The 144,179-nt window shown below is 33.2% G+C and overlaps 1 protein-coding gene and 5 long non-coding RNA genes across 7 annotated transcripts; 3 read left to right on the forward strand and 3 right to left on the reverse strand.

Annotated features, from left to right (window-relative positions):
- Nucleotides 1–33,521: 33,521 nt before the first annotated feature.
- Nucleotides 33,522–40,528, forward strand: LOC143077269 (uncharacterized). The gene is made up of 2 exons (XR_012978939.1): nt 33,522–33,584; nt 38,522–40,528. It is a non-coding gene; the product is annotated as an uncharacterized LOC143077269 (long non-coding RNA).
- An 8,610-nt stretch (nt 40,529–49,138) lies between these two features.
- Nucleotides 49,139–111,078, reverse strand: LOC143077318 (uncharacterized). 2 transcript variants are annotated; one of them, XM_076252966.1, is made up of 7 exons: nt 111,040–111,078; nt 100,793–100,886; nt 99,806–99,879; nt 66,976–67,116; nt 66,244–66,358; nt 57,489–57,561; nt 49,139–49,890 (listed from the first exon to the last, which is right to left on the reverse strand). In XM_076252966.1, the coding sequence occupies exons 2-7, from the start codon at nt 100,883–100,885 to the stop codon at nt 49,724–49,726; spliced, it is 663 nt and encodes a 220-aa protein (XP_076109081.1). In that variant the 5' UTR covers nt 100,886; nt 111,040–111,078; the 3' UTR covers nt 49,139–49,723. The 2 variants fall into 2 exon arrangements, with proteins under 2 accessions (XP_076109081.1, XP_076109080.1); XM_076252965.1 differs by lacking the exon at nt 111,040–111,078 and adding an exon at nt 110,534–110,686.
- Nucleotides 58,795–60,511, reverse strand: LOC143079969 (uncharacterized). Its single transcript, XR_012979579.1, has 2 exons — nt 59,880–60,511; nt 58,795–59,103 (listed from the first exon to the last, which is right to left on the reverse strand). It is a non-coding gene; the product is annotated as an uncharacterized LOC143079969 (long non-coding RNA).
- On the forward strand, nt 63,960–65,238 carry LOC143080024 (uncharacterized). Its single transcript, XR_012979609.1, has 2 exons — nt 63,960–64,154; nt 64,930–65,238. It is a non-coding gene; the product is annotated as an uncharacterized LOC143080024 (long non-coding RNA).
- LOC143077296 (uncharacterized) lies at nt 67,925–73,903 on the reverse strand. Its single transcript, XR_012978941.1, has 2 exons — nt 73,608–73,903; nt 67,925–69,177 (listed from the first exon to the last, which is right to left on the reverse strand). It is a non-coding gene; the product is annotated as an uncharacterized LOC143077296 (long non-coding RNA).
- Nucleotides 92,290–98,308, forward strand: LOC143077307 (uncharacterized). Its single transcript, XR_012978942.1, has 3 exons — nt 92,290–92,548; nt 93,805–93,908; nt 96,041–98,308. It is a non-coding gene; the product is annotated as an uncharacterized LOC143077307 (long non-coding RNA).
- Nucleotides 111,079–144,179: the final 33,101 nt, after the last annotated feature.

A 144,179-nucleotide genomic window follows, 5' to 3' on the forward strand; every position in this document is an offset into this window, starting at 1 on the left:
GAAATTAGGAACTGAAGGGTCCTGCCAGTCCATTCCATTATTCAAAATTTCCATTTCATTATTCAAAATTGCCGATTTCTCAATGTTCACGCGTATTTCGATATTTAAGTCCTTCGTTACTCCTCTAATATGCGTTGCGGAACATGTTGACTTGATACATTTTGTTCCTCTTTTGATAAGCTTTCGATTGAGGTATATTATATATCTGTAATTAGGGGCTGAAGGGTCTGCCAGTCCCTTCCATTATTCAAAATTGGCTATTTCTCGATGTTCACGCGTAGTTCGATATTTAAGTCCTTCGTTACTTCTCTAATATGCGTTGCAGAACATATTGACTATATACATTCTGTTCCTCTATTAATAAGCTTTCGATCGAGTTATAATATATATCTGTAATTAGGGGCTGAAGGGTCCTGCCAGTCCATTCCATTATTCAAAATTTCCATTTCATTATTCAAATTTGGCTATTTCTCAATGCTCACGCGTATTTCGATATTTAAGTCCTTCATTTCTCCTCTAATACGCGTTACGGAACATATTGACTATATACATTTTGTTCCACTATTAATAAGCTTTCGATCAAGGTATAATATATATCTGTAATTAGGGACTGAAGGGTCCTGCCAGTCCATTCCATTATTCAAAATATCCATTTCATTATTCAAAATTGCCGATTTCTCAATGTTCACGCGTAATTCGATCTTTAAGTCCTTTGTTACTCCTCTAATATGCGTTGCGGAACAAATTGACTATATACCTTTTGTTCCTCTCTTGATAAACTTTCGATTGAGGTACAATATATATCTGTAATTAGGGGCTGAAGGGTCCTGCCAGTCTATTCCATTATTCAAAATATCCATTTCATTATTCAAAATTGACTATTTCTTAATTTTCACACGTGATTAGGCATTTAGGTCTTCTAATATTCGTTGCGGAACATATTGACTATATACATTTTGTTCGTCTTGTAATCAGCTTTCGAATGAGGTATAAGGTTTATCTATAATTAGGGTATAAGGGTCGCCGCACTCCATTCCATTATTCAAAATATCCATTTCATTATTCAAAATTGACTATTTCTTAATTTTCACGCGTAATTAGGCATTTAGGTCTTCTAATATTCGTTGCGGAACATATTGACTATATACATTTTGTTCGTCTTGTAATCAGCTTTCGAATGAGGTATAAGATTTATCTATAATTAGGGTCTAAAGGGTCGCCGCAGTCCATTCCATTATTCGAAATATCCATTTCATTATTCAAAATTGGCCATTTCTTAGTTTTCATGCGTATTTCGGCATTTAGGTCTTCAAATATTCGTTGCGGAACATATTGACTATATACATTTTGTTCGTCTTGTAATCAGCTTTCGAATGAGGTATAAGGTTTATCTATAATAGGGGCTAAAGGGTCGCCACAGTCCATTCCATTATTCAAAATATCCATTTCATTATTCAAAATTGGCTGTTTCTTAATCTTCACGCGTATTTTGGCATTTAGGTCTTCTAATATTCGTTGCGGAACATATTGACTATATACATTTTGTTCGTCTTGTAATCAGCTTTCGAATGAGGTATAAGGTTTATCTATAATTAGGGGCTAAAGGGTCGCCACATTCCATTCCATTATTCAAAATATCCATTTCATTATTCAAAATTGGCTCTTTCTTAATCTTGACGCGTATTTTGGCAATTAAGTCTTCTAATATTCGTTGCGGAACATGTTGACTATAAGCATGTTGTTCCTCTTGTAATCACCTTTCGAATGAGGTATAAGGTTTATCTATAATTAGGGTCTAAAGGGTCGCCGCACTCCATTCCATTATTCAAAATATCCATTTCATTATTCAAAATTGGCTGTTTCTTAATCTTCACGCGTATTTTGGCATTTAGGTCTTCTAATATTCGTTGCGGAACATATTGACTATATACATTTTGTTCGTCTTGTAATCAGCTTTCGAATGAGGTATAAGGTTTATCTATAATTAGGGGCTAAAGGGTCGCCACAGTCCATTCCATTATTCAAAATATCCATTTCATTATTCAAAATTGGCTGTTTCTTAATCTTGACGCGTATTTTGGCAATTAAGTCTTCTAATATTCGTTGCGGAACATGTTGACTATAAGCATGTTGTTACTCTTGTAATCACTTTTCGAATGAGGTATAAGGTTTATCTATAATTAGGGTCTAAAGGGTCGCTGCACTCCATTCCATTATTCAAAATATCCATTTCATTATTCAAAATTGGCTATTTCTTAATTTTCACGCGTATTTCGGCATTTAGGTCTTCAAATATTCGTTGCGGAACATGTTGACTATATACATTTTGTTCGTCTTGTAATCAGCTTTCGAATGAGGTATAAGATTTATCTATAATTAGGGGCTAAAGGGTCGCCGCAGTCCATTCCATTATTCGAAATATCCATTTCATTATTCAAAATTGGCCATTTCTTAATTTTCATGCGTATTTCGGCATTTAGGTCTTCAAATATTCGTTGCGGAACATATTGACTATATACATTTTGTTCGTCTTGTAATAAGCTTTCGAATGAGGTATAAGGTTTATCTATAATAGTGGCTAAAGGGTCGCCACAGTCCATTCCATTATTCAAAATATCCATTTCATTATTCAAAATTGGCTGTTTCTTAATCTTCATGCGTATTTTGGCATTTAGGTCTTCTAATATTCGTTGCGGAACATATTGACTATATACATTTTGTTCGTCTTATAATCAGCTTTCGAATGAGGTATAAGGTTTATCTATAATTAGGGGCTAAAGGGTCGCCACAGTCCATTCCATTATTCAAAATATCCATTTCATTATTCAAAATTGGCTGTTTCTTAATCTTGACGCGTATTTTGGCAATTAAGTCTTCAAATATTCGTTGCGGAACATGTTGACTATAAGCATGTTGTTCCTCTTGTAATCACCTTTCGAATGAGGTATAAGGTTTATCTATAATTAGGGTCTAAAGGGTCGCCGCACTCCATTCCATTATTCAAAATATCCATTTCATTATTCAAAATTGGCTATTTCTTAATTTTCACGCGTATTTCGGCATTCAGGTCTTCAAATATTCGTTGCGGAACATGTTTACTATATACATTTTGTTCGTCTTGTAATCAGCTTTCGAATGAGGTATAAGATTTATCTATAATTAGGGGCTAAAGGGTCGCCGCAGTCCATTCCATTATTCGAAATATCCATTTCATTATTCAAAATTGGCCATTTCTTAATTTTCATGCGTATTTCGGCATTTACGTCTTCAAATATTCGTTGCGGAACATATTGACTATATACATTTTGTTCGTCTTGTAATCAGCTTTCGAATGAGGTATAAGGTTTATCTATAATAGGGGCTAAAGGGTCGCCACAGTCCATTCCATTATTCAAAATATCCATTTCATTATTCAAAATTGGCTGTTTCTTAATCTTCACGCGTATTTTGGCATTTAGGTCTTCTAATATTCGTTGCGGAACATATTGACTATATACATTTTGTTCGTCTTGTAATCAGCTTTCGAATGAGGTATAAGGTTTATCTATAATTAGGGGCTAAAGGGTCGCCACAGTCCATTCCATTATTCAAAATATCCATTTCATTATTCAAAATTGGCTCTTTCTTAATCTTGACGCGTATTTTGGCAATTAAGTCTTCTAATATTCGTTGCGGAACATGTTGACTATAAGCATGTTGTTACTCTTGTAATCACTTTTCGAATGAGGTATAAGGTTTATCTATAATTAGGGTCTAAAGGGTCGCTGCACTCCATTCCATTATTCAAAATATCCATTTCATTATTCAAAATTGGCTATTTCTTAATTTTCACGCGTATTTCGGCATTTAGGTCTTCAAATATTCGTTGCAGAACATGTTGACTATATACATTTTGTTCGTCTTGTAATCAGCTTTCGAATGAGGTATAAGATTTATCTATAATTAGGGGCTAAAGGGTCGCCGCAGTCCATTCCATTATTCGAAATATCCATTTCATTATTCAAAATTGGCCATTTCTTAATTTTCATGCGTATTTCGGCATTTAGGTCTTCAAATATTTGTTGCGGAACATATTGACTATATACATTTTGTTCGTCTTGTAATAAGCTTTCGAATGAGGTATAAGGTTTATCTATAATAGGGGCTAAAGGGTCGCCACAGTCCATTCCATTATTCAAAATATCCATTTCATTATTCAAAATTGGCTGTTTCTTAATCTTCACGCGTATTTTGGCATTTAGGTCTTCTAATATTCGTTGCGGAACATATTGACTATATACATTTTGTTCGTCTTATAATCAGCTTTCGAATGAGGTATAAGGTTTATCTATAATTAGGGGCTAAAGGGTCGCCACAGTCCATTCCATTATTCAAAATATCCATTTCATTATTCAAAATTGGCTGTTTCTTAATCTTGACGCGTATTTTGGCAATTAAGTCTTCTAATATTCGTTGCGGAACATGTTGACTATAAGCATGTTGTTCCTCTTGTAATCACCTTTCGAATGAGGTATAAGGTTTATCTATAATTAGGGTCTAAAGGGTCTCCGCACTCCATTCCATTATTCAAAATATCCATTTCATTATTCAAAATTGGCTATTTCTTAATTTTCACGCGTATTTCGGCATTCAGGTCTTCAAATATTCGTTGCGGAACATGTTGACTATATACATTTTGTTCGTCTTGTAATCAGCTTTCGAATGAGGTATAAGATTTATCTATAATTAGGGGCTAAAGGGTCGCCGCAGTCCATTCCATTATTCGAAATATCCATTTCATTATTCAAAATTGGCCATTTCTTAATTTTCATGCGTATTTCGGCATTTACGTCTTCAAATATTCGTTGCGGAACATATTGACTATATACATTTTGTTCGTCTTGTAATCAGCTTTCGAATGAGGTATAAGGTTTATCTATAATAGGGGCTAAAGGGTCGCCACAGTCCATTCCATTATTCAAAATATCCATTTCATTATTCAAAATTGGCTGTTTCTTAATCTTCACGCGTATTTTGGCATTTAGGTCTTCTAATATTCGTTGCGAAACATATTGACTATATACATTTTGTTCGTCTTGTAATCAGCTTTCGAATGAGGTATAAGGTTTATCTATAATTAGGGGCTAAAGGGTCGCCACAGTCCATTCCATTATTCAAAATATCCATTTCATTATTCAAAATTGGCTGTTTCTTAATCTTGACGCGTATTTTGGCAATTAAGTCTTCTAATATTCGTTGCGGAACATGTTGACTATAAGCATGTTGTTACTCTTGTAATCACTTTTCGAATGAGGTATAAGGTTTATCTATAATTAGGGTCTAAAGGGTCGCCGCACTCCATTCCATTATTCAAAATATCCATTTCATTATTCAAAATTGGCTATTTCTTAATTTTCACGCGTATTTTGGCATTTAGGTCTTCTAATATTCGTTGCGGAACATATTGACTATATACATTTTGTTCGTCTTGTAATCAGCTTTCGAATGAGGTATAAGGTTTATCTATAATAGGGGCTAAAGGGTCGCCACAGTCCATTCCATTATTCAAAATATCCATTTCATTATTCAAAATTGGCTGTTTCTTAATCTTCACGCGTATTTTGGCATTTAGGTCTTCTAATATTCGTTGCGGAACATATTGACTATATACATTTTGTTCGTCTTGTAATCAGCTTTCGAATGAGGTATAAGGTTTATCTATAATTAGGGTCTAAAAGGTCGCCGCACTCCATTCCATTATTCAAAATATCCATTTCATTATTCAAAATTGGCTATTTCTTAATTTTCACGCGTAGTTTGGCATTAAGGTCTTCTAATATTCGTTGCGGAACATATTGACTATATACATTTTGTTCGTCTTGTAATCAGCTTTCGAATGAGGTATAAGGTTTATCTATAATTAGGGTCTAAAGGGTCGCCGCACTCCATTCCATTATTCAAAATATCCATTTCATTATTCAAAATTGGCTATTTCTTAATTTTCACGCGTATTTCGGCATTTAGGTCTTCAAATATTCGTTGCGGAGCATGTTGACTATATACATTTTGTTCGTCTTGTAATCAGCTTTCGAATGAGGTATAAGATTTATCTATAATTAGGGGCTAAAGGGTCGCCGCAGTCCATTCCATTATTCGAAATATCCATTTCATTATTCAAAATTGGCCATTTCTTAATTTTCATGCGTATTTCGGCATTTAGGTCTTCAAATATTCGTTGCGGAACATATTGACTATATACATTTTGTTCGTCTTGTAATCAGCTTTCGAATGAGGTATAAGGTTTATCTATAATAGGGGCTAAAGGGTCGCCACAGTCCATTCCATTATTCAAAATATCCATTTCATTATTCAAAATTGGCTGTTTCTTAATCTTCACGCGTATTTTGGCATTTAGGTCTTCTAATATTCGTTGCGGAACATATTGACTATATACATTTTGTTCGTCTTGTAATCACCTTTCGAATGAGGTATAAGGTTTATCTATAATTAGGGGCTAAAGGGTCCCCACAGTCCATTCCATTATTCAAAATATCCATTTCATTATTCAAAATTGACTATTTCTTAATTTTCACGCGTAATTAGGCATTTAGGTCTTCTAATATTCGTTGCGGAACATATTGACTATATACATTTTGTTCGTCTTGTAATCAGCTTTCGAATGAGGTATAAGGTTTATCTATAATTGGGGTCTAAAGGGTCGCCGCACTCCATTCCATTATTCAAAATATCCATTTCATTATTCAAAATTGACTATTTCTTAATTTTCACGCGTAATTAGACATTTAGGTCTTCTAATATTCGTTGCGGAACATATTGACTATATACATTTTGTTCGTCTTGTAATCAGCTTTCGAATGAGGTATAAGGTTTATCTATAATTAGGGGCTAAAGGGTCGCCGCAGTCCATTCCATTATTCGAAATATCCATTTCATTATTCAAAATTGGCTATTTCTTAATTTTCATGCGTATTTCGGCATTTAGGTCTTCAAATATTCGTTGCGGAACATATTGACTATATACATTTTGTTCGTCTTGTAATCAGCTTTCGAATGAGGTATAAGGTTTATCTATAATTGGGGGCTAAAGGGTCTCCGCACTCCATTCCATTATTCAAAATATCCATTTCATTATTCAAAATTGGCTATTTCTTGATTTTCACGCGTATTTCGGCATTTAGGACTTTTAATATTCGTTGCGGAACCTTTAATAGCTGACTGTGCGGTATGGGATTTGCTCATTGTTGAAGGCTGTACGGTGAGCTATAGTTGTTAATGTCTGTGTCATTGTGGTCTTTCTGGATAGTTGTCTCATTGGCAATCATACCACATCTTCTTTTTTAAATTTCCTCATTTTTATGCATTTTGTGGCATTTAGGTCCTCAGTAAACCCTCTTATGGTCATTTCGAATCAAAATATAGCTATTGTGTCACAGTCAATTTTTTCTATATTTTTTTCACTATTCACCGCTTCAATTTGAATAATGAAACATAAACCATTACATTATTCATTATTCATTTTTCAATAGTGAATAGTGAATAGTGAACTATTTCATTATTCATTATTGAATAATGAATAATGAACTATGAATAATGGACGTACTTCAGCGCGGTTCTAAAGATAAGGATGGAATTGGTATATGTGTTAACTCCCGGCTAAAGATTTTAGACGAAAACTTAATTGATAGTCGAGACGATGGTTTTGAACGACTTTGGATCCGGTGCAGAATGAATAATGTTAAAACGGCTGTATAGGGGTTGTTTACTTTCCAAATGATGGAGTGGATAAACCCACTACTGATAAGCTGTTCTACGAGCTTTTGGAAAATTGTTCAGTCTTTCGCCGGCTCGGGTACGAGATCTGTCTTACGAGCGACTTTAATGGTAAATGCCTAAGTAAATGCGATTTTACTGGCAAGACGTTAGTAACCGATATAAAACAAAGCTACAACGGTGTAAGACTTCGTCAATTTTCAGAAACCGTAAACCTAGAAATTGCCAACTCTATGAACTGCTGTGAAGGTTTTTACACCAGGGTTCTTAATAACCAGAAGTCTGCAATTGACTATATTTTATTATCGGAAGCGCTTTGTAACCATGTGTCAAATCGGTATTCATCGACGAACTCGGGAGTTTACATCTCCATAGCGACCATGTAATTGTTCGGATTCGGTTGCGTAAACAACGAGACGACGTTAATAAACGGCGAAATCCGACACGGCTTATGTGGAAAACTGAAAATGTTGACTGGGACAAATTCAAAGTTAACATAGACAATGTATTCGATGAACATTGGCACGAAGCATCAAATGATATAAATGTTCTTTGGGATATTTGGAAAGCCAAAGTTAACTACGCGGCTGATATGGTTATGAAAAAAGTTCCGTTTGTAAAAAATTATAGAAACTTTTGGGACAAACCCCTAGATCGAATGCTTAAGTCCAGACGTGATGCAAATAGATTGCAACGTTTACATAATAGAACGAGAAATCATGATAGCCAACTCGGAACTCATATTTCTGGCGTTTATAAAAAACGGAAATTAGCACTTCATGAAGCCATTAAGCGTAAGGAATTCGACAGAAAGGTTAAGTGTCTCACGGTTAAGGGCATAGCTACTAATAAAAATAGTAAATTTTTCTGGAAACTGCTCAGAGGTCCGAAAGAAAGTGTTAACCCCAGTCTAATTATCGATCCCAACAATAAGGACGATTTTATCGAGGACGATGCGGACATAAGTGAGTGTCTAAAAACTCATTTTAGCAAAATCGGAAAAGACACAACTACTAAACCCGATTTCAAAAACCATGTCACAAACCTGTTATCTGAAATTGAGAGCAACCGTGGCCGTGGCGAAAATTTGCTTTCAGTAACTTTTTCGAGTGACTCTATTTCAGATGTACTGCGTTGGATTCAATTAGGAAAAGCACCCGGCTTCGAAGACTTTGGAAATATATATCGTGAACTTCCTCGAACAACACAAAGTACTTGGGGAAATCCAGGGCGCTTTTCGAAAGGATCGACGCATTGAAGATCAAATATTTGCTTTACAAGGTATTTGTGCTTTGTCACGCTCTTCTAAAAGACCCCTTTACTTAGCCTTTTTGGATTTATCAAAGGCGTTTGATAGGGTATGGCGCGATGGGCTTTTTGTTAAATTATGGCAAAGTGGGATACAAGGGAAGGTATGGCGTCTAGTTAAGAATATTTATAGTCATGTAGAAAATAAGGTACTATTTGGTGACATTGAATCTACCCGGTTTGAACAGGAATATGGTGTCAAACAAGGCTGTGTATTATCACCCACTTTATTCTCTGTGCTCATGAATGACTTGGTTAATATGCTTAATGAAAGCGGTGTAGGTTTTGATCTTTCGCAACAACTTATAAATTGTCTCCTATTTGCAGATGACGTAGTACTTGTTGCCAAATCGCCAGAAGACTTACAGACGTTACTTCGGATTTCACACGATTTCGCAACTAAATGGAACTTGAAATTTAATCATAAGAAATCTAAAGTTCTAGTGGTTGGGAAGCGGTTAAGTCCGGAACGAGTCTGGTCTCTTGGTGATGTAAATATTGAGGAAGTGAACGAATATAAATACCTCGGTTACTACATAAATAGATCACTAAAGTCAAATTTCCATGTAAATAACTATTTGAAAGATAAGATGGATAATATGCTGAACTATTTGTTACGTGTCCTCGGTGAGCATGGAAATTTTAACCGTGTTAAATTTGGAGACGCCCTTTGGAACTCGGTGCTCCGGCCTTCTTTAACACACGCATGCGCCGTCTGGATGCCACTTTCAGCTACAAATATATGGATCATCGACAGTTGGCAATACCGCGCAGCTAAGATCATTATGAACACTAAAATGAATATTCCCCGTTCCGCTCTCCTTCTCGAGCTTGGATGGGAACCCGTATCTGCATTTATCACCCGCCAAAAAGTTGCGTACTTTAAAAGGATTAATAACCTACCAGACGATAGACTGTGCAAGCGAGTCTTTAGCGAAATGGTTCAATTAAACGAAAGTGTCTGGAAATATGTTCAAGAGATGAACACCTACACGGAAAGTATTGGGTCTAATAAATTTAACTGTCAATATGGTAGGGAAAGTTTAATTATTGATGTTACTACTAAAAGTAGCCTTGATTTGTATCAGCACTGCTATATTAAGACAGGTAGCCAGCTATACTTAGAGGACATAAGCGATTTTAATTCATCCCGTCTTAAACTGCTCGCAAGAACAAATTATTTGCCATTAAAGCAGTTTCTTTTTAGAATGCATATGTCCGAGGACAACCTATGTCCCATTTGTGATTCAGGGGAGTCAGAAGATTTAGAACATTTTCTGCTCGGGTGTACATCTCTTGAACAAACCAGGTCTAAATTTTTCACCTTATTTGCCTCTTTTAATGATAGAAATGTAAGTTTTCTGGAACTGTCGCCACGTGCACAAGTATTATTTTTAGTTGGCGATATTGGTTATGCTTTTAACGATGAAATTGGTTCATTTTATGATGTTTATGGAAGAATGTATCTCTTAGAATTATTTAGATTACGTCAAACTATGGTTGAACCAAAATAAACCTTTGAGTTAACTTACTCGTATGTACTATTATATACTGATTGATCTTAGTTTTTATGCTTTATACATGCTGCATGGTCATATTTGTCTATGAGTGTTTTAATTACATGTATATTTTAACATTTTATAAATTGTTTTTCTTTTTATTATGATTATGTATTTTAGAAATCTCTATTTTTGTCTTATTAATGTGCCATGTATGTTATTGTTTCAAAGACATTCTATAATGAAACCATTAACTAAAATGTATATAATTGTAAATAATATAGTATAGACGCACCATCACTTCTACCCTGATGACTGGTGCCCCCGATGTAAAGGGGTAGTTTTCTAAATAAAATATATATATATATAGAATTTAAACGGTAGGGTCACCAAAGGGCCTTTAATTTAAAATAATTCGAAAAATTAATCAGGAATAACTTTATGTTTTGATTTATATTATTGATATAAATCAAAACATCGTGTTATTCCTGATTAGTTTTTCTAATTTCTTTATTTAGGTGTTGAGAACCTTTTGAGACCCCACAGTTTAAGTGTCTTTAACAAGTACATAGTGAGCAGCGGTCGTTACAGACAAACGTTCACATAATCTGCCCCAGTCAATGGGATAATTTAAGGTCGTCAATCAATGGCCACAGCTACACTGTTTTGAATATGATTCTATTTAAAAGTTTTCAAGACACATACATGTACATCGTATAATATATATCATATGAATTATTGAAACATATATGTATTAGCATACAATCATTATCTTTATATGTATATAAAAAAGAAGATGTGGTATGATTGCCAATGAGACAACTGTCCACAAGAGACCAAAATGACACAGACATTAACAACTATTTCATATTTATATTATATTTATCATAGTTTATTTTTACATTTAGTAGTAAAAACAGTACTTTTGAATATTTGATAATTAGCCTGCTGTTTAATCCATATCGCCCAACTTTGATGCGAACCCTTTATCATACCCTTTATTGTACTCTTTATCACACCCCTACTCTTTTTTTCTTCTTCATTTTTTACATAAACTCCGTTTTTATTTATGCATGCAATTTTCTTCAGATTTTTTCCTTCTCAAAATGGGTCCTACATGAACGGTCATTTTTTTAAAATATCATATTAGATATATTTTTGTTGTTGAAAAAGTGAATAATATTGTTACACAGGAACTTATCCCATTTTAATGATATATTTTTGAAGACTTTTTATATGATTTTCATTTATGTGACTGCTTACAGTGGCGGATCCAGAACTTTTCCTAAGGGGGGCCTCCTGACTGACCTAAAGGGGGGGGGGGGGCTCAAGTCATGCTTCAATGATTCCTCATATAATCAACCAAATATTCCCCCCCCCCTCTGGATCCGCCTATGGCTTATTCAATTACACAAAGAAAGTTTGCTTATTTCACCGGATCAATACGATAATCGAAACATGAATCAAACGACAAATTGGCAACACTTAGTATATGTCTTTCTATATTTAGAAATGATCGACCATACATGACAACTGGTAGGTTTGTTGTTTTTTCGGGGTCGCCCCGATATTCCGACACCCCGTTAGTCCGACACCCCATTGGTCCGACACCCCAATAGTCCGACATCCCATTTGTCCGACACCCCGTTAGTCCGACACTTTCAACATAGATTATGACATTATATATAACTTAAACTACGCAAATGCTTGAAATACTGAAAGACATAATTGCAAACTGCATTCGTCGTACATTAAAAGATATATAAAATTTACACTAAAAAATGCAATTGGCTTATAAATTCCTAAAAGGTGTTTCATATATCCACTTGTTGAAGCCTACCTAAAAATTAGCAAAATCATAAAAAACTTTAAATGAGGAACGTCGATTTTGTTACAGTACTATCCTCTGATTTCTTAACTTTTACTTCAAATTATTATTTATGTTATCAACTACTCCTTAATTCTATTCAATGATAATCAAGCTGTTCATTAGACTCCGTGTAATATGACAATCATATGCTAATAAACAGGTACAGTTTTAGCTCACCTGACCTGAAAGGTCAAGTACTTAAGCTTTTCTCACCTCTTGGCGTGCGGCGTCCGTCGTCGGACCGTCTTCGTCGTCGTCTGTTCACTTTAACGAAAATCTTCTTCTCTGAATCTGAATGGCCCAATTTTAACCAAACTTGGCCACATTTATCACTAGGGTATCTAGTTTAAAACATGTGTCCGATCGATGACCACGCCTACCAAACAACATGGCCGACATGGCTAAACATAGAACATAGGGATAAAATGCAGTTTTGGCTTATATCTATGAAACTAAAGCATTTAGAGCAAATCTGACAGGTGTCAAAAATGTTTATTGGATTTAGATGTATCTGCCCTGACATTTTCAGACGAATCCGACAACCCGTTATTAGGTTGCTGCCCCTGAGTTTGTAATTTTACGGACATTTTGTAGTTTTTGTTATCATTATAATATCTAATATTTAATACTATTAATTATGATTTTAACCTTATTTTACATGATTCTCTAAGCATCAGTAAATGCAGGTGAGCGACACAGGCTCTTTAGAGCCTCCCGTTGAATTATGTTGTAGTCATGAGATGACAGTATTTATTGTCTATGTATGTTATAAACTACTAGATATAAACACAACTGGTGATAGTTTTCAAAAGGAAAATGCCTGTATAAGTACATGTACTTCCGTAATATTATGTTAATAAGGAGCATGCATACAATTCTACCCAATCCCATTAAATACACATCCTTTAAATATTTTAATGTATGCTGATGATGTAGTTCTTTTATCATCATCAGAGCAAGGACTTCAAAATTGTGTTAACAAATTAAATAAATTTACAGTTGATTATAAAATGACAGTTAACATAAAAAAGACCAAGGTTCTTGTATTTAACAAATCAGGAAGACTTAAAAATATTAAAATATCATTAGGAAACCAGACTTTAGAATGTGTACAGAACTACACATACTTAGGTATAAATTTTTCATCGTCTGGGAGTTTCCAAATAGCAAAGAAAGAACTTTATAACAAAGGAATGAAAGCATATTTCAAATTAAGGAAGACCTTTTCAGTGGAAAGCCCAAAACCTAGTACTTTATTACACATCTATAACCATACAATCCGACCAATCTTGTTGTATGGATCTGAAATTTGGGGTTATATACCACATAAGAAACAAATACATTTGGATAACTTTATATCAAAAGAAACTGATTATCTTGTACTAGAGAAAATTCATACTAAGCTTTGTAAATTTTCACTTGGAGTTAATATAAAAACATCAAATATGGCATGTAGAGGAGAACTAGGTTCACTCCCTACACTGTATTATGTAATAATGAATATGGTAAAATATTGGATCCATCTTATGAAAGATATTGAACCTTCAAATATTATTCTAAGGGAAGCCATAAATCTATCTCATTCTATGGACAAACATAACCAGGAATCTTGGATAGGAAGCATTAAACATATATTTAAATTTCTAGACTTAGAATATCTATTTGTTAACCAGTCAAACTTTAAACAAAACCATATTCTAAAAAAAGTAAAAACATCTTTAACTATTAAATTTAAAGAAAGCTGGTTAGCGAGTTTAGAAAGCAATTCTGGGAAGTGTACTAATTTACAATCTGGCAATAAATTAAGAACTTACAGAAAATTTAAAAATATTTTTATGTTTGAACCATATTTAAAAATGAATTCAAAAAAAGACAGGCAAATAATCACAAGATTTAGAACTAGCTGTCATGATCTCGAAATAGAAAGAGGGAGGTATATTGGAATTAAAGCTGAAGACAGAAAGTGTAAGCTATGTAAGAACGCAGTTGAAGACGAACTACATTTTCTTTTAAAATGTCCTGTTCTAAAAGATACTAGATCTCAACATCTATCTAATTTAAATTCTAAATTCAAAAATTTTTCAAGATTACCTGATGAAATGAAATTTGTTTGGATTCTTTCATCTGAAGATTTGTTTGTTACTTCAAACTTATCTAATTTATTGCACTCCCTTTTTGAAGAACGAAAGAAAATTATAGAAAATATTGTTGTTTAAAAAAAAAAAAAAAAAAAAAAAATAGAAGAAAAAATATATATTAGATATATATATATATAAATTAAAATTGATCAGGAGTTGTCTCCCATAGACCTAGAACTATCCTAAAGATTTATGTAATTTCTCCAGGTCACAGTGGCACCCATAACAACTATGTTTTGTCAATAACTTGGTTTATATCAGGTTAATTAGTGTAAATGTGTATTCATGTGGTTTTTTGTTTAATTGTACTTTAATCATTCTAATCATTTTCTGTGCTTTATTTTGTAATTCATTTGATTGTATAGCTCAAATTTTGGGCACCATGATTGGTTAATAAAATCACTTATCTTATCTTATCTTGTAATGCATTCGCGTGCATTATGGTCAATAAGACGACCCATGTATCTAGGTACCTGCGAACGCTATAATGCGTTATATTATCATGACTATGATATGCATGATTTTTACTCATATATATTTCTCAAGAAGTTTGAACATTTTGACCAAGAAATGTTGTATGCTCTTTGATTGGGTGGTTGTCGCTTTGACATATTCCCCATTTCCATTCTCAATTTCATTAAAACAAATATGCTCTTGACATTTTATTGGTTATATCAATATACCGTAAAGCGGGTTATTTTCGCGGTGTAACAATTCACGATTTTCATTGAATAAGGTATACATGCGAATTATTTTGGAAGTTATTATTTTGTCGGATCCATATAACTTTTATCATACCTTTGCATGATCACTTGCGGAATTTAATTAGGAGATTTTATTCTATCCGCGAAAATTTACACCCCGCAAAAACAACCCGGTATACGGTATATGAAGCGATAAAGAACTGCATTTTGCATTCGATGACGTCAGCGTATGTAGATATATGCGCAGCAATACTTGTTTAATGAACAGCTGCGCCATGAGCGCATGATACGTCCGTCGTCTTGTGTGTGAACTTTTATGCAATTATCATAAATTATAGTTTCATACATATGGGGTGACATGTGAAAGCCCCCTCTTTATAAAAATAAAAATCAATAACTCTAAAATAAAGTTTGAATCATCACCAAAAAGTATACAGATCTTTACATTAATATACCTAAGAATTGTATAAAGTTGTAAGCAATAATCATAAATTGTTTTTGAGATACGGCGCGACATGTGACCTTCCCCCCCCCCTCTTTATAAAAATAAAAATCAATAACTCTAAAATAAAGTTTGAATCATCACCAAAAAGTATACAGATCTTTACATTAATATACCTAAGAATTGTACAAAGTTGTAAGCAATAATCATAAATTGTTTTTGAGATACGGCGCGACATGTGACCTCCCCCCCCCCTCATTTTTACCAAAAAACATAAAAATAAAATTTTGAATCAAAACCAAAAAGTATATAGATCTTTAGATAAATTATACTAAGAAATATGTTAAGTTTTAAGCAATAATCATAAATGGCTTTTGAGATACGGTGCGACATGTGAAAAATTACACCCCTGTTTTAGTTACAAAGTCCCGTAACTCAAACAGTTTTAATCTTAATGAAAAAGTATACAGATCTTTTTATTATCATAAAAAAACAACTATGTTAAGTTTCATGAAATTTGGATGAGTCGTTCTCAAGTTACGATGCGACATGTTTACGCCGGACAGACAGATGGACAAACGGACAGACGGACATTTGTATACCATAATACGTCCAGTCAAAAGTTTGCATTTGACGGGCGTATAAAAACAAACACAGAACTGCCATAACATTACATTCAATATTTGAACCTGCATTTATTTTGTTGATATTTTGATACCTTGCCTAGCTAGATGCTTTTTGTAATAATATACATGTACTTGGTTTTTTTTCTTGGTTCCGTGAAACTACTATAATTGCACAATGTATACCGGTACCAAGTAGAATATAACGATCTTCTGATGAGACTTTCTTTGTAGTGTTGTTTATATCCTTCCAGATCACCTAGTTACATTTCAGGTGGTGAGTGCGATTTTTTGTTTGAACAACTTTTATTTAATATTCCAATTGAGTATGGAAATGGGAAATGTGTCAAAAAGAAAACAATCAGACCAAAGAACAAACAACAGCCGAAGGCCACTTATGGGTCTTCAATGCAGCGAGAAACTCCCGCACCCGGAGTCGTGTTTCAGTTGGCCCCTAAACAATACTGTATAGGGATTGTTTTACTTGAACATTTGTATTGTCCTATTTTCTTATATACTTATAGGTCGATTTTGTGTTGCCTTTTATATAGATACTCTAGGGGTAGCCCTTGATCTAAGTCGCAAAATTCTTTAATTAGTGTTCACTTTTATTTCAAATACAACAGATCTATCTGATAGGACAATTGAGTTGAAGTTGAAGATTGTTGTTTGCATCTACCGCAATGGAGGGGTGAGGGGTAAGCGTTCGAATAGCGGGTAAATTGACAAGTTCATTGATGTGGAAAGTGTGTGTTCACAGTTTCGGTATGCAAGTTATCTTATGTTGTTCCTCGCAAAGATAATGCTACAACTCTTTGAGTGGTCCATAGGTGGCCTGTTGCAAGGCAAAATTTCTGTCCCTATCCAATGTACCCTTATTTTCCAGTGGCAGTCCAAATTTCCCCGACCATCATCCCAGATGGCCTTTGTTGTGACAATACCTACCTATTGTATTTATTGTGAACTTGTTCTCCTCCTGAATATGCATGAAATATTTGCCACTGGACATTAAGCAACCAAAAATCAATCAATAAATCGTAAAGATAAACATTTACATAATAGTACTATCGATGTGTCCCTGGTTCCTCTCTAAAAACTGGTCTAACTCTAGGTTCACAAATTAGTAAATTTCTGTGTATCAGCTTACTACTATTGGTCGGGATTAATTGTATTGTCGGACTATTGGTGTGTCGGATCAATGGGGCGTCGGACCAATGGGGTGTCGGACCAATGGGGTGTCGGACTAGCGGGGTGTCGGACCAATGGGGTGTCGGACTAACGGGGTGTCGGAACATCGGGGCTGTTTTTTCTTCCTGGTAGCCATATTTGAAATTGAAAAGATTAGGTAAGTTTGATAATTCTAATATGCACTGGGAAATAAATATCTATGTCATACCACACAATAATGATTATATATTGTCAGTTTTATTTGTGACATTATTCGTTTTCATCAACTAAGCCGCTATAGACACAGGCACTTATTTCTGTCAATGTGGGGTTTACTATCCATACCAGTACAAAAAAAAAAACACAAGATAGCTAACGGAAATTTTCAATGTGTTTCAAATTGCTTCAACCAATATTTTTTTAATTTTCCTTGATTTTTTCACAAATAAAAGTACACCAGTCTGTCGGTAATTGATTTATCTTTACAATGAAACAACTTTCACGTACCTTGAGCATTTGAGAATACCCCTCAAACAGAATAACACACTTCAGATGAGAATTATTGACCTTTTTCCAGACCATTGAATTTGTAAGGACTTACAAACGAACACATCGAAAATTTCCGTTAGCTACCTTGTGTTTTTTTTTTTACTGGTATGGATAGTAAACCCCACATTGACAGAAACAAGTGCCTGTTGCTATAGATGAATAAATTATTATTCACCATACAGGTAAACACACATATCTATGGGTTGGGTTTAAATGTAATAGACTTTGAACCTTATACTAAGGGACGACATCAAAAGATCGATGTAGGATAAAAAACTTAAATCAAATAGTTTGGGGTGGGGGTGGGGGGGGGGGGGGTTAAATTCTGCAAGTTTTGTATATCTAAAATCGATTTTTACATATATCCCTATTGGTAAATCAATTTTTCCCAAATTAAGTTAAGAGGGGGGAGGGGGGGGGGGGTCAATGAAAAAACTATGTGAATTAAGTTTTTTTTATCCTACATTGAACTTTTGATGTCGTCCCTAAGTTGGTTCTGTTATTAGACACCCAACAGGTGATATACCATATTACATCCATTTTCAACATATACTTGTAAGAACTATGAATTTAATATTAAAAGAATTTTGATTTTGATCATGTTGATTATGTTGATATTTCTCTTTTTTTTATGACCTGACAATATTTTTCGATGCATTGAAGCTCAGTATAGTAAACGATTAGTGATTTTTAAGTTAGAAACAATGACAAACATGATTTTTTTTAACTTTTTACTTTTCCAATTTGGCATTAACTTATCATACCAGTTTATACGTTATACTCGTGAATGTTCACTGTATGTACTATAACACGGGTTTCATTCGGTTTAATGAGAGAAATGATCGTGAAAGAATATCTAACGGTGGTCAAGTATTGCTAGACGATCGTGAAAGCTCTTGCACCGGATCGTGAAAGAATTTTTTATTTTTTTGTGAAAAATTCGCTTAATTTTCAAAACGCGGAACGAATCGGAACAAAAAAAATGTCTGTCAAAATGGTTCAACTTCCTCAACATTACTGTGCAATAAGATAAAGAAAATATGCAGTACTTTACAAAAAAACACAAAAGGCGCAATGCATGGCGATGGAAATAATTAGAAAAAACACGCTATTTGTACCTATAATGGTCATATTTCAATATATCATGATATATTTGAAATTTAATCTTTGGTGTATCTGATAGTACAGTAAATTAAAAGTATGTTCCTCCCTTAAAAGCGTTAATTTGTTTACGAAAACCTTGAATTTTGTTGAATTTTCATTAAACATGATCGTAAAAGATCAGACAACGCATTATTTTGATTGTGAAAGATAATGCGTGACCAGACTTAATACAAGTAATCAAAAAATCAATATTTCTTTTACCATTTTATATACCTGCGACTGGTTGAAAGCTGTAATTATTTTGATAAGAATGAACATTAAAGCTATTATTATTTTTTTTTAATTCAACACTTTACATCGAAAGTTAAAAAAAAAAAACAACAACCAAAAACGTGTCTAAATCAGTGTGACAAATTCGGCTCTGAGAATCGGTCTATTACAGTTCAGGCAGACCGCCACTATTTAGCCAATAATATGGGTATGCAACGTTTAAACCAAAATATTAACCATCAACCAAAAACTTACAGCATAAACAGCATCTTTCATGCACAATTTGAGATTGAACGATAACCAACATTTTGTGCAACAGTACTTTCTTAAGTTCTATTTGTCTTTATATACAACGTAGCAGATGTGAATTGATTTCCAAAGTGATAACTATATACTACAGACTAAAGAATACCAGAGCGCAAATGCTGGAATGTCTCGTCTGCTTTAGTTATGATAGTATATTTGTTCAACGTCTGTAATATCAAGGGTTTTACTAGAAGTGTCAAATACGCTTTTAAAAGATTGTCAACGGTTCATAAAAAGATGTCAAGGTCAGATGAACCATGCCATACAGATATCTACAAACAGCCCATACACCAAATATAGGTGTTCCGATCCCCACAGTACCTTATAAACTGACAAATGTAAAAGTTAGGTTTGGTCAATTAATTTTTAACATAAGGTCGAAAGTATATAAACCCTAACAGACAGCTGGACATTGACATCTTACTATCATTTAATATATCAAATACAGTTGACTTCATATATGAAACATGCAGACAGACATGTACACCATACACCAAATACCGTGGCGCTATAGCATACAGGTATAAAAGGTCAAAAATATAAAACGAACATTGCCAAATGATGCATGATAATGAGGTCAATGTTATTTGAAACCTTGCAGAAGTCAAAAATGTACACCTTACAATCATAACAGCAGAGTTATCTTAAAGCTCAACGAATCTGCAATACGGACTTGACCACAAAACTAATTCTTAATCCATGAAATGAGGCAAAGTCGAGGTCAGATGAATCCTGTCTGACGGACATGTAGATTATAGGATCTAATATACAAAATGTAGTTATCCTATAACTCGTGATAAGTGAGTACTTCACATGACAATAAAAACTTCATCCTACAATCAGCCAACTATTATACAAAAAACTTGTTCACAAATGCACAAATAATAATGTTTTGTATTATTTGTACTTGTACAAATAAAATCTCCTGTTACCCCGCTTATATCTTGAGCAAGCGATAATATGGGTTTTCTTTATGAGTATTAATTCATTTTCGGCTCCTCTTCGAGGTCTATGTTTGAACAAAAGTTTCAAGTGCCAGGAGTAACTTACAGAATAATAGCAATATACATAAAATGCTTCAATTTATTGAGGATCTTGGCCTATCTAGTTTTTCTCAATACCTATAACAAATATTAATTATCATATGATTGAAGAATAATTTGAACGTCTTTATAGCATCAGATCTTTCACGATCCTTTTCACGATCTTCAAAAAAGCGGAACGTGATCTTTCACGATCATAAAAATCAATTTTGTGTAAATATTTCTTTTTTTAACACAAGTTTCAGATTATGTTTATACAAAATAACTATGAGAACCATTTGATTCATTCAAATAGAATGCTCTTATTCGGATAGAAGTAGTTTATTTTATTCGAATTTGTGAAAAAATCATGTTTGTTTACATTTTTTTTTTATGTCATTGAAATGTCGAGAAGCAACCTGCCTTTTGTTGTTTTGTAAAAACTATATACTTTTAAAACTGAATTTTATCACATACTGATCATAATGTTAAACCATTTTGACAGACAGTTTTATTTTGTTGTAAATTTGTCTGTGTAATAATAAGTTAAATTAGATTATTTAATGACCTTTCATATGTCTTCTCGATTAAATATCTTTCACGATCCGGTACCAGAGCTTTCACGATCGTCTCGCAATACTTGACCACCGTTAGATATTCTTTCACGATCATTTTTCTTGTTAAACCGAATGACACCCGTGTATGAGATGTGTGCTTTTTACTCAAAAAAATTAATCTTCAGATACCCAATATATTATGGGTAGTCAGTGGAGTGTAACAGTGTACATCAAGAGAAGCTTGGAATCTTGATAGTTTTTGTAACAAGCAATATTTGATGAATAAAATTATGTTGTTAAAAAAAAATATATTATGTGATCTGTAATTTTATCGATTATGCCCTATCTATAATACTAAAATTACGAGGTCCAATTTGTCAGCCGTCATCACGTAAAAACGACGAATCACAGAATTCAACTTTATATATAACTAATATAGTACAAAGGTGTAGATTTAAAATTACACCACTCCAGGCCCTTTTGTTTTCCACGTAATTAATATTGCCAATAATTAAGAAGTTCCGGGTCGAGTTCGCTACCGATACCAATAGTATATTCACCTGTTACCTATTACCTTATCTGTACGTTCCGCATCTGACAGGCGCACCACCAAACGTTGTATTCAGGATTAATATGCTATATACACGGGTCATAACCACAGGGTTGACACTACTAAATTGTACGAATTGTTACCTATTGAAGTATTTTTAAGTAAGACTTTCTAAGATAACAATACGAAAACTAAAAATCTGGACTAAAAATAAGGCGTATAGGTACAGTTTTCAATTTGTTAGTGGGCATGACGTAAAACAGCGAAGCAAAGAATTCAACTTTATTTATAACTTATATAGGACAATGCTGTTGATTAAAAAATACTTCATTCCAGGACCTTTTGTTTTCCAAATAATTAATATTATTGTTTCAGTTCGACGGGTTCAAACAGAAAGACTTGAAAGCAGAGAAAAACTGTGTATCTTAATATAATCGGCATGACTTTATCAGATGACAATACTAATACTAAAATAAGGCTTGCGCATAGTTATATACTTTAATTCAGTCACGGACCCGTGATATCACGGGTGTGTTCTAGTTATAGATTAAGAAACTCTGACTGAATCTTGATTCGCATATTTGGTGGTACATGCGAAACAGCGGACCTTCTACTTTAGGCGCACCGTTTGATTTAAAGGTATTATTTGATTAATATTAATTGGAAATGGGCTGTTGCCTTTGAAGGTAGATCTATTTGTAATCAAAGCCGGAAATGTTTGTAAATTAAAGTAAATTAAGTACACAGTTTACTATTTAGACTAAGTGATCACCATTGGTCTGCATTGCAGCGAACCAATTCCAAACGATAAATAATTCTGCAATTTTAACATCCACTTTATTTCATTTTGTTTTCTGTTTTAGAAAATGGAGAAAGTTAAGTGTGAACCATGCAAAGTACGTAACAGAAATAACGTTTCTATTCATTGGTGTGTAATTGTGAAGAGTCTTTATGTTCAGACTGCACAGAAAACCATCGCTCCATGAAAATATCGCGAAATCATGAACTAATCGATATCAACCGAATGCCTATTCAAACAAATATCGCAGACCAATGCTGTTTTAAACACGATAACTTGCCATTTGAGTATTTTTGTATCGACCATGATGTTCTATCTTGTAAAGAATGTCTTGCAGAAAGCCATCGCTCTTGTCAGAAAGTAATGTCAGTTGATATAGCATGTAAAGGTGCGAAACAATCTCAGTCATTTATAGATGCGACGGAACTTGTAGACCATGTTTTAGAAACAACACATACTATTGGTAAAGACGAACAGGATTTTATTGAAAATATCGTGAAGGAAGCTAATTCAGTCAAAACGGCTGTCAGCAGGGTTTCCGCTGGCGGTCGCCATTTTCGCAATTTGCGAAAAAATAATAATTGTGGCGATAAAAATTCGTCATTTGCGAAAGAATTTGGCGAAAGAAATATATATAACGATTTATTTTCCTCCATCTTGTTTATTTACTTTTTTCAAGTTTCTCGGACTTTATCAGACAATACTCGGAATTCACCTTGACCTCATTAAGATTTGAACAGAAAATCAATAATCAGCTGATTGCATTTTATAACTATCGACAACAAAGGACTAATTAATAAAGGTGTTGATTGAATTGTTTGACAAAATGATATGGTTAAATGGCTTCCGCTAAATGTCACATACAGAATTTATTTACCACTTTGCGACGCACGTGTTTGAAGCAAACTTTTGACGTCTCCTCTCCTTTTAAAGATAATTTAGAAAAGAAAGCTGTTGTGACGAAAAATGTTCAAAAGCAAGAAAAATCTCCGAATTTAAACTTTAATTATCCTTTGACTTAAATATAGTTTATTGATTAGGGAGACTACTTTAAAGTCGTTTGAGTGACACACGTGTTTCAAGCATAGTACGTCTCAACTTATTGATTTACGATGATCAAGAAAAGAAAACTTTCGTTATGAAGAAATATATCCAAAAGTTTGGGAACAACCCCTCGAAGGAGAGTAACCCTTCAATATAATGACTACACATGAAATGAGGGATCAATTTTATGTGATGAAAGCTTTTGTTTTGTTGTAAAAACCACTTCTGAGTTTCTTAGTACAAAAGAGCACATCAGTATTTTTCTTTTAAAGAAACTTTCCCTACGAACTATACTGGTATTATATGATCAAAAACATGTCCATTAATTTTGTTATATTCCAGGACTTATATCTTCTTTATTATAAAAAGTATAGTGGCACCCTCATTTAGTGGGGGTGGGTAGAAAAAAAAGATAAATTTTAAACGAAAAATATATTTATGTTATTTGGCGAAAAAAATAATAAAGTGGCGAAAAATATATTGTTTTGGCGAAAGAGGTGGCGAAAAAGGTAATTGACCAAGGGGAAACCCTGGCTGTCAGGATAGTAAAAGAAGAAGCAATCAGGCATATTGAAGCTCTAGAAAAGTCACTTCTTCATGATTTAGATTTAAAAACAGACAAGATAATACAAAAATCAAAGACAACAATAAAAGAAACGGAAGATATCAAAGAGAGTACAAAAGACAAACAAGATATATTTGATCTTGTGAACAAACATGGTTCTGAAAAGCAAGCATTTATTGCTGCTCATGCGTACAAACAAGATCTCACAGATCTGGAGGAAAGAGTAACTGGTATCACAGAAAAGTCGACCAGATTTACAATAAATCTAAATCCGCAGAAGTTACAGGAATCTATACATTCTATCGGGTCAATAGAACTTAGCGAAGTACCCTCCAACGTAAAATTTGTTCAGAAGAAAAAATGTCAATCTCAAATGCCAATTGTTCAAGCTCATAGTTTGCCACAATTTGTATATAAACGAGATTTAGACAAAAAGAACGCACGCATTTACGGAATGACAATAAATAATAATAACGAAGTCATCTTAGTTGACTTTAGCGGATTGGGTAGAATATTAGTATATGACAAAAATGATAATTACAAGTATCAAATTAAGACCAAACATCAACCTTGGGATATTGCTCTAATCCCTGGAAAAAACTTAGGTGTTCTGACATCTTATCTTGAAGACGTCTTGGAGTTTGTTAACTTTGACAAGAAAATCATTTCTGGAACAGTGTCAGTAAAGGAAAGTAGACAGGGCGGCGTTGCTGCTTCAAATGAAAACATATATGTTGGAACCAAAGGGAACATTAACATTCTGGATCTTGAGGGAAGAATTATTCGGTCAATTAAAACCAAAAATGAGAAAGTAACACCTTGGTTCAATATTTTGGATAAATCTGAAAACATTTATTATTCCTACAGGAAAATTCTGAGTTGTATTAAAAGCGATGGTACAGAAGTTTACACATACTCCGCACCAGATGACGATACTCTGTGTAATTTAGCAGTTGACAGCAATGGTTACGTTTATGTCGCTGTTAACATGAAAGGTGTATATAGAATGAAGCCAGATGGTACATTCATGGATATCATATTCAAGGATAACAAATATTGTGCTGGAATTTGCTTTAACATTCAGTTCACAAAAATGATCCTTTCGCAAGGCAATACCGTATCCGTGTTTAATCAGAAATAATACAAAGTCTGCGAAAGTGTTTAATACATGTATAACATTTTCCTTTGCATTTTGGGTCAACAGCTAAGCTTTTGATATGTTGGACAACAACATTCAAGAGGTGACAAACATCTTTTCGGGAAATAGCCTCCCTCTAATGAAATTTGCATACAGAATACTTCAGCATGGATTTTCACCATCTGTCAATGGATGGGATATTGGTTTAACATGTTGTAGTTTGGAGAAAAATATATGTTTTTCTACCCACATATATTGATTATTGTTGTAAATATTCAAACTGATGATAATACCATCATTAACTTTAATTTCCAAGAACAGTTGTTATCAAATAAAGTCCAGTAGGTGGTCATTGAAATATTACGGCCTTACTCATTTTTTAAAACAAATAGGTCAATTACCCAGATCATATTAAAATTTAAATGTTTTGCAATCTTTATTGAAATTGAGATACATATTTTTGACCGTTGGCTTTATCGATGAAATGGCTTTATATTTTGTCATTTGGGGCCTTTTTATAGCTGACTGTACAGTATGGATTTTAGTTCATTGTTGAAGGCCGCACTATGACCTGTATTCATTTTGTCAGTGTGTGATATTTGTCTCATTGGCAATTTGCAGTCCGTTATTTTTTGTATTATAATGTTTCAACACATAAAGCTATTATACTATACGAAATACATAAGTAAAGAGCGAAATAATGTAAAATCTGTTCAAGTAAACAATAATTTTCATCTTTATTCAGACGAATATACAAGCAGTTATAATCATTTGAAAAGTGCACGATGTAGTAGTATTCTGCTTGCAGTCTCTGGTATCGCATAAAATAAGGAATCTTTAGAATTTTTAGTTTCCTTTTTTAATATATTGAACCAAAATTGAATAGTCCTAACAAAAAACAAATTAATGATAGATATTTCTCTATTTCTCTTGAAAACTTAATACTAAGCAGGATTACTGGTCGTTTTAATATCTTCACATTCTTTACTTTAAGTGAATGGATCGCTGTGAAATTTAAATACAAGGTTTGAACCCACAAAAGGAAGATTGGGATTGATTTTGGGGTTGTGGTCCCAACAGTTTAGGAACAAGGAGCCCAAAAGGGGTCAAATAAGTATTTTCCTAGATTCCAGACTATTAATTGTGTATAAGTGTATGGATCTTTCTGAAATTGTACCACAAGGTTCCATACCAAACAAGAAAGGTTGGGATTGATTTTGGGGGTTATGGCACAAACTGTTTATGAATTTGGGGCCATACTATATCGCCAGTTTGATTTCACTGTTTTAGGGGAGCTATGCTACTTTGATAATTGTTTGGAGTATTGTAAAAAATACACTTCCAGACCATTCGACAGAAAGTGTTAATACTTGGTACGGTTGTTTGCCTGTATAATAGGCTATGTAACTGATCATATTATATCGTCTTCCTTTTGATATAATTTTTTTATGAGATTTATGGGACTGGTGCTATTTTAGACTATTCTGCTTTGTGAATAAACTAGTTTACCATATTAGTCCGTGATTTTGATTCAATCATTTTTTCAATGAGGTTATTGGACTTTTACTATTTTTATACTATTTTATCAAAATGCCGCTTTGTGAACGGTATTCCTCTGACATAAATTGTGACAGAAAGCTTCTTACTTGTTTGGATTGTTGCCAAACATATGTTTTTGACCATATCATACTGTCAGTTTGATTCTAATAATAAGTATCATTTTACAGGAGAAATATCTGTCTATTTAACCACAACGACATCATATTTGGCCTCTTACATAACAGTAAAAAATGTAAAAAGATATAGGAAGATGTGGAGTGAGTGCCAATGAGACAACTCTCCATCCAAATAACAATTTATAAAAGTAAACCATTATAGGTCAATTTACGGCCTTCAACACGGAGCCTTGGCTCACACCGAACAAAAAGCTTTAAAGGGCCCCGAAATTACTAGTGTAAACCCATTCAAACGGGAAAACCAACGGGAAAAGCTTAGATTTCAAACAATTGTATTCCTCATTTATTTGACAATGTGCAACTTTCGTTCGCTACTGCTTAGCAATTTTGTTCGTATTCACAAAATGTCTCCCTTTAACCATCCTTTCTGATTTATCATATTATCAGCTGTTATCGTTAGGTTAACGATAATACGTACTGAGGTTCCCTATAATGTTTTTTTTTTATCTACCTAGTTTACCCAACAGTGATTCCGCCAGTCAGTAGCACATTTTCACATACTTTTAGTTGGATATACATGTAACCGTAACTTTTTATACAAGTCATTATTTTAATGATATGATTCGTAAATAAACTTTCAATCACATTTTGTGTCGTTGGGTTACTGTTTAATATCAACCAAATTTATCTTTTTCGGAGCTGTAAATTTTTGATCAAATAAAAAAACATTAATTTCTACGATTGCACAAAGAAATACAATGGTTGAATTTAGTAGTGTCAACTCTGTGGTTATGACCCGTGTATATAGCAAAATCCTAAATACACCGGATGGTGGTGCGCCTGTTAGATGCGGAACGTACAGATAAGGTAATAGGTAACAGGTGAATATACTATTGGTATCGGTATCGGATTCGACCCGGAACTTGTTAATTATTGGCAATATTAATTATGCGGACTGCAAAAGGGTCTGGAGTGGTGTAATTTTTAATCAACACCAATGTCCTATATTAGCTATATATATAAAGTTGAATTCTTTGATTTGCCGTTTTTACCTGATGACGGCTGACAAATTTGACCTCGTCATTTTAGTATTTTAGATATATGAAATACAGTACTTTTGAATATTTGATAAATAACCTGCTTTTTAATCCATATCGCGTAACTTTGATGCGAACACTTTATCATACCCTTTATTGTACTCTTTATCACACCTCTACTCTTTTTTTATTACATTTTTACATAAATTCAGTTTTAATTTATGCAATTTTCTTCAGATTTCACCCCCCCACTCAAAGACGCAATTTATTGAATGACGTAATTTGGCATGTGACGTCACAAACGTTTCAAAATCTGTCAAATTTTCATATTAGATATATTTTAGTTGTTGAAAAAGTGAATTATATTGTTACACAGGAACTTATACCATTTAATGATATGAAAATTTGTTTATTTCACCGGATTTATACGATAATCGAAACATGAACCAAACAACAACTTGGCAACTTACTTACTTACTTACTGCCCTTGTACGCCATTGGCGTGTAGGGCAGTAACGAAGATTTTCCACTTTTGTCTGTCGTTGGCAGTTTTCTGTAGTGTGCCCCATGTCTGTTGGTATTTACTAGCCTCTGCCTCTACAGTCCTTCTCCATGTCATTTTGGGTCTTCCTCTCTTTCTTTTACCTTCTGGGGTCCAGTGGAGTGCTGTCTTTGTGATATCCTCCTGGTCTTTCCGCAGGACATGCCCAATCCACCTCCAGCGTCTTCTCATTATTTTTGTGGCTATATCTTGTTGTTGGCATCTGATGAAGAGGTCCTCGTTTGAAATTTTCTGTGGCCAAAAGATTCGCAGAATCCTTCTTAGACTTTTAGTATGGAATACGGACAGCTTGTTTTGATCTTGTTCTGTCATCCTCCAACATTCTGAACCATACAAAAGTACAGGCAAGACACAGCTGCTGTAAAGTTTGAGTTTGGTCCGGATGGTATATTGACCAGATCTCCATACAGCTTGCAGATTGTAAAGAGCTGACCTTGCCTTTGATAGTCTTCTTTTGATGTCACATTCTGCGCCACCATTGGTAGTAACAGTGCTGCCAAGGTATGTGAAGGTATCAACAAGTGGTAATGTTTTTCCATCCAGCAATACTGACCCTGGGTTGTTTACATTAAGTGTCATGACTTCAGTTTTCTTTACGTTGATTTTCAGCCCTATCTGTCCTGAATATTTTTCTAACTCTGAGGTCTTATCTTGAATATGTTGGTGTGTGTGAGACATTAATGCTAAGTCATCAGCAAAAGCTAGGTCTTCCAAAGTGGTGAAAGTGCCCCATCTTATGCCTCTTGGTGTATTAGCTGTTGTTTGTCTCATTATCCAGTCAATGACTATAATGAAGAGTGTCGATGACATGACACAGCCTTGTCTTACTCCTGATTTTACTTGGAAGTATATATCACTTGGCAACACTTAGTATATATCTTTCTATATTTAGACATGATCGACCACCTACATGACAACTGGTAGGTTTGTTGTTTTTCTTTCCTGGTAGCCATATTTAAAATTGATAAAGCTTACTAGGTAAGTTTGATAACTTTAAATAATTATCTATGTCATACCACACAATAATGATTATATATTGTCAGTTTTATCTGTGACATTATTCGTTTTCATCAACTAAGCCGCTATAGATTCTATATAGATGAATAAATTATTATTCACCATACAAGTAAACACACATATCTATGGGTTGGGTTTAAATGTAATAGACTTTGAACCTTAGACTAAGTTGGTTCTGTTATTTGACACCCAACAGGTGATACACCATTACATCCATTTTCAACATATACTTGTAAGAACTATGAATTTAATATTAAAGGACTTTTGATTTTGATCATGTTGATTATGTTGATATTCTCTTTTTTTTTTATCACCTGACAATATTTTTCGATGCGCTGAAGCTCAGTATAGTAAACGATTAGTAATTTTTAAGTTAGAAACAATGACAAACATGATTTTTCAACTTTTTACTTTTCCAATTTGGCATTAACTTGTCATATCAGTTTATACGTTATACTCGTGAATGTTCACTACATACACTGTAAATTTAAGTGTTAATGAATAGAACACTGCTTGAACGCTTTTTTTGTAAAACTTTATGAACGTGTAATGCTGTTCCAAATGTTTACACTAGTGTTCATCAATTGAATGTGTGGTGTTCAGTTTTTAATGCCTTTGTGTTTCATTTTTGAACACTTGATGTTAGAGACCTTAACATTAGTGTTCAACAATTTAACGTGTCCGAATGTTCAAAATCTTAATACGTCGACGCGTTCAACAGCCATGTAACACTTTTTGAACATACATAACATGTTTAAAACCAGAAATGTTAAGATCCAGAACACCAGATGTTAACATTCAGAACAGTTGACATAGGTGTTCAAAGGTGGAACATTGGGGGGGGGGGGGAGGGGGGGGGGCTGTACAAACTTTTTTTTTCGACTTCGGCGAAGAACAATCTATTTTTTTAGTGGCAAACCGAAAACAATTTTTTTCTTTCAATTTTAGCATTACATATAGTGCCAGCTGAGGATGAAAGAAACAATTTTTTTTTCTCAGGGTCCAAAACAAATTATTTTTTTCGCCAAAAACTGGAAGCAAACTTTTTTTACTCCCCCCCCCCCCCCCCCCCCGAAAATCAAATGGTTGCTGCCTTAGTCTTGCCGATTATAAATCTGAAATAAAACCGGCAAAATAGCAAAACTCTATATAATTTAAATCGCTTTTTTACCCAACCCTGTATATTAAGGCAAAGTGTTCTTAAAACTTACAAATCAACTCTAGCCGTAGAATTAATTTATAAATCAATTTTAGCCGTAGAATTTATAAATCAATTCTGGCCGTAAAATTTATAAAAATCAATTTAAGCCGTAGAATTTATAAATCAATTTTAGCCGTAGAATTTATAAATCAATTTTAGCCGTAAAATTTATAAATCAATTTTAGCCGTAGAATTTATAAATCAATTCTGGCCGTAGAATTTATAAAAATCAATTCTAGCCGTAGAATTAGAAATCAATTCTAACCGTAGAACTGTTCTAGAAGTAGAACTGACCAAATATCTGGTCAGTTCTAGCTAGAACTGTCAGGATCAGTTCTAGGGTAGAACTGTCAGGATCAGTTCTAGGTAGAACTGTCCAAATCAGTTCTAGGTAGAACTGACCAAATCAGTTCTAGCTAGAACAGTTCTAACCTAGAACTGACTAAAAGGTGTCAGGCTGACAGTTCTACGTACTGTTCTAGAACAGTTCTCCTGACAGATTTAATGAGAGGTTAGAAGTGATCTCCACTGTAGATACATAATTCTAAAAACCATGTTCATAGAAAATGGCATTCATTACAAAGGATTATACCCGTATTAAATAAGAAATACTGGATTTGTCAAGGACTCGACTTATTTTAACATTTCATTTACTGTCAGTTATCTGTTTTTGTCCATTTCCAATTCCTTGTAATTTGTTATAAGCCAAACCAATTTGCTGTTTTGCTGTTATTGGGACCCCCTTGCCCCCCTCATATATTTTTATACGACCGCAAAAACTTTAATTTTTCGTCGTATATTGCTATCACGTTGGCGTCGTCGTCCTGCGTCGTCGTCGTCGTCGTCGTCGTCCGATTCTTTTAGTTTTCGCACTCTAACTTTAGTAAAAGTGAATAGAAATCTATGAAATTATAACACAAGGTTTATAACCACAAAAGGAAGGTTGGGATTGATTTTGGGAGTTTTGGTCCAAAAATTTTAGGAATTAGGGGCCAAAAAGGGCCCAAATAAGCATTTTCTTGGTTTTCGCACTATAACTTTAGTTTAAGTAAATAGAAATCTATGAAATTTTGACACAAGGTTTATGACCACAAAAGAAAGGTTGGGATTGATTTTAGGAGTTTTAGTTCGAACAGTTTAGGAATTAGGGGCCAAAAAAGGGCCCAAAAAAGCATTATACTTGGTTTTCGCACAATAACTTTAGTATAAGTAAATAGAAATCAATGAAATTTAAACACAAGGTTTATGACCACAAAAGGAAGGTTGGGATTGATTTTGGTAGTTGAGGTCTGAACAGTTTAGGAATTAGGGGCCAAAAAGGGGCCCAAGTAAGCATTATTCTTGGTTTTCGCACCATAATTTAGTATAAGTAAATAGAAATCTTTGAAATTTAAACACAAGGTTTATGACCATAAAAGGAAGGTTGGGTTTGATTGGGAGTTTTGGTCCCAACAGGTTTTTAGGAATAAGGGGCCCAAAGGGTCCAAAATTGAACTTTGTTTGATTTCATCAAAAATTGAATAATTAGGGTTCTTTGATATGACGGATCTAACTGTGTATGTAGATTCTTAATTTTTGGTCCCGTTTTCCAATTGGTCTACATTAAGATCCAAAGGGTCCAAAATTAAACTAAGTTTGATTTTAACAAAAATTGAATCCTTGGGGTTCTTTGATATGCTGAATCTAAAAATGAACTTAGATTGTTTATTATTGGCCCAGTTTTGAAGTTGGTCCAAATCGGGGTCCAAAATTAAACTTTGTTTGATTTCATCAAAAATTGAGTAATTGGGATTCTTTGATATGCCAAATCTAACTGTGTATGTAGATTCTTAATTTTTAGTCCCGTTTTCAAATTGGTCTACATTAAATACCAAAGGGTCCAAAATTAAACTAAGTTTGATTTTAATAAAAATTGAATTCTTTTGCTTTTTTGATATGCTGAATTTAATCATGTACTTAGATTTTTGATTATGGGCCCAGTTTTCAAGTTGGTTCAAATCAGGATCCAAAATTATTATATTAAGTATTGTGCAATAGCAAGACATTTTCAATTGCACAGTATTCAGCAATAGCAAGAAATCTTCAATTGCACAGTATTGTGCAATAGCAAAAAATGTTCAATTGCACAGTATTGAGCAATAGCAAGAAATTTTTCTCATTTCAGATTTCATAAATAAAAAGCGAAAATTTCAAAAAAAAAATTTTAAGTTCATTAGACCACATTCATTCTGTGTCCAAAACCTATGCTGTGTCAACTATTTAATCTCAATCCAAATTTAGAGCTGAATCCACCTTGAATGTTGTGTCCATACTTGCCCCAACCGTTCAGGGTTCAACCTATGCGGTCGTATAAAGCTGCGCCCTGCGGAGCATCTGGTTGTTGTTGAAAAAGTGAATAATATTGTTACACAGGAACTTATCCCATTTTAATGATATATTTTTGAAGACTTTTTATATGATTTTCATTTATGTGACTGCTTATTCAATTACACAAAGAAAATTTGCTTAATTCACCGGATTAATACGATAATCGAAACATGAACCAAACGACAACTTGGCAATACTTAGTATATATGTCTTTCTATATTTAGACATGATCGACCGTGATAGGTTTGTTGTTTTTTTCCTTCCTGGTAGCCATATTTAAAATTGATAAAGCTTACTAGGTAAGTTTGATAACTTTAAATAAATATCTATGTCATACCACACAATAATGATTATATATTGTCAGTTTTATTTGTGACATTATTCGTTTTCATCAACTAAGCCGCTATAGATGAATAAATTATTATTACAAGTAAACACACATATCTATGGGTTGGGTTTAAATGTAATAGACTTTGAACCTCAGACTAAGTTGGTTCTGTTATTTGACACCCAACAGGTGATATATACTTGTAAAAACTATGAATTTAATATTAAGTAATTACAAGAGACTAATTACGCCAATATTTTCTGATTTTAAAGGACTTTTGATTTTCGATTTTCAAACTCCTGTTTGATCATGTTGATCATGTTGATATTTCTCTTGTTTTTGATCACCTGACAATATTTTTCGATGCACTGAAGCTCAGTATAGTAAACGATAAGTAATTTTTAAGTTAGAAACAATGACAAACATGATTTTTCAACTTTTTACTTTTCCAATTTGGCATTAACTTGTCAAATCAGTTTAAACGTTATACTCGTGAATGTTCACTGTATGTACTATAACACGGGTGTCATTCGGTTTAACGAGAGAAATGATCGTGAAAGAATATCTAACGGTGGTCAAGTATTGCTAGACGATCGTGAAAGCTCTGGTACCGGATCGTGAAAGAATTTTTATGTAAATTCTATGTCAGAATCTGTGAAAAAATCGCTTAATTTTCAAAACGCGGAACGAATCGGAACAAAAAATTATGTCTGTCAAATTGTTCAACTTCCTCAACATTACTGTGCAATAAGACAAAGAAAATATGCAGTACTTTACGAAAAAACACAAAAGGCGCAATGCATGTCTATGGAAATAATTAGTAAAAACACGCTATTTGTACCTATAATGGTCATATTTCAATATATCTTGATATAGTTGAAATTTAATCTTTGGTGTATCTGATAGTACAGTAAATTAAAAGTATGTTCCTCCCTTAAAAGCGTTAATTTGTTTACGAAAACCTTGAATTTTGTTGAATTTTCATCAAACTTGATCGTGAAAGATCAGACAACGCATTATATTTTGATCGTGAAAGATAATGCGTGACCAGACTTAATACAAGTAATAAAAAAATCAATATTTCTTTTACCATTTTATATACCTGCAACTGGTTGAAACCTGTAACTATTTTGATAAGAATGAACATTAAAGCTATTATTTTTTTTAATTCAACACTTTACATCGAAAGTTAAAAAAAACAACAACTAAAAACGTGTCTAAATCAGTGTGACAAATTCAGCCCTGAGAATCGGTCTAGTACAATTCAGGCAGACCGCCACTATTTAGCCAATAATATGGGTATGCAACGTTTAAACCAAAATATTAACCATCAACCAAAAACTTACAGCAAAACCAGCATTTTTCATGTACAATTTGAGATTGAACGATAACCAACATTTTGTGCAACAGTACTTTCTTAAGTTCTATTTGTCTTTATATACAACGTAGCAGATGTGAATTGATTTCCAAAGAGATAACTATATACTACAGACTAAAAAATACCAGAGCGCAAATGCTGAAATGTCTCGTCTGCTTTAGTTATGATAGTATATTTGTTCAACGTCTGTAATATCAAGGGTTTTACTAGAAGTGTCAAATACGCTTAAGATTGTCAACGGTTCATAAAAAGATGTCAAGGTCAGATGAACCATGCCATACAGATATCTACAAACAGCCCATACACCAAATATAGGTGTTCCGATCCCCACAGTACCTTATAAACTGACAAATATAAAAGTTAGGTTTGGTCAATAAGGTCGAAAGTATATAAACCCTGACAGACAGCCGGACATAGACATCTTACTATCATTCAATTTATCATATACTTAGCATTAATATGATAGCTTTTGCATATGTGTAATGGGCGGAAGTGCACAAGCCATATCTTCCCACCCGGGCTGATAACCCATATCAAGTGCCTCTCGTGCAAAAAACCCATATCAGTGCCTCTCGTGCAAGTTACTTCCGGTGTTTCCGGTATCGGTTGTTTACTTTTCTATTGTGACGTCAGATATTTTTTTATGACGACGTCAAAATTAACGGGAACTTTTATGGGGATAGTTTAGTACTTGCTAACAAATGCCATTGACAATTATGAATCATTTTATAGTACAACAAACATGGATTAGTAATGATCGTAAACTTTGCCAAATTTTCAATGTTTCAAAATGCCTCTATAGGAAATGCTAACATACATATATATAAGGAGGTAGTGATGCTGTTGTTGGACAATTATAGTATATTTGATTCATAATTTATTTTCTTTATAAAGTTTTTGACTGTTTTAGTTATTGCGTTTGTTTATTTGCCTTACATAAAACTATTGTCGGAAGTATATGATAAAGTGATTAATACATGGCCTTTTCCATATCAGCCTGGGTATCATCCAGAGACCCATATCAGCACCTCGACTCCGTCTCGGGCTGATATGGGGGTCTCTGGATGATACCCAGGCTGATATGGAAAAGGCCATGTATTAATCTCTATTTCTCTAATTTTTGTGCTATTTTCACATTTCCTGACCGGTGTGAGAAAAATATTTCTCCTCACTAGTGAAAAATCTGTTCTCGGCAAATAATTGGTCGAAATTTGATTATGACGTCTAAATGTTTTGTTTTCCTCTGAATTTTTCTATTGTGACGTCATGAAAAAAGGCGACCATGCCTGATGACGTCGCATATAAAGAACACAAATTTCTGAAAATCTTTGAAAAAGAAGGATAAAAATCATTAGAGAAACAGATTCCTACACTATAACTCGTGTATTACGATATTTCTCCACTCTCGACAGTTAAATTTTAGTTATTTAAAGAGCTCGGCAAGCCTCGCGCTTTAAATAATAAAATTTAACTGTCTCGAGTGGAGAAATATCGTAATACACTTGTTGCAGTGTAGGAATCTATATATATCAAATACAGTTGACGTCATATATGAAACATGCAGACAGACATGTACACCATACACCAAATACCGTGGCGCTATAGCATACAGGTATAAAAGGCCAAACAACATAAAACGAACATTGCCAAATGATGCATGATAATGATGTCAATGTTATTTGAAACCTTGCAGAAGTAAAAAATGTACACCTTACAATCATAACAGCAGAGTTATCTTAAAGCTCAACGAATCTGCAATACGGACTTGACCACAAAACTAAATCTTGATCCATGAAATGAGGCAAAGTCGAGTACAGGTGAATCCTGTTTGAAGGACATGTAGATTATAGGATCTAATATACAAAATGTAGTTATCCTATAACTCGTGATTCACATGACAATAAAAACTTCATCCTACAATCAGCCAACTATTATACAAAAAACTTGTTCACAAATGCACAAATAATAATTTGTTTGTATTATTTGTACTTGTACAAATAAAATCTCCTGTTACCCCGCTTGTATCTTGAGCAAGCGATAATATGGGTTGTCTTTATGAGTATTAATTCATTTTTGGCTCCTCTTCGAGGTCTATGTTTGAACAAAAGTTTCAAGTGCCGGGAGTAACTTACAGGATAATAGCAATATACATAAAATGCTTCAATTTATTGAGGATCTTGGCCTATCTAGTTTTTCTCAATACCTATAACAAATATTAATTATCATATGATTGAAGAATAATATGAACGTCTTTATAGCATCAGGGGTCTGTTGTTCAACTTGTCGTTAAATTAAACGAGTCGTTAAATTTTACTAATCACTGTGTTAAATTTAATCAATCGTTAAAATAACTACAAGTTGAACAACAGACCCCAGATCTTTCACGATCCTTTTCACGATCTTCAAAAAAGCGGAACGTGATCTTTCACGATCATAAAAATCAATTTTGTGTAAATATTTCTTTTTTTTTACCAAGTTTCAGATTATGTTTATACAAAATAACTATGAGAACCATTTGATTCATTCAAATAGAATGCTCTTATTCGGATAGAAGTAGTTTATTTTATTCGAATTTGAGAAAAAATCATGTTTGTTTACATTTTTTATGTCATTGAAATGTCGAGAAGCAATCTACCTTTTGTTGTTTTGTAAAAACTATACACTTTTAAAACTGGATTTTATCACATACTGATCATAATGTTGAACCATTTTGACAGACAGTTTTATTTTGTTGTAAATTTGTCTGTGTAATTTAAATTAGATTATTTAATGACCTTTCATATGTCTTCTCGATTAAATATCTTTCACGATCCGGTACCAGAGCTTTCACGATCGTCTCGCAATACTTGACCACCGTTAGATATTCTTTCACAATCATTTTTCTCGTTAAACCGAATGCCACCCGTGTATAAGATGTGTGCTTTTTACACAAAAAAACTAATCTTCAGATACTCAATATATTATGTGTAGTCTAAGTCAGTAGAGTGTAACAGGGTACATCAAGAGAAGCTTGGAATCTTGATAGTTTTTGTAACAAGCAATATTTGATGAATAAAATTAGTATGTTGTTAAAACAAAAAAAAAATATATTATGTGATCTGTAATTTTATGGATTATGCCCTATTATATATTATGAAACTCTGACTGAATCTTGATTCGCATATTGGATGATACATGCAAAACAGCGGAACTTTCTACTATAGGCGCGCCCGGTTTATTTGAAAGGATTATTATTTTATATAAATTAGAAATGGACTGTTGCTTTTGAAGATAGATCTATTTGTAATCAAATCCGGAAATGTTTGTAAAATAGGTAAATTAAATACACAGTTTACTATTTACTGATCACCATTGCTTTGCATTGCAGCGAACCAATTCCAAACATGATAAATAATTCGAAGCGGTATTCAATTGTGATTTGAAACTCACATTCGGGTATACGGAAGTGAGTTCAAAAATTATATTCTCATCCACTACACTTACAAGGCAATTATAACATCCACTTTATTTCATTTTGTTTTCTGTTTTAGAAAATGGAGAAAGTTAAGTGTGAACCATGCAAAGTACGTAACAGAAATAACGTTTCTATTCATTGGTGTGTAATTTGTGAAGAGTCTTTATGTTCAGACTGCACAGAAAACCATCGCTCAATGAAAATATCGCGAAATCATGAACTCATCGATATCAACCGAATGCCTATTCAAATAAATATCGCAGACCAATGCTGTTTTAAACACGATAACTTGCCATTTGAGTATTTTTGTATCGACCATGATGTTCTATCTTGTAAAGAATGTCTTGCAGAAAGCCATCGCTCTTGTCAGAAAGTAATGTCAGTTGATATAGCATGTAAAGGTGCGAAACAATCTCAGTCATTTATAGATGCGACGGAACTTGTAGACCATGTTTTAGAAACAACACATACTATTGGTAAAGACGAACAGGATTTTATTGAAAATATCGCGAAGGAAGCAAATTCAGTCAAAACGGCTGTCAGAATAGTAAAAGAAGAAGCAATCAGGCATATTGAAGCTCTAGAAAAGTCACTTCTTCATGATTTAGATTTAAAAAAAGACAAGATAATACAAAAATCAAAGACAACAATAAAAGAAACGGAAGATATCAAAAAGAGTACAAAAGACAAACAAGATATATTTGATCTTGTGAACAAACATGGTTCTGATAAGCAAGCATTTATTGCTGTTCATGCGTACAAACAAGATCTCACAGATCTAGAGAAAAGAGTAACTGGTATCACAGAAAAGTCGACCAGATTTACAATAAATCTAAATCCGCAGAAGTTACAGGAATCTATACATTCTATCGGGTCAATAGAACTTAGCGAGGTACCCTCCGCCGTAAAATTTGTTCAGAAGAAAAATTGTCAATCTCAAATGCCAATTGTTCAAGCTCAGAGTATGCCACAATTTGTTTATAAACAAGATTTAGACACAAAGACCGCACACATGTGTGGAATGACAATAAATGATAATAACGAAGTCATCTTAGTTGACTTTAGCGGATTGGGTAGAATATTAGTATATGACAAGAAAGATAATTACAAGTATCAAATTGAGACCAAACATCAACCTTGGGATATTGCTTTAATCCCTGGAAAAAACTTAGGTGTTCTGACATCTAAACAAGAAGAAGTCTTACAGTTTGTTGACTTTGATAGGAAGAAAATTTCTGGAACCGTATCAGTAAAGAAAAGTCAGACGGGGGGAGTTGCTGCTTCAAATAAAAACATATATGTTGGAACCGAAGGGAACTTTAACATTCTGGATCTTGAGGGAAGATTTATTCGGTCAATAAAAACCAAAAATGAGAAAGTGAAACCTTGGTTTATGACATTGGATAAATCTGAAAACATCTATTACACCGGACAAAAAATCCTGAGTTGTATAAGAAGCGATGGTACAGAAGTTTATACATACTCCGCACCAGATAACGATTATCTGTGGAAGTTAGCAGTTGACAACAATGGTTATGTTTATGTTGCTGTCCAGAACAGTGGAGTATATAGAATTAAGCCAGACGGTAAATTAATGGACATCGTTATCAAGGATGAAAACCATCGTTATTCTGTTGGAATTTGCTTAAATATTCAATTTACAAAAATGATTCTTTCACGAGGCGGTACTATATCCGTGTTTAATCAGAAATGATACAACATCTGCGAATTTGTTCTATGAATGAGAGTTAAACTTTGTTCTGATACATTTTGTGTCGGTAGGAAAGCTTTTAATTGTTTAAACAATATCATTTAAGAGGTGATCAACATCTTTTTCGGAAAATTGCTTCGTTCAAGTCGCATTTGTATATTGAATACTACAGCAAGAGTTTTTATGGGCTGTCAGGGGATGGAAAATTGGATATAAACGTGCAGTTTTATTGGAAGAAAAATGAAGATACGCTATAGGAAGAAATTGTTATTTCTATATATGTAAATTGATTACTTATAAGCCCTATTGTAGATATTCAAAATAACGAATTGATTGTTAAAGTAAAGTTAATTATTAAATAAAATCAGGTAGGTGGTAAGTTATTTTGCAGCTGGTTATTTCGGTTGAATAGTTTTACATTCTGTCATGTTAGGATCTGTAACAGCTTTGCTCCCTATTGCAGTCCGTACGATATTGTTTCAATTTGTTTCAATTGAAATTCGGTTTTGTAAATTTTTTATACTTTTTTTTAACACAAAGCTATGAAACTATAATTCTTTATATTTGAATATAAAGGGGAATAATTTGAAATTTGTTCTAATAAAAAAAAGTATTTTATATATATTTATACGAACATAAATGCAATTTGAAGCACATAAAAAGTACATGATGTTGTAGTCTGCTTGAAGTCTCCGGTGTCGCATCACATTGCATGTACTAAGGAATCTTTAGAATATATTTTTCTCTCTCAATATATTGAAGGAAAATTTAACTGTCCTTTATAGAAAGCTTACGAAAATCAAATCAATCAAAATCAAATCAATCATAGATATTTATCTAGAGTGGACACATAGTGATAGTGGACAAAAACCCTCGGATGACGTAGGAAAATGTACTATATTAAATAACGATGCTTTGATTGCTATTTGAAATACTAATTTAAAAGGTTAGCCGCAAATCTGGAAAAATTCAAACCTTACAGTAAGAGTCTAGTATAGTATCCTTAAAATGTTTGTGTTGTTCTGCTTACCGTAATTGTGATTTAAGGGGGTTCGCGGGTATAAATCATTTATATAGGATTTCTCCATATTTTTCTATAAATGAACTTTATCTTATAGTTAATAGAAAAATAAAATAAAAAAGTGGGGTCACCGTTCATTTGCGCTCACAATCTGCCTTCGAAAGAAGCATACATTTTTGTAAAGGTGTTTTTTTCTGTTGAAGTAATAGGAGAAATAAAATTAAGGTAATATCGAAATAAAAAAAAGAAATTTATTACAGAAATCGCTAAAATTTTACAATTATTTATAATTTAGTTTAAGTACAGCTTATATGGAAATTATATTAAAAAAGATAGGTCACCGATGAGTTGAAAAAGATATTTCAATTTTAGAGCCAAAAAATGGCATTTTTCCACCAAAGGGAGATAATTTGGAACTTTGTCAATGATGTATACATTTTGAAAGTCATCTGGGGCCAACACGAAGTGATTGTTTTGAATGATTTTTGTACCATATGATAAAGTAGCAACTACAATAGGAAATAAATAAAATTTGTAATGAAAAACAAATGTTTGATTTTTTTCTGAAATTTTTATACCCTCGAGCCTCCTTAATGTATGTGATCATGACTACTCAAACCACCATCCACTGGAGTATTCGCTGATACTGTTACGGTCATCTCGATTGTGTTTTACGGTCATCTTAGCGATTTTTTCAAATGGAATTTCCTGTTTCATGCACATTTCTCTGTAGTGATTTGTGATTTCAGTGTGATTTTTTTATAAATTTACATCATATTTATATATGCTTTTCCAAGAAAATGATATAGAAACACTTTAACAGACAATACAGATAATGACCTAATTTTTCATCCGCCATCTTGGAATGACTGTGAATCGAGTTACGGTCATCAGCTTTACCCCAGTGGCTAATGGAGAAAAAAATGAAGAATGTAGCTCATATGCGCACGATACAAATAGTCGAAGTTCCTTCATTTTTTTTTATAAGAGACTGAAAAGGCTTAAAAAATTAGTTATAATATCCTGTATCAATAAATTATCGATTAAACATGCAGTCGAATGCTTGTACATTTGTTATTTTATTTATTTGTGAGTTTAAATCAAGCGTTGTCTCATTTCAACTTGTAAAAATAACTATATGATCTAATCTAAACTTCAAGTTAAGCTAAAATGTTCATCTATCTTTATATTTGCTTTAAAATGTCAAAATTAAGAATGAAGGTGGTGAATGTGTAAAAGTTACAACAACCCGACCAAAGAACAGAAAACAGCCACATCCACTATGGGTCTTCACTACAGCGAAAAAATCGCGCACCCGGAGGCGTGCTTCAGCTGGTCCTTAAACAAAAATATATACTAGTTCAGTGATAATTGACGTCATATTAAACTCCGAAATAAACAAAAGAACTAGAATCAAAATTCGTACAAGACTAACGAAGGCCAGAGGCTCCTGAATTGGGATAAGCGCAAAAATGCGGCGGGGTTAAACATGTTTTTACAGATCTGAATCCTCCCCTATACCTCTGTTGTTGACTTTTGAGTGATTTTTTTCCCGTTTTTTCAGAATTCTTTCTAATTGACGTATGAACCAGATATTCTTTAATCATATTAATTCGGGAGTTTTAATGGTTAAGCCTTCGTTCAGTTACAGATACTATGCACCATAGTACATAACAGTACTATACAAAACTCTTCATTTGGTCGATCAAAATCAGAAGAGTGTGTTACAAAATGACCATTTGTGCATGTATCCCACCACACTGCACCTCGGGTGTTATTTTAATAGTTTCAAGCCAACCGAGGTCCTTCCGTTCAAAACTCACCAATACAAACTCAATTACCGTTTTACAGAAAGCTTGAATACTTGTAAGACTACTCATATTATCTTGACCATAATATAACGTAAGATTTATTCCACTATTTGACGGAGTAATGGCCTAATGGGTCTTACAATTTTAAATGGAGTATTGTAAAAATGACACTGTGTGAACGCATCTTTTCTTATATCATTCGACAGAACCATTGCTGTTTTATTATAAATGTTTGCCAGCATATGTAGATCATCGTTAACTTTCATAGCGGCATCTTGATTTGACCATTTTCATGAGAGTTACGGAATTTTGACTACCACAATTATAGCACCTTTTGATCGCTTCTTCCTGGCATAATGTGACAAAAAGCTCAATCTCACACTTCGTGGGATTGTTTCGCTAGTTCATGTTACATATGTTACTTTAATTTTCATTGTTTTAATATCCCCGGTTATGTTGCTTTTACGGCATGGATTATGATTAATGACCTACCAGAAGTTATATAATAAAGATAAGGATGTGTAGTATGGTTGCCAATGAGACAAATATCCACCAGAAAAGTGAATTTAAGCAATAATAGGAAACTTTACCATCTTGAACAATTGTAAAAGATAGTACCTTGTTATAAAAGCCCCCGACATGAACAATATGAACCAATTCAATCGAGAAAACATGAACCAACGAAAACTACTGAACTTGACTTGGAACAGGTACGGGTTAAACATGTTTAAGAGCGCTAAACCCTCCTCCTAACCTATTATAGGACAGTGGTGTAACAGTAAACCATAAGAACAAACTATAATAAATCAGTTGAAAAAGGCTTTTGTCGGGATATTGTCTCTTTGACACATTCTCCATTTCCATTCTCAATTATATTAACTCATCAATTCGAAACATAGAAACACATCAGACACAGACAGGATATGGGTCAGTTGACAAAGGCTTTTGTCGGGATATTGTCTCTTTGACACATTCTCCCTTTCCATTCTCAATTATATTAACTCATCAAATCGAAACATAGAAACACATCAGACACAGAAAGGATATGGGTCAGTTGAAAAAGGCTTTTGTCGGGATATTGTCTCTTTGACACATTCTCCCTTTCCATTCTCAATTATATTAACTCATCAAATGGAAACATAGAAACACATCAGACACAGACAGGATATGGGTCAGTTGAAAAAGGGTTTTGTCGGGTTGTTGTCTCTTTGACACATTCTCCCTTTCCATTCTCAATTATATTAACTCATCAAATCGAAACATAGAAACACATCAGACACAGACAGGATATGGGTCAGTTGAAAAAGGCTTTTGTCGGGATATTGTCTCTTTGACACATTCTCCCTTTCCATTCTCAATTATATTAACTCATCAAATCGAAACATAGAAACACATCAGACACAGACAGGACATTGGTCAGTTGAAAAAAGGCTTTTGTCGGGTTGTTGTCTCTTTGACACATTCTCCATTTCCATTCTTCATTATATTAACTCATCAAATCGAAACATAGAACCACATCAGACACAGACAGGACATGGGTCAGTTGAAAAAAGGCTTTTGTCGGGTTGTTGTCTCTTTGACACATTCTCCATTTCCATTCTCAATTATATTAACTCATCAAATCGAAACATAGAAACACATCAGACACAGACAGGACATGGGTCAGTTGAAAAAGGCTTTTGTCGGGATATTGTCTCTTTGACACATTCTCCATTTCCATTCTCAATTATATTAACTCATCAAATCGAAACATAGAAACACATCAGACACAGACAGGATATGGGTCAGTTGAAAAAGGCTTTTGTCGGGTTGTTGTCTCTTTGACACATTCTCCCTTTCCATTCTCAATTATATTAACTCATCAAATCGAAACATAGAAACACATCAGACACAGACAGGACATGGGTCAGTTGAAAAAGGCTTTTGTCTGGTTGTCTCTTTGACACATTCTCCATTTCCATTCTCAATTATATTAACTCATCAAATCGAAACATAGAAACACATCAGACACAGACAGGACATGGGTCAGTTGACAAAGGCTTTTGTCGGGATATTGTCTCTTTGACACATTCTCCATTTCCATTCTCAATTATATTAACTCATCAAATCGAAACATAGAAACACATCAGACACAGACAGGACATGGGTCAGTTGAAAAAGGCTTTTGTCGGGTTGTCTCTTTGACACATTCTCCATTTCCATTCTCAATTATATTAACTCATCAAATCGAAACATAGAAACACATCAGACACAGAAAGGACATGGGTCAGTTGAAAAAGGCTTTTGTCGGGTTGTCTCTTTGAAACATTCTACATTTCCATTCTCAATTATATTAACTCATCAAATCGAAACATAGAAACACAACAGACACAGACTGGAAATGGGTCAGTTGAAAAAGGCTTTTGTCGGGTTGTTGTCTCTTTGACACATTCTCCATTTTCATTCTCAATTATATCAACTCATCAAATCGAAACATAGAAACACATCAGACACAGACTGGAAATGGGTCAGTTGAAAAAGGCTTTTGTCGGGTTGTTGTCTCTTTGACACATTCTCCATGTCCATTCTCAATTATATTAAATTATCAAATCGAAACATAGAAACACATCAGACACAGACAGGACATGGGAAGGTATTATTAGTTACATAGTGTGCTACTGACCTAATACGGTATATATTAGGTCAGTAAATTCCATATGGGGTGAGAGCGAAGCTCGAATCCCCATATGGAATTTACTGACCCCATATATGCCGAATTACTTCACTAGCACACTATGTAACGAATTTATCTTACCGACTATCTTAACGTGTAAAATTTAGACCACTGATCTATCAAAATGAGCAAGTCTTCAATACATTTAGCATTAACACGATTAAGAAATTACTCCATTGATCCTACAAAAACAGATGTCAGCAATGACAACTTGTTAGATTTAAATGTGTTTTATGAATTTATTTCAATCTTAATCATCAATTTCTTTGTCTGTTGAAACCTTTAAGATTTTTTCTCAGTACTTTTTTGTTTATCTAAAGGGACGTTACACCACTACTAACCGTGTATGAAATAAGGCCCGCCTCCCTACTACCTTATATGGAATATACACGGTTTCCACGAGGTCGCTTTTAACCAATCACATTCCTAGAAATGTATAGGAGGTAAGATAAATATCAATCCCTCATCCCCATCAACATATCAGATACAGATCTGAGAGTACTTGTAGTTCAGTAACTGACAGCCAGTTGATGGGAAAAAGGAACTAATTAAAAAGCATGTATCTAAGACTAAAATATCAATCAGTACACATAAAACCTCCAATGAATTTAGCGTAAAGACGTTAGAGGAAAATACGACCTTATATGTAATACCAAAATACACTCAGGTATCGCCAGATTGTAGTACCGTGCACGTGAGGTACATACGTGTAACATTTAGTAAGGTTTTAATTCACTGATAACAAAATCAATATTTATACCGATAAAATACATTATTCAAAGATTTAGTTACAGGGTTGAAAAGGTAACGTTTTAGAATAAGTTTATATAAAGGGTTGATATCTTTACCAAGGTCGTATCAAAATTTCTGTGCTCGGTTAACAACATAAAACATGGAACTATGTTACTGTATGACTGTTTAAGTAAAGAGTGAAAATTTAAACATAAAACCAAATTCTGGGTAACGATGGATTTCAAATATTTATATGTAGACGAACATAAATACAATTCTAATCACCTACGAATTATATAATGACATTTTGATACTACTATTTATACAGGGGAATTTTTGATAATTGTTTCGTCTATTGAACCATAAAGATCATATATTTGGCTTATAATAATTTATGATAAAAATGTCTAATGAAAAGGGCAAATCTTTATAATACACATTTCATTCATTTCTGGTTGTTGCAAAATATTTGTAAAATTGCACTTTGAAGATTAATAAAAAAAAATAATACGGAAGTGAGGTCCAAAATGTTTGCATTTTACGCTTTCCAACAAGAGGCTGTCAGAGCGACAGCAAACCAGATTTATTAACATTTATTGGTGTCCTGGCAATTTTCAATATCACAAGAACCATTAAAGATGATAACTCCTGAACGGTGAAAGCGAAAATCGTCAATATCAAACTTGACCTCCATTTTTTTTTATCAGTTACAGTAACAACATACTAAAATTTGAAAAGCTTTAGTAGTTAAAAAGCACGGACATGACTGGAAAGACCATTTTTCAATCTTTCAAGAACCATAACTTATGCACGGTGAAAGTGAAAATCGTCAATATCAAATTTGACCTCCATTTTGTCATTAGTAACAACATATTAAAATTTGAACAGCTTTGGTTGAATGGGTCATGAGTAAATGCAACGACATGACTGGAAACACCAGTTTTCAATCTTTCAAGAACCATAACTCCTGAACAGGAAAAGTGAAAATCGCAATTATTGAACTTGACCTAAATTTTGTCATCAGTAACAACATATTTAAATTTGAAAAGCTTTGGTTGAACCGTTCATGAGTAAATACACGGACACGACTGAAAACGCCATTTTTCAATCTTTCAAGAACCATAACTCCTCAACAGTAAGGTCAAAATCGTCATCATTGAACTTGACCTCCATTTTGTCATCAGTTACAACGTATTAAAAGTTGAAAAGCTTTGGTTGAACGGTTCATGAGTAAATGCACGGACAACATTTGGCTGTCGCCCGCCCGACCGCCCGCCCGCCATACACCCCCAAATCAATAACCGACATTTTCGTCGAAAATCCGGTTAAAAATTAAGGTGGCTGGAATGTCTTCCTCCATCTTGGATTTTGAAAAAGCAGATAACAATCCTTTTAGATTTTAATGAAATGTGCAAGTTTCTAGAGTGTTATGTAATTCATGTGCAAGACTTTTTGTGTTAATATAGAAAATTATGTGTTTTATCATATTTACTGCCGTATTCTACAAAAAAAAAATTAAAAAAAAATTGGTTTGATTCCCTTTTTTTTTTTTTTTTTTTTTTAACTTTGCAACATAAGAGGAGGTAAGTAACTCAGATATAAGGGTAGATAACTCAGATAAAGTAATTTTTATAATAGAATTCATGGTATACCGCCATCTTAGATTGTACTATTGCAGTTCACAATCAGTCTAGTTATTTGCCCAAATCTGCAAATTTGTAGACAGAAGAGCAATTTTATTGGTTAGACTGTTTATTTATATGAAGAAAACTTGTTGATTTATTGCATTAGCCAAAATATTTAAACAAATACCAAATATTTGTGTTTTAGAATCTATTTTTTCAACTAAGCCATTTAAGGGGAGGTCACTCTTTTAGTAAAAAAATATACTGGAATGATAGGGAAATTTTTGATTTTTACTTGTAGCAAGAAAACAAGTTTGGTGACACCTTTTTTTCTTTTTATTTTCTTAAAACATATTATAAAAGCTTTCTTCTCACAATTTATTTCAAAATTCCATCTCATAGATTTCTTAAGCTTTTTATGCACAAAAATGTATTTTTGCATAATCATTTTAAGCAAATTCAGGCAATTTTCAATGACTCGTAGCTTGAAAAATAGCACGGTGACCCAAACTTTTTATTATATTTTTGAAGGGAGCATAGTGAAATCTTCATTTTGGCAAAGTGTAAGAAAATTGAATTTCTATCTCGGGAAACATACCGATGATCTACCTTAACATATTTTATTATGTAGCAAGAAAATAAGTCCGGTGACCCCATTTTTCTTTTTCTTATCTGAAAGCATATTATTAGAGCTATCTCCTCATATTTTATCTTTAAATTATATGGTGTGATTTTCTTTTTATCACACAAAAACTGGGTTTTCCATGCATAATCTATACCAAATATGACAATTGTGCACGACCCGTAGCGTGAAAAAAGCTCAGTGACCCATACTTTTTAGTACATTTTTGAAAAAAAACATAACTCCTGAACGGTGAATTATATTTACCTTAATTTCTCTTCAGTGATGCCCGAGGCATAACAGCAAATTTCAATAAAACTATATCAATATTTTTAGCAATGTGTCGAAGTACTTGCTACTTTGCTGGTGATACAACCGGGGATTATCACTTAACAAATAGATTTTGATACAATATTGTGGATAGCTGCTACGCTATTGAAATTAAACATGCACGTGTACTCATTTTTTTTAAAAACTTTAATATAAAGCAATAACACATAGTTTAAAAAACATCTACTTCAATATATTAAATTTGATGACGGGTTAAAAAACAAATGAAACGAACATTTACTTAAATATCACATACAAAAATAATACAAAATAACAAAATAAATTAATAACAACATCATGAACAACGCAACATCATTAACAACGAGTAACATTAAAAAGATTAACATCTCATAATTCAATATCAATTATGAATTAAAAATACAAGATATATATCACGGATACACAAAGGATATGAATGTACTTTAAAAAGATAATACTATTATCAACAACAAAAATGATGATTTTAAATTTCTGATCACTTCCGCTTTTTATATTGCATACCCCATGCGCCAGAAGATTCAGACAATAACCAAACTCTAAAACCTGAAAACATGAAGAAAGAAGAAGTGCGAATATTAAAATCACAGTAGCTTTCTATCACAAAAATGTCACCCAAATAGTTTACTAAGAAAATTCGACTTCTTAGAATTTTCAGTTGTTGAAGGGTCTGTCACCTTATCACTAGATTCAACACTCTCTATGTTCTGTGAATGCTAAGTGTCTGATTCGCTTGCGGTTGTCTCTGAATCCGTTGCCTTCTTTGACTTTGATATTTTAGATGAATACATCACATCAGTCCTTATTGCATATTTTCTTCCGGAAATAAGTTCAGATCCTTCATGTAGTATAGGATGATCATGTTCAAAAACCAGGACGGAGCCTAAAACAAAAACAAAATAACACAAAGTTCAAAAACTAGGACAGAATGTAATAAACTGCTTCGCTGAGCGCAGCTGGATACGCCCGCAGAGGTCCAACCCTAAACAGTTGGGGCAAAAATTGACATATTATGGGTTTCTGAATAAATTTTGTAAAAGAAATTGAAATTGGTTATATGAATTGAATTTATATTCAATTAAAGATGTCTTGCTGTTGTGCAATACACTGTGCTGTTGCGCAATACTTAGTAAATCTGTTGTCAGACTATAAACAAATAAAGTTCAATTAATTCTCAATGTCATATTAGAAATTTATGAAAATGTAAAGGGAGCTTACATCAATAGATATAAACAATTCACCAAAGTTTCATGAGAATTGCTGACAGCATTTTTGAGTTATTGTCCGAAAACTGGAAAATCCCCCCTTTTTTAATGATTAAAATTCCATAACTCAGAAATGTAAAATGTAAAATTTATTAGGGCCCCGCCAAAGGCGGGTCGCCCTATAGTGATCAGTCTGTCCGTCCGTCCGTGTCCGCTCTATATCTTGAGAACCGTTATGATTTCAAAGTTTATACTTGACATGTATATGAACCAACACCAGAGGGTGTGTCATAATTTATGAACGACTGCCTAGGGCAAAGTTCAAGGTCAAAAACTTTGGTTTCAGTTGACAACCCCATGTCCTATGGTAAAGATTGTGTCCACTCTATATCTTGAGAACCGTTATCATTTCAAAGTTTATACTTGACATGTTTATAAACCAACACCAAAGGGTGTGTCATAATTTATTTACAACTTCCTAGGTCAAAGGTCAAGGTCAAAAACTTTGATTTCAGTTGACAAACCCATGTCCTATGGTAAAGATACAATTTTTTAATGCACATTATTCACAGCGGGGCCCACAGAGATGGCTCCTATCTCAATGATATCTAGTTAAATTCTAAACAGAGCTTACATCAATAGAAATACACAATTCACCAAAGTTTCATAAGAACTGCTGAAATCATTTTTGATTTTTTGTCCGAAAATTGGAAAATCACCCTTTTTTAATGAATAAAACCCTGTAAATCGGAAACGTAAAATATAAAATATATAAAAATCGAAAGGGAGCTCATGTCAATAGATATAAACAATTCACCACAATTTCTTGCAAGTTGGTGAAAGCATTTTAGAGTTATTGTCCGAAAACTGGAAAATCCCCCTTTTTTTATGAATAAAACCCCATAACTCGGAAACGTAAAATCTAAAATTTATAATTAACGAAAGGGAGCTCACGTCAATAGATATAAACAATTCACTAATGTTGTATGCAAATTGGTTAAAGCGTTTTTGAGTTAATGTCCGACATGTTGACAACGGACAGACGGACAACGGTATACCATGATACGTCGCGTAAACGGGCGTATAAAAAGTACAAAAAGTCAACCCTTGCAATGGATTTAGCACATACTTACAACTTCTCGTTTAATCAAATTGCTTGAATTTGCCTTCTAATTTTCATAGTACATACTTTTTCCGTGTACTAAGTAACTACGCATGAATGACCACAAGGGTAAAATTTCATTGTATTGTAATCAAGATATTAGAACAAAAATTGCTACTGGCTATTTTGAAATAAATGATGTGTTCCAAATTTAACTAAATAGTTTGTAATTAGTTTTCAAACAGATTTTTAACATCCTACTAATCAATCTTTTGATCTAAATTTTGTATTGACAATTAAAAAAGTTTCTTTCATTTAAATAAAGAGTAATAATAATGGTGCTTTATACCTTGATTAAAGTACAACTCAATCTAAAATTTGTAATCCTTTATCTTCCATGCAATTACTTTGTACACAAAAAGAGTCAACCATGAATCTTTTGAAGGGAAATTATTAATAAAGCAATTTGATATATCTAGTCATAAATTGGTCGATAATTGGTTGCCTCATGTCCAGTAACAAATATTTCATGCATATAAACTATCTACTAGACTACCTATGGGTACATACCAGGGGCAGATCCAGCCATTTTTAAAAGGTGTTTCAACCAAAGATGTGGGAGTGGGATCCAACTGTTTGTACTCATTCAAAAGCTAGTTTTAGGTTTTATGTGAAATTAAAAAAATGTTTTCAAGAATGTAAAGCTTTTACTGCAATTTAAGAATTGTCTGCTCTTGGTCAATTCATTTTGACATCTTACCACGTAAATACATACTTACACCAGCAGCTACCTTCTTTACATTCTAAAGTCAAGGGCCTTTTGAAATCCCATTTTTACAATGATATTATAGTGAGTAGATTTACAAAACTACGTAAATGAGCTACATCCAGTCTGCCAAAACATATCAATAGACTAATTACAGGATTACTCAAGTTGTAAATATGTGCTAAATTGGATATTGTATAGAAAGGTATAGCAAAGCCCCTCGCTCTAATTTTCATAGTGCATGTATATACCTTTCTATACAATAACCGAGACGTAAAGAAGGAGTGAAGAGTGATTAAATATCACAAGACCTGTTGTACGAGTCGAAATTAAACAATTATATCTTGATTGTCGTGTCGAACCTTTCAGTTCTAATTGAAGACCATATCTTAGTAGATTAAAAAAGCATGTCAATGTGCACTTCTGCACATTATTTAAATGGTGTATTTTTTAGTATTTTTGAAGGAATGAAAATTGTCACTGTAAAAGAATTGCATGACCTTGTTTTATTTAACCTGTGGAAGGTCCGTTGGCTTGTCTTTCAGTATGATATACTTCCGGAGCACCTGAGACCATCCCCTTTTTTTGGTGGGATTCGTGTTGCTCAGGCTTTTGTTTTCTATGTTGTGCTTTGTGTACTGTTGTTTGTCTGTTTGTCTTTTTCCTTTTAGCCATGGCGTGGCCACTTAATTTTCGACTTATGAGTTTGAATGTCCCTTTGGTTTCCTTATCCTCTTTTTTTTATTACTGTTGTCCGTCATATTTCTTACAATCCAAGATGGCAGAAGACACGTGATTTACCTTAATTGGTATAATAAATATTCAAAATATCGCCAAAGCAAGTGACCTCCCGGCAAATCTGAAAATGTGCTTCGCCAAGCGCAACTGGATACGACCTCAGAGGTCTAACCCTGAACAGTTTGGGCAAAAATGGACACAATATTCAAGTGTGTCTTGCTGTTGTGCAATACACTGTGTTGTTGCGCAATACTTAGTAAATCTGTTTTCAGACTATATACAAAGAATTAGCAAAATAAAATTTACCCCGCCCCCTCCAAAAAAAATAATATATGAAGAAATTTTCTTTTTTGTAAAAGTGGTATAATTAAAGAGACATCCATACACTTAAACAGAAATTATTGTCTGAAAACTAGTAAAATGCTTGTTTTGGCCCCTAATTTCTGAACGGTTTGGGCAATTCCCCACACAATGAATCCCCAACCTTCTACTTGTGGTATTGAACCTTGTGGTTTAATTTCAGAGCAATCAAAATACTTATACACAAGTTATTGTCCTGAAACTAGAAAAATGCTTGTTTTGGACCCCTTTTTTGTCCCTCATTCCTAAACGGTTGGAACCGTCACCCCCAAAAACAATCCCAACCTTCCTTTTGTGGTATTGAACCTTTCGTTGAAATTTCATAGAGATCTATATACTTTAACCAAAGTTATTGTCCGGAAACCAAATGTCTTCGGACAACGACGACGACGACGTGATAGCAATATACGAACGCCATTTTTTTCGGTAGTATAAAAATTTCTTACATAACGAACACAAATCCTCATTACAAAGTGTCAAACCAAATATAAAATGTTTCCTTTATACTGAGAAATACGCGATGGAAGTAAAAACTAGATGCTCTAAAGAGCCTGTGTCGCTCACCTTGGTCTATGCGCATATTCAACAAAGGACACTCTCCAACATTGTAGACGAGAACAGAATTCATGTGAAAAAAAATCTGTTTTGTAAATCTTGTATTACTGATCCTTTAGTCTGTTTAGTGCCCCTTTTTCTTTTTTAGTTTTTGCTCAAAACACAAAAGAGGGTAAAAAAAATCATAATTTAAGGGCAATCATTCCTAAAAAAAAAGGGACAGTCTACAAACTATATTCGGCAAAATTTGACTTGTTAGTAGCCTTGTTGATCATTTTTGTGATTTAAGTATCCATTATATTTTTTTACATATAAGGCTATCTATTATATTTTTTTACATATAAGGCAAAACGCAAAAAAAATTGTAAAAACAAAATGTAAAAATCGTCCCCAAAGGGCAAGAATTTCAATAAGGAGTCGTTGAATGATTTCCTCCATATCGTCGGAATTATAATAGATCTTAAGCTTGTCTTGCTGGTCATTTTTGCTTATTTAAGTTTCTATCTATCTTTTATAATTTTTAAGATATAAGGCAAAAACACAATAAAATGCTCCACTGGGCGCAGCTTGATACGACAGCAGAGGTCGAATCCTGAACAGTTGGGGCAAGTATGGACACAACATTCAAGCTTGATACAGCTCTGAATTTGGATTGTGATTAAATATTTGACACAGCATAGGTTTCTGACACAGAATGAATGTGGTCTAATAACTTAAACATATAAAATTTACATAATATGGTCCAATATCCAAAATCGAAATACATGGTTAGATTCAGCATATGAAAGAATCCCAAGAATTAACTGTTTGATGAAACCAAACAAAGTTTAATTTGGGACCCTTTTGACATCAATGTAGACCAATTTGATAACGGGGTCCAAATATCAAAAATATAAATACATGGTTAGATTCAGCATATCAAAGAACTCAATATATTCATTTTTTGTTGAATTTAAACAAAATTTAATTTTGGACCCCGGTTTGGACCAACTTGAAAACTGGGCCCATAATCAAAAATCCAAATATACGTTTAGATTCAGCATATCAAAGAACCCTAATAATTCAATTTTTATTAAAATCAAACTAAGTTTAATTTTGGACCCGTGGACCTTAATGTAGACCAATTTGAAAACTGGACCCAAAATTAAAAATCTAAATACACGGTTAGATTCGGCATATCAAAGAATCCCAATCATTCAATTTTTGATGAAATCAAACATAGTTTAATTTTGGACCCTTTGGACCTCAATGTGGACCATTTAAAAACGGGGCCCAAAATCCAAAAACTTAATATACGGTTAGATTCAGCATATTAAAGAACCCCAAACATTTAAGAATAAAACCCCATTGAAATTTGTCAATAAATATTCAATTTATACAAAGTATTAGAAAAGTATTGTTTTTGGCCCCTTTTTGACCCCTTATTCCTAAAAAGTTTCGGCCATAACCCCCAAAATCAATTCCAACCTTCCCTTTTTGGTATGGAATCTTGTGGTACAATTTCAGAAAGATCCATACACTCACACACAAGTTATTGTCCTGAAACTAAACAAATGCTTGTTTTTTGCCCTTTTTTGGCCCCTAATTCCTAAAATTTTGAGGCATTCACCCCCAAATTCAATCCCAGCCTTCCCTTTGTGGTATGACACCTTGCAGTACAATTTCAGAGAGATCCAAGAACTGAACACAAGTTATTGTCTGGAAACTGGAAAAATGCTTATTTTTGGTCCCTTTTTGGCCCCTAATTCTTAAACGTTACGAGCAATTACCCCAAAACTCAAATCCAGCTTTCCCTTTATGATATGGAACCTTGTAGTACAATTTTAGAAAGATCCATAAACTTACACACAAGTTAATGTCATGAAACTAGAAAAATCCTTGATTTTGGCCCCTTTTTTGGCCCCTAATTCCTAAAATTTTGAGGCAATTACCCCCAAAATCAATCCCAGCATTCTCTTTGTGATATGGAACTTTGTGGAACAGTGTCAGAGAGATCCATACACTAACAAACACGTTATTGTCTGGAAGTTACAAAAATGCTTATTTTTAACCCCTAATTCCTAAACTTTTCGGGCAATTACCTCCAAACTCAATTCGAGCTTTCCCTTTGTGATATGGAACCTTGTAGTACAATTTCAGAAAGATACATACACTTACACACAAGTTATTGTCATGAAACTGGAAAAATGCTTGTTTTTGGCCCCTTTTTTGGCCCCTAATTCCCAATCCCAGCATTCCCTTTGAGATATGGAACCTTGTGGAACAATGTAAGAGAGATCCATACACTAACACACACCTTATTGTCTGGAAGTTACAAAAATGCTTATTTTTAACCCCTAATTCCTAAACTTTTCGGGCAATTACCCCCAAACTCAATTCGAGCTTTCCCTTTGTGATATGGAACCTTGTAGTACAATTTCAGAAAGATACATACACTTACACACAAGTTATTGTCATGAAACTGGAAAAATGCTTGTTTTTGGCCCCTTTTTTGGCCCCTAATTCCCAATCCCAGCATTCCCTTTGAGATATGGAACCTTGTGGAACAATGTAAGAAAGATCCATACACTAACACACACCTTATTGTCTGGAAGTTACAAAAATGCTTATTTTTGGCCCCTTTTTGGCCATTCTTTAACTGTTGGTACCATAACCCCCAAAATCAATCCCAACCTTCCTTTTGTGGTATTGAACCTTATGGTAAAATTTCATAGAGATCCATTCACTTAAACTAAAGTTATTGTGCGAAAACCAATGTGTCTTCGGACGACGACGACGACGACGACGCCAACGTCATACCAATATTCGACCACAAAATTTTTTTGCGGTCGTATAAAAAAATGGTAAAAATCCTCATCAAAGGGCTATAACTCTAATAAGAAGTCGATTGATGATTTCGACCGTGCAGACTTATTTGGAGAACTAGATCATTTTTGCAATCTAAAGTTTCTGTCTATCTATTATAGTGTTCACGATAATAGGCAAAAATGAACAAAAATGGTAAAATTTGTCATTTAAGGGAAATAACCCCTATAAGAAATCGTCTGATAGTTTTGACGTGTATAGACAATTGGTAGAGCTCATCATTCTGAACATTGTCAGATTTTCTCTATTTATAACAGTTTTCAAAATAATAGACAAAACTTGCATTTTACACGTATCTCTATGTTCTATTTCTAGCCATGTCAGCCATCTTGGTTGGCAGGCGGAGTCGTCGGACAGATTTTTTAAACTAGATACCCCAATAATGATTGTGACCAGGTTTGGTTAAATTTGGGCCAGTAGTTTCAGAGAAGATTGTCGTAAAAATTAACGACGACGACGACGACGGACGCCAAGTGATGAGATACAAACAGATGGATGGAAAAGAACATTGCAGAATATCTAATTCATGTTTGGGGGTATATTAGGCATTTTACACGAAACCATACATTTTTTCAGTTGTTACTTGCTTTTAGTTACAATTTATGCATACTAAATATCTAGTTACTGCAGTGGTGGATTCATATAGGAGGGGGGCGTAGAGGGCATATGACCTCCCCCACCCCCTCAATTTTGATTTGTAAATATATTCTATAGAATTACGCCCTTTTCAAAAGCCCGTATCTGGCCCTGTACTGTATGTCTAGCTTTACCGTTTCAAAATAAATATCTCTTAATATCAGGTGCATAATATTAAAAGCTGGTTTTAAAAGAATAATCATATAATTTCGTCATTTTTCTTTTCTTATTTTGATTTTATTATAAAAAATTACCTGTTTTTGGTACAACTTCAACTCGTTCATCTGAATGGTCTCCTATAAATGTGGTACTTCCACCTTCAAAACCCTGTAAATCAAATAAGTACTTAAGAATCTTGTTAAAATATTACTTGCATATCAGTTAAACGCTGCAAAATTATTCTAGCCAACCATTTGACATCATGGTTTTTTTTACAATACTGATTTGTTTTGTTTGATTGTATCATACATAACTGAATTTGATCTCATTTCTTAAAAATAAAGATAATGTGTACAGTTGTATTTTAAGCATGCACTGTATCGTTTCATGAATATACGTTTTTAACTAATCATTTCTAATAATTAGACAGTTGTTATTTAAATAATGTACGGTAGATTTACTTCTGCATAATGGACAAAAGAAAACAGACGAAAACCAAACAGAAACTAAACATAGAGCAACCCGAACTAAATGAACAGATACATCAGGTGATCAGGAAGGGTACATACACTCAACACACCTATAAAAAAACAAGAGCAACCCGATCTCTACAAAAAAGAAAAGATACCTCAAGAGTGATCAGGAAGGGTACACACACTGAACAGAAACTAAAACTATAGCAACCCGAACTCTACAAAAAGAACAGATACCTCAAGTGATCAGGAAGGGTACACACACTCAACAGAAACTAAAAATAGATCATCAACTCGAACGCTACACAAAAAATGGATACATCAGGTGATCAGCACAAAAAAGGACAGATACCACAGGCGATCAGGAAGGCTACACACTCAACTGAAACTAAAAATAAAGCAACCCGAACTCTACATAAAGAACATATACCTCAAGTGATCAGAAAGGCTACACACATTCAACAGAAACTAAAGCTACAGCAACTCGAACTCTACAAAAAGAACAGATACCTCAAGTGATTAGGAAGGCTAAACACACTCAACAGAAACTAAAAATTGACCAACCCGAACTCTGCAAAAAGAACAGATACCACAAGTGATCAGGAAGGCTACACACTCAACTGAAACTAAAAATAAAGCAACCCGAACTCTACTTAAAACATTGTTGTGACGTCATTCTATTGTTTTACCTGTTTTTTATTATAGTGATTGGACTACCATTTACCTGTAAGAAACCATTATGTCACCTTTAGCTGTCCAATATTTTTAAGAATAGCCCTCCTCTTTTTTTAAAATATTGGATAGCTAAAGGTAGCATAACTGATTCTTACAGGTAAATGATAGTTAAATCACTGAAATAAATAAAAATATTAATTACCCCAATTGTTTCATCATGTAAACAAAAATACAAACAAAAAACAAATGACAATTAAAAAACAACATTTTTATTGAAGTCACTTTTAAATACAATAACTTGTCACTCATCAAAACGGGTTCTTGAGGAAAAAATCACTTTTAAATTTATTTTTAATACATCCAATACTTATATCACAGCCATTTTCTCATGTTTTGGGGTTGTCTCTTTTAAAACTAATTCAATAAGTTGATTATGCTCGTTGTAAGTCTTGTTTTTTGGCTTTTATGAATTTCTTTTTTCAAAAGAGTTATCCTCATCCGTCTTTAGACTATCAAAATTGACCTCTGGTGTTGCTCTTATTCTTCCTAACATCATTTTCAACTAGAATTAAATTGAAAAAAAGCAATGAAGTAATCCTCCTTAAATTTGATTGATCATGCAACAAAACAAGGGCAATGAAAAACATAAACCTTATCTCCTGTGTACAAAGTGCGAATCTTGAACTTCCTTCATGAACTAGGGGACTATAATAGTTTATAATTTTCAAGTTTCTAAATTGATTTAGAGGTGCTTGTTTTTGTAAGTCTGGTATTGTTGCTTAAATATGAATATAATGCTACACTTCGCTCATGAACGACGATGAATATGGGAAGTAGCATTTTATAGGAAAACATTACCGCATTTTATCTGTCAAACAAACCAATCGTGTTTCCGATTCGCACTTTTTTGCAGTGATCGTTTTATGAGAGATTTTTGTTCAAAAGAAAATCGAGATAAGAATATATTTCGGTAACATTTATAAACCACAAGGAACTCAATAAACAAATAAATGAAAAAAGAGCGACACGATCTTGCAGAAAGAAAAAAAAGAAAAAAAGGGGGGGGGGTATAAGGTGGTACCGTTTGGGTACAGTCTCTTGAAAATTCCGACAAAAGAATATAACTGATTGCATGTTGCTATTTTATCATTTGTTAATATTTACTATATATCTGTAATAAAATCGACTGCGGTGCACTCGATATGGTTCGACAAGAACCTGTTTTCATATCCTATTATTTTTATTTTCTCAATCACTTCGTTAAAATAAAACCCAAGAAGAAACAAGAAACTAATAGAAGAGCACTACATTATGAAATATAATATATATATAACTTACCATTATTAGCTGCTTTGACTATATCCTCTTTGTAATCCACACTGAAATAATGTATCTGAATAGATTCTGAATACACATTTGATTTTAATCCAAAGTTTGAAACAACACATTCACTAATACATGCAACGACATCTTTTTCTTCGTATTTGCATTTAAATTAATATACTTTCATCACTTTATCCATTTAGAAACACAAACCGTATGTAAAGGTATTCACGAAAACTATGAGCAGAAAATGTGAGTAGTCCTTGCGCACGCAAAAATCATGATACGCATACCCTGTGTCTTATTCTTCATGTAGCAATACATGTTGTTTACCTTCAGCTGTACTTTCTTTTTGTCTATTTGTTTTACGCTAAGTTATTGTTTAAAGGGGCCAACATGTAGGATATATTTTTATGTAATTTAAAGAAAGTTTATTTACAAAACAATTTTCATACTTGATGAAAAAAAATCTTTGCTTGCTTTTAGTTTTTATTTTACCTTTTATCGACGTGTTAAACAATGTTTTAAGTAAGATATAAGCCTCTAACAGTCCATTCTGTAAAATATTGAACAGGTCTTCGGCCTGCGGCCTCAGACCTGTCCAATATTTTACAGAATGGACTGTTATCGGCTTATATCCCTTACATAAAGAACATATACCTCAAGTGATCAGAAAGGCTACACACATTCAACAGAAACTAAAGCTAGAGCAACTCGAACTCTACAAAAAGAACAGATACTTCACCTATAATGGTTTACTTTTTAAATTGTTATTTGTATGGAGAGTTGTCTCATTGGCACTCACACCACATCTTCCTATATCTACTTCAAGTGATCAGGAAGGCTAAACACACTCAGCAGAAACTAAAAATTGACCAACCCGAACTCTACAAAAAGAACAGATACCACAAGTGATCAGGAAGACTACACACGTTCAACAGAAACTAACAATAGAGCAATCCGAAATCTACAAAAAGAACAGATAAATCAAGTGATCAGGACGGGTAAACACACTTAACAGAAATTAAACTAGAGCAACCAAAACTCTACAAAAAGAACAGATACATCAGGAGATTAGGAAGGGTACATACACTCAACAAAAAGAGCAACCTAATATCTACAAAAAAAGACAGATACCTCAAGCGAACAGGAAAGGTAAACACACTCAACAGAAACAAAACATCCAGTAACTCGAACTCTACAAAAAGAACATCTCAGGTACCTCAGGTGATCAGGAAAGGTACACACACTCAACAGAAACTAAAAAAAGAGTAACGTGAACTCTACAAAACGAACAGATACCTCGGGTGATCAGGAAGGGTACATACACTCAACAGAAACCAATAAGTTCACATCCTTCATGTAGTATAGGATAATCATGTTCAAAAACAAGGACGGAGCCTAAAACGAAAAAAAAATAACATAAAATTCAAAAACTAGGACAGGATATAATAAACTGCTTCGCTAAGCGCAGCTGGATACGACCGCAGAGGTCCAACCCTTAACATTTAGGTCAAAAATGGACACAATATTCGCACTTGATACAGGTCTGAATTTGGTTTGTAATTAAATATTTGACACATAATAGGTTTTTGACACAGAATAACTGTAGTCAAAGAACTTGAAGTGGTTACATTGTATGTGATTTGATTTTTGAGCAATACACTATGCTGTTGCGAATCTACCCCTCTCCCACCTAAAAAAAATTAACCCCCTACCCCCCTCAAGATATGATCATAATCTCAATTCAGTTCAAGTTTTCAACCATAATAACCTATTGAAATACATCATAAAAGTAAGGGAGGTAATTCAAAATGTTGTGTTTGAATTACTTCCCCTACACTGCTTTAAATTATGTTTTTGTACTTAAGTAATTGTCCATTAACCAGGACACCCTTGTTTTCCCGCTTTTTTGCCCATAATTCTTAAACGGTTTGAGCCATAACCCCCTGCCCCTCCCAAAGAGGGATCTTCGGAGAGATCCAACCACCATTCCACAAGTTATTGTCTGGAAACTAGAAAAATGTTTATTTTGGCCCCTTTTTGGCCCCCTAATTCGTAAGCTGTTGGGACCATAAACCCCAAAATCAATTCCAACCTTCCTTTTGTGGTCCTAAACCTTGTGTTTAAATTTCATAGATTTCTTTTTACATATACTAAAGTTATTGTGCGAAAACCAAATGTCTTCGGACGACGACGACGACGACGTGATACCAATATACGACCGCAAAATGTTTTGCGGTCGTATAAAAATAAATTGACAGCTCATAACCTCAAGACAATACAACATTTATTTATACATAATTTAAAAGCAGGGTAAGGGAGGTAATCTAAAACATAATGTGTTTGGATTACCTCCCTTACAATGCTTTTAAATTGTCTTAAGTAATTGACCATTAACCAGGAAACCCTTGTTTTCCCCCTTTGTTGCCCCTAATTCCTAAACGGTTTGAGCCACAACCCCCCAAACCAATCCTAACCACCCCTTTGTGGTATGGAAACTTGTGGTATAATTTCAGAGAGATCCGAACACCGTGCCACAAGTTATTGTCTGAAAACTAAAAAAATGCACATTTGGGCCCTTTTTTGACCCCTGATTCCCAAACTGTTGGGACCATGACCCCCAAAATCAATCTCAACCTTCCTTTTGTGGTTATAACCCTTGTGTTTAAATTTCATAGATTTCTATTTAATTATACCAAAGATATTGTCCGGAAACCAACTGTTTTCGGAAAACGACGACGACGACGACGTGATACCAATATACGACCGCAAAATTTTTTGCAGTCGTATAACAATAGAGTAATCTGAACTCTACAAAACGAACAGATACCTCAAGTGATCAAGAAGGGTACATACACTCAACAGAAACCAAAAATAGGGTAACTTGAACTCTACAAAAAGGACAGATACAGGTAATAAGAAAGGTTGGCAAATCATGCCCCTCTTGTGTCACCCGTCGTGTTCCTTATGTCAAGTATAAATTCGAAAACCGATGAAAAGAGCACTGCATTCTGACTACTAGCCTTATTTTGTCTGTTTATTCAAGAAATGGATATCTTATTTTTATCAGTGAAATCTGTTGAAAATATTGATTGTCTCCTTTTGTCAGATTTTTACAATTTCTTATAAGCCACTGTTGTGGCCCATTGAATTTGAACCTCGAATCAGTACAAATCCATTAATACAATTCAAATGACATCTTTCATGACTTCTCCATTTTTGGTAATACCCTTTTGGCGTGGCTCGGTATTCATACATATTGTACTATTATAGTCAATTGTTTTATTCTTGTCTTTTATTTTTTCCTATGTGATTTGTCTTTTGAGTGCCTATATGCCATTTTGTTTATCTTTGTTGCCAAAGTTGTTTGTTTTTATTGTGATTAAGATTATTACACAATATTGACTGCTGTACCCCAATTTTTGACATTTTTACCGATTAAGTCTGTCTGTTTGGATCACAAATTGTTGTCAGTATAATGAAATTTATGCGACTGTCATATAAGTGAGAGGTTTAGCTAGCTATAAAGCCAGGTAATTAATCCACCATTTTCTACATAAGGAAATGCCTATACCAAGGAATATGAGTTGTTTTCCATTCGTTTGGTGTGCTTTTGATTTGGCCATTTGATAAGGGACTTTCCGTTTTGAATTTTCCGTAAGGGATATAAGCCGATAACAGTCCATTCTGTAAAATATTGGACAGGTCTGAGGCCGCAGGCCGAAGACCTGTTCAATATTTTACAGAATGGACTGTTAGAGGCTTATATCTTACTTAAAACATTGTTTAACACGTCGATAAAAGGTAAAATAAAAACTAAAAGCAAGCAAAGATTTTTTTTCATCAAGTATGAAAATTGTTTTGTAAATAAACTTTCTTTAAATTACATAAAAATATATCCTACATGTTGGCCCCTTTAAACAATAACTTAGCGTAAAACAAATAGACAAAAAGAAAGTACAGCTGAAGGTAAACAACATGTATTGCTACATGAAGAATAAGACACAGGGTATGCGTATCATGATTTTTGCGTGCGCAAGGACTACTCACATTTTCTGCTCATAGTTTTCGTGAATACCTTTACATACGGTTTGTGTTTCTAAATGGATAAAGTGATGAAAGTATATTAATTTAAATGCAAATACGAAGAAAAAGATGTCGTTGCATGTATTAGTGAATGTGTTGTTTCAAACTTTGGATTAAAATCAAATGTGTATTCAGAATCTATTCAGATACATTATTTCAGTGTGGATTACAAAGAGGATATAGTCAAAGCAGCTAATAATGGTAAGTTATATATATATTATATTTCATAATGTAGTGCTCTTCTATTAGTTTCTTGTTTCTTCTTGGGTTTTATTTTAACGAAGTGATTGAGAAAATAAAAATAATAGGATATGAAAACAGGTTCTTGTCGAACCATATCGAGTGCACCGCAGTCGATTTTATTACAGATATATAGTAAATATTAACAAATGATAAAATAGCAACATGCAATCAGTTATATTCTTTTGTCGGAATTTTCAAGAGACTGTACCCAAACGGTACCACCTTATACCCCCCCCCTTTTTTTCTTTTTTTTCTTTCTGCAAGATCGTGTCGCTCTTTTTTCATTTATTTGTTTATTGAGTTCCTTGTGGTTTATAAATGTTACCGAAATATATTCTTATCTCGATTTTCTTTTGAACAAAAATCTCTCATAAAACGATCACTGCAAAAAAGTGCGAATCGGAAACACGATTGGTTTGTTTGACAGATAAAATGCGGTAATGTTTTCCTATAAAATGCTACTTCCCATATTCATCGTCGTTCATGAGCGAAGTGTAGCATTATATTCATATTTAAGCAACAATACCAGACTTACAAAAACAAGCACCTCTAAATCAATTTAGAAACTTGAAAATTATAAACTATTATAGTCCCCTAGTTCATGAAGGAAGTTCAAGATTCGCACTTTGTACACAGGAGATAAGGTTTATGTTTTTCATTGCCCTTGTTTTGTTGCATGATCAATCAAATTTAAGGAGGATTACTTCATTGCTTTTTTTCAATTTAATTCTAGTTGAAAATGATGTTAGGAAGAATAAGAGCAACACCAGAGGTCAATTTTGATAGTCTAAAGACGGATGAGGATAACTCTTTTGAAAAAAGAAATTCATAAAAGCCAAAAAACAAGACTTACAACGAGCATAATCAACTTATTGAATTAGTTTTAAAAGAGACAACCCCAAAACATGAGAAAATGGCTGTGATATAAGTATTGGATGTATTAAAAATAAATTTAAAAGTGATTTTTTCCTCAAGAACCCGTTTTGATGAGTGACAAGTTATTGTATTTAAAAGTGACTTCAATAAAAATGTTGTTTTTTAATTGTCATTTGTTTTTTGTTTGTATTTTTGTTTACATGATGAAACAATTGGGGTAATTAATATTTTTATTTATTTCAGTGATTTAACTATCATTTACCTGTAAGAATCAGTTATGCTACCTTTAGCTATCCAATATTTTAAAAAAAGAGGAGGGCTATTCTTAAAAATATTGGACAGCTAAAGGTGACATAATGGTTTCTTACAGGTAAATGGTAGTCCAATCACTATAATAAAAAACAGGTAAAACAATAGAATGACGTCACAACAATGTTTTAATTGGAGTTCGGCATTTTTGTTATTTTACTTTTTCTCAAGACTTCTTGCATTAAAGATAAGTTTTGCCAAAAAGTATGTATGAAATGGGAAAATTTCGGTCAAATATGCAATTAATGATATGTCGTTACTGTGACAATACAAATGTGTTTTATACACATAAATATATATGATTTATTAAATATAATTAAGTGAATTACCACACTTGCAATCCTCCTTTCAATTTTTAATATTTTTGCTATAATGAAGATTTAAAAAATTTAAACTGGCCTTTTTCACACGTTCTTCTTATCAAACAAATTATCAACTAATATTATTTTTTTTATTTTGTTTTTTTTTTGCATTGAAATAGAACTTAAATATGATTTCAGGTCAGAATATGTAAATGTATAACCTACACCTCAACTCTAAGATCACATACAGTCGACTCTGACATGGGTAATTAATGTTTTTGATTGATTGATTGATTTATTGGTGTTTAATGCCACTTTCAGCACTATTGTGCTTTTCCGTGGCGGTCAGTTTTTTTTGGTGGCGGAAATCGGAGTGCCCAAAGAGAACAACCAAACTTTAGTAGGAAAACTGAAAATCCTAGTCAATTAAGATTTGAGTCGAGCGCACCTGCCACGTGCGGGATTCGAATTCACAACCTCAGTGTTGACAGGCTAAAGATGCAGTAGTTCGAATACTCAGACCACTCGACCACATGGGTAATTAAATAAGTCTTCCTTACCTCGTTTAGATATATCTGGACAGTCACATAACTTGTCTCTCCATTATCCCGTTTATACATGCCATCACAATGCGGTCTGAAATATTCGCCTGGATCATATCTAAGAATCCTTAATCTAGAAGATAAAAGTAAAATGATTTTAGACCTTTGCTACGTGTGTTACTACGTCTTAAAATTGATAAAACAAGTATGTGTCCATAGTACACGGATGCCCCACTCGCACTATCATTTTCTCTGTTCAGTGGACCGTGAAATTGTAGTCAAAACTCTAATTTGGCATTAAAATTAGAAAGATCATATTAGAGGGAACATGTGTAATAAGTTTCAAGTTGATAGGACTTCAACTTCATCAATAATAATACCTGGACCAAAAACCATAACCTGAAGCGGAACAGGTGGACGAACGGACGGACGGACGAACGAACGAACGGACGCACAGACTGAAAAACATAATGACCTGAGGTGGAGCATAAAAGGTTGTTTAAAGAGTGTTGTGTATAATTCGGAGTTTATGACGTCCATTATCACTGAACTAGTATACATATTTGTTTAGGGGCCAGCTGAAGGACTCCTCCGGATGCGGGAGTTTCTCGCTGCATTGAAGACCCATTGGTGGCCTTTTGGCTGTTGTCTGCTCTATGGTCAGGTTGTTGTCTCTTTGACACATTCCCCATTTCCATTCTCAATTTTATTATCTAAATACAAAATATTTTTTTTCTTCAAATATTACACCTTTCATTCAATCCCATCACCTCTCTGTGACACCATACATCAGGAACATATTCTTTGATTCTTTTCCATATCTTATCAACCTCTTCTTTGGTATCCCATATACACCTTGAACTATTTCTTACATCTGTGACTAATACTTGTCTGTAAATAATCACTGTTGCATTTATATACCTGCTATTTAACAAGAGTGTTTTTTGTATTGATGCCCCCTTGAAAAATTTTAGAAAATCATTTCATTTATGGAACTCTTTAAAATACAAAATGTACGTTAAACGAATTATGAAGAAAGGGATATATGGTCACTTTGTCCTAATCTTATCTGTTTTACACACAAGGGCATTCTCGGAAAACTAGCAAAGTGTAAATATTGAAATAATAATGAACAATAGATTTCTACACGTCTTTAGAAAAGAATCCTTTCATTTAAATATCATTTAACCATAAGGCCGTTGTTATCAAGTAATAATTACATTAGATGTATGTTTCATTATAATACTTTATTCTGATTGGCTAACTGCACATCACGTGTTATTCCTTAAGCAATTGCATTACTCAATAAAACATTTCATTCATGATAACACGTGGACCCACAAAAAAGTGCACAGAACACATTCTGTTTCAACTTGTCAATATTCTGATTTGTCAAATATGGAGAGTATGCAAGAATCTGCTTAATAACACCTCCTTAAAATTTAGATAACTGATGTTTCTCCCCATATCTAGGAAGAACCTGTTGATGCAAATCGTGTCCTTACGTATTTTCAGCTATTTTGTTAGAAGTACACGATTGCAAATGTACATATACTATTGTTTTAGTCTGAGGATTTCGGTCCCTTTTTGGAAAAATATATTAGGTACAATGGGTACTTGCTTCCATTTGTGTAATCTGAAGCTGAATATACTTTTTTTTCAAATAGGACCAGTAACATATGCAATAAGCCAGAGAAAACAGTTCAACAATATTTTATTTAGCATGTTCAAAAACAAAATAAATGAGAATTTACGTTTTATTCAAACTGTTAAATTGTGACTAATTTTTGATGAAAATCTGTTTGTCCCAGTTATCTGTATGAATAAAAACTGCATATGTGACACCAAAGTCATGACTGAATTCAGTCATCTTGCACTACAACTTTCATCTTAATTTATTAATTGAATATTCAATTGATAATACATTAAAAATTGGAGATTGGTAGCAGTTGGGTGTATGCAACACAACAAGTATATGCTCTGAGGGGAAAAAACAGTTTTTACAGAAGTGCATTAGAAAACTGTTGACTGAATTCAGTCAATTTACAAACATCAAGAATCATCGTCCTTTTTCAAACTAGATTATAGTATTATAGAAAAATTATTCCAAGTTGATTCTAAATATACATATTAATGTTAACAATAACGAAAATCTTGACTGAATTCAGTCACTGGCACCATTATTCATTGACATTATAAAGTACATCAGTTTGTACAGTAGAAATATCTATACAATATATACCAACAAATTTTAAATCTAAGTCTATGACTGAATTCAGTCACATACTATTATCGTTCTGTCTTATACATTATGGTATTTTCCCTGTTTTTATCCACATCATAGATGTTTAATAAGTGATCTCTTGTAGTTTTCAGACACCAAAACAGTTGGTCTATATTCCTATTGACTGTTTATGATGCCTTCCAACTTCTTTAAGCGTTGTAGGGTTATCTTCTGCTGTAACTACTAATAGAAGGCGTACTTCTATCAGCAACATATTCATTTTAGAAACAGTGTGGTATAGACAATCCCAATATCAGTAGCGTTGATAGCAAAACAGATATATATAGCCATGACTGGGTCAAGATCGGTTGGTAGCAATGCGTGTGATAAACTGTCTTTTCCATTATGATTAGTGAGGCTACTTTTTATAAAAAAAAAATGTAACTATGATTAAATAGTTTCCTCTCTTATTTATCTTGATCTCTATATCATTTTTATTCTCAATTGTCAATCTTAACTTCTAGGTTGCCTTGGCCGTATTTGGCAACTTTTTGGAATTTCGGATCCTCAATGTTCATCAACTTTGTGCTTGTTTCGCTTTATGAATGTTTTCGTATGAGATTCACTGATGAGTCTTATGTAAACGAAACGAGCGTCTGGCGTACTAAATTATAATTCTGATATCTTTGATGACTCTAGTTGTCCATTGCTGATAAAGCTTCTTCTACCTACAAAGAAATTTTATCTTTAAATTTGATGTTATATGTGCATATATTTTACAATTAACGACTATAAAGACACTAGTTATCTTTACATATGAATATCTAGACCTTTATCATGATCATTTATTGAATTCAAGTAAAATAAAACTTTAAAAATAATTATTATAATTTGGATAGGTTGTTTTAAGGTGACACACTTTACCATGTTTACATCAAATACAATTGACATTTGGCTTAGAGTTAAGAGATGAACCACAATATTCTTCTTTTATATTCACTGACGGAACACATACTTACATAAAAATTTGCACCTGAATATGACCAATCAAAGAACTCCATATGTTTTGTTTTTTTTTAATTTGAGAAATTACAGGGAAATAATTGATAACTTTTCGAAAATAACCTTCCATTGCATACGTATATAAATCTTCCATACAATTGGAGATGACAGACATAAAAATCTTCCAAGGGGTACGAAATGGTTTTATTATGTTTCAAGGTTTCAAGATGAACATGTACTCTTGTCAAATGTAAAAATAAATCTTCCCTTCGATTAGATGAAAATTAATTATATTATAATTATGCTGCTACATGAAGTACATCATGATGAAAATGTTGTGTACAAAATAAGTAAATATATGTTTGTGGAACTGAATAAGGCATGTAACAGTTCATTGTCTTCTTGTATAAATGGTACCAATGAATTTTGACGGGACGTATTATGGTATACAAATGTCCGGCGTACGTCCGTCCGTCCGTCTTTCCGTCTGTCTATCCGGTGTAAACATGTCGCACCGTAACTTGAGAACACTTTATCCAAATTTCATGAAACTTAATATAGTTGTTTCTTATGATGGTCAAACGATCTGTATACTTTTTGGTGAAAATTAAAAGATTAAAATTTGTTGAGTTACGGGACTTAGTAACTTAAACAGGGGTGTGTTTTTCCTGTGTCGCGCTGTATCTCAAAAAAGATTTATGATAATTGATTAAAACTTAATACACTTCTCAGTTATATTTATCTAAAGATTTGTATACATTTTAATGATGATTAAAATTTGAAAATTTGAATTATTTAGTATTTTGTAAAAAAAAAGGTGAAGGTTTTTTTTACATGTCGCGCCGTATCTCAAAAACAATTTACGATTATTGCTCAAAACTTAACAAACTTCTAAGTTATAATAATCTAAATATCTGTATACTTTTTGGTTTTGATTCAAAATTTTAATTAAGAGTTATTGAGTTTTTTGTAAAAAAAAAAGGGGGGGGTCACATGTAGCGCCGTATCTCAAAACAATTTATGATTATTGCTTTAAACTTTACACACTTCTTAGTTATATTAATCTTAAGTTCTGTATTCTTTTTGGTGATGCTTCAAACTTTTAATTAAGAGTTATTGAGTTTTTTGTTAAAAAAAAGTATGTTTTCACTTGTCGCTCTATCTCAAACACAATTTATGATTATTGGATAAAACTTTACTCATTTCTTAGTTATATTGATCGTAAGATCTGTATACTTGATGGTAATGATTCAAAATTTTATTTAAGATTTATTGAGCTTTTTGTTAAAAAAAAGGTGTGTTTTCATATGTCACGCTGTATCTCAGAAACTATTTATGATTATTGCATAAAACGACGGGCGTATCATGAGCTCATGGCGCAGCTGTTTATTTAGTAATGCATGAAGTACCAAACGAACTTTAAGATCGGTGACTTGGAAGGAAGAAAAAATACACAGATCATTTAGGCATATTTTAGATAAATAAAAAAAGAGATGTGGTATGATTAAATAAGTTTTTATTGATTCGATGTACTGCATATTTTTATAAGATTAGAAACAGGTAAAACAAGTGAAACTGCGAGCTACTGCTCACTGATGATACCCCCGCCGCAAGTGAATAATATTAATAGTGTAAAAATATGCAAGTGTTCGGTAAACAGGAAGTTGTCCAGTGATGAATCTGAAAACGCATCACACGGTATATCTGACTTATATAAATCCTGAAACCAATTTTCAGAAATCCTAGTATTGTAGTTCCTGAGAAAAATGTGACGAAAATTTTCAACTTGGCTATCATGTGTAAAATCATGCAAGTGTTCGGTAAACAGGAAGTTGTCAAGTGATCAATCTGAAAACGCATCACACTGTATAGCTGACTTAGATAAACCCTGAAACCAAATTTCAGAAATCCTTGTAATGTAGTTCCTGAGAAAAATGCGACGAAAAATATTCATGGGACGGACGGACTGACTGACGGACTGACAGAAGGACAGACAGAGGTAAAACAGTATACCCCCCTTTTTTTAAAGCGGGGGTAAAATTATAAATTATCTCCCCCCCCCCTAAAGAAAAACATAAAAAAGTGCCCCCCCCCCCCCCCCTTTATGCTTTAATGGACTCGAGATGTTGACCGTAGAACTCGACTCTTTGTTTGCAAATTATCAAAACATGTATCACAAGTTCACATTCATGTTTAGACAGTAGGGTGCATGTACCAGATTTTTTTGTTAACATAAATCAAAGGCATTTGGTTAAAGTCCGGTTAACATAAAACATAAGGACATCTTTCTATATATTTATAATATTTCATATTAAAGAATCGAAAATTCCGGAAATAAATTTGCATCAACATGATTAATGAAAATTGCAACAATAAATGTTAAATTGTTGTAAACCATGTAAACTGAGGTCACAACTTTCAATCATTCAAATATTTATTAAAATAATGAAATAACAAAAAAAATATTGACAATGATCAAAATGTAAAATTAAAATTGTAACTTAATTGCAAACAATATATGTTTGACTTTCGATCCTGCATAGAAGGTGCGGAAATTTAAACCTCGACAAGCGGTAAACCTCTGCAGAATTAGCTACCCTATTAGATTGTACGACAAATCGTAGCCTCGGGTTCTGGCTCACTGATTGCTATATACTGTGATCCTGGGCCACTGTTTAACCATAGATCGAGTATAAGCTAACGCTTACGAAATAGAAGGCTGGATTAGGATGTCAGTGTTGCCGAGAGAAATCTCAGTACGACATATATAATTGATTAATGATTTTTACCTGAATCATTTTTTTAAGAAAAAGTTACCTCTATAATCTATTGATAAAATATAATACTTTATATCGATCGAAAAAAAAACCAAGGAGATCGAACATTGATAAGAATTCCTTAATTGTTATTTGATAATTTGAATAACAGTTAACAGCACACATATTTTCAAAATACCCGTTAACAAAAGTATGAAAGTACCTAATCAACCTTAGCAAAAAAGACCCCCCCCCCCCCCCATTTTTAATAAAGAATTATCCATATTTCTACATATATAATTTTGATATAATTTGGGTCCAGCCATTTTTAAAAGGGGTTCAAATCCAGGATAAAGGATGGGTTCCAACCTTATGTATACCTATTCAGACGCATTCATCGTCAAAAAGGGGGTTCCACCACCTTAGATTCGCCGTTTGTCCCAAAAGTAGTATTTTACCGTGCGCTGTAAAAACTTTTTTTGAGCTGGAAAAGGACTAGTGTGATTTTTTTATTTTGAATTTATTGTCTGAAAGAAATGCAGAGACAAAATGTTACCCAGAGTTTATAATATATTAATAAGTTTACTGACTTGGACTTTCCCGCGTACTATTTATAGAATATCTGATGAGGCGTTGTTTTTATTATTAATCACATACTAGTATTCTTGCTGATTTGGGACTGTGAAAAAGGAAAGAATTAATTTTCTTCGATGCGACTATCCTGTCCGATTTAAACAGTCTTTCTCAATTTTGGGAAAGCGTCCTAGATTTTATCCTTCCTCCGTCAAAGTTTTATCTTGGATTATATCATCATAAATCTGTCTGCGCATATCATTACAGTAGAACCATAGTATCCGTGAACGGCTTATAATTTACTGTATTCGATACATACGTACAATATCATTTTCAAAAGTTCAGATTTCATTCCCTAAATTTGTCCGTCGAGTATTGACTTTCAGGTTTTGAGAGAGTCTTTAATTTTCTTGCCTTGTATTTTGAAAGCTTAATACTGGTTGGAGTGTATCATCTGGTTTATAAACAAAGCGCGCTTTTCAAACAGCGTAAACACATGGCAACACTGAGATTTTTAAAACTGAAATATCCTAAACTTTTTTGTGTACATATGAACAGTTTAATTATATTTTGTAACCAAAAGAAATACAGGGGCCCTGCATGAAATATAATATGTAACAAATGGTCTTTATAGTTTGTTTTTTTTTAAAGAACCTCTTTGATCTCCAACACGTCGGTTGTCTCGTAATTCTTTTCGTGTGCGTGCTACACCACGCCTTAAAAAGTCTACATGTGTTTTATAAATCTAACGTCTCAGAAATTAAAGAAACTCAGTGTCCTTAAAAACAGTTTTATGATATATAAAAGAAGGTTTGTTGAATTCTTACCTATTTCAGAGAACTAGCGCAAGGACAGGTGTGGTATGTCCCCAACGACGAATACACATCTTACTTTGCTCATTTTATGAAGAAAATGAAACTGCCAAATGAAGATCAATGTCTGTATTTAATTTTTAACTGAACGTCTTCCTGTCAAAATTTTAAGCGCGGAATCTTGTTTACAAATAGGTTACATTAACCTTAACCTATGATTTATTACAGTTGCGAACATTGGGATGGGTGTTACGGAATTTCAATGAATGACTAAACCTTAATGAGGTCAAGAGCAACTCTACAAGATCCAAGTAAAGATAATAACTTTATACTTTATTGAAAAGCACTTTACGCCCATATGGACCAATGGCTTAAAACATTATACATAATATACAGTTTACAATAACAAGGTCACTTAAAAATTTCTGATTCAGCTTTAAATATTGTAAAATAAAAATGAACGGAGATTCAGACTGACCTATTACTAAACAAAGTTATTTATGATGTTAATGTATCTTTAGCAATATTAACAAAACTATGTCTTATGATTAGTTATATCAAATTATGTGATAAATATCGTTGGTTTTAATGTTAACTAAATACAAGTTTTCCCATTTATACTTTGAAACTCTTGAGATTTGTAGACAGAACGTTAACTCATAATTTATATAGCACGATTTTGAAGAGGATTCCAGTTTCTAAGCTTGCTTATTCTGCAGTTTTTGAAGTAAAAATTCACAGCATTTCAATACCAACCCTCTCTCTCACACGTACCCCCCCCCCCCAAAAAAAAAAAATTCAAAGCATCTCAGGTCGTTTCCTTGGATAGGACAAACACATAAATGTCGCTTCAGAAATTGTTCAGAAAATTTTAGGACATTTATATAAATAACGAAATTGATCTATCATCTGCGAAAAAAACTGAGTGACAGATACAATAAACATATTCACAACTTTCTTTTCACTTTTAGTGAATTAAACTTGCGCTTGTGTATTGTCATTATTGGGACTCTGTTCCTTGTGTTGTTTGTTGAAAATCGTATCCATATCAACATCGCTGACGATGACTTTTTTGGTTTTGTGCTGTTGGGTTTCTTGCTGAATTACTTTCACTCTCATATACTTTGATTCACAACAACAATTCTTCTGAAGATCTGCGTTAACCTCAGAATTTACGTTGGACTCGTGTTTGTGTTACTCTTTTTTGTCATTTCCTGAATATTTCATTTGACGGTTGGACTATATTTTGTCTATATGACGTAAACATTTATCTTCTACATTAAGAAAACCTGTTTAAATTTCTATTTAAACCGATATAAATTTACAACTTAAAATGTTGTGTACAAAATAAGTAAATACATGCTTCAGTGTATATAAAGTGCGAATCCAGCTAGTTCATTTTTACTGTTATATGCGGGTATGTCTATTGTAGAATAAAGGATCATGGGAAAACTGTATTTGTTTACGTTTTGAAAATATCAAGTTAAAGGATTTTATGTTAAGTTTTAACATATTTTCATTGTGATATGTCTTTATAATATACAAACATAGCATTAAACTTCAAATAAGTGTTATAAAAGCATCATAATATACCATATCGATTATTGAAAGCGATCCATTTTAACTATAGATGCGATGAATTATCACTGTTAGTGCAGTCATTATTAATGTAGAATTTTCAAAGATGCAAGGAATTTTTATTGTAGAATTATGTGATAAATGCACTTTCAACAAATGAAAAAAAACTTAGTTGATGACTTTAGGGTTTATGATACACGTATTTTCCAATTGAAATACAAACTCCTCATTCATTCTTCATCAAATATATAGCTTTTCAAACTTGTAACAAAAGCGATTCTCAAAATGTCATATTGTATTCTTCAGATTACGTTTCTCCTTGATTTTAACTTATATAGTGAATCACTGGAGCGTGACAGTAGCGGGCCCTCTTAAGCAGTCAGTGGGCCCCTACTTATGAAAAATTCTAGATCCGCGAATGGATACTACCACAGAGGTAAAACCATGCACATTTGGGTTATTGTACACGAAATGCATGCTACAATTCATTTTTGTTGATTTTAGACCCTTTGGAACTCTATGTGGGCTATTTCAGCAACTAGGCAAAAAATCCCCAAACTTGATACATGGTCAGATTCAGCATGTCAACGAATTCCAAATATCTATATTAAAGGACTTTTGTCTATAAATTTGGACCCCACAAAATTGAAAAAGGGACCAAAAATATGAAAAAATGCATGCATCGGATACTTTTGTTATTGAAGGCATGACTGTAACAATAGGATGAATATACAAAAATATCTTTTTCTGGGGTCTCATTGGGGGGTTCTGATCCCGGATACCGCTTACTGTTTTGGCAGATTCCCGTATTCCGCTTATTGTTTTGTCAGATTCCCGTATCCCGCTTATACTATGCAGTTCTAATTTTTTGTAATTATCCGTGTCCCGCTAGACTTCATTTCCCGTTTTTCTCTACACAATCATTTGACTTTCACCTGTCACGCTTGCAAAAAATCGGCAATCCGGCGTGACGCTTATACCCAAATGCGACCCACTATTTTACTCTATTTTGACTCATATAAAGCCCATTATAAATGTATTAAAAAAGTAGCGTAGATTTTTTCATCCCTTTTTATCCCGTCTCGTTTCGTTTTTGAGCCATATAGATGTCGTATGTGACAATGAGACAACTCTCCATCCGAGTCACAATTTATAAAAGTAGACCATTATACGTCAAAATACGGTCTTCAACATGGAGTCTTGGCTCACACCGAACAGCAAGTTATAAAGGGCTCCAGTGTAAAACCTTTTAAACGGGAAAACAAAGGTGCAATCAATATCAAGATGTACGTAATTAGTGGTGAAGTGTCATGGAAATGGATAAAAAAATAAGGATAAAGATCTCTATACGCTTTATAAGAAACTAAATGGAATACATTTGAAATAAATGTTATTTCTATTGAATTTAGTAGAGTGTTTTAAAACCAAACTTTTTCCGTAAGTTAAATTTTATCAAATCTTTCTCTTACTTTATCTATTATTTGAGCAAGTCGACTAAATTAAGGCTTTACAGCTAATTTCCTAATGCATGTAAAGCAAAACTTTGGTTGGCTTGCTTGCTTTGTTTGTATAATTGTTTATACAAACTTTGTAAATAAGATTGACATTTTTAAACAATATGAATAGGCATAGTTTAACCTGTATTTTTAATATTTGAATTAAATTGGGTGTTACCATAATGATTATCCAATAAAAAAAGCAAGCAAATCAACTAAAGTCTTGCTCTACATGCTTAAAGAAATGAGCTGTAATAGATAAAAAAAATAATAATTATACAGTGAAAATGCACCGCATATACAATACTAATGATTCGCTCCACAGTTAAAATGAAAGAATAGTATCATTATTCGACAGTAAACATGACTAGCATTACGAAATCATCATAGTGGAATTTAGTTAAATATGAAGAAACTGAATGACAAAACATATTCTACGTTATACAACTTTAATAATTGTATTAAAATGAATATTTTTTACTGCCACAACATCTCACCTGTTAGTTATAAAGCACCTGCACGATCTGTTCGTGAAATGTCCTAAAAATTCACCTATTTTGGTATATATTTCACAGTTGGATGGCTTTAGGCGCGATAAATCCCGCTCGCATCTCTTACTTTGTTTTATTAGTATTATGTATTTCTGAACATATACATTTTAACTATTTTTCTTCATTTTCTTCAAAAATTAAAAAAAGTTCGTCTGTTTATTTATCATTCTACATTAGACATTTATGGCATATACAGTAAAAATGATATTTTAGGATCCGCACTTTACATACACTGTGTTTGTGGAACTGAATCAGGGAAAACAGTTCATTGTCTTCTTGTATACAAAAAAATTAAAGTTTATCTTGATCAAATTGTACCCATGATTTTTTTAAGTAATGCATGAAGTACCAAGCAAACTTTAAGATCGGTGACTTGAAAGGAAGAAAAAATACACAGATCATTTAGGCAAATTTTAGATAAATAAAAAAAAAAGAGATGTGGTATTATTTGATAATTTTTTATTGATTCGATGTACTGCATATAAATAATAAATTACCCCCCCCCCCCTTTACGACTTTTTAAGGCGTGATGTAGCACGTACACGAAAAGAATTATGAGACAACCGACGTGTTGGAGATCAAAGAGGTTCCTTTAAAAAAATATTATTTGTTTTAAAGTATAGTCTATACACACATACCTACCTTTTGTCTTTTCATCTTCTATGTTTTACCGCTGTCTGACTTTGTAGTCTGTATACAATCATTCTTCTTGAAATCGTATGCAAATCTGTCAGTTTTCGAACGAGCTCCCGTGAATCCAGAAAATCATGATCAGCTATATCTATTCGTTTTTTTAATATATTGAAAATGTATGTAAAGATCAAGAATAAAGACTTGATGTTGATTTTAACTGTAAACATGAATTGTTTAATTGATAAAGGGGCAATATTGACAGAAACAAGTGCGTACTATACTCACTTCAACGGGAGTCTCAGGGGCGGATCCAGCCATTTTAAAAAGGGGGTTCATAACCCAGGACAAAAGGGGGGGTTCCAATTACACGTCCCCATTCAAATGCATTGATCGTCCAAAAAAAAAGGGGATCCGCGCCTGAGTCTTTTAGCTACAACCGAATGTAGGTTATAACCTAACACGGTACAGTAACCGGCTATATTCTGGTTCAATTATTTTACATTTGTACTTTACTGAAGCACTTTTTGTATGAGAAAGTGCATCACACTAAAACAGTGGGCAAATCAACGCTTTCACAATCCTATGAAATAAAATAAAAGGAAGCATTCGTTTCTTATAATAACATTAATATGCTACAACTAAATAATTACGAGTTATATCAAACTTTTCGTTTGTTTTTCTTGTGCATTGTTCTGACGTTGTCATTGAAATATCGTGCAGTCTTAAATGTTGAATTTGATTGAGAAAAAAATACAATTTGATATTCGATTTCCAATAAGACTCGGGACGATTACATGTAAGAGACTGACATTTTGTATAGACTTTCTCAAAATTGATATATTGTTGATAAATACATTTCCGTTTTAAAAATGTAAAACTATAACACAGTTCAAAGTTTAAATTTCAATTTCGAGTTTCCGTCTTCCTCAATGTAACTACATGTATGATAAGAGGTTTCCGTTTCTCCAGGAATTAGCTCTTTTCTCATGAATTGAAGTAAAATTAATGTTGATAACCAAAAATGCCTGTTGACAATCATGTACCTATACAGTTTTTGACAGGTGGTTGATATTTTTCACAATTATATATATATACACTTAAGGCTTGATTTCTGCCTAATATCCGATAGGCTTCAACAAAATAATTCATTCTTTTCCTGACATAATGTCGACGTTAATGAAATCTTCCGGTTGTCCATTTCATTGTGATTGTTTATTTTAAAAATCATTATAATATTTATTTCATTTATGTATATGCTTTACAAAATCATATGTTAAGGCTTTTTTTTTAGAAACGTTTGAAAACAGTACATTTCTTAATTTTCCTTGTTTACCATTGCTTGAAAAGGCCTTTAAATATTTTTCTTTAAAGTTGAAATAAAATCTGAACATAGTGAGGGAAAATTATCATATACAATGTTATTAATCATACTTACCGTTCTGGGTAGTTCGTTATAAGAAAAAAAACGCCTTATTGCCTTGAAAGGCCTCGGTTTGAAGGAAGAGTTCGATTAGTAATGAACACAGGAAGTGAATATATGTAGTGAAAACGAGACAATAATAAAAGTACTGACGTACTGTTGACTCATCGATTGAGATTTGTACGCAACAAATGTATTTGCATAGCGCCATTTCAAATTTATTTAACACATAATTCGTATCGCAAAATGTCGAATTTGTCGTTAAGAGGGAAATGCTAACATGATATATATACATTTGTAAGAAATTTAATTTTTCATTTTTACTAGATTGTCACGGTTCTTGTGCACCTATGACCAGTAGCGTCCCCGCGGAGAACGAGTAAAATATTGAAGAGTTTAATTTCCCAGCGTTTAAGGAATGTTTTATCGGTGACTAAACTATCTTCTTTCCTTTTGCTATTTTTGTAGATTTGACTCATCAATGTTTTTTAAGAGTAACACGACAGGAGTCATATTTGGAGCAGGAACAGCTGTACCTTCAGGAGCACATGAGTACATACCTGATGTGTTACTGGGGATTGCGGGGTCTCCGTGACCCTGTGGTCTAAGTACTCCGACTGAGATTCCGAGTTCAACCCCTGCACATTACGGATGCATTAGACTCCAATCTGAATTACTAGTAACACAAAATGTCAGTTTTCCTAAAAGCAGTAAAAGCCCAGGCCCTGATTTCTAGCTGACTATGCGATATGGGTGTTGTTCATTGTTGAAGGCCGTGCGGTGACCTATATTTGTTTTATTTTCTGTGTGATTGGGTCTCTTGTGAAGAGTTGTCTCAATGGCTATCGCACTACATCTTTTTTTTTTATATGTATACACATTACTTAAACGGCATCTAAACAAAAGTCATCCGACCTCAACAAAGATTTTATGGCCAGATCCACGAGACAATTCATGGTGACCATATTTCTATAAGAAAGTTGGGTTCGGTCACTATAGGGGTTATTTTACATAGGATGAAAAAAATCATGATATTCATGATCATGATAGAATAATACATTTTTTGCAGTCGTATAGAGAGGTTAAATAACAATAATGAAGATTTCAGTCATTTATATAAATTGCAACTATTGATGTATTGATTACATCTATGGTTCTATATTTATTTCTTGTCAAATTACACGTGTTTAATGGTAATTATCCATAATAATGGAATTAGATCCGCACATTTTGATTTAACAAAGTTCGTAGCCAGGAATTTCCAAGGGGGTTACATCTACTCGTTCATAGTCGTACGTTGTTCCAAAAAAAATTTCGTACGAATAGTATATATGTATCTGTTGGTTCAAGATTTAACCGTCTTATATTTTGAGTTAAGACAGGTCCTTATCAATATAGAAAATACATTATGAAATCATGATCACTTAAACAAGTAATTTTATTCGGATTATGTGATATTCAAGTTACAAATTTGCTAAATAAGTTATTTTGCTATAAGCGTTTGGGGAGGGGAGAGTTTATTTTACGGTACTTTGGTATATTTAAGAATACAAGAATATGTGAGATCGACGTCGTTGACAAATAACCCGAGAAAAATATAGCAATACATGTAACAACCAGAGGATAACCGAATAAAGTAATACTGTGGTATCTGATATAAATTAAGAAGACAAGGAGCACAGTAAATACAATACAGACAGTAATACCTGTCCTTTTCTAGATTTGAATATTTCACTACACTAACCGACAAAATAGACAATTTTTCGTACCAAATTGTCATGTTTCCCTTTGATTTTCCTTAAGCCCCTTTCTCCTATGTACATGCATATTTCACAACTTGATAACCATGATCGTTACTGTAGTCCCGTTTAAGTTTCGATGAACTGTTATTTATGCATTACTGTCCGATAAAATTTTAAGTCCGTTGGATGTGTAATTTTGTTCAATCTCGCCCTTTCTTAATGTACGTTTCCTATAAGTCAGGTTTATGTCTGTCATGTTTTGTTACAAATGAGGCCATTAATTTTTTCTTTTGAATTGTTTTACATCTTTCATGTTGGGGACTAATATAACCGACCATATGGTATGGTTTTGGTTATTGTTGAAGGCTGTCCGGTTGCCTATAATTGCTTACATTCAATTTTGACCTTTTGGAATACACGTGACTGTCCTTTTGGCTTTATCTTGATACAAAAATAATCAGGCAGTGATATCCGCAGCTGTTTCACTTGAATATATTTATTTATTTCGAGAATCCTGATGTCGGGGTTAACGGGTTTTAATGCGACCTTAGTGGAAAAAGGGGGATATTTTTCAAGTGTAAAGCATACTATTCATAATACACTAATGACATATTTTAATATTAATGCAAATTGAACAAGTTTGTTTGGAATTGAAACGACTGAACGTGAAAATGTATGGACAAGCAAAGCTTCAATTGTCTGCCTGTTTATAAAGCTCCTTATTAATGTACACAAATACACCATAATGTTTAACACCATAAACCTATCCAAGCGGTGAATTGACCAGTGGATTCATCATTTAAATGACGATATAAAATTATGAAGTATGAATGCCGATACTGATGACACCCCTCCTCCAGAGAACAAATGGCGTATAGCAGTTAGTAACTTTCATGATATCAACGGCCTTCAAAAATGAGCAAAGCTGTACTGCACACCTAGCTACATAAAAGGCCCGATATGACAAATATAAAACAATGCAAACAAGTGAAACTTCTAATCTAATTATTTGTTCTCTCGCAGTTTTCGAGATATAGGAATTGGTATTCGGCGACGGTGGTGGTAGTGGGGTAAATTATGTTTATGAAACATATATAATTTAGCAGGAAGAAGACATGGATGCTTCATATCTAGTAAACAGATACATTATGTTACGAAGTCATCTGTCATGTGTCAATACATTGTCCTAGACATATTTTTTCATGGTTCAGCGACTACTTAAAAAAGTTGTCATGTAAATTTCTCATTTACGGTATCATGAGAAAAAGAAGAATTATAATTGGTATATCGTTTCCTTACAATGTCTATATGTCCGTCGGGCGGGTGTGGGCGCAGGACATTTTAGCGAAAAAAATTGAACTACAAGGAGACATTAGATCCCATTTTAGCGCGGGATTAATCCGTTCGCCTGTATTTTCGATAGCCCATTTTAGCGAAAACTAACTTACCTGGTTAAATAATACTCGCTAAGCTTTGGCCAGAAGTTTAGTGTAATTCAAAGCGAACTAATAATGGATCTGAGGCGTTCCATGCCATTATAATGAGCAACTTTTAGTTGTCACCCAGCTATATACTTTTTTTTTAATATACTTTTATCAAATTGCAAGGAATAGCATATATAAAAATACGAAGTATAGACAAATAAGCACCACAATCTAGACAAGATAAAGAGAAAGAACAGTTCCTAATGCAATTCAACAGTTTTGTACATGGGGTATATCCGGAGCCTATTATGTACGTTCTCTAGGATATAAATTCCAGTCTAGAACGAACTTATAATTTTATATATTGGATTGGATTACGGTTAGTTTTCCCTGACATTTTTTACTATGCATATATTGGTCTTTCTTAACCTTCTCCTATCATTTAGTGAAACCCATGCTTAGATCGTGCTGATCTAATATTTTTGGAAAAGGGGAGGAGGTTGGGCGTGTAAAGCCAACATTGGAAGGGATACTTGTAAAAAAGTCTATGCATTAATGCATTTATTAATTTCGAAACTCAACAAGGGAGGACCCCGGTCCCCTGCCTCCTAAATCCGACGAGACTTGTAGAGAAATGCTAACGCTTTTAAATTTGAATTAATAAAAGGGTATATAACAATTAACGATAGGACTATTATCCTAACAAAAAGTACTAGTGTAAAACCATTCAAAGGGAAAAACCAACGGTCTAATCTATATAAAAAACGAGATTATGAACCACCTAAACAGACGACAACCATTTTATTCCTTACAGTACGGTTTCGGTTTTCTTCGTTGTTGAAGGTTCTTTACATAATGAACTTCAATTACTGACTTTCTCATAGGCAATCACATCACATCTTTATTTTTTTATATTAATGTTAAAAAAAAAAAAAATTAAAATCTACAAAACATGACAAATACATTATGGTGCACTGTACAAAGAATATTCATAATACAGATATAGGAAAGGTATCTTTTCAGAAATGTTTTATCTATATTACTTTCTATTTTTAAACAGTTAAAATGAGGAATCCCTGTAAGATTTGGTTATCGATACATCTGATCTTTGGTAGTGTTGTAATTGGTGTGGTCGTAAACTATCCCTGTAAGATTTGGTTATCGATACATCTGATCTTTGGTAGTGTTGTAATTGGTGTGGTCGTAAACTAGTTCAGATTAAAATTGCAGTGACTTGATTCATCGAAAGTTCAGCCTTGGGTAATTAACCCAGCCTGTTTCACTTGATAAAAATCATAAATAATGTAAACAAATGTGTTTTATTTTAAGCGGTGCTTTACTTTTGCGCCAATTCGCATTTTATTTGCCCCAAAATAATCTTTCATTTGCGACACAACCCAAATTTCATTTGCGCCAAAATAAAACTTTTTATTTGCGCCAATAATACAAGTAAATTTATAAAAATAAAATACTGTTATTCAAGAGAGACTTTAAATAGTAACTTTAAAACAAAGTTTTTGATTGTATATCAAAATCAAATAATTTTATTATCATATAAATTTAAAACATGATATTTGACAAACATCAAAACACATTCCTCCGAAATCCGTCATCTTAACCTGCATATTTACCCCGTATTTTAAAATAACCCTGAAACACATAAATTCGGACGTTAACGCGTTCGAATCAAACACCGCGTACCAATGAGTTCAGATAGTGAAGAGTGCATATTATAACTTTTAAAAAAAATCTAATATCTATTTTTCGGATATTTTGCTCCAATATATTCTTTGTCATAATACTCAATTCTTACTACAACTAGTACAACGGTTTTCAAATATGTGACATTTTATAGGCAAACATTAAAAAAACAATGCCACTGATTAAAGCAGGCTGGGTATTTTTATAATAATTAAAAACCTACTATTTATCGTGTCTCATAGTTTTTAAAACATACAGTTTTGAAAATTTCATTGTTCAAAAGTACCATACTTATAAAGATCGTGGGTTTATAAAATGGTATCTAAAAACCAAAGAAAATACACGTTTTAAAGTGTCTTTATTTTCATGCTGTGTACGGTTCTTTGTCATTACACTTTTTTATACTGTACGCTTCGTTGCTGCAAGTTTTCAATGAATTTTGCATGTGTTAAAGTATGCTTTGAACGTTGGTTTTCCCGTTTGAATTGTTTTACACTAATAATTTTTGGGCCTTTTATAGCATGTTGTTCGGTTTGAACCAAGGCTCCGTGTTGAAGGTCGTACATTGACCTATAATGGTTTACTTTTTTAGATTGTTATTTGGATGGAGAGTTGTCCCATTGGCACTCACACCACATCTTCCTATGTCTATTTGATATGATTTTAACTAATATTCAGGTTTAAAAAAATAATTAACAACCATTACATGCATACAGCAACCTATAATATCCGTTGTATTGTTGAAACACTCTTGGGGGTATTTTGTACTTTTTTAGTTTTTTTTTTTAAACGTCCACTTTACGACAAATAGTCACACTCAATGTACTGTTGCACCACTGTCCCAGGTTAGGGGAGGGTTGGTTCAACATTGCCAAATTCTGTATGTGTCTGCATGTCCGAAGTCAGGAGCGTGTAATTCAGTGGTTATACATATTTGTTTTTCGTTCGTTTTTTTGTGCATAACTTAGGCCGTTAGTTTTCTATTTTGAATTGACTTACAGTTGTCATTTCGGGGACTTGAATAGCTGGCTTTGTGGTATGGGCTTTGCTCATTGTAGAAGGCAGTACGATGACCTATAGTTGTTCATTTCATTGTTCGTTTTTTTTTTATCTTCAAGGTATAAAGGTTATGCTTAATTTCCTCGAACATTACAGTCTTTTTACTGTGTGCCGAAATCCAACGGATTTGTTGTTCTGTATATTATAAGGCAGCAACCATTTGATTTTCTGGGGGGGGGGCTATGGGTTTTTTTTCTGTACAAACTTTTTTTTTCGCCTGTGGCGAAAAACAATCTATTTTTTTCGCGACAAGTCGAAAACAATTTTTTTCTTTCAATTTTAGCATTACATATAGTGGCAGCTGAGGGTGAAACAAACAATTTTTTTTTCTCAGAATCAAAAACAAATTATTTTTTTCTCCTAAAACTGGAAACAAACTTTTTTTTCCAAAAAAAACCATAGCCCCCCCCCCCCCCCCCCCCCAGAAAATCAAATGGTTGCTGCCTAAGCATCTTTTAAAAAGTCTATACCCATTGATATGAATTTCATTCAAATATTGACTTATGTGTTTTACACCGTCTTATCTTCATGAAAAAAAAAACACACATAAAAATAATCTGAAGAACCAACGATCTGGAATTGTTCTCTAGGAGATGGATATCGAGAACCCCGACAAACTCAGTGTTCTTGACTTTTCTATCCCCGGAATGGTTAAGTCCGATTGAACTATCATTCGAAAAAAAAGTGTGGAACATGTAGTATTTCTGGCCATTTTTAAATTGTCAGCATATATATAAGAATATAATAGCGTTAAAATATGAAGCCCATGCATGTTCCCAGAGGCGGATTTAGGGGGGGGGCAGGGGGCCCGGGCCCCCCTTTTTGGGAAAAAAATTGGTTGCTCATATAGGGAATCACTGAAGCGTGACTGGAGCGGGCCCCCTCTTAGGTCAGTCAGTGGGCCCCCACTTATGAAAATTTCTGGATCCGCCACTGGTTCCTTCATATTTATACTCAAATTAAGAAATAGGATAGACATAAGAAATGGATTAAATCATGCACGTGCAATATGAATGATTGCTGTTTTCCTAGCGTCCTATGGTTAATAATGTATACATGTACTTTATTAATTGCCAACAAATACAGTTTGAACGTACTATGATCAAATTTGATCGGGATAAGATGGTGGTGGTATAGAGGGATTGACTGGTCCTTCAAAATGCCACTTATTGGGTCCATAAAGAGTTGTTGTAGTGGTTCGAATTCTTTTAACGTGCAAATGGCATGGCACTCTCAATGCGGGTCATCGGAGTGAATGTCACAAATCTAAACGAACGTGTTTGCTAATTAAGACATTCATCATAGCCAAACGAACACCCAATTTCAGCACAGGTTGTACTGTCGGTCGGAAGAAGACACCAAGGGGACCATATTTTTATACCCCAATTACCCTTGGCGTCGTCGGTATAAATGATACAGTTGGACAAAGCATCAATCATCTATATAACGTTATATATTTTTTTTGTTGCGTCTTTCATGCATGTCTTTATAGTTATCAATAATAATAATAATAATAATAATAATAATATCTTTATTTAGAGAGAGTAACTCATTTGGATTACACCAATTTTCAATAAGGCTCTCTTAATACAATAATAATTACATTACAAATAAACAATGCATCAATAATAATGGTAAATAAAGATTATGTACAATTTAAAATACAATAAACAATTATGATATGGCATTACAGTAAAAATATTATGGTAATGTTAAAAGTACATAGATTTGTATTTATGTTTAAATTCGGATACTGTATTTGATTTTTTTATTGAATTAGGAAGAGCATTCCACACTTTTGGTCCATTGTACGAGAAACTAGACTTATACAACTCTGTATTTGGTTTTGGAATAATAAAATTATCTGAGGATGAGAATCTCGTATTATATTTTTGGTTTGCAGAAGCTGATACAATAAGACTGGACATATATTCTGGAGCTAAGCCATGTTTTGCCTTATACATTAGTAATGATTTGTGATAAAGTATTCTTTGTGTGATTGGCACAATGTTACATTCGTGAAATAATTCTCTTGAAGGTTTGGTGTAATCATGTTCGTCTAAAATTATTCTGGCTGCCCTTTTTTGCAGTTTTAGTAAACTATCTAATAGAAAGTTATTACAGTTTCCCCATATTGAACAACAATAATCTAAGTGAGGTAAAACGTAAGCGTTATAGTACATTTGTCTAGCTTTATGATTTAGATATTTCTTTATCCTTTTTAGTAAAGCTAAAGAAGAGTTAACTTTTTTGATTATATAATCGATATGAGAAGACCAAGATAGAGATGCATCAATAAAAACACCTAGAACTTTTTCACATGTACTTTCTATAATTTGTTGTCCATTTAAAGCAAGATTAATGTTTTCATTTGATGTAACGGAAAGCTTTTGTTTAGATCCAATGCATATAGCTTTCGTTTTAGATACATTTACAGCCATTTTATTGTCATCACACCAGCGAAAAATATCTTGTAAAACCGTATTAAGTTTTTGACTGATGCAACTTTTGTTTTGTCCAATGACTGATATGGTGCTATCATCAGCAAATAAATCGGTGTTATGATTAGGATTAGACAAAGGAAGATCATTGATAAAAATTAAAAACAACACCGGTCCTAATACGGATCCTTGAGGTACACCCGTTTTTTGTTTTTGTACGTCTGAAAATGTATTTGAAATAGATACTTTCTGATATCTGTCAGCCAAATATGATGTAAACCAACGTAATGAAGTATAAGCTAATTTGTATTTGTTTAATTTTTGAATAAGCAGTTCATGATTGAGAAGATCAAAGGCTTTTGCTAGATCTAGAAATACTGCTCCAACAAGATCGCCATCATCAATGGCTTTAAGCCATTTATCTATTAAAGCTGTTAAAGCAGTTTGACAAGAATGGTTTGCACGAAAGCCTGACTGCATTCTATACAATAACTTGTATTTATTAAGATATTTTACTAAGTGTGTTTTCACATGTTTTTCAAGGATTTTAGAAATGAGTGGTAAAATTGCAATTGGTCTATAATTAAAAACATCCTGTTTTGAGCCTTTGTTCTTATAAACTGGTATGACTTTTGCCAGTTTAAATGAGGATGGAAAAATACATGTTTTGATACTCAAATTAAAAATATGACAAAGTGGTAGTGATAGGATAAGCAATAAACAATGAAACGTTTCAAAGTTGGTACTGGTGAAACTGCCCTGAAAAATTTCTTGAGCCCCATGTGTTAATGACACTCGTATTGATAATGCATGATTGTTGTTTGCTTAACGTTCACTTGCAAATAGTTCATGAATGTCCAGGATGAACACAAAGTACCAATACTACAAGTTGGTTTTGGAAGGAGGCCGTCCGGAGTAATGTCGCGGAAGTTTGGACTGGCACTGGATAAAATAAAGTATATTGGATAAGGACAAAAATGTTACCTTGCAACAGGCGATTTACGGACCCCTCGTAGAGTTTTTGCAAGGGTTTGTAAAGTGTAGAGAGAGTGGTGCTCTCTCTACATGAGACATTGTATCTTATATTACCATTCTGACTGGACGTGGTAGCGTTTACATCCCACACAGCTCAACAGGTGTACCACTTCGGAGAGGGTTTTACCTCCGGTCGGAAAAATACCAAAGTGACCATAACTATTCCCCAGTCAGCCTTTGGGTTCACAAGTACATACTAGTAATGCGCTTGGGTAAATCATGTTTGCAAGTCCATCATCTACTTAAACTATGACAATGGTGTAAAACACAAGATGAACCTCGTCATGAAAACCTGGAAATGCATGAAATACTTGTCACTGGATGAAATACATATAACAATCAAGCAATCTCTACTAAAACCGCTCAATCTGTACATACGGGGTTTTTGTTTAGGGAGTTTCTCTATGCACGTATCTATTTACTTTGAAAGTTTTAAAGCGGTTATAATAGAGTGTTCCGCGTATACCCGAATCCCAAACGATAATCACAAGTTAATTGTTTGCATAATATTCTTTCTGCTCTTGGTCTACATGTAGCTCTAAGTTTATGACGCCTATAAGGGTAACGAGAGGAGAACGACTTGCGGTATCTTTTTTTCTTAAAATGAAAAAAATCCTGGGTGAAATCTAATTCCACACTTCGTTAACTGAAGGCAATAAATTAGGATGTTGAGCATCATCCTGTGGTCCTATAAAAACTACTGCGGGTGAATTTAACGATTTCTATTGTACACAAAAACCTGCGTAGGTATAGAATACCGCTATGTGGAGTAAAATTATGCCCAAGGCTCCGAGTGTGGTCTGTAAATGACATGAAGATTGCTATCGCTGTAAGCATGTGCATTTTATGCCACCCTCCTCGTAGTTGTCACCAATATTCTATTGTCGAATAAAAGGTGTTTAGTGCATAGATTTCACAAAGAATCGATAGGATAAGCATATATTTGTGCACTCGCAGCATGTGCAGAAAGTGCAAATACAAATGTGCAGGAATATGTATTTCGAATATCAAACCGGAGAAAAAGGAGTCACATGTTACATATATACCCGTACATTAGAGGGAGTCTTTTCTGACTATTTGAAAGGCTGAATGGTCAAGCGAGTAAGACAATTTCATACCTCAGGAATTGCAATGCGAATTTTTTTTGAAACTTTACATGACTATGTATAGCTTGACCTACACGTGTGTGTACCATGCACGTTCATACTGCAGTCCAGCTACGCTCTCAGCAATAACGTCAATACCATGTACCATAAAACTACTGTTCTATTCCTTCTATTATTCATTTATACGTAGATTTCTCGGAAACAACACAGTAAAGCCATCATAATCTACCAGGACTCATGGGCGTGGTAGTAGGGGTAGAAGTAGAGGCAGATGATGACCTCTGGTCAATTCCTGCATGATCCAGTAGGCAGGTCGACTGACCAATCCAACCTGAATCAACCTATATTAATTGCTGGTCCGTTAAAATCAAATGACGATGTTTTAGTGAACGACAGTGGGTCGTAATATGAACTTAGTCAGTTCGTAAGAAGAGCGCGATGAGGATGGCATGAACGTACTATAATCGTACTATAAGCTTGAACAGCGTGGTATGAACGTGGAACAGTCGAAGTAGAAGCGTGGTTGGGTCGCAATGAGAACATGATGGTCGTAGTAAGGTCGTAACATAGTCGCTGTGAAATCGTAGCGCAGTCCAGTGGCGGATCCAGAAATTTTCATAAGTGGGGGCCCACTGACTGACCTAAGAGGGGGCCCGCTCCAGTCACGCTTCAATGATTCCCTATATAAGCAACCAATTTTTTTCCCAAAAAGGGGGGCCCGGGCCCCCTGGCTCCCCCCTCTAAATCCGCCTCTGCAGTCTCTTCGACAATAATCGTGCTTTTGCTACGCTCTCGCTACGTTGGTACAGTTATTTTATGATCTTACCACGACCTAACTACACTCTCCCTATCATTTCTACCGCGACCTGATTTCGCTACGACCGCATCACGATTGTTTAGAACATGTTCAAAGTTGGTCCTCGCTCAGCACGATCAAAAATACTTCATTGATCATTCATGATCACCACAAACATATACCACGACTTTACTTTGATCTACACGATTGCACTACGATCGTAAAAATTTGCATTTGAGATCATAGTGCGACCGTGGCGTGACCAAGTGTGACGGGGCTATAAACCACACACCCTTCTCTCATGCATAATACACATTTAACAATTCTATACGTATATGTAAAACTTGTATGCGGTTTTGTCACGATTTCAGTTCAAACTATCACAGGCACTTGTCTCAGAGTGTATATATAGGGAGATATATTAATTAATTTTTTTTTCAGACACCAATGAAAACCATCAAACCCAACTTTACTTTCAATCTCGGGGAGGGGGGGGGGGGGGGTCCCTGGAATAGGTCACTTTTTCATGCTCCATCGGCATGATATATGAAAAGGGTGGGAAATTAAATTCAGATTAAATATATTACTAGGTTGATATTTTTACTTGCTTGATTATATCATAAGTATCTGAAACTAATCAGATGTCCTTATTTTTTTGTGATGCGGTTAAACCACAGTCGTAAATGCATCAACTATTTGTCAAACCATTTACACTCTATTTAGACTTATGTAGTATTTCCGCTAATGCTAGATACAGATGCTATAAATCTCATAATTTTGACATTTGCACCTAATTAACATTCAAAGGTTTGTTTACATGAAACATGATAACAATTATTTAAAGAAATTCCATAGTGTCAGCTATGAGATGGAACGGCAATGTAACTTTTGATCAGTTTTTCATTAATATAAAACTCAGTGAAAGTGTTTCTCTCTGGAGTGTTACTATAATTATCTGACCAAACATCTTTTATTGTCTTTTGAAATTGAAATTTCTTTTTTAATGAAAGATATAAAAGGGGCAAATAGAGGAAAGTGTTTAAGATGTGACGAATTTATTAAATTAATTGTGATTATTGCAACTGCGTTGATTCTAAACAAGAACGTGAAGATAAGTGGGACCCAAAAACAAATTATAATTACTAATGTACCAGAAGATGAAAAATATCCAAATATCTCGATAGGTTTGGGTTTTTTTTGTTCGTTGATATATGACAAGGTGTATATTTTTAATAAACAAAATATATGAAAAGGGTGGGGTACTTGATGTATCAGCTGCTCACCCCTACCAAAAAAAGCTTGAAGCCCCCCCCTCCCAGAGCTTTCAATATAGACTGTCTTTCAAGTAAAGTTTTTTCCATTCTGTTGATGTTATTAAACCACTCCCAAAAGTTGAGGTTACGTTACACAAAACCTTGCAGTTTGAAGTGAAAAGAAGTTAGTATCATGATATTATGAATTTACAATACTAGTATACATTTTTACTTTCAACATTAACATAATGAAACGTATAATATTTCGAAAATAAGGACCACCGTAAAAAACTATGTTCATAATGGTTATATCCAGTGGGTAATACACATGCTGGTTCTGTTCTTTTTCTTATCATATTTTATTGCTAGAGATGCTAATTGGGTGTTATATCCTTCTAATGTTACCTCTTTGATTGACCCAAGACTCGGAAGGAAGTATTATATTAAATACACCGTATGGTTATTCTTACGTCTTTAAAGTCAGTGTAGTAGAACTTTCGCGGTACAATAATAATTTGGGATTATTGTGTTGCCAGTGATGGATTATGTCGCGTGTTTTGTAATACACGCAGTTGTAAAGTGAAACGAGGTCATTCTGTTGTGTACTTTGGTCAAAGGAAGAGAAAGATGGAGTCCTTTAGAAAAGGAAAATGAGACTGATGGGATTTCGTTTTAAAGGAAGAAGAGTCTGAAGCTAACGTGTATACCTACGAGAGTTCTGGTAAGATATACTTTTTAATCCATAGAAAATACGAAAAGAAAAAAAACCCAAATTGTGTTGATATTTAAAATATGATTTAATATGATTATGAAAAACCGAGGTTTGCCCAAGTTCAATTAGAATATGAAAATGTTTTTATGACATTTTTTTATACAGTCAGCCGTGCTGGATCTATGTGATCACTTCGGATTTTGAGATGTTGCAGAATTATATCATAATACTCAAGTCGGCAATACTAGTCGATTGAAATTTTCATATTTATATTGACAGACAACACTCTTAACTTTTAGTGATCTTTAGTAAAACATTGGTTGATGGGCAAATTTATTTTAACTGTATTCCTTTGGCATGATTCATTTTGTCATATGTTAGTTATATGACCATGGTTTTATTTACCATAATATAGACATAAGAAGATAGAAAATAACATGAATAATGACTTACGTACTTCTTACGGGTAGTAATATGCAACTGATAGGACCATTTAAAAATTAAACACATATAACAAAACAGTACTTAAGAACTATATCCCTTGACCACGAGTAAAGTGTCTGAAGCCTACGTGTATTTGACATTCAAAAAGGATATTTCTTATTAAACTTTAAATTTACTTAGCATGATAACTTAGTACAATAAGTGCCAATTTTTATTAATTTCTAGCAGTTATTAAAACAGTTTGGGATGTTATACATAAGTGGTATATATCTGCGGAAACATGTTATTTGCATTTGTATTAAGAATTCAGTCAAAACTGTAAGAAAATATTTGTTAACATGATAAAGTAATTTATTTACCAAAATAAGGCTCGATCCAGTCAGTAACTATACTTGTACTTAGTTTAAATGAGATATTTTCTAAAGCTTACTGCCATTTATGTGCCAGTTTTTTGGTGCAATTTTTATATCTCTCTGGTGCTCAAATGAGAAGTGGTCAATATGATGAGTACAGATATAATAAGCGTAATTGTGGGTGAATTAATACTTATAAATTTATATATTTCCACTGCCTATACTTATTGGTTATGTGTACTTCAATTTTCATTTAAAAACATATAAACGGTAAAAATAGACAATACCTGCTTTATATGCTTAGATATGGTCAAAATATAAAATTGGAAGATGTGGTATGATTGCATATTGGCAAAGACAATCCTGTTTTTTCAATACATTTTTCAATATATACAATTACTTGTTGTATGCACTGTTCTAACTTATTGTGAAACACTGTTTAAAACTGTGTAATTTGTATTAAAACAGACGAATCACCAAAGAAAAAGAATAACTCAAAGTTCTGGTGGCTTGGGTGCAGTGAATTCGAAATATCAACAGCGATCCTCAAATACAGAATTTAAAAGAAAAAGGTGAGGTTACAAAATTTTATTTGCAAACTATACTTTATAACATCAAGGTATCACTGTTAACAGTCAGGGAAATTACTTAAATAATCAAATTTTATTGTAGCTTTAAATATATCATACCAGGCGGAAACCCAGTTGAAATCGAAGCTCTTTAAATTGTTAGAGAAGGCGATAAATGTTTACTGCAATGTTTACTACATGTATAGTAACAAAATTTTTAAAAGTTAATAGAAACAAACACAACGACAATTTTCTTCTCAATAACGAAGTGTTTTATTTTAAAAACACCATTTGCATTAGTTTTCAATTTATCTACATATTAATGCAGACCTAATGCAGAACAATTCGATATCAAGTCGACGACATATGTATCTATCAAGTTGGATGTAGAAAATGCATAACCTCCGAATTTTTTTTAAATTACCACGGACGGAGAACATATCAATCTATTAGTTCAGTAATTTTCGTGTCTGCCCTTCCATTATGTGACTCGAAAAAAAATTCCCAAAAATGGTTTAAAAAGAGAAAATCGAGTGCACCTTTTTATGTTAGGTCGTGTTTGAGGTGTATATTTTGTCTTTAAAACGTACAAAGCAAGAGTATTTGATATATCATCTCGCTTCAGATTCTATCATTTTTATATATCAAAGCTACAGGTTGACTTTGTAACATAAAAATAAAATCACAGTACGAAAAGATGAACTATATGGGTCAAGTGAAATACCTATCTAATGAATAGCAAAAACAGAGTAGGTGTGTTCGAATAGCTATTTTTTTTTACTAAATGTACTTGACAACAGTCTTTTAAGTTGGATAATGAAAATGCATATCTTTGAAGAAAGAAAAAAATGTGTGTGTGTGATAACTAGGATTTATAATCTACAACCACTGAAAATTTTTAGTCTGCCCTTCCACGAAATATTTAATTAGAATTTTTTTAAATGTTTAAATGTTAATGATAGATTAGTGTATTGGTTAGAAGAAAGAGATATTATTCATGACGAGCAAAATGGCTTCCGTAAAGGTAGAAGTACCATTGACCATCTAAGTACATTAACTTCAATTATCGAAACTAGAAAACTTAAAAAGCTATCAACATTTACAGCTTTCATAGATTTTAAAAAAGCGTATGCTACTGTTAGTAGAAAATTATTATTTACTAAATTGGATGATTTAGGAATTAGTACACATTTTTTATGTACATTGAAAGCTATATATTCACATGTAGAATGTTGTATTAAACTTAATGGCAATATGACAGATTGGTTTAGCGTTAATTCAGGTTTAAAACAAGGATGTGTATTATCGCCTGTTATTTTCAATATTTTTATTAATAGTTTAATTGATGTAATAAAAGCACTAGACATTGGTGTAGACATTGATGGTGAAAAAATTGGTATACTATTATATGCTGATGACATTGTATTTATTGCTGAAAATGAAAATAATTTACAAACTCTATTAGATGTATTAAGTAATTGGTGTGTTACCAATTGTATGAATGTGAACTTAGATAAAACTAAAGTTGTCCATTTTAGGAACCCTTCGGTTCAACAAACATCTAAATCTTTTTTGTTAAATAATAATACAGTACAAATAGTATCTTGTTACCAATATCTTGGTCTATTGCTGACAGAATATCTCGATTATAATGAAATGGCTAAAGCTGTAGCAAGGTCTGCAAGTCGAGCTCTAAGTTTATTAATTGTAAAATGTAAAGCACATGGTGGTTTCCAGCACAGTACCTTTACAACATTATTTGATACTCTGGTCTGGTCAGTCATAAGCTACGGTGAACATATATTACACTCGCAAGCTCGTGCAATATAAAATTCTACTCGGAACAATATTCCCCAATATTCATGCAATAACCCTATATTATATGAGATATCTCATATATCTTATATACTTTATAAGATATCTAATAAAGAATACGAGATCTCTTATAAATATTTTTAATATAAGAATATCTGTGGACGGCGACGACTGAATGTATGATCGCTATGTCTCGCTTTTTCGACAAAAGTCGAAGGCTCGACAAAAATGCATTTACAAAGAATGGTATTATTCTCACTATTTAAATGATCTTTTCTTTTCTGAAATAGGTCTTTAGCATAATTTGTTTTCTTTTTTAGACTTTACTATCTATGAGTACCAACATAATCTTTAAGCAGATCAATGCATATTGAATCCAGACCAGACAGTCAAGAGAATTTACCGTAAATAGAAAATTAGCAAAAGTGACAGCAACACACGTTTGTTTCGATTGGTGTGATAGACTTTGGACAGGAGTAGCAGACTGTGGTGCATTGATTCCAAATTCTTGACAAAACAACAACTGAACACCTTTTTGTCTCTTTCAAGTAGGAATGTGCTAAATTTTTTTTAAAATGCCAGAAATTAATATGGGATAGTTTGAAGGAAGAACTTTCAAAATGACACATATTAGCACAATGATTCATTGCAATTAGACAATTTCTGATTTTGTGTATTTTTAACTTTTTATTTTTTTATAAACTTTAAATAATTTGATGACCTGCAAGTATTATTTAAATATGAACACGTAAGTCTCAAGTGTGGTTCATGCAGTCAGTTTTTAACCGCTTTTCGTTTAAAAAGGGGTTTCCTTTAAACGATAATTTAATCAAGACATCAAAATAAAATATTGAACTTGATTTCAAATTCATTTTATTTTCCTGTTTTTGCCATGTTTTTATCAAATCTTAGCATATTTTTAAGTGAGAAAAGAAGACTTCTTGATGCTTCTAGTGTTCCACACTCAATTTTAAACATTGCAACATTTCATATGTTATATTCTGGCTTTCAATGTTTTTTGTGTTTTTTGTTTGTTGGTGAACGTGCAAGTTGTGTTCTAACCAATGAAACTTATTAAGCAGTTTATTGAGCTTGATTTTGTTGTTCTTTAAACAATGAAAAACCATTTTTATTAATTTAAAAACTAGGAGAAATTCATCATCTGTTCATATCTAAGGTTGTTTCTACTCAATGAGATATTACCATTTTTATAGATCAATAATATTAGATATATCAGTATGTCACGTGCAGGTGAAGTCATTTCTTCTAAATGAAACATCATTACTTTCCTCATTTTCATAAAATTATAAATACTTTAAAAAAAATAAAAGTTTTTGGAAAGTTTTGATCTATTTGGTATGATTACCAATGAGACAGTTATCCACGAAAGTTCAGATGAGGTGAATGCGAGCAATTAAAGGCAACCATACGACCTTCAACATTATAAGAAACAGCCATACTGTATATTCATCTATTAACGGCCCCGACATAAAAAAATATATGAAACAATTCAATTAAAAAAGATAACGGTCTTATGTATTACAATTTACGAAGAACAATATGCCAGAAATGAACCAACAACAACAACTGAACGACAGGCTCCTGACTTTGGACAGGCACATTGAGAATATGGAGGGGACAAGTTTGTGAGCGCTCAATCCTCTCCTAGCCTGGGACAGTGGTGTAATAGCACACTATACGAATAAGCATTTAGATAGTCCAGTATCATTTGAATACAATAGCTTTCAAAATTTCACTTACTAGTAATTTTGAAATCAAGAATTAGTAACAAAACTCGTCTAAACATTGTTAGATCTGTAAATGTTTAGACGAGTTGTATATACATTATGTACACAGCCATGTATCATCATCATTGATGGCGATCCGATGGATACTTCTGTTGTAGGGTTGTCACTGACTCAGACGTACTTATATATATCAGAACACTATAAGTATAAAAATCGACCCTTTGCAAAAGTTTAAAAGTCAATGAATCATGAATGGGGGAGGAAAAATAATCATCATGCAAAAGCTAGTACATCTTATGTAATCATCGTTAGTGTTTTAAAAAGCCTTAAACTGACCAAATCACAAACATCGACCTATAAACTAACTATGTGTATTTATTGCTCTATTAAATATAACTGTGTAAACCTAATTTTGTGCCTGAATTCAGTCATTCTATTTTTTACTTTTGCCGAATTGGTCTTTTCAACAAATATTTACTGAATTTGTGTTGACTGAATTCAGTCATCTGTTTTATAGATGTTAATACTATGTAATCTCACTTGGTTTAATTTAAGTCTTATGAAATACTCTTATTTAGTTCAATTTCTTGAAGCTTCTTTCAAATGTTGTGTGACTGAATTCAGTCAACATTTTGTGAAAATAATGAACAGGATACAGAGTTAATTTCATTTAGCTGTTATTCTGTTATATGTTGTTTGTATTTAATCTGTAATCCGAATTCTGTTTTATCTGAATTTACAGTTTGGGTTTTATTTAAGAAGCAACAAGTACAAATAAGAGTTATGTTACTTTCTAATATACTGATTGAATTCTTTGATATAAAGATGAAATCGAGTGACTGAATTCAGTCACTCAAATAATTATAACAATACAATGGGTTTTTTTTCTTCATATTTTGTAAGTTGATAATACTAATAAAGTATTTATGAAATATTTCTTTGCCACGTTAACGTTTTAATCCGTTTTAAATAAAATGAAAATGAAATTATGCACATTGCATACAATGCTGAATGTTAAATGGTATAATATAATGAATAATGAATAATATATCTACTAAGTTCAACCCTTGAGATTTGACAAATCAGAAAATTGACAAGTTGAACCAGACAGTGTTACAGGTGAATTAAATAAAACAATTATAAAATTCGTGTTTTCATGATTATAGCTAAAAAATGTAATTATAAGTATTGAATGCTTCTTTTTGTAACTTTATATGGTTGTAAAAGCGTTGACCGTGCGCACCTTCCGCGCTTCATACAAATGTACTTCGGTCAACGCTTTTACACCCCAATGAAGTTACAAAAAGAAGCATTCAATTCTTAATTGCAATTATTTCACATGTAGTAAAAAGGTATATCAGGTGTCTTTCGCCATCTTGGATTGCTAAATAGCAGAACATATAATATCTCTAGACCTTTAATGAAATATCTAAATTTTGTGAAAGGACATCATTCATAAAGTTATATCAATAGTTCATTGGAATGAAGTGTCATCTTCTCATATTTCATATAAAAAAAATCGTTTAGTTTTCTTTCTATTCACGGCACAAAATTGGTTAAAAGAAATCCGTGGCCCGTACCTTTTTTTTCCTACATTTTTTTCAAATGATATAAACTACACCTAGGCAACATTTTTTTTTATCGTTCTTCATTTAATCATATATAAAAAACCAAATGCAATGACAACGTTTCAATCGATGATTCGATCAACCTTAATACGCCAAAAAGAGTCTGATCGCAAGATTTAAGATTGTGTACTTTTGGCCGAAACGCCTGCCGGCTATTCCGAGGATTTATTACAGTAATGCTAGACGACAAACATGTATAATCCCGCCACATTCTTTATGAGCCTGTCCAAAGTCAGGAGCCTGTAGTTCAGTTGTTTATTGTCGTTGTTTCATGTCTGTTATATTTGTTTTTCGTAAATTGTTTTGTTAAAAATTAGGGCGTTTGTTTTCTCAATTGAATTGTTTCAATTTTTTCATGTTGGGGCTCTTTATAGCCGACTATACTGTATGGACTTTACTCATTGTTGAAGGTCGTACGGTTGCATGTAATTGATTACATCCACTTCATTTGAACTTTGGTGGATTTGTCTTATTTAGCAATCATACCACATCTTTTTATATCAGCTATATATAGAATGACATCATGATAGACGTCATGTTAACTCGTTCATCTTCTTCTACCAGACTAATTTTCTTTTTTGGGCAACATTTGATGAATATTTTACTAATTCAAAGCTTACGGTTTAAAAAGTGAGTTTCATCTATCAATGCCCGATCTGCGCAAAAAATCACATGTCAATCAAAGCTATAATTATTCGTGTATTTTTACCTATCTCCTCCGGCATTAAGAAGTGCAGCTTCAAAACCTTTTTTCTCGGCAATGTTTATGTATTCTTCGCATTCCTGAAAACAGATATGTTTATTTAGTTAATTTATTATTTTTCTGTGAAATGCCTCTTAATCTGCAGATTCACAATTGAATAATGTGATGAGGGGGGTCTGTGATATTTGTCAAAATAATTCCCCATTTCCATTCTCAATTTTTTTTTCCAATTTTTTTTTTCATAAAAACTAATTCTGTTTCACAATGAGCTGCAACTCGTAATATCATACTGAGATACAAATTGAATGGACTATTTTAACAAACATATTGTCTATATGACAACTTAAATTCTTTAAAACTAATATTCCCCAAAAGATTCATTTTGGGAAATAATTTCTTCTTATGTGATATTGCCAATATTTTATGGTAAAGAATATGGTAAACTGGACTTCTTCGAACTGGCAATAAAATCAGTACTAAAGAAGGGCATCGTTTGAATTTTTACTGCGGGATATATAAACACGAAGCCACACCTAGTTGGAATTGAGCTGAAATTCCGATGCCTCGTGCAGTAAGAACATCGCGCTCTCTGCACGTGTAAGAACATTTGCAGTGGTAGTCTGATTTTTTTTTATCCTTCAACCAGGTCCACATTAATCGAAAAACCCACATAGTTGGTTTCGCCCTGAATATACCAGAAATATTTTCCACTGGACTTGAAGAAGATAACAATCAGTCGTGCACATAATATAAATAACTTTTTCTTTTTAAAATATGTATTTTATCGCTTTGCATTGATAGTATTTAAAATATACATTAAATCCAAATTGGGTGGCCGGGATTTTGGCGGCGTTTTTCTGGTAAAGGAAAATAAAACAAATTGAATCATTAATGTATGCTAAAAAACAATGTTTCGAAAAAAATATAACAAAGATGAATTTGCTCATCATATATGAATGAAAAAACAAATTAAAAAGGCAAAATATATATCACCTCTTTCGTGAAAACGTTGTACAAAACAAATGCCAGACAATTTTGATAGTCTTTTGGCAGCTGTACATCTTCTTTTATAATATTTGAAGCCATCCTGAAAAAGATACATTTTGCCATTATCATGATTATTACATGTTGCGTATAAATTGTTGACCTACAAGTTGTGTACGCATGTGTACTTTCATTAACTATCGCTGCATAATACTGCCCTTTATGGAAAACCAAACCAAAAAAAAAAAAAAGTTAAACACATTTTTTTCAATAGGTCCTGAAATCATGTCATCTTCGTTCATTCACTTTGCCATGTTCGGTGGACCATGAAATCTTGGTCAAAATCATAATGTGGCTTATATATTATAAGCTTATTCTTTGTACTTTTATTTGAGATCCACCCTCACCATCCCCGTACCTTCGCGGTATAAAAATTAAACGAAGCCCTGAATATTGTCACTGGGTGTATAGCAATCAGCATTTTTTTCAACAATGTGTATTTGTTATTAAGTGGACAATTTTTTGGTTTTCATATATGAAAATACAGTGATTGAGAATGAATTCTTTCAAACCACATCTTCGTTGATCTTTAAATAAAACAACTTTAAAATAATTTCTCTTTTTCATTAAGTTATACTTATTTGAAATTACCTAGTATATATATATAGAGCCCAGGTGGTCGTGTGGTCTAGCGGGACGGCTGCAGTGCAGGCGATTTGGTGTCACGATATCACAGTAGCATGGGTTCGAATCCCGTCGAGGGAAGAACCAAAAATTTGCGAAAGCAAATTTACAGATCTAACATTGTTGGGTTGATGTTTAGACGAGTTGTATATACATTATGTACACAGCCATGTATCACCATCATTGATGGCGATCCGATGGATACATCTATTGTAGAGTTGTCACTGACTCAGACGTACTTATATATATATATATATATATATATATATATATATATATATATATATGGATATTGGAATTTATCGCCCCTGATTAATGGCGGTTGGTGGAAAAATTCACTGGTAAAATATTCTGAGAATCCTGGGTTTTTTAACAGTTTCCATCATTTAAAATACACCAAATATTTATATCAGAGAGGAAGAAACACTAAGATAACTTCCGATCGATCAATTATATTTACAAACATTTATTTACGCTGATTTACGTGTGTGCACATATAACTATATAAACACGTGTTGACTACAAGCCGGTCATCATGGTAGATTTAGGCAAATTGAAAATTGACCTATCGATGGACAAAACCATTAATGACTATCCTCTTTCATCTCTCCCATCAAAGCAAAACAAGAGGACTGGTAAAGCAAAATTAAGCCTTTTCGAGCAAATTGACCCAAACTTGTATGATGAACATGCTAAAATCATCACATTCAACACAAACCTTGACAGAATCCAACCATGGATAAAAACACTAGATATTTATTATTATGACAATCTTGGAAAGGAACCTGATTATGATATTGAATGGTATGACGAACCCAAAATATGGGAAAACCGAAACAACAGTGGAAATTCTGTGATGATTGAAGTATTAAAAAAGGGGGAACTTCAATTTAATATTACATTTTTTGTCACAACAGGAACAATAAGAGTACAAGGCAGTCATTATTATGAGTTTGTGGATATTTATTTTCCAATTCTGAAAGATATTCTTGATAAAGTTCTTACAAACATATCACAAACCAGTCCTACTAATACATGTATTTCACACGAATGTCATGATGACAATAACAATAATGAATTATGCCCTGTTGACAAGGTCACTTGTGTATTACCTGACTCCCCAGACTGGGTTAAAATCAGTACTAGTACAAGAAGATCAACCTCAAAAAGATGATTTTCAAAGGCTTGAATTAAATTTAGTTGACACGCTGGCTAAAATAGAACACAGTCACAATGAAAACTTCAGCAAAGTATTAACTGCTGTTAAACAATGCAATGATGATGTTCTAGTCTTGGGAAAAGGTAGAAAAGACGACAATGAGATATCAACATTACAATTAAAATATAAAACCGTACAAACAGAAAAACAGACTTTGGAAGTTAAATTAAAACACGAGCAAAGCAATATTATGTTAATTAAAGCTCAACATGCAGATCAAATGAAATGTCACAATCAAATACTGGAGGAGACTAGAGCAGAAATGAAAAAGGTATTAACTACTTCAAACTCTGAGATCGACTTTCTATCGGTAAGCCTACAAACCAAAAATGAAGAAATTGACAAACTAACTGATACTCTAAAACGACATACTCAACACTTGGAGAAATTACAAGAAGAAAATATCTCTCTCCGCTCCCAAATGATTTCTCGATTTGAAGATTTTCATCTTGTTAATGCAGACACGAAATATATTGACAAATCTAAACTTGACATTGATAACAAACCAACAATTATTTTAATTGGTACATCCAATACCAAACGTATCAATGCAGAGAAGCTATCGCCATCATTTACAACCAATAAGGTTACTGCTTTCAATTTAGAAGAAACTAAACAAGCTATTTTGGAGATATCGGATATAATTCCAAATCTAGTAGTGTTTCATTCCCTGACGAATGATTTGAAAATAAAATCACCACAGCAATGTGTAGAAGAAATACAAGATATTGTCAAGCTTGCACTTCAAAAATGGCAAAATAGTGGTTGCATCATCTCTCTTACTACTCCTCGGCTCGACAGTGTAATTTTTAACACAAATGGACAAATCATAATTGCCTTGTTGAAACAAATATATGATGACAATAAAGATGTTCTACTTGTTGATCATGGCAATATGTTGCGAAATGGAAACCCAATTGCAGAGCTACTAAGTCAAGATAAATTTCATCTCTCTGACTCTGGCGTGTCTCAGCTATCGGCAAACTTAAAGCGTGGAATACACACTGCCTTAAACATTCCCATGCCAAATTCAAGAGGTAGATCCAAATCGCGCAACACAAGAGGACGTGGACGTGGCAGAGGTCATCATGAATAACTTGCTTTTTAATATTATACATATTACCATATCATTATGTTGACTTCCTTTAACATGTTTAAAGTCATTTACATATAATTTATATATACATGTACAACTTTATATATTTCTTCTTTTTTTTTGGGCTGATAAATTCATATTCTCATTTGAATAGATTTTTCAAATGAAACAGCCATTATGTGAAGAAGTCACACTATTACATGGTCATATATATGTAACCTCTGCTAGGTATAAAAGTTCGCCTTTTTTATTTTATTTTATTCATTTTTATTTTTAGTTTTCACATTTGAATCATACTTTTGATCTTGAATTAACCCAGGATTTCAGGTTATTCAACCCAAATCAGTTTAATAGTTATTCAGTTAAAAGAGGATACATAGAAAAGAAATTATCTGTCATTATATCATAGACTATTTGTATTTAGAAAACCATTGTAAAAACTATCCTCTAAATAAATCTACTTATTTCAAATATTTACATTTCTGAATATTTTCCTTGTTGTCTCTTCCTTTTATTTAGAGACAAATTTTTATTATTTTTTTTTTATAGATAGAAAATCTATTCTATTATTTATACCAGATTTAATTGTATCAACCAAAATGCCAAAATCAAACCAATCATCTGTAAAATTTGGTTATTGGAATATAGGTGGCTTATTTTCAAAGGGCATGAATAAAGCAGAGGATCCCCTTTTTCTGAAACATATAGAGAATTACGACATTGTTTTTTTAGTCGAAACTCATGTGGGATATAATTCCCAAATACACAATATTGGCAAATTTCATTATCATCCAATATGTAGAAAATTATCAAATAATAACCGTCATTTTGGGGGGTATAGCAATTCTACAGAAAAGTCACGTTAAACCTCATGTCAAAATATTGATTAACAGTAATCCAGATTATCAATGGATTAAATTAGAAAAATCCTTTTTTGGATTTAAAAGTGACCTATTTATTTGTGTACTGTACAACCCCCCTGTTACGTCTAAATATACCCAAGAACTCTCTTCTGATGTTTTTGAATGCATAGAAAAAGATATCTTTCAGTATAAAAAAATGGGTGAAATTTTGTTATGTGGAGATTTTAATGCCAGAATAGGCTCTGAAAATGACTTTATAGTAAACGATGATTCAAAATTTACTCCAATTTTTGATACATACCCTATTGACAAAAACATTATGACAAGAAAAAGTCGAGACCAAAAAATTGATCAAAGAGGCAAAGAAGTTTTGGATTTTTGCATTAGTAAACAAATAAGAATTTTAAATGGCAGAGTTCTTGGTGATACATTTGGTAATTTTACTTGCTATACCCCCAATGGTACAAGTGTGGTTGATTATGTTGCTGTGTCGGAAGAAATTCTTGAAAATGTACTGTATTTTAAAGTATCCAGATTTATTCCCACATTATCTGATTGTCATTGTAAACTTGAGTGGGAATTATCTGCAAAATATTGTGTTCCTGGAGAAAATGATATTCCAATCCAGTTGAAAAATATGACACCTAATTATATCTGGACTGACTGTTCAGCAATAAAATTTCAAGAAACACTTTCTTCAGATACACTACAAAACTACATACTAGAATTCAACAACAGCACAATTCAATTTACTCAGACATCAGTAGATGACGCATCATCAAAACTTTCAAACATCTTTTTATCAGCAGCAAATCTATCACTTAAACGACCTTTAAAAAAACACACAAACAAACAAAAAAACAAAAAGTGGTTTGACGCAAGTTTACAACAAGCTCGAACTAACTTGCTTAATTATGGAAAAATTTATTCAAGATTTCCATATGATCCAATTATCAAAAATCACTTTTATAAACTAAGGAATTTCAAATATAAATACAAACAATACAAACAATCATTGATTAGTCAGCTGGACTCCTTGCACGAAGAGAATCCAAAACTGTATTGGAACTTAATTAATGAACTACAGGAAAAAAATGAAACTAAAAAAAAATGTGGAGTACAACCATCAACTTTGATATCACATTTCCAAAAGTTGTCACAACTGAAAGGTGAATTTCAAAGTAGATATACAGAGCTATGTGAAAAACTGAAACAGTTAGAAAACTCAAAATGTTTCAACGAGTTGGACTCCTTTATCACTGAGTCTGAAATATCCAAAGCCATTTCACACTTAAAGTGCAATAAATCATCAGGCTTGGATAACATTAGTAATAATATGATAAAGAATGGACAGACTTTCCTTTTAAAAAGTTTTCAACAGATGTTTAATACTTGTCTGTCTTCAGGTATATACCCAACATCTTGGGCTGAAGGTTATATTACACCAATTTTTAAAAGCAACGATACAAGTGACCCTAACAATTATAGAGGAATAACAATAACAAGTGCAATTGGAAAGCTTTTTAATAGAATATTAAGTCTAAGACTGGACAAATTTCTTCAGGAACATAATATTATACATGATAGTCAAATTGGATTCACAAGGAAAGCCAGAACTGCAGATCATATGTTTATTTTAAACTGTCTTATTAACAAATACTGTAATTCAAAAGAAGGTAGACTGTTTGCCTGTTTTGTTGATTTTCAGAAGGCTTTTGATACTGTTATACATACAGGGATCAAGATTAAACTACTAGATATTGGGGCTGGGTCTTATTTTTATAACATTATTAAAAGTATGTATGAAATTAGCAAATCATGTGTCAAAATTCAAAATCAAGTAAGTGATTTTTTCCCATTAGATATTGGAGTCAAACAAGGTGACAACCTCAGTCCGAATTTATTCAAGATATTCATAAATGATTTGCCCAGATATTTGTCAGATACTAGAGACCCAGTTAATGTCAATGACAAAGATCTACATTGTTTAATGTATGCTGATGATATTGTTTTATTATCTACATCAGCTGAAGGACTACGAGAAAAGCTGGGAATGCTTGATAAATTTTGCAAAGATTGGTGTCTCAATGTGAATACTAATAAGACAAAGGTGCTGATTTTCAACAAGGCAGGCAGACATGTAAAACAGATATTCACATTTCAGAATATAAATCTGGAATGTGTTTCAAAATACAAATACCTAGGTTTATATTTAAGCTCATCTGGTTCATTCAGTTATGCTCAAAATGAACTATACAAAAAATCCCTGAAAGCTCATTTCAAATTAAGGAAAGATCTTTTATCACTTAATCCTGATGTAAAAACAAGTATTCATGTTTTTGACCACACTGTAAAACCTATTTTATTATATGGTAGCGAAATATGGGGGATGTTTAATTCTCTTTCCTCTAAATGTAAGAAGGAAGATATATCTTTTGAAAAATTATATTCAGGTTTACCCTGTGAGAAACTTCATATAAAATTTTGTAAATTTATACTTGGGGTACACAAGAAAACAACAAATGCTGCAGTGTTATCTGAACTTGGAAGATTTCCAATATATTTTAATATTATAAAAGGAATGTTATTGTACTGGTATAGATTAGAGAATTTAGGTAATAATTTTCCTCTATTAAAAGAGGCATATACACAATCAAAGACACTACATCACATGAATATAACATCATGGTATGGTTCAATAAATGTTGTTTTTAAAATACTTGGTATTGACTATACAAATGCCATAAATGCTCCATTTTGTGAATCCTTATACAAATTTAAGAAATATATACAAACCAAGCTATCAATATTGTTTATTAGCTGTTGGAAAAAACAAATAGATAAATTTTCAGACAGTAAACTGAAAACCTACCTTTTATATAAAACAAATTTTGGTTTTGAAAAATATCTAACATTGATCAAGAATTTTGAACTTAGAAGAAGTTTTACTAAATTACGTGTATCTTCTCATAGATTACAAATAGAATTAGGTAGATATCAGGGTATTCCCCGAATTAACAGAATATGTAATAAATGTTCTTCCAATACTGTCGAAGATGAGGCTCATTTTCTATTTGATTGTAACAAATTTGAGGATGATAGAAATTGTATGTTAGCTAGTATTGCACAATATAATTCTTATTTTAATCATATGAACAGTCAAAGCAAAATTATCTGGTTATTTAGTGTAGAAAATGTTGAGTTACTTAAAATAATATGTAATTTTATATACAAACATCTTCCTTAGTGAAGATTAGTTAAAGGAAATCTATGTGTGTATATACATTTGATTGGACATAGAAAATTATATTCATCTGAATATCACAAACATACTAGCCGATTAAAAAAAAAAATAATAATTGTTAAGATATATTATTTATTCAAATGTTCTCTTATATCCTTGAGGCATCGTCCCCTGGTATCAACTGCATTCAAGTTACCTAATGTATGATGCTTCCTTGTTTGCTTTTGATACAGGTAGGAAAGAGACATTTACACACATTTTACATGCCTATGGCCCATAAGGTATCGTCCCCTGGTGTCAGCTGCCTTTAGGAAACCATAATGCTTTCCTATTTGCTGCTGACACAGGATGAGTCATGGACATGTTTAATTTCTACTTTCTTTTTGGCTAATTATTATATATTTAATTGATCCAACTTTTTGTGTACTATACATATGTGGATATCTATTTTTCTTTTTTTTTCTTTTTGGGCTGCTTGTTTGTTATCTATATCAACCACACTTGTAATAAAATGCATTAGTATTAAAAAAAACCAACATACTATAGATTCTTTATCTACGTATTCTTTAAGAACTTAAATAGTTCTCGTTTAACTTTCTTTTTTTTTTTTTTATCTCATTGTTTGTATTGTATTATGAAAAAATTATTGATGTTGTAATGTTTATGCCCTTTGGGGCCCATAATTGGAAATAAAAATATCTTATCTTATCTTATCTATCTTATGGATATAAAAAGAAGATGTGGTATGATTACCAATGAGACAACGCTCCATAAGAAAACAAATGACACAGAAATTAACAACTATATATATATAGGTTTGAACGTAGTTTTCAATTTAGACTCGTATATATTTTTTCGTTTGGGCTTGTATCATATTTTCCCTCCGGTTTATATGATCTGTTCATCCTATATTGACTCTTAAAATTCAAGAGTTTATCTAAAAATGAGGGTTTTTTTTTTAAATGAGGTTACTTTTTATATGGCCTTCCAATTACCGATTCGATCCCTAACATCACTGAAGAGACATTTATTGTCGAAATCCGGATCTGGTGTACTAAAAAGTATTGACACCGTATGTTTGTGGCATAACATCGTAGCCACAAGTTAAAAAAATTATGTTTAGTATTAAATTTATATTAAGATCCATTTTGTTACATCTTGTGATCAATTTTATTTGGCAATCGCCAATGGCAGTCATCAGGGTTAAAGAACATCAGTTGTTCGACCTGTAAGTCAAATGCGTTTTGTTTAAATATACTTTTTCACTTTTTTGGTCTTTTGGAAAATGTTGTTTGTGCTGTTTTTAGACCTTTCTACAACGAAATTTGTTTTACATGCACACGTATAAAAATTGCGGTTTTCATCCAACGCAATCATAGGTTTGAACGTACATGTAGTTTTCAATTTGGACTCGTTTATATTTTTTCGTTTGGGCTTGTATCATATTTTCCCTCCGGTTTATATATGATCCGTTCATCCTATATTGACTCTTAAAATTCAAGAGTCTATCTAAAAATGAGGGTACTTTTTCTAAAAATGAGGGTACTTTTTATATGACCTTCCAAATACCGTTTCGATCCCTAACATCACTGAAGAGACATTTATTGTCGAAATCCGGATCTGGTGTACTAAAAAATATTGACACCGTATGTTTGTGGCATAACATCGTGGTCACAAGTTAAAAAAAAATCTGTTTAGTATTAAATTTATATTAAGATCCATTTTGTTACAACTTGTGATCAATTTTATTTGGCAATCGCCAATGGCAGTCAGCAGGGTTAAAGAACATCAGTTGTTCGACCAGTTAGTCAAATGCGTTTTGTTTAAATATACTTTTTCACTTTTTTGGTCTTTTGGAAAATGTTGTTTGTGCTGTTTTTAGACCCTTCTACAACGAAATTTGTTTTACATGCACAAGTATAAAAATTGCGGTTTTTATCCAACGCAATCATACTAGGTTTGAACGTAGTTTTCAATTTAGACTCGTTTATATATATAAATAGATATATGTCACCGTACGGCCTATGTATGAATATCTACATGTATAAACATTCAGGGTAAAAAATGGGGTTTAATCTACAAAATATACTTGTACAATATTCAAATTTATAGATTGAACTCATCGAAAGAATATACATTCAATTTCTAAACTCACATTTGTAACTAAGAAAATATTTTCAATGGTATAGATATATAAACCCAAAGGGTTGACTTTTTTTATACCCGGACTTCTCCGTCATTTTGTCCGTCGAAATTGAAACATTTGCTACATTGGGGTGTTTAATACGAGAACTGCATGGTGTAGGGTATTCCTTTACCAGAAATTTGATTTAAGATCGGAGTTCCCACTGGATAAAGTTGCGTATTAATTTTATACATCAAACATAGTCCAACGGACACTTGCATATGAGCATATGCCAGCGGGAGAAGAGACAATTGAAATTTTTCGTTTGTAAATAAAATTTCCAAGCACCGTTTGAAACAAAATAAAAACTGTCCTAACTTAAGAGTCCCAAATAAGGCTTTCCTTCTTTAAGAGATAATCTTAACAAGAAAATGTATATCCAAGACATATACATACACACACACATATATATATATATATTTATATATAAATAATAACCTACAATTAAGATATACACACCTTGACTCTTCTGGTCTTTTATCACCGCTTTACCTTTCTAAAGATCTGTTTTAAATATATTTGCAGTAGTGCACGTTATTGGGAGAATTTGCTTATACACTTTATGCGTAAATGTAGGAAAAAAGGAAAAGGAAGTCTTCCTGTTTTAACAGTCTTTAATACGCATTTATTTAAAGGTGGGACATCATTGTTTACTCTAATGCAGTGTTTACTTCTGTACAGGGATGGTTGGTTTTGGATTTCAACTTTGAAGGAAACATAATATCCTTTAGAAAGTCACAGTGGGGAATTTACAAATTCTTAAATTCGAAATTGTTTATTTTAAGATTTAACTGCAATTTTATGAACTAGGATTTAAAATACAAATAGTAAACAACATTGTCAATAGTAAAAATGTCGATATTGTTATTCAACGAACTCGTTGTTATGTATCTTATCAAGTACATTTTTTTTATTTACAAGGTACTACCTGTGATCGTATTAATAGAGTATAAATCATAACATACCTGTTCGAAATGTAGTAGCCGTTCTATTTATTAAAAACCTCCCACATTGTAGACTAGCACAACCTTAATTGGGACACCATGCATTCAGTATTCCTACCGTACCAAAAAAATATTGACTAAAATCATTGATTCAAGTCAATATAATTATGATCGTCATACAACCGATAAAAATGAAACATAACGTTAAAAGTTACGACCGAAGCGCTTTTCTTGATCGACCTTCTTAGGGAACGCTCAAAGCTGAATATTTAGGGCTAACAACTTACAGAAAACAGATTAAAACGTTAAAGATGATCGTTCATAATGTACATGAAATGATAGTATATTCTTTAGCCAACATGATTGCAGAAAGTAAGAAGTCGCAGAGCAAAACAGAAAAATTTGAAATCAAAAGTGATAATACACCGTGTATTGAGCCTTTTTATTGCTTAGAGTTCAGTAGAAAATAATATACATGCTCAACCTAACCATACTATTTGACCTACTGCGAGTTGTTCAGTTTTTACTGTTACTCCTGTTTCTCCTAAAATATGGGTGCTAGAAAAACCAGCAAGTGAAATGGCCAAATATCAGAGCCGTACGTATGGTTTTGAAATGAATTCTCTTCTTTTGAGAAATATTTATTTTGTCATCCAATTTTTCACCGCTTACAACTGTCTGTCTGTGGTTTTATTTCATACATTAACTTTTAAGTATCAGTATGTTTTCAATTCATATTTTTTCGTTTCGTTCCGCTTTTATTTCGTTTCGCTTTTTACAGGTATCCCTCTTTTTGCCCCTTTTCTATTTTTGATATTTTAATCAAAAATTTAAAAAATCAAACTTTCAAAAAGTGAAATAATGAAAATTGCACGTAAGGTTTAGTATTTTAAAAGTTTGATCAAATTCCTAAACTATCAAATTTAAAAACGATATTTAGAATTTCAATATTTTAATAATTTGTTTAAAATTTCAAAATTTCAAAACTTTTACACAATTTGAAATTTTGATATTTTAAAACTTTCAAATTGATAAAAATTCCAAAAATCTAAAATTTAAAAACTTTTAAAAACTTTGAATTGATAAGTGTTACACGGACCCTTAATGATATGCTTAGAGAAAGATCAACCAAGGAAGAAGTTAGTATATAAATTTAAAATGTTAAATATACAGAAACAACGATTCTTTTTCCAATCTTTACCCCCCCCCCCCCCCCCGACCCAAAATTCAAATTCGATACCCAAATAGTCCCCTTATAGGAATAAATATGCCAAAAATCGTAATGAATTGTATTGTGTCTAAAACGTATTCAAATCAGATTTCATTTATTTGATTATTCTTAAATACATGGTTTCTTTTTTGGCAGAACCTACAAAAAATTGTTATAATCTATTCTGACTTCATATTTACATTGTGTACACAAAATAACATGACATATTTTGTCCCAGTTTAGATAAAAAAAAAAGGAAGGAGCAACCTTTCTATTTTCATACGGGGCCTCGTTTGCCAAGAAGTCTACATGTAAGGGTGTTGCTAAACGGCGGAAACGGAAAACGGAACGGAAACGGAAATAGAAAGAATTAACATCTTTTACTTTTGGTTATTTTATCTACATAGGCGTGTTTTATATAGTATTACACATGTTCACAAGAAAAAAATCCAGAGGAATGAATTTAAAATAAAAGATTTTAAAGCATAAAGTATTGAAATAATTACTAGGAGATGATGAGACTATGTTTTTGAAATATTTGATATTAAAGTCATGTGTACGTCGTTCGTGCGATTCAGGATAGTCTGTTCAACTTTTCTTCAAAAGAAAGTTTGATCAATGTCAATAAGATAGCAACCCAACAACACAAAAAAATCTATATAGGCCTAAAAAGGATTGACATTGGTCTCGATTAATAAGTTGTCAAGTAATAAACTTTTAGGCAAAATCCTCTGCATCATTTTTTCTTTTTTCTTTCTTAATTGCCTTGAATCAAGATAAGTGTTGTGGTGTATCTTGTTGCGTTGTTCTGCATTGGTGAATTTCGTTGTATCTTTTCTTATATAATGGAAAGAAAACGTAAACGAAACCTAATAAGACGTCGACAATGGTGTATGGACAAAATCCTATATGGAAACCAGGGAATTAGAATAGAAACTTGTATATACTTTAATTTTATGGGGAAAAAATTGACAAAATCTCTAACTATACAAAGCCTTCTCGCCCTTTTACAATACTCAAGGAGTTGTAGGGTAAATCCTTTCAATACTGAAATATGCTGTTTGGTATTTACATAGGAAACGCATTATATCTCCTAGAATTAAAATCAATAAATACGAATTGATGTGCAAAAAGTGGCGAACAATTAGTAGCCTACATGTAAATATACGATTTGCACAGTTAGCCGAAGTCATGTCCTAAGGTTTTCAAAATCAAATTGTCTACGCTGCTTCAAATATTATGCCGCTTAAGTCTTCTCTGAAAATTCAATTCCTCTTAATTTTGCATAGTCAGCTGTAAAAGGCCCCGAAATGACAATGTAAAACACTCAGTCAAACGAGACAACTAACGGCCTTATTTATGTACAAAAAAATGAACGAAAAACAAATATGTAACATATAAACAAACGATAACCACTGAATTACAGGCTCCTGACTTTGGACAGGCACATACATAAATAATGTAGCGGGGTTAAACATGTTAGCAGGATCCGTACCCTCCCTAACCTGGGACAGTGGTATAACATAACAACATAAGAACGAACTTACTATAAAAATCCGTTGAAAAGGCGTAACTTCTCAGATGGACACAAATACAAGTGGACGTGGCCGGGTACTTGTACATCCGAATAACAAAAAGACACTAGGTACAGATCTGAGAGTACTCGCAGTTAACTGACAGCTATTTCAAAGCCACTAACAACTAATAAAAGAATCATGCATCTAAGATGTAAAGCATTGATGATATTATAATAATCTAGACAGTAACACATTATGTAGGTCTATACTATATGCTGCAGCATCTTGCAAAGAATGCATGTTTGAGATACTTAATTTGCGGAATCAAGCTGGTATTGATGATTGTTGCAAAATTGGTGAATAATAATATGATAGCTGCTAATTCATTTTATATTTTTTAGGTCTATTTTTCTTTACATTCTATGGCCTATTTCTTCTGGCCCTCATACTTTTTATGTATTGAATCCATATTCTAATTTTGTTCTCGTCCATACTTAAGTTATTATGTCTTCGATTTTTGGATGTAACGGTTTATATAGTGGTACATATTTAGTTGATGTCTTCTTAGTTGATACAATTATAGTGAAATGTTCATTCAATGTTTTTTGCTCTGTCATTGTCGTTTTCTGCTGGTACTAAGACCTGCTTTAGTCTTTAGTGGTATACTTTGTGAGAGTTCCTTTTTATCTGACCTGGCCCTGCTAAGTGAGCTTTTCTCGTCTCTTGGCGTTCGTCGTCCGATTTCGTCTTTGTTAACTTTTACAAAATTTCTCAGTCTCTGAAACTACTGGGCCAAATGTTATTTAATCATGTCTTTTAGGGAGTCGCCTGATAGTTTTGGTTAATCTTTGCAACAATTACCATTGGTGTATCTAATTTAAGAACTTGTTGGATAACCCTGCCTGTCAGCCAAGTTAGCCGACATGGCATAAATTAAAACATCGGGATAAAATGCAAGTGCTGTCTATTAAGAAGCGCTATGAATAACGAAAACCTGATGTGAAAAACATGTCTAAACTTACATCGGACTCGGACTTCTTTTAAAATGAGATTTACTGTGTGTATGCTTAATATGTGTTTCTTTATTCTACATTGGCTAAAGGTATAGGGGGAGAGTTGGGATCTCACAAAACATGTTTAACCCCGCCACATTTTTGCGCTTGTCCCAAGTCAGGAATCTCTGGCCTTTGTTAGTCTTGTATATTTATTTAATTTAATCTCATTTATACTTTCTGGAGTTTAGTGTGACGCCCATTTTCACTAAACTAGCACACAATTTTATTTAGGGGCCAGCTGATACCACCTCCGGGTGCGGGATTTTGTCGCTGCGTTGAAGACCCAATGGTGGCCTTCGGGTGATATGTTGTCTGCTCTTTGGTAGGGTTGTTGCCTCTTTGACATATTCCCCGTTTTTATTCTCAATTTTATTAGAATGTTGAGCTATACCTAATAGACCAGCGGTAGAATCAAAAATATATTTTTTTAATGCACCCACCGAACACACGGCTAAATTATATATCATTGAAAAGATAAAATTGTTGACTTTAATATTAATGATGCCGTAAGCATAAGAAGTGGTCAGAATTTTGCATAATTGAGGTCAAAGGTCAACAATTGAATATTACAAAATTTTGTCTTTACTGTCTATTTTGGACTAAACTTAGGAACATAAAACATATTAAACAATCAGGGGACAATATTTCATTTAACATATATGGAGCCTGTTGGGCATACCATTTCTTTTTCTAAATACGTTATTTTTAACGTTAAAATTGACGTTTTTCGTTATATGATACATTTTGTTTATTTATGACTTCATTTAGTTTCCATACAAGGATGACCTTGAACTTTGGTAATATTTTTTCCCCATAAAAATGAAGTCTTAAGACGACTTGCTACTATACAAAAGTTTAAAGTCAGGTAAAGGGGGATAAAAGTTAATTTCATTGATTTCAGTTTCAATGGTCATGATGGTTATTTCAGTAAATTTTTTACATTTTTTTTGCAGACAAAAGCTGTCATTAATATTTTTGTTGTACAATCAAAATGTATTCATATAAGGTTTATAAAATATGTTAGCATCATACCAACGTTTTTTTGACGTTTTTTAACATAAGAATGCCCGATCGTCCTATCATAATAACGGAAATAGCTTCAGTGTCAAAGTAAACTAGACGTATATTAAATCAACAGAAAAAGTGGACAAAAACTAAAAGCAAAACAAGTTTATATATGAATTAGCATTATTTAGACGTAGATAGGTCAGGTAATCAAGCATCAACATCATCATCATCATCTATATATGCCAGGTGTGTATGATGTTTTTACAAAGGTCTGATGCTCGACATTGACACAGTTCAGTACAGGACAAATTCTGTTCAAAACACACACAACTTTTACTGCAAACTGATTTTCCTTTGCATGTGCACACCAAATCTTGAAGGAAGTCAGATGACATTTGACCTTCAAACAAGACGGGTTCAAGACCACACTTTCCTTCTTTCCAACCAAACTGTAGAGGCGATCCAATAGCAGACTTGGCGATATGTGCAGTCATCCAGATTTTGGTTTGGAAAGAAGACCTAAGGACGTGCTGTTTGAAAGATGCTTCACAAGGAGGGAGTCGAACCAAACTAGAATCTTTACATGTGGCTAGTTTCACCCGGAAACTGTTCAGATTATTATGGCAGCGTTTGGACTTTCCTTTAGGATCATAAAGCCTAGTTACGAGTTTTCGACTGACGGCTACCGAATCTTCTATATCTAATAAAGATATCTTGGACAAGTCATTGAAATGAACAGGCGTTTCTTTTAGTGCCTTGAGCATGGATTTCTTGCCTATGCCAAATAAAGACGATGTAGTATCACATCCTGTAATAGCGTGTGCAGCTGGTAGGATTTTACACAAAACTGAATTTAACGACCCACACATCTCATGAACAGGAATGTAACGCCGACAATCCTTAATGCTAGTGATCATTCCTTTTTGGAACCACAATTCAGATATATGAGTCATCTGTGGGAAATAATGTATCAAAAGTACTAGCACGTCCGTATCCGGAGACTTTACAATAATGCGACCGTTTACATCGTTTTCCCTGTACAGCTTGTCAGCATTCAATGCATGCAGAATAATACGTGTATCTGCCTCTTCTTGTGTACTTGACAATTCACTGCAATCTGATATACCTTTGGGACTTATTATTTTCATTATTTCTGGATTGGGAAATGATCCAGCAAGGTACAGTTTTTGTCCATCCATTAGACAACTATTTTCTTTCATATATTGCAAAGTGAATTCACCAAGAAACTTTATAAGTGACTGCTTGTTTTCACCTGAACTAAGAAATTTTTTCCAGTCTGGAATGATTCTTCCTTCGATTACTTGAAACACTTTTGGATTGAAAAATGACTTTGATCGACGTTCCCGTTCAGAGCTTTTAATGGAATTTTGAATGTCATATCTATCAAAAATGTCAGCAAGCACTGAAGCATATTGAAAGCAAGCAACCTGATTGCGGACAAAATCTAAAGCCAATTCACCAAATGTTTTAAACCTTTTTGCATTGATAGATTGCAATAATGCCATGCCATCTCTTATATGGGTGGTTCGGGATATATCAAATATTGGAAGGATTTGACAGACTACTACATCCTGTTCCAGTATGTGAGCTAAATCTGCCTTGCAAGTCTTGCGCATTGTACCATCGTCATGGAACATGGATGTTGGGATTGGGCCAATTGAATAGGACAGAACTTTTTCAACTGTTACATCCTCTCGACAATTTGCCAAAGCCAAGGCACGCCTAAAAACTAACTCTGGGTTGATATGCACATTAACTGTGTCACCAGAACGACACTTTAGTTTAGTTTTTTTCGTCATATCCTCGAAAGACTTTAGTTTAGATCTTGATATCGGGTTATAGAAACTTCGAGACTGCCCATTCGACAAAGAACCATCAACAAAGGATTTAACCCTTTGTGTGCCCTTATTAATAGAATTCAATAAAGAATCTTGAACTTCTTTAGATGCGTGCATCCCAGTTGAAATGTTTATGAGAGGAACTTGATGTAAGGTAACATCAAAAGGATCTGTCATTTTGTTGATGATATGATCTATCAAAATACTAACCTGTTGGTTATTTCGTGTCATTGCTGCTGGTTTCATTTCCTCGTGAGATAAATCACTCTCTATGGACAAACCAGCTCTATCACGCATTTCTGAACCGAAATGACCGAGAACATGTCTCGTTAATGTCCATCTAATCAAAGCAGATTTTTTGCGGGTTAATCCAACAATCCCCCCATGCCCTTTAGAGTCTTTTATAATGGTTTTTTCGGTGGCCATGTCACTCCAAATGCCGTTAAAAGTTCCCTGAAAATGCTGATTGAACTTTATGAGGGATATCAAGCATATCAAGAATATAAACCGGGGTCCATCTGGAGTAATTTGTTCTGTTGGTTATGAAGAAGTATGGCAGCATATCAGTAGTAGTATGTAAATGCAATGACCACAAACCCTCCCGTTCTGCACGAATGTTTTGGAGCATTACTTCAACCGCGTTCAGGAACATATCCCAGTACTTAAATGTCGGGGACTCGAGATATCCCCAGTTCCTGAATCTAACTGTTAATGGTAATATATGGGTGGTATACAGAATCGTTAACTCGTTAAGTACATCTTTGTAAGATTCCGATTCATCTGAAAACTTTGCTTGACATTTGGACAGCATCACCCATACATCCTTTGGTATTGCATCAATACCATCATTTTCCTCACACCATTTGAAAAACGAAGCAAACCATAACGATCGTAATGCTTCATATACGAGTGTTAAACCTCGAACTGATCGGTTAAACTGTTTCCCTAAGAGCATCTGGTCAACAGTGCATCCGGCATAAACACCAGAATCAACCATAAGATCCCGAGGACCTCCATCTGCCCACAATTTGCCAATACAAGCTATAAAACAAGAAAGTGTATGAAATCCACCAAGCCTCAAAATATGGGATTGAAAAACTTCCGGCATTGACCATTTCACTTGCTGTGATACTGCGTAAAGTTGTTGATCAAACGTCTGTATTGCAAAGTCCTGTCCTACTTCTTTTGACATGTCCATACATTTCTTCATTGTTGTATAAACGGTTGACATATCGCTTGGCTTCGAGTCAACAACTGGTGCATATGTAACAAGTGTCCGACAAGGAAGGGATTCCAAGACTAGGCCATTAAACCCAGTCCAGAAGGGGATTGCTTGTTTAATTTGTTCCGGAAGTTCCATTGGAAATTTAATTACTTCTCTGAACAGAAGTCGCAGCAAAACCCTAAAGAAGCTTCACATCTTTCTGAACAAGATTGTATATCACTATATGCATTCTCACGACGGGGAGGCTCAGGACGCTCTTTTGGCTTGTTGAATGGTACACAGTTTATCAAAGACATTGTCTGCTCGTCGACTGGTAGAGATTTTTCCTGTCCTCGTTTAACTTTAAACTGTTCAGCATGTACAGCGCTTGAATCTGTCATTTCAGTCTGCAGTTGGAAAACAGCTCTAGCCATAGAATGGAAAGTATCCTTGCCATCCACCGTTTCCGTGTTTATGTCAATGTTATCTGATCCTTCCTGGATAAGACAACCATTGGAAGACAGCGGTACAATACCGTTTGGAACATACACGCCATTTTTGATCCTATCAATTTCATGACTTGATAAGCTTGTTAGGTAACGCCTAACCTCATCATACGAACTACAAAACCCATGAGCATTTAATGTTTCAACTAATTGTTTTGATCCAAATTCGTGATGCAATTGTAATGCAAGACCAATTTGAAATGGAGTGATAACATTAGTACTCATTGAAACTATGCTTTCTGTAAGCGACATACATTTTCGCATTTTTTCTACGGTAGTAAGATTTTGGTTTGAAACGGCCAGAAAAGACTTTTCATCTATTAACCAACAAATAAATTTGGTCAGGTTTGGGGGCATTGATTGAATTGACAACGGCAGAGAACATTCGGAAGGTGTTGGGTAATAATCATTGTTTAGATCAAGGCTATGTATATCACGCCTTAAATTATTGGCAGCGGTGTGTAAAATCTGTTCTTCACTTGTTGTATTTTTGGAACTTCCAATTTCCAAATCTAACTGTGCTATTTTGAGTTCAGATTTTAGCTGACTTGCAGCTTTGATTGTGTCACCGATGGATATAGAGCTGCTGAACATGATATTTGATTTACCCTGGCCTTGTTGTGGTTGTATGACAATTGAATCGACGTAATAATTCATTAACCTATTTTTCAATTTATATGTTGTGTATTTGTCGGCATAGTCCTGTGGAAGCAAGAAACGAAATTTCTCAAGCAAGTTGGACATCATAAAAGCCTTATGCTTTACCATCAGGTCTGAATTAATTTCTGATACCAACTTCACCAATGCAGTATCGTGGTCAGAAGATTCTGCTTTTACTTTTTGTTGTGTTTTCAGTAGATATTTAGTTATACAGGCCGAATGATAAAGGGCATTTTCAGTAAAATTTTCATGTAAAACCGTTGGCTCAATTTCATGATCCGAATTAATTCTAGCTGCCTGAAGTATATTCTTAATTCTGTCTTCTGATTCCACTTTGTGCAATTTAGCATCTTTTTTGTAAGTTTTGTTCTTACAAAAGATACAGGAATACCACTCTGATTGAGTTGTGATTCTAGATGTGCTTGCAGCAGGTGAAAAAATGCAAGCACCACCCATATTCTCCTCCGTTTCCATAACATCTTGTTTATAACAAGATAGATTCTGCTTATTGGTGTAAGATTTACAACAAGATCTATGGTATTTAACATCAACATTTTCCGAAAAAAATTGATTAATAGAGGACAACTCTTCTACAATCTTCAAATAGATCTCATCTTTCCGTAGTTTAGTAGCTTCCATAAAACTAACTTTGCCCTTGTCAGTGAAAATATATAATTTTTCCGGGCTTTTAAGCTGACAAATTATGCATTCCTGCCAATCTAAGGAAGACTTCCCTCTCTTTGCACTTGTTGGGGTAAGTTTTTAAGGACTACCGAACTGTGACATTATCCGGAAAATTTTCACAACAGATACGGAATAATTTTTAAGCGATTACTTAACACAATGTAAACAATGATAAAAAAAACCCCAATATATTACCACTCTGGGTATTAAAAATAACAAAAAAACAATGAAATCAACAACAAAGCAAATATAAAACTAGTGTAAAGACAAATATAAACCCTAAAACTGATATTAATCAAACAATTTCAATGTGAAATGCTAATCGACATTTGGCTTGTACAGTGATAGAACTGAACGGAGTGAGGATTAAACAAAAATAAACGTCCCGGACCGTAATTCCGGAATTAAATAAATGTGTAACAGATTGAAGTGTTCTATTCAAATTAAAAAATTCTTGTTAATCGAATAAGAAATGTTACAAACGAAAGTTGTTTTGTATAAAGTAAATATCGAAGTGTATATTTATGCCAAATAAACACAAATGAAGTGTTTTATAATTATCCTGTTATTAACGGAAACCGGTGAAAATCGTGTTAATCACAACTACTGAAGTAAAACGGTTTTTAAAATGTTAATGGTAAATATTTTTAAAACAATTATTGACTATTTTTATCGTCAGTGATATATTCTTACATTATCAATTTAAAAAATAGCCGTAATATTGTAATTCGTAATAATAATTAACATTTTAGTGTATCAGTGAATTTTTTTTATACACTACATAACGCTCTAAAAAGCCATTTTTACGGAAATTCGACAATACGATTTTCTTACGGCATGTTTAAAATACAAGTTTGACATGTATTCTTTCATTTAAAAAAAATTCAGGTGTGTGTTCTTTGGGTGCATTAAACTCCTTAACTAAGTGTCTTTTCAGATTTCGCCGCTGCACTATAATGTCAATTCACGTAAAAACAGTCAAATGACTTCTTACAGGAGTTATCGACCTTATATGACGACTATTTTCTCACTTGCATGTTAGCCTGTTATATTCAAATATATGGTAAATAGATAAAAATTTTAATAGCAAAAATTAGCAGCAAGACAAGATCTATTGATTTTCATAGTTCTTTATTTTCCCCCTAATAATTTCCGTTTATATAAAAGTTTCTTTCCGTTTCCGCCGTTTAGCAACACCCTACATGTAAGTAGTTCTTTTACTGTAATCACTAGACAGTCAACACTGATGGTTTTAGGGCGAACTCCGCCTGTGTGGGGTTTTTCGACTCCAATATTAACTGATTAGGACGGTCAGTTTTCCTATCAAAGGTGTGTGGTTTTCTCCGGGCACTCCGGCTCCCTCTACAAATAAAAACTGTACGCCACGAAATAGCCGAAATTTGGCGCGTAGAAGTGACGTTAAAATACCAACAATCCAATCAATCCATCTTTTTTTCCTTCTTATTTTGGAACTACGATGTTTGTACAAAATGTTTAATTAATTAAATCCATTTGTAACTTCAAGTCAGATGGTGGATTCGTTTTTTTTTTATTTGGGGGGGGGGGGGGGGTAGGTTGTTCATCTTTGAATGGGACAACGTAACATTTTTAGTCTCGCTACAATCGTTGATAATTTTTAATTTTATAGGATACATGTAACACCCTTTTCAGAATCCAGGAAAACCCCCTAAAAGTAAAAATAGATTTAAACTGTGCATTATCTGAGGTAGTTAATGCACATCTCAGCTGTACATTATTCAGATTAGAGCACAGTATGAACAAAGAGATTTTACCCATGTCATGTGTTAATTTTGTTTACTAATTGGTGACCTTTTAATTTATTAATTATTATTTTCAAATAAGCTGTACATAAACTATACAATAACAAAATTTAGGCGATTTCTGTAATTTAGTTTTTTTTTATTTCGATATTACCTATATTTCTTCTATTAGTTCAACAGAAAAAAAGTACCTTTACAAAAATGCATTCTTTTTTCAAAGGCAGATTGTGAGCTTAAATGAACGGATGACCCTATTTTTTTATTTCATTTTTTCTATTAAGTATATGTTGACACATGCCAAGGGTAAAATCGATTTGTTCTTACTGTGCAATAAACTGGATAATGCACAGCAAAGGTGTGCATTAACTACCCTCAGATATACTGCACAGTTCAAATCTATTTTTACTTTTTTTAGATTTTGAAAGGGACGTCATTCTAAAAAATAAAAAAATAACACCGTGTGAAGCGAGACTAAAAACAAATTGAATGAATATTGATAATGCTAAAACACGATACTTTGTCCAATCCAAGGGCGAACAACCTATTCGCCCCACCCGAATCCGCCATCTGCCTTAAAATGACAACAAAGTTCAACTATGTACAAACATCTTAGTTTCAAAATAGGAATTTTCCGAAAAACAAAAGGTTTCTCATACCTTTTTTATTTTATCTAAGCTGAGAAATAAAATGTTTGATCATATTTTGTGTACAACGTAAATCTTAAATAAGTGTTTTAAAGTTATAAGATAATTAAAACGATTTTTGGGAATTTCTGCCAAAAAAGAAATGTATCTAAGAATATCTGAAAAACAGAAATCTAATTTGGATTAGTTTTAGACTCAATGGAATTTATAACGACTTTTTGAATATCTATTCCTATAAAAAGACTATTTTAGGATCGAATTTAATTAGGATCATATTTCAGTTTGTTTCAAACAGGGGGATTAGCTGGGATGTTCTTGGATTAATTTGCACTTCTCATAAGTGCAAATTAGAACCACACTTTGTTTTGTCGTAGAATCATCAAATTTGGCAATAATGTACCTCTGGGGATAAATAACACAATACAAAAAAAAAAAATTGGTGTGGCTCGCCCGGTTCGGCAACTGGAGTGAAAATAGTGACAAAATCCTGTAGGATATTTTTTTCTCTCATAGGATTTTTAAAAATCCTACAGGATTTTGAGAAATCCTATAGGATAAAGTCATAATCCCATAGGATATTTTTTATATCCTACAGGATATTTAAATCCTAAGGGATTTATAATCCCTTAGGAGAATAAAAATATCCTATAGGATATAGTTTCGCCCTTAAAAAAATAAAAGCATTTCCTATAGGATATTTTTTATCCTACAGGATATTAGTCTAATAAAATAATCCCATGGAATTAAAAATATCCGATAGGATTAATAAATATCCAAAGGGATTTCATAACAGAAAAAATATCCTGTGGGATAAAAAAGAATCCTATGGGTAATAAATAAATCCTAAGTGTAATAAATAAATCCTAAGGGAGATTAAAAATCCTAAGGGAGATTAAAAATCCTATGGGAGATCAAAGCAACTCATAAGAGAGAAAAAAATCCTATGGGAGAAAGAAATATCCTATAGGAGAAATAAATATCCTATAGGAGAAACAAATATCCTATGGGAGAATGAAATATCTTAGAGAAAAATCTATTTGTGAACTCAACCAAAGAACAGAGAATAGTTTTATATGTTTTTGTAGTAGGTAAGGATATTACAACAGAGTAAGATGGTGCCAAAGAAACATCACCGAAAAATTAACAATAGAAAACGGAAATCATCCCTCTTGTAGTAATTTCCCGGTTAAATAAAGGCAACAGTAGTATACCGCTGTTCAAAACTCATAAATCCATGGACAAAAAACAAAATCGGGGTAACAACTAAAACTGAGGGAAACGCATTAAATATAAGAACACGTCTTATGGTAATGCGAATTCACACTCAGCAAAACAGTCACAATCGGGAATAGTTTGGTAACTAAAGATTAGACGACGTAATGAGAAACCACAATCTACTATGCAGTAAAAATGTCCTTAACTAGTTTGGTGAAAGACACCTCGTATGGATCCACCAATTAGTGATGGTGTCCATGAAATTTACGGAGTGTCAATTTTAATCTGTCTTCCTCATAACCCTGTTGGAGCACTTTCTTCGTAAGGGACACACTCCTGTATATAAAGTCCGTATAGTGGGAACAAGCACGAGAATAACGTATCAATTGTGATATGTTAACACCATACAAAGGGGCAGAGGGTATGTTACTGCTGAAAAATTGATAATTGGGAAGTTGAAATCGTCCCGTTTATCATAGATTTTTGTGTGAAGTCGTCAATATGCGTCAATATTGAGGAAAAGATCAAGGTATGAAGCAGTCCTTCTAGTATCGGTAGTAAAAACTAAAAATATCTCTAAGTCTAGAAAAGAACATATATAATTCTGTTTATATTTAATTTAATTAAATTTAATATAAAAAATAGAAGATGTGATATGATTGCCAATGAGACATCTCTCCACCAGAGACCAAATCACAAACTCAAAACTCATTAACGCGTAGTCTGCTATAAAAGGCTTCGAATTTGACAAAATTGTACAAACGAGACTAACGGCCTGATTTTTTTTACAAAACAATTAACGAAAAACTAATATGATATACAACAACAAACGACAACAACTGAATTAAAGGCTCCTGATTTGGGACAGGCACATACATACTGGTTCATTTTGGCTAATCTCGGCAGTATATTTAGAGAATTCCTTACTATTTAACGAAAAAGTATACCGGTAAGTTTTGTTGAATTTACTCAATAAATGGAATTAAGACCGGTCTTTAGTGAGTTTGGCCACACATGGTGATTCATAACAGTACAGGACCAAGTATGCTATAAAAGGGACGCAATTGATGCCCATGGGAATACCTAAAACCTGTCGATAAACTTTAAGGTTGAAACGTATATAAATATTGTCAAGGAGAACATTTACAGCTTTATTCATTTTAAACATCTGTTAAGTATATCGAGCATGTTTAACGTTCACAAGAAAGAAGAAGGCTTATATGGGTTGCAGCAAATAAATTTGCAATCATATTTTTTTAAACGACAGTTCAATTGAATAGGAAAACTTTTGTTTGGTAAGATTGTAGTGCCATGAGTTGAAAAGTCAAGACTGTCAACCCAATTTAAAGGAACATCAAAAGCAATATATGTTTGTGTTCATTGATTTTAACAGTAAAAGAACCATCGGTATACTTTTATCCAACTTAGTCAATAAGATGTCGTCATTGTGATCTAAGTTGAAAAAATAATTTTTACTTTACTTTTTTTTATCATACTATTGGTTACATTCTTATCAATCAAAACATATTGGGGACACTAAATAATTTTAGGTTAAACTTTTAGGAAATTGTTGAGTTCAAGATGCTTTAAAGTCGACATGTATATAATTGGGAGTTCTATTTTTTAAAATTATTAATATATATATGATATATATAAAAGGAACATACATTGTAAGCTGTCAAATTCATGTTCTCTGATTTGACTCAAATTCTCAATATTCTATTTATAACCATGATAACATACTAAAACGTATATCCAAATTAGATAAGTCTGAAATAATCAATCAACAATGCATGGACTCGATAATATATATAAGTATTTCGTGTTTTTTAGTCTAGACAGAATTTAATTAACTCTCGAGATGACCTTCGAAGACTACAGACGGTCACATATATAATATAAACAGAAACAGAAATGTGAATAGACAATGTGCAATTGGACTTTTCTAAGTCTGTTTGATTTCATGTTATAGGTTTTAAAAAAAGATAATCACCGTTTTTTACCTGTATAAGAATGATTTTCTATGCATCGAATCAGTCAACGAAATGGTTCACCTTCGTTTCACTTTCAATGTTGACATTCTTTTCCTTTTTTAAATGGCTGAACACGCATTATACATGCGTAACCATTATCTTGCTAAATTTGAAATTGAAGGTCACATGAATACGGATTCAATCAGATCGAATTATGCACTTGCAAGTGAATAATTAATTAAAGATGTTTCTTATCTGATTATGACAAAATTGAGCTAAACTGGCAACTAAAAGCGAATTATCATTAAATTATTTCACTTTCATTTATGATTGAACAAAATAAATCATATTTTTATTTTTTTCATATCTCATAGGGGAGGGACGAAAGATACCAAAGGCTGGGACAATCAAACTCATAAATCTAAAACAAACTGACAAGACCATGGCTAAAAATGAAAAAGACAAACAAAAAACAGCACACATGACACAACATAGAAAACTAAAGAATAATCAACACGAACCCCCTAAAAAACTAGGGGTGATCTCAGGTGCTCCGGAAGGGTAAGCAGATCCTGCTCCACACGTGGCACCCGTCGTGTTGCTAATGTGATAACAAATCCGGTAAATAGTCTAATTCGGTATGTCACATTCATGAAAGGGAAAGGGATTGTAGTTACGACGTAAGGAACATATCCGATATCATTTATGAAACTGTTATTCCATAACGTTCAACCAACTCGTGATGGCGTCCGTAAAATTTACGAAGGGATGATTTCAACTTCACCATTTGGAACTCTTGGTTTAATAGCTTCCTTGTGAGCAGCAACCCTAGGCCTCTATCAAGAAAATCATGATAGGAAATGCAAGCACGGGAATATCGTATCATGCAATTGGGAGATATGTACCCCGTATGCATGTGCTGCTGGAATGTTGCTACTTAGAAATGAAAAGTTCACAATTGGAAAGCTGAAATCATCTTTTTTGTCGTAAAGTTTTGTTTTCAACCGACCCTCATTGTCAATTTCTAGATGTAAGTCAAGATATGAGGCCGACTTAACTGTAACTGTGATATCCTTTATCTCTAGCTCGATGGGATAGATGCGTTCCACATAGTCACCAAATTTTGAACTATTTAGTGAAGGAACATCATCTATCATTTTTCTATATAGCGGAAAGTAGAGTTAAAGGATATTGCTAACTTCTCATCTTTCTTCCTAAGAAGTTCCTGCATGAAGTCAGCTTCATAATAATAAAAAAAACAAGTCGTCAAGTAGGGGGGAATAGTTTGTTTCCATTGGAATGCCGACAGTCTGTTGAAAAACACGTCCTCCGAACGTAACAAATATGTTGTCATTCAAAAAATCAAGCATCTTGATAATATCAGTTTCAGAGAATTTTTTGCTTGAATCAGAGTGGTTCTTTACAAAGTAGGATTTATCACTCCCTTAGTCAATAGCTAATGCCCCTTTACGAAATATATTTTAATTACATAATATTTTTGTTTCTTTCAGCTATGTTAAAAGATGTTAAACATAGCCACCTTCTGTATATATTGTTAACTATGAAAGTTAGACTCTCGTGAAATGGAGAAAAAAATATATGAAATAAATTTCTTTGTAAATATTTAAAATGCACTAATGGCAAATAAGTAAAAAAAAAGAACCCACTAACTACGCGACCGTTGCGACTGCACAATTTATGAATAAATATTAAAAACAAAATGAATTCATTTGATGTGTTTGAGCTTTCGATTTTGTCATTTAATAAGGACTTTCCGTTTGAATTTTCCTTGGAGTTCGGTGTTTTTGTTTTTTTGACTTTTTAATATAAATACATTTATACTGAAATCCTGTATATTCGAAGGGATTATTTCATTTTTTTTTGCATTCATACTGGACTATTCTCTATGGAAACTCTTGTTTTTGGAATATAGTTCTCAACCGTACTGCTAGTGAACGTGTATTTTTACTATTTGCTCTAGAAGATTGATTTTGCAGATGGTTTCATATTTACTTTACAAATTCATATAGTAACTTACAACATAAAGTATATTCACGCCTCTATAGTATAGAGTACCTCTGTGTACACCTCCAGGCGAACGGTTCATCGCAGTTGGACTTTGGACTCTTCGTATTATATTGTGTCACTGAAGTATTGAAAATGAGTTGATCTTCCGCCCGAGGACCAATCTGTTATAGTTATCCCATGAGGATGAGGTGTGTCAGTGTAAGATCACCCCGATGGCCGGAGTCACAACAAGTTCGAATGGGATAACTTTTTTACTTCCCAGCTGTTCTAGATTAGATAAACAATATTTTAAGCTTCGTAATATCTAGTTTAGAACGCCGCACAATCATTATAATATACTTTATATATTACTATATATATAGTATATACCCTTTATGATCCCCAAACACAATTTTTAAATGTGTCAAATTAACGAAGAGTTTGTATCCAGTCGTCCTGGTGGGGGTATAACTTGTGGGTCTATTTGCGAAAGGTCTTGAGTACGATGTAGAGGTTAGACAATACTTGGTCATGTTTTATGAAGATTTAAAGCCCAAGGCGTAGTCGAGGATTTTAAATGTTCATAAAAACTGACCAATAATTGTCTGATCAATTTAGAACATATTCACACCTTCGAGTGACCTGACAAAATTATCCTTTTCTTGATTTTAAAAAGTACACAATGTTATATAAATCAGCTTTTTAAAATTTGTATATTTTTTGATAATTATAAAAATCACTCTATAAATATTTGAATTACGACCATTCAACATCAGGTGCTTACTTTTCAATGATGTATTGTGCCTTTTATGAATAATAAATTCTTTTATTTATGTATCAGCAGTCTGTCACTCTTTTCTTGAAAGAAAAAATATATTTGACACAAATGTCTTGTATAAAAATTGAATATAAGATTGTTTTACCTTCACCTTTGCACCCATTGAATTTTTGTGTGTTCTGTATATGTACCATTATAACATTTGCAATATTCAAAATGTTTTTATAATCCTATTCTCTGTCATCTCTAATCAGTAGGCTGTTTTCCTAAGGAAAATATCTCAGGGGATTGTACACTTCAATAGTGTAATTATTTAGAGTTCACGTTCTCAATTAATCTACAATTAAAAATGATTCATGTAAAGCATTTTATAGTGTATGGAAAGACATGTACTATGAAAATTAGACAGGAAAATACTTACTTTTCATTGGACGAAAAGGGCTGAGTATATTCTAATCCAAGGATAGACACTGATTTTTTTTCTACACAAGTTTTGACAGTTAGTCGTTTCCGTAGAAATATTTTTAAGTTTTATTGTGGATCTGGCATTCCCGCCAAAATGTTACAGAACAAAGAAAAGCATGCAGAACAAAGAAACTCAAGCTATGGTGATCCGACTTAGATCACCCCTGGTAGAATAAAGGAGCTGGGATGTAAAAACTTTCATCAATTGAGAAATTGTTAAGGAAAGACACCTTAGTAAAACTCACCTGTTATCTATGGCAGAGCTTAGAGCTTTCAATAAACATAATTATAAATACATTATGATAAATAAAATTATCTGACTCATTAGTTAACCTTTGACTCACACACTAGCAGCAAGACATGTGTGATCAAACATTGAAAGTACAATAGTTGACTCGATTGACCTAGACGATAGCCTGACAGTTCTTAAAGAAGCCGTAAAAGCTTCACAAAATATCAGAGTCATTGCGTTGGTAAGTCAGATGATTGTTTCACTGACTCGTCAAGGCCGAAAAATACAGAAAAGCAACAAAGACTGTAAAGATAACGAAGCAGTAGGTTGCATTTGCAACTCAACAGCAGATGACGACATGATTCGTTGCGACTGGTCACTTGACTTGACGCATCGAATATTCAATTAACTCTATTGTATTAAACAATATGGATTTGGTACATTAGGTAGCGTCTAAGATTACGCACACAAATAAACGGGAATAATCGTCTTCGTGTCTTATTAAATAAGTCGGAGGCTAAGGCTTTTTTTCCCGAATTAGCAAACACATCCAAGAACACAAACCGGCGTTGAAAGGAAAATGGAAAACATAACATCGCTATATCAACACAGGAAGACGACGATTTTGGAATCGGTTTACTCCGTAATTCTGTCTCAGAATGTATGACTGACTCCGAATATGTTTCTCAAGTAGAAATATTCTTCAAAGATCAGCAACTCCGAGCTGAAAAACCAAAATCCGTCAATGCTAGAGTAACAAATAAACCAGCTGGTAACTTGCTGATAGGTAATTATTTATACGTGATATGAATAAGAGCAGTTTTATCTTAGATATAGAACCTATATGTGTTCGTGGAGGTAAAATTAACAGTTTCACAGACACTACCACAAGATACAAAGTCTATCTGTGAAAATGTAGTCATTGTCCAGACTTAAATGATTACACGGGAAACATTGTGAAAAGCACTGAATGTGGAAAACAAATTGATTATAACGCAAACTGTTTTAATTTGTAGACCATGATTTCAGTTTTAGGTTACTAAGTGCTGCTATAGACATGTATTTGTGCAACAGAGTTTATGTTCACTTGAACATGAAGGGAGTAGCCAAGCTTACCAAGAATTTGGACATAACCAGTAAGGAGAAACCAAAAAAATAGGAGGCTATGGAGAGACACCACGTGTATCAGAAATCCAGAAAACAATATCACTCTAGATCAGGATATGACAATTTCGCTTTTTCTAGAAGCAAGCTGGCGAAACTCGTAGTCGCGTGCATCCCCAACTTGGGGACAGCAAACCATTAAGGTCTCAAAATTTTTTATATGTTCAACAACGGTACTTTATGTTGATATTTTAGTTAGCGGAATCATACTTCCGTTGTATGTCGTCATGAGGCCCCTGTCACGAGTTTAATAGTAAAAGCCAAAAGGCTAAGTCCTATAATTTGTTTTAGGTTTTCGGCCAAGTGAGCACGGTAAATGGCGAAAGCTCTTGTGAATGAAATGTCAGTAAGAAAGAAAAGCGTAAACATAAACGTGGAAAAATGTTCAAAATATACTTTTTAAACATCCGCTGTACCACCAGCAAAATACACGAATTTAGCAATCATCTCTCGAATCATGACGTAAGCATATTTGGAATGGTCGAAACCTACAAATGATAGACCCGCAAACCTTGATCATGCTTATACATTGATCGGTTCAGGCAGGTTATCAGGTAAAGAAAGATAAAGGGGTATAGGTCTTTGTATAAAATCCTTGACGATAACCTTCTTCATAGTAAAAATGTAAACATGAACGTGTGTAGGTTCTTTCTAAAATAGGCAATACCAAAACAGCTATTGGAATTGCATATTTTCCAAATAATGGAATCGATCGGCAAACAAGCGATATGCTTATGTATAAACTACTTTAAAACTGCTCAAAGTTAATCCACTCTGGTTGTGAAATTTAACTAATGGGTGACTTTAACGAAAAATGCATTGAAAATTGTAACGTTACAAACTTTAATATCATGTGTGAATTAGCATCATATAATGGGAAAAGGTTGTCTCATTGCGATCATATCACATCTTCTTTTTCATATATTCGTCAGTTTATGGTTGTGAATGACTTACTTGCTGTCAATTGCCTTCCCCATTTGTGCAGGTTTTTATACACTTATTCTAAATAACCAAATGTCCGCAATCGACAACATTCTTCTTTCTGAAGCCCTTTGCTGCAACGTTACACGTGTTCTAATAGATGAAAATGGCCTTTTGATCTACATAGTTATTTGGACGTAGAACGAAACAGAATTTAACACAAACACGCGGAAAAAATCCTAAAGAACCGGTTTTTATTTGAAAAAAAACGAAAATACTGATTGGAATATTTTTCAAACAACATTACCCTTTCCCTTTCATGCATTTTAGACCTTTACTTATCGAAAATACATTACCGAAGTTTAAATGAATACAGAATTCGCATCAATGGTCATACACATGTCATGTTGGGCTCAAATGAAAGATAATTGGTAAAATATTTCAAAAAATTAAGTTTGAGGATAATTTTTCATTTTTTGGTCATATGGTTTATTTCCAAAAGTCACGTGACTGTTGGAGAAAAAGTGAAAAAATACGAAATTCTTGGGCAAAAAGTCGTGCAGAAACATATTGGTGGGCTAATAGGGTCAGGTTTTGATGGAAACACAATGCCTCGAGTCTGTTGAAGCCATATAAGTTATCATAGTGGTATAAATCAGACGCATAACGTGCTATAGGCCTTGCAATATCGATGTCCGTAACATTCAAAATAATTGATTTTAGACGCTCTTTTTGTCCGCTTTCAAACTTAGACCCTAGTTATTTCTCTAATTCGTTTTCAATCAATCAGCAACCTAAACTTTGATTTTACAAGGGAACATTCATTAAATTACCAATGCTAGCTTGATCTGGGACACCCTTGAGCGAGCCCGATGGAGCAAAGGGGGTAAAAAGGAGGGGAGGCAATTTTGCAACACACATTCTTTTGAAAAATTTTTCGTAGGTTTCCTTTTTGAAATTGAAAGTAAAGTTAAGTTAAGTTACATTTAATATAGGAAATTATTTTTCCAACTTCGAACTCTCAATCTTAACGCCTTTGGATATATCAGCGTACCCCTGCGCCACTGGCATTAATTGTAGTTATGAATTTATCGAAATTTAAGTACTTAAGTCTACTACTACGGAAGAAATTAAAAAAAAAAATAATAATATAAAGATTCTCACCCAGTTTGTTTTCTTTTTGGAATTATGTGTTCAGATGATTATTTTTTGTTGCCAAATGCATGATTTTTACGCGTCTAGGAGGAATCCACTCTTTAAACTGTCATTTTTTCATTGAAATATACATGTTCCAGTGGCGGATCCAGAAATGTTCATAAGTGGGGGCCCACTGACTGACTTAAGAGGGGGCCCGCTCCAGTCACGCTTCAGTGATTCCCTATATAAGCAACCAATTTTTTTCCCAAAAGGGGGGGGGGGGGCCCTGGCCCCCTGGCCCCCCCCCTAAATCCGCCTCTGTGTTCCTTTATTCAAACAAAAGTGTTTTGAACTTTAGTATACCGCAACACTTACGAAACTATGTTTTGTTACATCTATTTTAACATTGCAAAAAAAAATTCAAAATATTTTAGCGGTTTTTGTCTCTTTTCTCATAATATCTTTAAGAAATGACTTCAGATTTTTAGCGTAATTCAAGTTTGTGATTGCGTTGCTACACTAAAAATTACATTTGCAACTAGTGTACAAGTTAGAAATATTAGTTTAATACTATTCATCAAAAAACTCACTGCACAGTTATTGAAAAAAGACATAAATCCTCTTAAAAGAGCAGTTTTCTTTGCACTTCTTTTTGAGAATATTCCTCAAAATTCGAAGAAAAATAAATGGTTTTTACTGAAAAATTACACATCAGTAAGGGGCGACTTGTTTAGTAATTAATAATGATAGAGGTTTGATGCACATTAAATCGCATTGCTGGTTATCTGAGGATTACTTTGAGCTCTTAACCATATTTGTACGTCAGCAAATGGCGATTAAACAAGTCTAAATGTCCCAAAAAAATCTTGAAATTGGTTTCACCGGTAAGCTGTACCGGTGTGAAAGGGAGAGGGTTAAAAGATAAATTTAAGGCAAAAGAGCACACTATGAAAATGTCTGGTGATATCAATACAGTTTGGAGTCACTGTAAAAGTCCATACTTGATGATGCTGAATTTTCTATCTGAAAAAAAAGTTATCGTATGTTTTGGGACAAAAAACCTGACATTTTGATTAAAAACAGAAGACAAAGTAAACGCTTGAAAAGAGTTCATGACAAAACCCACGACTGTAATAGTGAGACTGGTAAGATTTTATTTGACACTTATCGTTTGCAAAAAGCTATGGTCCAAGAAGCTATCAAACGAAAAGCAAACGCTATGAAATTGAAACAATTTCCTGATAAATGTGTGAACTCTAACATTCAGGTTAGAGGATTCTGGGATATTTTAAAAGGGAATATAAATTTTAATAGTATTGCTCCTCAACAGACTATGAACCCCAAAAGGCCCCTCTAATGGTCATTGCGGTTAATCGACAAGTTTTAGTCATAAACACGAGATGAAGAATAGCAAAGTTCAAGTGGAAAATGAAAAAAGACAACGTAGAGTATTTTAAATTTTATATATTTATGTTTTGGTATTCAGGTCGTCCAAACATTGAATCGAACCAAGGAATTTTTGTTAAAAATAGTTATACTGGCGTCACACATCAGCATATAACAACGACGTACGCTGGGCGTGGTCAAAAACTATGTACGCCGCCAATTAATACGCTAGTATTTTGGATGCATTCAACTTGTCAATCACATCTGTATCGTGTGCATAACGAGCTTTGAACGTGTTTAGGGCGTACGAGACTCGTATATATAAGCGTTTATTCGGCGTTCAAGTAACGTATGTTGGCGTATGTCTGACGTTTGTCTAACGTAGATGAAGTGCACGCTACGAAGGAAAAACGTCCCTTGAACGTGTTTGAGACGCGTCCCTGTCGTCCTTTGGACGATCATCCGTGCTTTCGGCGTGTCCGGGTTATGTAATTATTGGGTGTTTGGGAAGCACTTCACAGATAGGTGTGAAGTTTCGCCTTTTGGCCCCTGTCGATTTTTCAAATATCAGAGATAGTATACAATAAAATCGATTTTTTAATAGCTGAGGATTAATATAGCATTCATAGTGCGGTTATAGAAACATCAATATTGTGTTATTTATGTATTATACGCTGTTTTCTGTATGACAGTCCGTATTTTTAGACATCGGTCCAGCAATTACTGTAAAGTTTCTTTCCGCATGTTTTGTCGTACGAACTTTGTGATTAAATTTTACGAAAAAATGAGGCGAAAGACATATAATTTTTGTTTGATCATTTGGTAGATCAATGTTTACAGTTTCAGAAAAGGTATCTCTCAAAGGTATTGAACTTCTAGTTTAAACCAATTTTTTGGGGAAATATGTAACATTTTCATGCCCCTTTTTGCAATATTTTATGGTAAATAAATGCAGAATGATGCCATGGATACACAAACAAGAATTATTTTTCCCATTTTTACTTTTGAAAATCTATGAAAATAAACACTCATCATAGATACCAGGACTAAATTTAGTATACACCAGACGCGCGTTTCGTCTACAAAAGACTCATCAGTGACGCTCGAATCCAAAAAAAATAAAAAGGCCAAATAAAGTACGAAGTTGAAGAGCATTTAGGACCAGAAATCCTAAAGGTTTTGCCAAATACAGATATGGTAATCTATGCCTGAGATAGAAAAGCCTTAGTATTTCAAAAAATTCAAAAAATTGTAAACAGTGAATTTATAAATATAACCATATCAATGACAATTCATGTCAGCACAAAAAGAAGATATTGATTACATACATGTGCATTTGTATGACACAAACAGTTGGGTTAATGTATTAGAAAACTAGGAAGAGAAGATGACAAAACATTCGGTGGTTCAATTTTAATTTTATTTTGTAACTGTGGAGTGCTACATTGTTGTACCTTGTACTACATCTGGATACACATGGTCTTGTAAATTCACGGCCCATATGCCAATATAAATGCCAGAGCAAGTTTCGTTGAATGTCAAAACATGTTTTTGGTACGCCACGGGTGCGTTTTATACGTTCACGGAGCGCTAAAACTACGTCAGGCGTCTGTTACAAACACGTCCAAGTTAAAGTCGAAGTAAAAGTCGAACGATCTTAAGGCGTATACAACGTGCCTTAAAAGTGTCTCAAACTTATCTGTAGCGTTTTCCAACGCGCTTGTAACGTATGTTTTACGTGCGTGTAGCGAACAGGTGCACGCTTGACAAACGCTAAAGCTAGATGAAAATCGTCATGCTGCATACAAATTTCCTGGAGTTATAGCGTTCATCAAGCGTATACCTTTGCATTTCGACGTACTTCAAACTTATGCACGTGTGTCTAACGATTGTTTAGCGTTCTTTTTGCATGCACCTAACGTATACGGACTAAGTCAATTTTCTATGTACGTTGGAGCACGTCGGTCCGTACGCCAATGTGTGACGCCGGCTTTAGGGAAACCCACTAGTTTATCCTTCGAAACTAAACGAAAAAATAAAGTTAAAATTTCAAAGAATGTTTTGAAAAATTGTTAGATAACACCAAAATGACAAATTCAGAAATACGAGACATAGTGTCACAGTTAAAAAAAAACCATTTTTTCTATTTCAATGGAGGTCGGTCATACGTTGACGTATATGCATCTGGAGATATACCAACAAAATAGTATGTGATCCCGATCTTAAGACTATTATACGTTGTGCTTCAAATTTTATTATCCAATTTGAACCTGTTCAAAACAGTCAAACACAAACTTTCTAAAATTTGCGATGATGGCGTTTTGCCAAAAAAGGGGGTCTATCAACGACTTCTGCGTGCTCTTGAAAAGGAGCGAATGTGGGACAGTGACATGAATATCGTACAAAATCCTTTTTTTTATAAAACACGTAAAAATATGTCAAGATCTTATCTGGTCTAGTGTGTACAATAAACATAAAAAATTCAAAAGTACTACTTATATACATGTAAGGAACTATATGAATATTGTACATTTGCGATTTTATCATACATAAGTAATAGATACATAAATTGTCTTCAAATGTAATATTATTTAAGTATAATAAAAATTAAAGCTCAGAATCACGTTCTGTTTCTATTTTTTGTTTGTATGTCTGCAGATGCGTATACGTCAACGTATATGATTTGGTTGATATGCCTTTAAATGACCGACTTCTATTATTCACTTTTCAACATGAAAACTGAAATAAAATCTGTTTTATTATTCATTATTCATCACTTGACGTTGCATAGTGAATTATGAACTATTTCATTATTTATTATTGAATTTTGAATAACGAAAAATAAATAATGGACGTAATTCAGCGCGGTCACTGGACTTTCGAAACATTTTGATCTCAAGCTTACCTGGTAAAGGTTGTCCAAAAACACGTCTCGCATGCATTGTACCGGTGTTACGCGTTTATATTTCCACTGGGTTTACATTTCAGCACCTTTGTTCTACAAGGGGTGATCTGAGCCGAATCTCCCCTACCAGCTAACCCTAGCTTGAGTTTCTTTATTCTGCATGCTTTCCTTTGTTTCGTTTTTGGCGGGAATGTCAAATCCACAATAAAACTTAGAATTATTTATACGGAAAAGACTGACTATTAAAATTTATGTAGAAAAAAATCCAGTGCCTATGCTTAGATTTGAACTCAAGACCTTTAGCATATAGACCCACGTTTTATACCCCCTACACCAGGACGACTGGATACAAATACCCTGTTAATTTAACATATTTAAACATTGTGTCCGGGGATAATATATAAAGAGTAGATATACTATAGAGTGATATATAAAGGATATTATTATGATTGTGTGGCGTTCTAAACTAAATTTTATGAAGCGTAAATGTTTTTTCTACTAATCAGCTGGGATGTAAAATAGTTACCCCATTCGGACTTGGTGTGTCAGTGTAAGATCACCCTCTTGCCTCCGGCCATCGGATTGATCTTACACTGACACACCGCGTCTTCATGGGAAAACTATTACAGATACCACTCATGATGGCCAGTTAGTCTGCGTAGATACCATTTTCCAAGTACTTTGATGCAGAAATGATCCGTACGATCCATTTTTAATGAAGATTTTGAGTAGTAAATAATGAAATCATACTATAAGATGGGCGTCGACTGTCACTCCCTCAGGCAAAGGCCAGTTTACATGATTTTGCCTCTTTTGTGGTCTAATTTCCCACCTTAGTGTCTAATTATTGGCTTCTCAAACCGGGTAAGGTGTTTCAAGAAACACGTGCGAATTGAAATCGGTACCATGTTTCTTTTCAATCATTAAATAAGACAAAATGAAATAAATCTATTGACTTTCAATACAAATCTATACTATTAAATGAGAAGACCTCATTTTGTGTGTCGCCTCTCTTCCTTCCACAATAAATTAATCATCATTACCTATAGGTACCATACATAGTCGCAATTGTCATCCTCGCTTATGATTACTCAGCTTGGGTTATTTTGGGAGGAAAACGAAAAAAAGGCGTCCAGATATTGTTTCCGTCATCGGACGGACTAAAGTCATAAAGAGACTTCCGTTTAGGACTGTTTTAAAATATTACACATAATTTTCTTAAGTACTTAGGGACAGGACAATTATCTTTGCGTTTTTCTGTATACTATGATACACATACTATAAATAAAGTGTATTTGCTATTTACTATCAATTCCAAGTTTACTATCCACGGTGGTCACTGATATATTATATAGAGAGTTTCTTTAAAATATATCTGTGACCGCCGCCGTGGATAAACCTAGAAATGATAGTAAATAGCAAAACATTTTATTCATAGTATATGTATGTTCATAGTATACAGAAAGAAAAAAAAAAAGAAATTAACGACTTTAGAAAAGAAAGGGAGAGCTAAAAAAAAATTGTCCTGCCCCCAAGTACCTATGACTTTTGAAACCTTAATGTCTTTTTTGAAATTCTCCAGTCATAAAATCTTTTACAATAATTCCGCCTGCAACAATTTACATACTTTCAACCACGTTTTAAATGCCTGCGAATTCGCGGGTGTGTTCTAGTACATATTTAAAAGAAAAACAGTAAATTTGAAAAACTTGCCTTTTCTTTCCCAGTGCATACGAAGACAAGTAAAAGCATACCCAACTATATCAGTCCAATTCAGGACCGATAACTCTGTCAATAAATATTGGCGGGTATAACAATTTTTTTTACACAAGTTAAACTTGCAATATCGATTTATTTAGTGACTGGATTTAATATATTTAATTAATAAAAGTAAATGACAAAATCAAATGCAATGAAATCTCGTATAATTTTCTATGAAATAAAAAAAATCTATTAATATAAAATTTGAATCAGAATATTTCTTTAAAACAATTTTCGTAAAACATAAATATTTGATTATGTTTGAAACAAAAATCCACTTTTCAAAGAATTTTTCATAAGATATTCATATTTTCTTACAGTTCTTTATGATATATATTTCTTCTGTTGTGTACACGGGGAAGAGAAGAATGTTGTGTCCGTGCATTTACTCATGAACCGTTCAACCAAACCTTTTAAAATTTCCTATTAGGAGTTTTGGTCCTTGTAATATTGATAAATGCCAGAACACAAATAAATGTTAAAGAATCCGGTTTACTGTCATTTTGACAGCTCTTGTTAAAGTGTTGTTCCATTTTGTTAACCCTTGTTTTTATATTTACTTAATTTTTACTTGATGAATAAAGTGTATACTATCTAATGTATGTACTATTAACTACAAAACTTTTTTTTCGGCGTCAATCAGTATCAATTAGAATTAGTTAAGTTATGGTTCCAATTGATGTGTTGTGGTTCTCTAAATTTTGGACAATGATATATCACCTTCCGGAGATGTTCATGTTGAATTATGTTTAAATCACCAATAATTACATTTCCAGAGGATATGTAAATATATGAATAGTAGGAACAGTCACATATCAGAGGGCTTTTTGAAGATCTTGTAATGCTTGTTTATAGTTAAATATCTCAGGTGCAATGGTTTTGGTGTAGCTATATAGGAGACAATAGGAACAGACTGATTTTGAAAATAAGGCGGAATTTAAAATGTTATTTCTTTGTGTTGAAAATCGTTGCAGAAGTTGCTAGGATCTATCCCTTTGTTCGAAAACTGAATTGGAAGGAATTTCCGATGTTCTTCGTGTTGTGGTTCAGATTTACTTTTGTACGATGGTAATTTTTTCGACCATGATTACACGCGTGGATCTTAAGCTAGTTTAGAATACACCCATTACATTAACACCACAGGTGGACTTGACAAATTCACTACACCTTTGATGTTATGTTTTAACCGTATGACATTGCAGTAACCCTAGTCCAGAAATTCCGTCTACCTGTTCGGAAAGGCGTACTTGGTATATGGCTATCAGTATGGCAGTACTTTTTTTCAATGATTAGTACTTTAAATTTGTGGATAAAAGGAAGGGTCATGGTCCGGTTAATTAAAATTAATATAAAGAATCCTGAATGTTTGAGGATGTTCATCTACATATAATAGCACACATAAGGTAAACTCTATTCTGTAAATTACATTGTTCGTGGAACTGTACAGAGGCTCAAATGATTTTTTGTTCTAGTGTTTTACTGTTAAATTACAAGTGAATTCTTGAGTGATGATTAATTAGCATGCTGCATGTTTTGCATGTGCTCTTTTTCCCCTTTTTTTTGGTTGTCAATTCTACATTATTGGAGCCACTTCAATAGTTGCTTGACTTTTTAACCAAAATCAAAAGACTTTTGATCGTTTATGTATAAACAATAAGGTTATTGCATTTCCTCAAGGTAAGTTTTATCACTAAAAGTTGAAGATGTTAATGAAACATGCAGATGCATATATCATTTAAAACATGCTTATTACCATATCATTTGCTAGAGGGATTGGTACCCTCAAATGTCCATTGAAATAAATGCATAATAGTTAATATTTAAAGATATATACGTTATAAATAAGTTAGACAAATGTAGACATAAACAATGTGCAATACATTCATTTATTAACATTTTTCAGGATAATATAACATAATGTTAAATCGAAAATGTTTTATTACTTTTATTTTAAGACCTTTCAATGACGTTTGATATTTTTGAGGATAAAATTAAGGGAAGAAGATGTGATGCGATTGCCAATAAAACATCTCTCCAGAAAAGACCAAATGACGTAGAAGTTTGCAACTATATGTCACCGTACAGACTTCAAAAATAAGCAATTCATACCGCGTAGTAAGCTGTTTAAGGCACCGAAATGACAAATGTAAAACAATTCAAACGAGAAAACTAATGCTTAAATACGAATAAGTTCACATCCAACATCCAAATGATTTAGTGTAGAGACTTCATTCACAGTCAGTGAAAAACATGACTTTGTGCACTTTTCAAATATAGGTATTGACAGATTGTTTGACATATATGTATAACAATAAAATTTAGTTTTAAAATTAGTTTTAATCTAATGATAACAAAATCAATACTCATACCGATAAAAATAATATTCAAGATCCTATTACAGTATTGAATTGTTAACCTTTTAATATAAATTTATTTAAAGAACAGACAAGTTCATCAGAGGTCAATGAAGAAAATAGTACTCCTTTAACTTGAAACTGTGAATCGTCGAAGTTTAGATATGTTCCCTATGGCCATGTTATTACTGGGACGTCAAAATCGTCCAGGACAAAGAGTTTTAAAACTTTTAAAAAAAATGACCAAAATATCGGCTTCCTTCTAAATTAGATTGGAAACAGTGTTGTCAGGTCACCAAAGATGCTCTTTCCTCGTTTTGTAAAAATTGGTGTAAACGGGAAAAATCTGATAAAAAATCTCATGACTCTTATTTAAAGGTATGAATGTTGTAGATAATAGAATATCGCATTTTGAAAATAATTCAGAAATAAATAAAAGGGTACATAACACGCCTCATTTTTACGAAAATGTTGTTCACTGTGCACGGAAATGTAAAAAAATCCTGGTAAACTGATCGATCCTTTAAATAAACTTATTCTAAAAGGTTATCAATTCAACACTATAATTAGATCATTGAATATTGTTTTTATTGGTATGCATATTGACTTTTTTATCAGTAAATTAAAAGCAAACTAAATAGTATTGATATATACATATACACATTCATGGATCTACCATCTGTCGATACCTGTATCTTGCCATTGCACAAGGTCATATTTTTCCCTGATTGTTTATGACGTACACTAAATCCATTGGATGTTGGATGTGTACAGATTGATAATTTAGTCTTAGATGCATGATTAATTTGTTTAATTAGTTGTTAGTGGCTTTGAACTAGCTGTCAGTAACTGCGAGTACTCTAAGATCTGTACTTAGTTTCTTTTTTATTGGGATATACAAGTACCCGGCCACGTCCACTATGTGAAGTATTTCTGTTGTATTCATCTGATGATTTAAGCCTTTTTCAACTGATTTTTGTAGTTCGTTCTTATTTTGTACTGTTACACCACTGTACCAGGTTAGGAGAGGGTTTGGATCCCGCTAACATGTTTAACCCCGCCACATTCTGTATGTATGTTCCTGTCCCACGTCAGGAGCCTGTAATTCAATGGTTGTCGTTTGTTGATGTGTTACATATTTGTTTTTCGTTCATTTTTTTGTAGATAAATAATGCCGTTAGTTTTTGTCGTTTGAATTGTTTTACATTTGTCATTTCGGGTCCTTTTATATCTGACTATGCGGTATGGGCTTTGCTCCTTATTGAAGGCCGTACGGTGACTTACTGTTGTTAATTTCTTTGTCATTTGTTCTCTTGTTGAGAGTTGTCTTATTGGCAATCATGCCACATCTTCTTTTTTAAGTTTATGGGCTCAGTAAACAACATCACCGTACCAATTGGGATGTGTTATCCTGTTTTTGATAAGTTTTCCACAGGAACAAGCAAATTCCAAACCAAATATGTGTAACTTTGAAATAATTCAATACAGGTTTACACTAAGTTGCTGTAACGAAATCCCTGACTTAAGAATTTACCAAAAATACATAGATTACATTTAGAAAAATCCAAAACGCCACTATAGACACGGGCACATCGAAGGAGTTGGAATATACAAAATAGAAAACGGAAATCATCCCTCTTGTAGTAATTTCCCGCTTAAATAAAGGCAGCAGTAGTATACCGCTGTTCATAACTCATAAATCCATGGACAAAAAACAAAATCGGGTAACAACTAAAACTGAGGGAAACGCATTAAATATAAGAACACGTCTTATGGTAATGCGAATTCACACCCAGTAAAACAGTCACAATCGGGAATAAGTCACGTTTGGTAACTAAAGAATAGACGACGTAATGACAAACCAAAATCTACTATGCAGTAAAAATGTCCTTAACTAGTTTGGTGAAAGACACCTCGTATGGATCCGCCAATTGGTGATGGTGTCCATAAAATTTACGGAGTGTCAATTTTAATCTGTCTTCCTCATAACCTTGTTGGAGCACTTTCTTCGTAAGGGACACACTCCTATATATGAAGTTCGTATAGTGTGAACAAGCACGAGAATAACGTATCATTTGTGATATGTTAACACCATACAAAGGGGCAGAGGGTATGTTACTGGTGAGAAATTGATAATTGGGAAGTTGAAATCGTCCCGTTTATCATAGATTTTCGTGTGAAGTCGTCAATCTGCGTCAATATTGAGGAAAAGATCAAGGTATGAAGCAGTCCTTCTAGTATCGGTAGTAAAAACTAAAAATATCTCTAAGTCTAGAAAAGAACATATATTGCTGTTTATATTTAATTTATTTAAATTTAATATAAAAAATAAGAAGATGTGATATGATTGCCAATGAGACATCTCTCCACCAGAGACCAAATCACATAGAAGTTTACAACCATAGGTCACCGTACGGCATGCAACGATGAGCAAAACTCATTAACGCGTAGTCTGCTATAAAAGGCTTCGAATTGACAAAATTGTACAAACGAGAAAAGGACTAACGGCCGTTTTTTTTACAAAACAATTAACGAAAAACTAATATGATATACAACAAAAAACAACAACAACTGAATAAAAGGCTCCTGATTTGGGACAGGCACATACATAATGGTTCATTTTGGCTAATCTCGGCAGTATATTTAGAGAATTCCTTACTATTTAACGAAAAGGTATACCGGTAAGTTTTGTTGAATTTACCCATTAAATGGAATTAAGACCGGTCTTTAGTGAG

The sequence above is a fragment of the Mytilus galloprovincialis genome, chromosome 1 (assembly GCF_965363235.1).
Source record: "Mytilus galloprovincialis chromosome 1, xbMytGall1.hap1.1, whole genome shotgun sequence".
NCBI lineage: Eukaryota > Metazoa > Mollusca > Bivalvia > Mytilida > Mytilidae > Mytilus > Mytilus galloprovincialis.

Coding starts and splice junctions, on each gene's coding strand:
- LOC143077318 (XM_076252966.1), bottom strand. CDS start 100,885: ATGGCTTCAAATATTATAAAAGAAGATGTACAGCTGCCAAAAGACTAT. Junction 57,562..66,243: donor TCCAGATATATCTAAACGAG/GTAAGGAAGACT, acceptor TTTGATTTACAG/GGTTTTGAAGGTGGAAGTAC. Junction 49,891..57,488: donor TGAAGTTGTACCAAAAACAG/GTAATTTTTTAT, acceptor TTTTTGTTTTAG/GCTCCGTCCTGGTTTTTGAA.